The sequence below is a fragment of the Stegostoma tigrinum genome, chromosome 13 (assembly GCF_030684315.1).
Source record: "Stegostoma tigrinum isolate sSteTig4 chromosome 13, sSteTig4.hap1, whole genome shotgun sequence".
NCBI lineage: Eukaryota > Metazoa > Chordata > Chondrichthyes > Orectolobiformes > Stegostomatidae > Stegostoma > Stegostoma tigrinum.
In genome coordinates, this window is record NC_081366.1 from 47,917,403 (window position 1) to 48,030,775 (window position 113,373).

Below are 113,373 nucleotides of genomic sequence, written 5' to 3' on the forward strand. Positions count from 1 at the left end.
TTCAGGTTGGTTTATTATACTTCAATACTTAGTAAGCAAAACTAATTACACTACAAAGGGAATGAAAAAGTCCACATTTTAAGTTTTTTCTTTACAACAAGAATCACTTATCAACTCGCCTTATCTTCTGGAGTTTAATTTTTCTAAACGAATGTTCAGTCTCTGCAATCTTTTGGATGGCAATTTGAATGAACACCATTAAAGAATGATTAAGAAGTTAATTTGAAAAGCATCCTGCTTGTTTGATCATTCCAAAAATTGCTTCACCTAGAAATATTTTATTGCAGTTAAACTCCAGTAATGTAAGGATTTTCATGAAGTTTTATTTGCAGGCGTTTTAATCCTAAATACAAATCATTGCCCCATTTTTTTTAACAAATCCATTGATAACATGATTTAGCATTTCAATTGCGAACACAAATAAAAAAGCAATTTAATGTAGTGTCATAGGGAATCATGCCAATTAAATAGATGTGCACCTGTAAATTAACAACCTGCTTTTAAAAAGTTTGCAATCAGTAAAGAGTGATGAGACCACATTCAAAATATTTTGCAGACATTTATGCAGTCTGTCTTCAAAACATGTGTACTGAGGCACAGTGAAAAGTATTGTCTTACTTGCAGTACAGGCAGGTTGAATGATACAAGTGCATCAGTGTAACAGAACAAAGTGCAGGATATAACCCTGAAGAAGAGTCCTGATCCAAAACATCAACTTTCCTGCCCCTTTGATGCTGCCTGGCCTGCTATGTTGCTCCAGCTCCACACTGTGTTATCTCAGACTCCAGCATCAACAGTTCTTATTGTTTCAGAGTGCAGGATATAGTGTTACAGCTGCTGAAAAGGTGCAGAGGGAGATCAACATTAACATTGCAGTGGGAAGTGTAGATGAAGTCAATGGATGTGAGGCTGGTTTGCGTGATGCACTGGGCTTTGTTTACAACTCTGTAATTTCTTGCAGTCTTGGAAAGAGCGGATAGGATGCTTTCCGTTGTGCATCTATAAAAATTTGTAAGCATCTTTGTGGCTGAATTTCCCCAGTCTCTTGAGGAAGTAGAGGCTATTTATTTATTCTGTGAGCACAGAAATCATGTTAAAAAAGGATTAAAAAGCTCAAGAAAGACAGAGTTTTTCTCTAAAAACAATGAGATCTCTCAAATAAATCAATAAATATCACATCAAAGAATAGCCTGCCTGATAATTGAACTGATTTCAGATGAAAGTTCACTGAAGGTAGTAACAATGTCATGTACTTTTCTTAACTTGCTCTCTTTTTTTAACTTCAGAACATCTTCTAATTTGATCCTTATTGTTTCTAGTGAAAACAGACAGTAAACTACATTTTAATTGGGAAAAGGTATAGCCATTAGCTAAAAGGTACAGGTATCTTTGTTAAAAGCAAGAGGGGAGGCTGAAAACATGGGGGGGCTAATTCACCCGTTTTCACCAGTTCATAACACCAAACAATTAAACTCAACATTCATAAGCTCTGGATGGGAACAATCAGCTAGACACCCCATTCTGATTACTATCCAATGGTTGCTGTTGGTCGGAGTATATAGATAATAATGTTAAATACTGTTAGGTTTATATTGGTGGCGGTTGTATCCCGTTCCGAAATAGATCAAAATTCTGGCAATCTCATTATTTTGGCCCGCTCTCAAAAACCAAATACTTAAATGTGCAGCAGATAATTACCTCAGCAACTAAGGTGGAAGAGGGAAAAATTGATGGAAAACAAAGAGAGATAATCAAACGAACAATCCAGAGATGATCACAAACTATTAGGACCACGAAAAAATCATACCTGCTTTCTGGCCTACATAATGTACAATGTAAAGTTAGCATATAATTGCTGTACCTTGGACAACAAGAGACCGATAGAGCCTTCCTTTTTGAAGCTGAATATCTTGGACACTTGCCATGACAAGATGCATTACACAGTATCTGAGGCCGGAATGTGTATGATCAATCTCAACACTTTTTCTTTGTTTTCTAACCATTAGCCAGACTTAATTATTAACACTCTTATCTCTGAGCCAAAAGGTTGAATATTCAGAATCTCATGATGGATTTGAGCATACAGTCTGCCAACTGAATGAATTACGACGGCAGTGTCACGCATAGAAATTGCAACACAAATATAGACCAAGATGATAAAATGTGAGGCTGGATGAACACAGCAGGCCAAGCAGCATCTCAGGAGCACAAAAGCTGACGTTTCGGGCCTAGACCCTTCATCAGAGAGGGGGATGGGGGGAGGGAACTGGAATAAATAGGGAGAGAGGGGGAGGCGGACCGAAGATGGAGAGCAAAGAAGATAGGTGGAGAGGGTGTAGGTGGGGAGGTAGGGAGGGGATAGGTCAGTCCAGGGAAGACGGACAGGTCAAGGAGGTGGGATGAGGTTAGTAGGTAGCTGGGGGTGCGGCTGGGGGTGGGAGGAAGGGATGGGTGAGAGGAAGAACCGGTTAGGGAGGCAGAGACAGGTTGGACTGGTTTTGGGATGCAGTGGGTGGGGGGGAAGAGCTGGGCTGGTTGTGTGGTGCAGTGGGGGGAGGGGATGAACTGGGCTGGTTTAGGGATGCAGTGGGGGAAGGGGAGATTTTGAAACTGGTGAAGTCCACATTGATACCATATGGCTGCAGGGTTCCCAGGCGGAATATGAGTTGCTGTTCCTGCAACCTTCGGGTGGCATCATTGTGGCAGTGCAGGAGGCCCATGATGGACATGTCATCAAGAGAATGGGAGGGGGAGTGGAAATGGTTTGCGACTGGGAGGTGCAGTTGTTTGTTGCGAACTGAGCGGAGGTGTTCTGCAAAGCGGTCCCCAAGCCTCCGCTTGGTTTCCCCAATGTAGAGAAAGCCGCACCGGGTACAGTGGATGCAGTATACCACATTGGCAGATGTGCAGGTGAACCTCTGCTTAATGTGGAATGTCATCTTGGGGCCTGGGATGGGGGTGAGGGAGGAGGTGTGGGGACAAGTGTAGCATTTCCTGCGGTTGCAGGGGAAGGTGCCAGGTGTGGTGGGGTTGGAGGGCAGTGTGGAGCGAACAAGGGAGTCACGGAGAGAGTGGTCTCTCCGGAAAGCAGACAGGGGTGGGGATGGAAAAATGTCTTGGGTGGTGGGGTCGGATTGTAAATGGCGGAAGTGTCGGAGGATAATGCGTTGTATCCGGAGGTTGGTAGGGTGGTGTGTGAGAACGAGGGGGATCCTCTTGGGGCGGTTGTGGCGGGGGCGGGGTGTGAGGGATGTGTCGCGGGAAATGCGGGAGACGCGGTCAAGGGCGTCCTCAATCACCGTGGGGGGGAAGTTGCGGTCCTTAAAGAACTTGGACATCTGGGATGTGCGGGAGTGGAATGTCTTATCGTGGGAGCAGATGCGGCGGAGGCGGAGGAATTGGGAATAGGGGATGGAGTTTTTGCAGGAGGGTGGGTGGGAGGAGGTGTATTCTAGGTAGCTGTGGGAGTCGGTGGGCTTGAAATGGACATCAGTTACAAGCTGGTTGCCTGAGATGGAGACTGAGAGGTCCAGGAAGGTGAGGGATGGAGGTGAGGGAGCCCATGGCCACCCCCTTAGTCTGTAGGAAGTGGGAGGAGTCAAAAGAGAAGTTGTTGAGTGTGAGGACGAGTTCCGCTAGGCGGATGAGAGTGTCGGTGGAGGGGGCCTGGTCGGGCCTGCGGGACAGGAAGAAGCGGAGGGCCTTGAGGCCATCTCCATGCGGAATGCAGGTGTACAGGGACTGGACGTCCATGGTGAATATGAGGTGTTGGGGGCCAGGGAATTGGAAGTCCTGGAGGAGGTGGAGGGCGTGGGTGGTGTCACGGACATAGGTGGGGAGTTCCTGGACCAAAGGGGAGAAAATGGAGTCCAGATAGGTGGAGATGAGTTCGGTGGGGCAGGAGCAGGCTGAGACGATGGGTCGACCAGGGCAGGCAGGTTTGTGGATTTTGGGAAGGAGATAGAAACGGGCTGTGCGGGGTTGGGGAACAATGAGGTTGGAGGCTGTGGGTGGGAGGTCCCCTGAGGTGATGAGGTCATGAATGGTGTTGGAGATGATGGGCCCCAGCTATGCCTGCCTCTTTGTAGGTTACGTGGAACAGTCCATCTTCCGCACCTACACAGGCCCCAAACCCCACCTCTTCCTCCGGTACATTGATGACTGTATCGGCGCCGCCTCTTGCTCCCCAGAGGAGCTCGAACAGTTCATCCACTTCACCAACACCTTCCACCCCAACCTTCAGTTCACCTGGGCCATCTCCAACACATCCCTCACCTTCCTGGACCTCTCAGTCTCCATCTCAGGCAACCAGCTTGTAACTGATGTCCATTTCAAGCCCACCGACTCCCACAGCTACCTAGAATACACCTCCTCCCACCCACCCTCCTGCAAAAACTCCATCCCCTATTCCCAATTCCTCCGCCTCCGCCGCATCTGCTCCCACGATAAGACATTCCACTCCCGCACATCCCAGATGTCCAAGTTCTTTAAGGACCGCAACTTCCCCCCCACGGTGATTGAGAACGCCCTTGACCGCGTCTCCCGCATTTCCCGCGACACATCCCTCACACCCCGCCCCCGCCACAACCGCCCCAAGAGGATCCCCCTCGTTCTCACACACCACCCTACCAACCTCCGGATACAACGCATTATCCTCCGACACTTCCGCCATTTACAATCCGACCCCACCACCCAAGACATTTTTCCATCCCCACCCCTGTCTGCTTTCCGGAGAGACCACTCTCTCCGTGACTCCCTTGTTCGCTCCACACTGCCCTCCAACCCCACCACACCCGGCACCTTCCCCTGCAACCGCAGGAAATGCTACACTTGTCCCCACACCTCCTCCCTCACCCCCATCCCAGGCCCCAAGATGACATTCCACATTAAGCAGAGGTTCACCTGCACATCTGCCAATGTGGTATACTGCATCCACTGTACCCGGTGCGGCTTTCTCTACATTGGGGAAACCAAGCGGAGGCTTGGGGACCGCTTTGCAGAACACCTCCGCTCAGTTCGCAACAAACAACTGCACCTCCCAGTCGCAAACCATTTCCACTCCCCCTCCCATTCTCTTGATGACATGTCCATCATGGGCCTCCTGCACTGCCACAATGATGCCACCCGAAGGTTGCAGGAACAGCAACTCATATTCCGCCTGGGAACCCTGCAGCCATATGGTATCAATGTGGACTTCACCAGTTTCAAAATCTCCCCTTCCCCCACTGCATCCCTAAACCAGCCCAGTTCATCCCCTCCCCCCACTGCACCACACAACCAGCCCAGCTCTTCCCCCCCACCCACTGCATCCCAAAACCAGTCCAACCTGTCTCTGCCTCCCTAACCGGTTCTTCCTCTCACCCATCCCTTCCTCCCACCCCCAGCCGCACCCCCAGCTACCTACTAACCTCATCCCACCTCCTTGACCTGTCCGTCTTCCCTGGACTGACCTATCCCCTCCCTACCTCCCCACCTACACCCTCTCCACCTATCTTCTTTGCTCTCCATCTTCGGTCCGCCTCCCCCTCTCTCCCTATTTATTCCAGTTCCCTCCCCCCATCCCCCTCTCTGATGAAGGGTCTAGGCCCGAAACGTCAGCTTTTGTGCTCCTGAGATGCTGCTTGGCCTGCTGTGTTCATCCAGCCTCACATTTTATCATCTTGGAATCTCCAGCATCTGCAGTTCCCATTATCTCTCACAAATATAGACCAGTTAGCTCAGCCAGATTATATTGATATTTTCTTTAATGTAAGTACTTGTCCTGATCACAATTACTCAAGCTGCTTCTATGTTTCATTTTTTATTATCCAATGTAGCCTGAAGGAATGCCTGAAACCTAATGGAATGAGGAAATGGGGGATTGATACACGAATTAACGGTTTTTCTGATGAAGGGTCCAGGCCCGAAACGTCAGCTTTTCTGTTCCTAAGATGTTGCATGGCCTCCTGTGTTCATCCAGCTCCACACTTTGTTATCTCGGGTTCTCCAGCATCTGCAGTTCCCATTACCCCTTGACTTAGGATGTGTTGGTTATATAGATATGGAGAGCTAGTAGTTAGTGGGGTGCAAGTTTTATGGAGTGTAGCTGATTGAAATTAAACTCGCACTAAAACTGTGGACTTGAATTGTAGCAGGGGATGGTTGAGTCAAAATGTAAAGTTTTCGGATATAATTACCACCTTTGTTCTCTGAAAATTAGTTATATAACCGGTAGAAGAATGAAATTAATTTATGGAATTAGCTTAATTTTGTATCAAAGACTAAACAAGGTATGGCCATAGCACCTCTATCACCAAACGGAAACAAGATTAGAATGAAGAATTTTGGAACAGGAGCCTAATGATTTGAACATGGATTAAGGTTATTTGGATTGTTAACTTGCATGGATAAAATTTATCAAAAAGTTGATTTATTGTGTGATATGGTCAAATTTTGACAAGTTTAGAAAGACTGTGGACAGTGCAAATGAAGAGCACATAATGGGATTCAGGTGGTTGTATGCAGAACTTCAGAAATTTCACTTGGAAATTCCCCAATCTGACGTTTATGTTAAGACTTCTAGTTTTGGGAAGTAAAGTTGTGGATAAACATATGTAACTGGAACGAATTTCAGAAGTACAAAAACAAAACTAGGGAAATATTCCTTCCTGCAGGGTTCTGGTTGCAATCAGTTATTTTATGATTTTTAAGTGGTTTGAATCACCCCTGGATACCTGGTTCTGGACACTGGACTTATTTAGGGAACGTGGAATGAAGAGGCAGTAGATTGGTGTTTCAGGACAAAAGAGTCTCTGCGTCTATTTAAAATACAAAAGATTAAGTATAATACAAGAAAAATACAATGCAATAAACAAGGAAATTGACACAATCGATAATACAGAGAACATTGTATAATTAAATACACTATTAGCTACATTAACACTATTAGGACCTTATCCCACTAATACACAGGAAACAACAGTGTTTAATTTCAGACCCTTTAATCAGACTTCCTACCAGGGGGTCCAAATGCATTGTCACCACCTGCCTTCCCCTCCCTGCTACCTAAATCAGAACTTTGAGGTCTCAGGAGTTTATGCTTACCACTCAGATTGTGGCTTTGAAGTACAGCCAGCTGTTGAGGTTCTTGGTCAGAACAGGCTCTGTCAGGAAGCTCTTGTTCAGATAGCTCTCAGGTTGCTTCTCTTGGGTCACGCTTCTGAAGCTGCTTTTTGGGGGTGCATACCTGTGAGGAAGTTGTTCATGTAGAATTTATTGCTGTAGAAAAAGGCCACTCCTCAGGTGAGATTGGGGCTGGCAGTTACAATGACTGTGTGGCCTGTTATCTCCCCTCAAATCTGCAGTTTTCTTTAAGCTCTTCGTGTTTTCTTCTTAAGTTTAAGTTGTCTTCTGATGGTCAGAATATGGGTGATTGGGTTTTGACTGAGGTTGAATGTCAAGTATCTCTGTTGGCCCCATACTGTCAGCCCTTGTAGCCCAAGGTGTAAAAGCTGTCTCAGGCTAGGATCTGAGAAAACAAGGTGTAGAGCCGCCCAAGCAGCATCAGAGGAGCAGGAAAGCTGACGTTTTGGGTTGAGGCCCTTCAGACTAGGGTCTGTTGGTTTCGGTCAAAGGTTCTTTTGGAGACGACGTGTGAATTGGGATTCCAGGCTCAACAATGGTTCCAGACAGTCATCTCAGTGATAACTGGGAGGTGCAGTTATTTATTGCGAACCGAGCATAGTTGTTCTGCTTGGTTCACAATAAACAACTGAACCTCCCAGTTGCGTACCATTTTAACTCCCCCTCCCATTCCTTAGACGACATGTCCATTCTGGGCCTTCTGCAGTGCCATAATGATGCCACCTGTAGCTTGCAGGAATAGCAACTCATATTCTGCTTGAGAATCCTGCAGCCCAATGGTAGCAATGTGGATTTCATCAGCTTCAAAATCTCCCCTCCCCCAAAAGCAGCCCAGCTCATCCCCACCTCGCTATCCTGTCCTTCCTCTCAGCTATCCCCTCCTCCCACCTCAAGCCGCACCTCCATCTCCTACCTACTTACCTCATCCTGCCCCCTTGACCTGTCCGTCCTCCCCGGACTGACCTATCCCTTCCCTACCTGCCCACCTATACTCTCCTCTCCACCTATCTTCTACTCTATCCATCTTCAGTCCGCCTCCCCCCCTCTCCCTATTTATTTCAGAATCGTCACCCCATCCCCCTTTTCTGATGAAGGGTCTAGGCCCGAAACGTCAGCTTTTCTGCTCCTAAGATGCTGCTTGGCCTGCTGTGTTCATCCAGCTCCACACATTGTTATCTCGGATTCTCCAGCATCTGCAGTTCCCATTATCTCTGATCACAACAGTCATCTCAGTGAGTTGTGCTTATGTACATTTCACAGAGTTCAGCCCAGCTGTGTCTTTTACCTTTCTAAAAGTTTTGAAAAGTCCAGGATTTTGTTCAGTATTTTGGATATTGGGAAAAAAAGTCAATGGTTCTGTCAAATACTTTAGATATTGGGAATTTTTGCTCGATCCTACATTCCCAAACACATTCACAATACAAAGGGCAATCAATGCTACAACAGAATATGGAGGACACAATATTAACAAATTGGTGAAGCTGTCTTAATACAGATTGCTGGCAACAGTACAAAAGGAGAACTGTATCTAATAGAAATATGGACAGAAATGCAATTGACAAGTTTATAAGTAAAGAGAATTTGTGATTTACAAAAAGAGAATGGCCCCCAGAAAGATTTAAAAAAAAGGTGGACAGCAGAAAAAATCTAGCTATGAGAGCTGTTCTTGGTTTTGAGGGGTTTTTTAAGTGCTCAGCTAGATTTTTTCAATTCCTCGGGGCAGTAATTACTGTTTTATTTTAGAAGTTGTTGCACTGTCTTTGGAACTGTATATTTAAAAAAGAGAAACAAAGATATCTTAAAAGAGAGTGTGGACAGAGAGTTTCAGGAGAGTGATCCACGTAGCAACGTTGGAGTTTGAGGAATTGCATAAGACTGGGAGATTGGCTTTTATGAAGCAGCTAACAAATATAGTTTCAAGCATTAGGCTGAGAAATTAAAGAAGGACTCTGGAGATCAGATTTCACTAAAACAACAAACAAGCAGAGAAGACAAACAGGAGATTGGAAGAATACAGCCAGCCAGGCAGCATCTGGAGGAAAGGAGCAGTCAATGTTCGGGGTATAACCCTTCCAGCAATGAAGTTTCATTGCTGACCTGGGAGGTATAAAAAACATCACTGCCTGAAGCTACAGAAGAGGAGGACCGTTGATCAGCTAAATATTCGACTTTAAGACATACAAAATTTCTAAATTTTTTTGTGTATCTATAATAGTGAGTAAGGTGAGAGGATTTTCTTTTGTTATATTCATACCAAGATCTGTCTCCTGATTGACTTTTAAAATTAAGGATTGTTAGTGAGTTTTACTACAGCAAAGAGTGTTGTGTTTGTTTTTAGGTAATTTCTGGGTCTGTAGATTGTTAAAGGAGCAGAAATGGCTTTTAGTAGAGTGACGTGCTCTTCCTGTTGGATGTGGGAGATCAGGGAGAATTTGAATGTTCCTGGAGACAATGTCTGCTGGAAGTGTGTTTCGTTGCTAATCCTATAGGACTGTATGGAGTGGTTGGAGCAGCAGTTAGAGGTAATGAGGAGTTTACAATAGCAAGAAGGTGTGATAAATGGCAGCTTCAGCATTTTGGCGACACCGCAGAGAAAGTCAGGTAGATCGTTGACTGCTAGGAATGGTAAGAGAGATAGCCAGGTACTGCAGGAGTCTCCTGTGGCCATCCCCATGTCAAACAGGAATGCTGTTTTGGATACTGTAGAGGGAATGACCTCTCAGGGGAGTATTGCACTGACAGCCGGGTTTCTGGTACCTTAACTAGCTCTATTGTAACAAGGCCAAACCAGGTTCAAAGTCATCAATCGTAATAGGGGAATCTCTAGTCTGGGGCACAGACAGATGTTTCTCCAGCTGTCAGCAAGACAACAAGATGGTGTGTTGCCTCGCTGGTGCCAGGGTCAAGGATGTTTTGGAGAGGGTACAGAATATTCTGAAAGGGGAGAGCTACCAGCTGGAGGTTGTTGTGCACATTTTTACCAATGGCATTGGTAGGGAAAGAGATGAAGTTCTGCAGACAGAATATGGGAAACTTAACAGCAGATTGTAAAGTAGGTCTGAGAGGATAGTAATGTTTCAACTACTAATGGTGCTACATGTTAGGTGAGGAGGAATAGGAGGATAAAGCAGATGAATGTGTGGCTGAGGAACTGGTGCAGGGGGACAAGGATTCACATTTTTGGACCATTGCGATCTTTTCAGGGGTAGAAATGACCTGTATAAGAGGGTCAGGTTCCACTTGAATTGGAAGGGACTTGTGGGGAAATTTGCTAGAGCTACTTCGGAGGCTTTAAACTAGCAAGGAAGCACTGTGTGCGTGTGCGTTGACAGGGGTGGGGGTGGGGAGTCGAGGTGGTGTTGGTTAACCAAAGCGATAATGAGAAAAGAGAACAGGCTGAGGTTGGTACAGTAGAAAAGGGGAGCAAGTGAAATAGTCAAGGAAGAGAACGAGGTAAGAAGGATAAATTAAATAGCATTAACTTCAATGCAAGAGACCAGACAGATAATGCAGCTGAACTTAGGGCTTGATTGGGAATGTGGCACTAGAATATCATAGCTATTACAGAAACATGGTTCAGAGATCGACAGGACTAGCGACTTAATGCTCTGGGTAAGGATGCTCACGGAAGGATAGAAAGGGAGGCAAGAGAGGAGGGGGAGTGGAGTTTTTGGTTAGGGATATCAATACGGCTGTACTTAGGGAGGATATTCCTGGAAGATCATACATTTACATTATATGGTCGGAACTCAAAAATGAGAAAGGGATCATCACCTTGTTAGGATTGCATTACGGACCCCTCCAGTAGTCGGCAGGAAATTGAGAGGCAAATATGTAAGGAGATCTCAGATATCTGTAAGAAAAATAGGGTTGTAATGCTAGAGGTTTTTAACTTTCCAAACATAGACTGGAACTGTCACAGTATTAAGGGCTTGGATAGGGAGGAATATTTAAGTGTGCACCAGAAAACTGTCTTATTGATTACGTGGATGTACCTACTAGAGAAGGAGCAATACTTGACCTTCTGTTGGGAAATAAGGCACGGCAAATGAATGTGGGGGAGCACTTTAAGGCAAGTGATCATAGAAACATAGAAAATAGGTGCAGGAGTAGGCCATTCGGCCCTTTGAGCCTGTACCACTATTCAATACGATCATGGCTGAATATGCAATCACACTATCCCATTCCCACCCTCTCCCCATACCCCTTGATTCCTTTAGCTGCAAGGGCCATGTCCAGCTCTGTCTTGATTATATCTAATGAACTGGCCCCTACAGCTTCCTGTGGGAGAGAATTCCAAACGTTCACAGATCTCTGAGTGAAGAAATTCTTCTTCATCTCAGTCCTGAATGGCTTCCACCTTATTCTTAGGCTCTGACCCTGGACTTCTGGACTTCCCCTACATGGGGAACATTCTTCCCATATCTAGTCTGTCCAGTCCAATCAGGGTTTTATATGTTTCAATGTGATCCCCATTCTATTAGTTTTAAAATAGTTATGGAAAAGGATAAAACTAGTCAAAAAGTTAAGGTCCTACACTGCAGTAAGGCCAATTCTACCTAGATTATACAGGAACTTTCAGAAGTTGATTGGGAGAGGTTATTCACAGGTAAAGGGTCACTTGGGAAGTGGGAGGCCTTTAAGAATGAGATAACGAGAGTTCAGTGACAGTATGTTCCTATTTGTGTGAAGGGTGAGGTTGGTAGGCTTAGGGAATACTGGATGACTACAGAAATTGAGGTTCTGATCAAGAAAAAGGAGACATCTATCAGGTATGGACAGCAAATCCCTAGAAGACTATTAGGGTAGTATATTTCAGAGGGGAAGGGGGACATGAGATATCTTTGGCAAATAGAGTTAAGGAGAATTCAAAGAGATTCTTTAAATATATTAACAGCAAAAGAGTAACTAGGGAGAGAATGGGATCCTCTAAAGATCAATATGGCCGTCTATGTGTGGAACCACAAGAAATGGGCGAGATACTAAACACGATTGAGTTTTTTGAAGAGAGGACAAAGAAGATTGATGAGGGCAGAGTGGTAGACATTGTTTTTATTGGCTTCAGCAAAGCATTTGATATGGTTACACGTAGTAGACTGGTCACATGGGATACGAGGGGCCTAGCCAATTGGATACAAAATTGGCTTGAAGGTCGGAGACAGAGGGTGGTGCTAAAAGGTTGTTTTTTGGATTGAAGGCCTGTTTTTCCAGGGTGTGCCTCAAGGATCAGTGCTGAGCCCATTGCTTTTTGTCATTTACATAAATGATTTGTATGTGAACATAGGAGGTATGGTTAGTAAGTTTGCAGAGGACACCAAAATATGTTGTGTAGGGGTCAGTGAAGAAGATTATCTCAGGTTACAACAGGACCTTGATTAGATGGGGCAACAGGCTGAGTAGTGGCAGATGGAGTTTAATTTAGTTAAATGTGAGGTGTCGCATTTTGATAAGGCCAACTATGACAGGCCTTATGTATTAATTGTAAGAGCCTGGGGAGTGTTGCCGAACAAAGAGACCCAGGAATGCAGGTGAATAGTTCCTTGAAAGTGGAGCCACAGATACACAGGGTGATGAAGAAGTCATTTGGCACGATTGCCTTCTTCGGTCAGAACATTGAGTATAGGAGTTGGGATGTCATGTTGCAGCTGTACGGGGCATTCCACTTTTAGAATACTGAGTACAATTCTTGTTGCTGTTCTATAGAAAGGGTGTTGTTAAACTTGAGAGGGTGCAGAAAAAATTTACAAGGATGTTGCCAGGACTGGAGGGTTTGAGTTATAGGAAGTGACAAATAGGCAGAAGCATTTTTCCCCGGAGCACTGGAAGCTGGAGAGGTGACCTTATAGAGGTTTATAAAATTAGAGGTTTACAAAATTATGAGGAGGCATGGATAGGGTGAATAGCCAAGGAATTTTTCCCTCCTAGGGTTGGGGGGATCCAGAACTAGAAGGCATAGGTTCAAGCTGAGAGGGAAAAATATGAAAAGAATCTGAGGGTGGCTTTTTCACACAGAGCATGGTACATACCTGGAATAAGCTGCTAGAGGACGTGGTGGAGGCTGGTACAAATACAACATTTAAAAGGCATCTGGATGTGTATACGAACAGGACGGGTATGTGAACAGAAAGGGTTTAGAGGGATATGAGCCAAATGCTGGCAAATGAGACAGCAGCAGCCTTATCATCTAATATGGGTTGATGGGATGACAGGTAGCTAACGGAACAAGGGAATGGGTAATAGATATATTCACAAAGAGTCATTTGGGTTTGAATTGATTGTACAAATGTGGGGAGCTAATAATGAGTGAACGTGAGTTTTATGGAGTGTGGCTACCTGAAATGAAGCTCTCACATTAAAGTGTGTGCTTGAATTCTGTTTATGTCCAGCTATCCTTTGGAGTATAATATTTGCTAATGATGAATTGAGAGAAATGTGTGCAAATGTGAACGTAATATTATGAATACAGCAGCAGAAAGGCCTTGTGGCTGTGGGGTATGTGAAAAGAACCATGAAGAATAGACAAATGCAACATAAAATTTTGGTAGATCAACCAAATTGTAGACTCTTGTCTTCACTAGCGTGGGCTATACATGCCAAGAATTTGTTGCAAATGCTTGGAGGATATAATCTATATCTGTTGCTTTTTGGTACGAATCCTAAAATTCCATCAGTGATGTGATCAGTGCCCAGCTTGGAAAGGCAGTATGATTAGTTCTAATTTTATAGAGCATTTGAATACATTGTTACCAGGCAGAAAGGCTTCCATTAAAGCCAAAGTCTCAAAGAATTTAATGAGCCTTAAGGCATAATGTAAGGCTGTTGGAAACCGGTTTTGATCAGAGAAATATCAGTTATTATAAGAGACAAATAGACTTAAAGTATGGGGCGCATTGAGGAAGTTATTGGTTAAGATGAAAAAATTATTGTGCAATATGGAACCAGGCTGTTCAGGTTCCCTTCAAGGTTGCTTGGTATGGAATACAAATTTGCAATTTCTGAAGGAGTTACAGAAAATACAGGTTCCAGGCATGTCTCATACTGAAATGTTACACAGCTGTAGGAATCAAACTGATGCAACTGACATTGATAATTAAAACAAAGAACTGCAGATCCTGACTCATTAGAATGGATGATGTTCTGATGAAGAGTCACTGGATTCGAAATATTAATTTTGCTTACTTCCCACAGATGCTGCCAGACCCTGCTGAGTTATTCCAGCTATTTCTGTTTTTGTAACAACAGCACCACCCTTGATTACAAAGTTACGGTTGGATCTGAGAGTGCAGTCAGTTCACAGGCAGATAGGTTCAAATGGGTGAGGGGGGCAGAGAAATTAAGACAACTGTTATCACATTGACAGTTCTCAATGAACAGGTCAATTGCAGATAAAAGACCAGAGGGAAAGGTCCAGGTAGAGGGAGAGTTGGAGGTGAGTGAAGGAGTCTGTGGGATGCGAAGAGGACTCTTGGCCAAAGAAATGAACACAAAGGTAGAAGTGACAGAAGCAGAATTCAACTCACGTCATGCCCGAAACTCACTGCGGTGGGGCATGGAAGTATAAAACTGTGACCTTTGCTGAATACAAAACTTTCACTATCGTTAGAGTGTTAGGTCAGAGGGGATTGTAAATACTGGACAAGATGTGGGGTTTGTTAAAGAAATAGAGACAAAGGGAATGTGAGGGAGGAAGATTCCAGAGGGGCAAGAACACCTCTGAGTTGATGAAGCTTGGCTCTTTAATGCCTGAAAGAAAGAGAAAAAGTTCATGTTAGAATATTGAATGAGCCGGAAATGAAAATGGAGATGGGGGACAGGGCAGCGCTGAGCCAACGTCGATAGAGCGAGAGGTCAAGCGTGGGCATGTGATAATGCATGGCACTGAGTGACATGGATGTCTGAGAAGCATTGTACATCACAGAGATATATGTTCCTTGGTGGATTCGAAACATGAAAGATGAAACTTCAGTAATAGAGTCATAGAGTTATACAGCACGGAAACAGACCCTTCTGTCCAACTTGTCTGCACCGACTAGATATTCTAAAGTGACCTAGTTTCATTTGCCACTGTTTGGCCCATGCCCTTCTAAATCCTTCCATCTAGATGCCTTTTAAATGTTGTAAATGTACCTGGCTCAACCACATCCTCTGGTAGTTCGTTCCATATGCACACCACTCTCTGCCTGAAAATGTTACCCCTCATATCCCTTTCAAATATTTCTTCTCTCACCTTAAACCCATGCCCTCCAGTTTTGGACTACCCTACCCCTGGGAAAAAGACCTTGGCTATTCATCCTATCCTCTATAAGGTCACCCCTCAGCCTTTGACACTCCAGAGAAAGAAGGCCCCAGCCTATTCAACCTCGCAAAGCTTGTTTCTGAACTGTCCCAAATTTAACAACATCTTTCCTTAAGCAGGGAGACCAGAATTGAACACAGTATTCTAAAAATGGTCTCAGCAATGTCCTGTACAGCCATAGCATGGCATTCCAAGTCCTAATGCTCAATGCACTGATCAATGAAGGCAAACATGCCAAAGGCCTTCTTCACCATCCTGTCCACCTAATATTTCACTTTCAAGGAACTATACACCTGAACCTCTTTATTTGGCAACACTCCCCAGGGCCCTAACATTACCTGCATAAGTCCTGCCCTGGTTTGCCTTACCAAAATGCAACACCTCACATTTATCTAAATTAAATTCCATCTGCCACTCCTTGGCCAATTGGCACACCAGGTCCAGGCCCCGTTGTATTCTGAGAATTTTTCTTCTCAGTCTAGTGCACCACCAATTTTGGTGTCATCTGCAAATTTACTAACCATACTTTCTTTACTCATCCAAATCATTTAAAATATTGATGAAAAGCAATGGATCCAGCACCGAGCCTTGTGGCATACCGCTCGTCACAAGCCTACAGTCCAACAAACAACCCTCCACCACCATCCTCTGTCTCCTACCTTAAACCAATTTTGTATCCAAATGGCTAGTTTATCCTGTATTCTATGTGATCAAACTTTGCTAACCAGTCTACCACATAGAACCTTTTTGAACACCTTGATGAAACCAGTATAGATATCTACTGCTCTGCCTTCATTAGTCTTCTTTGAGACCTCTTCGAAAAACTTGATCAAGTTAGTGAGATGTGATTTCCCACACACATCCAGATGATGTGAGTCTGAGCTGGGGGCAGTCGCTGAGGAAAGGGATACGACTATGGAAATTAGTTTTGTCAAACATTAGGAGCAACAATAAAAGTGATGATAATGAACCAGAAGAAAGATTAGTATGGAAATTCTGTGGGAGAGTTGAGCAGAATTCTTAAATGTGGGCATAGCTGAAAGAGATTCAGCAGTGGATTAAACACTAAAATAAAACAAAGTGTTAGGTTCGTTTTTCAGAGACCCTCACAGACTTAATGCAAAAGCAAGACACTGACCTGATTACAAAAACACAATCCTTTTTATCAAGCAATTACAAGCTGCGGAGGATCGCTGTACGCAACCCGGCACGGAGTGCTGAGTATCGTGAGCAATTCTCTCCAAACAGGGGACAGTGCCTGCTTTTATAAACTTGGAATTGGCGGATACATAAAACAATTACTACATCTGAGAATAGGATACAGCTCTGATCATCACGGAGTGTATGATAATGACAGGATGCGATTTCAAGTGGTGACAACTGCCTGGCTTGATCAAAGGTCACCGATCTGGTCATTTCAGCAGAAACAGGGGAAGGCGGGAGTGTGGGGCTAGAGCCATGAAGATTACAGAGCTTAATGTTTTTTGTGTTTATCGATGTTTCACACCCAATCCTATTCGGGCAGGAAGTTGAGACAGTGTTCACATACCCCTGTATGAGAAGAAAAGAAGCATAAAAATTCATGGGATGTTAACCCATTAACATCTCAAAAGAAGTGCAGATGCTTGAGATCTAAAACAAAACAGAAACTGCTGATAAAATTGACAGTTTGGTGATGATGGGTAAATCAGTTCTGGTGGTCCATATGAGGACGTTGTTCCCAATCTACAATTGCCAAAAGTGGGTACTGAAGTCAAACAACAGAAGGGATTAGTCAATGGAAAAATGCAACTATTTTAAGTACAGCAGAAAAGACCACTGGAAAATATAATGCGAAATGAACGTATGGGATGAGGGGCAGGAGGTATGCCCATCTTAGAACATGAAAGAACTAAGATGGAAGGCATGAAAATGCGGTGCAAGCTCAAATATTGTGTCTGGGAGGGAATGTGCCCCAAGAAAAACATCATGAACTGTTGAAAGAAGTCCTTTAAAAGGCCAGGAGGTCAAACAATAGCACTCCAGAAAGAGATGAGGTACATTAGAGGGTGTTGTTTAAAAAAAGTCAAGAAATATAGTACAAACTAGGAATGCTAGGAAAGTGGATTTAGATTTAGGTTTTATTGTCATGTCTATTCAAGTACAGGGGTACAGGAGTACAGTGAAAAGTGTACAATGTCACCACACACATTGCGCCATCTTAGGTACAAAATCTCAGGTACAAAAGTAGAAAAATAAAATTGAAAGTTAAACATTACTGTCCTTTCTTAAGCCATGGGCCTGCAGGTGCTCCAAGCTGGGCTTTCAACATGAGGGGTTGGCCTTCCCCGGGTAGAGCAGCATGTTTGCACCCACAAGTCCCGCCCAAGCCTGCCAGACTTCACCACCAATCACCACCCGGGCTCGCACTGGGCTCCAGCCACTGCCTGACTCCGTTGTTGCCACTCGGTTGTCTCCACAACCGAGCTCTCTCCTAAAGTTGTTAAAAAAAATTATAAAACTAAAAGAAAAAGAAAACGAGACAAAAAGAAACAAAAAGGAAAAAAGTGGACAGAATGAACAAGAATTGGTTTGCTGCCTATTCCACTGCCATTAACTTGAAAATATAGGAATAGACTTAAGGGAGACTAAGAACATTTAGATCGTGGCAGGTGAAAGCATCTGAACAGAATGTGTTACTGTCACATGGGAAGTCACAGACCCTATCAGCATCCAGGATGGCTACATGTGAAGGAAGCGCTCCCAACTGCACAAACTTGAGTCACCAGTTTCAGAGCTCGCGTGCTGGCTGCAGAGACAGTGGCGCATCCGTGAGGCTGTGAGGTATATGAACAGCACGTTTGAAGAGGTGGTCATCCCGCAGCTGTCACTCAAAGGTAACCAGACAAGTCTTGCAACAGTTTCCTTTGGTCCTGTATATAATTCGGATTTCTGTTCTGAAAGTTGGTTCCTCAAGGGAGTGCAGTCAGGACCAGAGTTCTGACACGACAAGTGGCCTGACACATAGGAGGGGAGGATAAAGAAAGCAGGAGAGAGAGTGATAGGAAATATTTTACTTAGGAACAAACAGGCATTTTTATGGCCACGGATGTAACTCCAATATAGTGGGTCGCCTCCTGGTGCCGGGGTCAGGGCTGTCACTGAGCAGTAACAAAACATCCTGAATGGGAAGGTGATAAAACAGTGGTCGTAGAACACTTTGGTATCAACAGCATAGGCAGAACAAGTGATGAGATATCGCATCATTAATTCAGAGAGCTAGGCAATAGATTAAGAAGCAGAAGCCTTGAAGGTTATAATCTCAGGGTTACTGGCAGTGCCAATGGATGAGAAGGCACAGATGAATGCGTGACTCGAGTTGGTGCAGGAGGGAGGGTTTTAGAACCTTGGATCACTGAGCCCGTTTCTGGGGAAGGTAGGACCTCTACAAGCAGAATGGTCTGCACCTGAATCAGAATGAGACCAACATCCTTGCAGGAAGGTTTACTGGTGTTTTTGGGGGGAATTTAAACTAGTTCAACTGGGGCAGGGTCACACTGCATTACTATAATAGCAACCTAGAATAATTTAGAAAAGGGACGAGCGCAGAGTGAATTCAACCATGTGACATCTCAAGGGAGTAAGGTGAGGCTTGAAAACCTCTACGTTGATGTCAGGAGTATTAAAGTAAGACAGCGAGTTAAGACCATGGCTTGACACATGAAACCATGATGTTGTTGCCATCACAGAGATGTGGTTGAGAGAGGGACAAAAATGACAACTGAACATTCCAGGATATAGGATCTTCAGGTAGGATAGGGAAGGGTCCAAAAATGAAGGTGATGTCACGTTATTAGTTGGGGAATCAGCTATTGCAGTAAAGAGTTTGATATTTTGGAAAAGTTGTCAAATGAAGCTTTGTGGGTAGAACTAAAGAATAAAAGAGGGCAGACACACTAGGTATTTCTGCTATAACCCAGGTTTTGTTAACGCAAATTGGATGTAACGCAATTGATGAATAGTGGATGCCTTTTGGAAAACACAAACTTTCTGCTGTACAGGTATAGTGATTTCCCTATAACATGATTTTCTGCAGCAGAGGTCACACAAGAATACAAATATTATAGGAGTAATACCTGTGTGCCCAAACAGTCAGCAGGCAATTGAGAATCAGATATGTAGACAACTCACTAAAGTGTGTAAAAATAACAATATGGTAATTATATTACAGGAATTCAACCATCCCAATATGAACTGGGATAATCATAGTATTAAGGGTTTCGAGGATAAATATTTTGAACTTTATTGCAATACTAAGATCTTCATAACTTTAATTACTTCTTGAATTGAAAGAATCAGCAAAATTCTATCTGGAATAAGCTGTTTCTTGAGATGAAAGGGACATGGAGAAGTTGTTATCGAGGAATTGAAAGCATCATGCGAACTAACCATCCTGGGAAAAAGGAACATAAAAGCAAGCTGTTTCTTGGAAAAGAGAAAATAACACTGCTTGATAACCTGCTACCTTGTGACGAAGTGGGTAATTAAGCCTGTCTGCAGAAAGCATATCCTGAAGTAAGGGGGTTAATTGCAGGTAAAGCTATGTTTTAAACAGACCACTAACCATAAACGTAACAAGGAACAGGGAAGCTCCTTCTGATAAGAAGGCAAGAGCTCCAGAAATGTAATCAATGTTGGGGATGAAAGAATGTACTAAATCATCAACAGCATTACATTACAAACTTGAAAAAGAGAAAATTGTATTAGGATCCAACACTAGAACAATTTTATGGAAGAACTTTGGAAAACAACACCGCACAAGGATCAAACACTAGACACTGCCAGGGACAAGCACTGTTGTTTGGAATCCTGTTTAAATTCCACCATTAATTAGGTAATAGCTAAATTGAATTGTGAAGATTAACTTATTTACTTGAGGGTTTTATTTTGGTTGCTACATACAATGACGTTTGAATCGTTATTTCAGCACCTGATTGTGAGATTTCTTAATAAGTAGACAAATTAAAGGTAACTTGTGGTAATTTACCCACAACAACATAAAGGACAACCTTTTCTGCCAACAGAGCTGGAGCCGGACTGGCCCTAATCCTGGGGAATAAAGCCAGGCAGGTATTCAAGATGAGCGTGGAAGTAATTTAGTGCAAGCAACTGCAACACTGTATCAGAGATAATGGGAACTGCAGATGCTGGAGAATTCCAGGATAATAAAATTTGAGGCTGGATGAACGCAGCAGGCCAAGCAGCATCTCAGGAGCACAAAAGCTGACGTTTCGGGCCTAGACCCTTCATCAGAGGGGGGGATGGGGTGAGGGTTCTGGAATAAATAGGGAGAGAGGGGGAGGCGGACCGAAGATGGAGAGAAAAGAAGATAGGTGGAGAGAGTATAGGTGGGGAGGTAGGGAGGGGATAGGTCAGTCCAGGGAAGACGGACAGGTCTGTATGCAACACTGTATGTTTTAAGGGAAAAAAACAAAGTTCTTCAAAGAGTTGTGCAGATTCTGTTAAAATAAGGCAACATCTGGCCCAAATAGACTGGGAACTATTACTTAAGGGTAAATCTACAGCGGAGCAGTGGGAGGCATACAAACAGGTACTTTTTTCTTTCACAAATCAGGCATGGGTGTCACTGCTGGCCAGCAATTATTGCTCACCCCTAGTTGTCCTTGAGAAGGTTGTGCTAAGCTGCCTCCTTGAACCATTGAAGTCCATGTGCTGTGTTTTGACCTATGATGTTCTTAGGTTGGGAATTCTAGGATTTTGACTCAGCGACTGTGAATGCATAGTAATATATTTCTAAGTCAGGATGGTGAGTGGCTTAGAAGGGAATTTGCGGGTGGTGGTGTTCCTGCCAATTTGCTGGCCTTGTCCTTCTCCGACGGAAGTGGTCATTAATTCGGAAGTCATGTCTAAGGATCTTTGGTGAATTTATCCAATGCTTGTTATAGATAGTACACACTGCTGCTACTGAGCACTGGTCGTAGAGGGAGTAAATGTTTGTGGGTGTGGTGATAATCAAGTGGGCTGCTTTTGTCTGGATGGTATCAAACCTCTTGATTTGACGGAGCTGCACCCATCCAGGCAGTGGAGATTATTCCATCACAATCCAGACTGGTACCTTGTAGATGATGGAAACTTAGGAGCTGAGTTACTTGTTCATACCATTCCTAGCTTCTATCCTGCTCTTGTAGCACGTTGTTTATGTGGTGAGTCCAGTTGAGTTTCTGGTCAATGATGATGCCATTGTTAGATCTCATCGTTTCAAATGAGGGTCTGAGTCGCATGGTAGTTTTAGGCAACCATTAATGCAGCTTAATTTTCAGTACAGCTCACTTCTCCAGCACAATAAGATACACAAGAAGTTTTGAAATGTCTTAACTCATACCATTTAAATTTAGAGCACACATGCCCATTTCCACCCCACTCCCTGTTTACTATTGGTCAACACCACTGAGTTATCCCTTCATAATTGGATCTCTTGGTACAGCATCTTATACAGTTCAAGCTTGCCTCAGCAATTTACTTGACATAGTTTAACTGTTGATAGTCCTTTAATCCGTAGGAAGTACTGTCACAAGTTCATGATGTTTACCAGACTGTTTTCACAATGGACACTTGCGATAGGGTTAAGGTTGGAGCTGTATTCAAGTATATTCCTGCCAGACATTTGCCTGCAGCACCATGTTAATTACCAGTTAATTCAATACTTGCCTATCACTTCATGACCTTTTAGATTCCTTGTTAACCTCATTACAGGAATTACAAAAGAATATTGATTTTGCTCAGAGATAATGGGAACTGCAGATGCTGGAGATTCCAAGATAATAAAATGTGAGGCTGGATGAACACAGCAGGCCAAGCAGCATCTCAGGAGCACAAAAGCTGACGTTTCAGGCTCTGATGAAGGGTCTAGGCCCGAAACGTCAGCTTTTGTGCTCCTGAGATGCTGCTTGGCCTGCTGTGTTCATCCAGCCTCACATTTTATAATATTGATTTTGCTAATTGTTTTAATATCAGGTCCAACAAAGTTATGTGGTTACACCTAATGTTAGAATTCTTTAGGTAACAAGTTTATGTCATACCATATTTACAAGACACCTCTATCTTTATCCTTGGGCCTTGTCTTATAATGTGTTCTATCAACCAATTTTCCAATGTCTGTTCATTTCTCCCTGAAATGATATGAGGGCAGCTTTTGCTGTCTGATGTTTTTAATGGTCAGTGAAATAACTACTTCAGAATCTACATCTATGATTACCTGCAAAATCTTAACTAAAACTTCCTCTTAGTGTTGTAACAGATTGATTAAGTCATTCAAGGGCACTAATTAGAATGAAATGTTCTTTCATGTCTTATGGGTAAGTAACTGCAGCTAAACATTCTATCTCAGCTTGGTAACTGAGTCTACAGAGCTACTATTGTTCTACTTGTGAAGGCTACATTAAGCAAAATATTTTTCCCCAAATTCTCTAACTACTGTCAGCCATGTTCTGATGGATTAGCCATGAGCAGCCGCTGGCCATTTGGTGCTGCTCAGTTATGGGCAGCCTAACACCCATGGGGCATTTAACACCACTGATAATGGTTTTAACACCTGTGGCTGTCAAGGGGTGGTAATCAGATTGGAGATGGCCATCACTAACGGATATTATTTGCCACTTGTCAGCCCAAGCCAGGAATTTGCCAGATCTTATTGCATTTGAATATGGACTACTTATTCTTCTGAGGATGATGATGAACATTGTGCAATCATCGACAACCATCTGTACTTTTGACTTTATGACAGAGAGGTCATTGATGAAGCAGCCGTAGATCGTCACACTGAAGATAGTACTCTGACAAACTCCTGCAAAGATGTCCTGGAGCTGAGATGAGTGACCTCCAACAACCAAGACCATCTTACTATGTGGCAGGTACAACTCCAACTCCAATCAGCATGGAGTTTGCCCCCCTGATACCCATTGATTCCAGTTTTCCTGGGGCTCCTAGAGGCCACATTTGATTGAAAGTTGCCTTGTTGTCAAAGGCTGTCTCTCTCACCTCAGCTCTGGAATTGACCTTTTTGTCGATATTTGAGCCAAGGTTGTAATGAGGACAAGAGCCACATGGCCTGGCAGAACCCAAACTAGGCATTACTGAATAGGCTGTTGCTGAGAAGGTGCTGCTTAACAGCACTATAGATAACACCTTTCATCACGTTACTAATGATGAAGGGCAGACTGGCAGGGTGGTAATTGGCTGGGATAACCAAGTGTAGAGCTGGGTGAACACAGCAGGCCAAGCAGCATCTTAGGAGCAGAAAAGCTGACATTTCGGGCCTAGACCCTTCATCAGAAGGGTCTAGGCCTGACATGTCAGCTTTTCTGCTCCTAAGATGCTGCTTGGCCTGCTGTGTCCATCCAGCTCTACACTTTGTTATCTCGGATTCACCAGCATCTGCAGTTCCTTTTATCTCTGGTAATTGGCTGGGTTGGATTTGTCCATTTTTTGTATACAGACATATCTAGGCAATTATCCACGTTGGCATCTACCTGACAATGTTGTAACTCTACTGGAACAGCTTGGCTAGGGAACAGCAAGTTCTGGAGCAAAGAAATTTTAGTACCAGTGCTGGAATGATGTCAGGGCCATTGCCTTTGCAATATTCCATGCCTTGAACATTTTCTTGATTTCACGTGGAGTGAATTGAGTTGGCCAAGACTACTGGGGACACTGGAGAAGGCTAAGATGGATAATCCAATTGAGACTTCCAGCTGAACACTGCTGATAATGCTTGTCATTTTCCACAGTTCTGTTAGGCTCTTTTATCATTGAGGACGAGGATATTTGTGGACCTCCTCCTCCAATGATTTAATTGTCAACCACCATTCACAATTGGATGTGGCAGGACTGCAGAGCTTAGATCTGTCTGATCCATTGTTTGTGGAATTGCTTAGCTCTATCTCTTGCTGTTTATGCTTCTTGGAAAACAAGGAGTCCTGTTTGTAGCTTCACCAGGTTGACGTCTCATTTGTCAGTATGCCTGGTGCTGCTCCTGGCATGATCCCTAGTGATCCAAGATTGATCCCTGGCTTTATGGAATGGAAGAGTGGGGGATATGCTGGACAATGAAGTTGAAGATGATACTGGAATGCAGTTCTGCTGCTGTCAATGGCCCCAAACACTTCATAGATGTCCAGCCTTCAGGTGCTCGTTCTTCTAGAAGTCTGCCCCATTTACCACAGTGATTGTGCCAAACAACATTATGGAGAGTATTCTCAACGTGAAGGTGGGACTTCATCTCCACAACGACTGAGAGGTGGTAATTTTTACTGATAGTGTCATGGACAGATGCATTTCCAGCTGGAAGATTGGTAAGAATGTGGTCAACCATACTTTTCCCTTTTTGTTGGCTTTTTCACCACCTGCTGCAAACCCAATCTAGTGGCTACGTTCTTCAGAACCTAACCAGACCAATCAGTAATATTGCTGCCAAGACTCACTCTCGGTTGGAGACACTGAAATCCCCTAATGTAGCGTAAATTTTGTGCCCATGTTTCTCAGTGCTTCCACCAAGTGTTACTAATATGTTGAATAAGATTGAGGGTGCATGGACAGGACAAAGAGAAAGCAGCCATATTCTCCTTAGTTGAAGGGTCGATAACAAGCGGACATAATTTTAAAGCAAAAGACGACGTTTAAAGGCGTTTTTGAGGAGAAAAGGTTCACCTAAAGGGTAACAAGGTGTAGAGCTGGATGAACACAGCAGGCCAAGCAGCATCAGAGAAGCAGGAAGGGTGACGTTTAGGGTCTAGACTCTTCTTCAGAAAATTGTTTTTTTTTCTCCAGGTCTAGGCCCCAAACGTCAGCTTTCCTGCTCCTCTGCTGCTTGGCCTGCTGTGTTCATCCAGCTCTACACCTTGCTATCTCTCACCTTCAAACATTATTTGGATGAGCACTTGAAGTGAGGGAAAGTGGGATGTTTTTTTAAAAATTCATTCACAGGATGAATGTATCACTAGCTAGGCCAGCATCCCTTTTTACCTAGGGGCAATTAGGAGTCAACCACATTGCTTGGGTCTGGAGTCACATGTAGGTCATTTCCTTTCTAAAGGACATTAGTGAACCACATGGGTTTTTCTGACAATTGACTCATGGTTATAATTAGACTCAACTGCAGATTTCTATTGAATTCAAATTCCACGATCTGCCACGGCAAGATATGAAGCTGGGTCCTCAGAACATTATCTGTGTTTCTCGATTAACAGTCCAGCAATAAAACCTGCAGGCTAACACCAAGTGTAGACAGTAGCATTTTTTTGGCAGTTCAGACTTGATGGGCTAAAAGGGCTCTTCTGTACCCTCTGATTCTGTAACTACCACGATCTAAATCCTATGTGAGTCTTACTGGTCACAAACAAACTAGAAAACAAGTGAACAAAAGAGGCCAAGAAGTAAAAAGGAATACAAAGCTTGGGGATGGGTGGGGGAGTGCAACCTCTTGATGGTCTGCCCATCCTGACTTGTCCTTATTTTGACATGAGCCCCATGTGATTGCCTTCCCCAACCATTCGGCCGCACTCCCCCTCCTTACTGTGAGACCCCTATGCTTCGGCACTAATTTGCCTATAATCCCAGCCTTCGTCGTCACTGCTACCGGCGCTGCAAGGGCCGCACAGCCACTGATGTTTGATTTCCCCAGGGGACAAAACACAAGGCCACCAAACACTTTTGTGCTCCTGAGATGCTGCTTGGCCTGCTGTGTTCATCCAGCCTCACATTTTATTATCTTGGAATCTCCAGCATCTGCAGTTCCCATTATCTCTGCCACCAAACACCACACTGACAACGACAACGACAACGACAACGCAGCTGTTACGTGGAGTACGGGCCGATTAGGCCAACAGGCGCTGAGGACGGAACCAGTCGGCAGATAGGCGATGAGGATGATGTTGGCAGATACGCAGGCGCAGTGGGGACGAGACGGCTGCCGGACAGGCGCAGTGGGGACGATGCTGCTAGGTACGCAAGCGCAGGGGGGACGGCACCGGTTGCGAGCAGACGTAGGGGGAAACGATGCCGGTAGGTACGCAGGCGCAGTGGGGACGTGGTCGGCGCGGTGTCTTGTGGGCCAGCTGGCGGATGTTGATGTCGCCGGGCTCGAGATCCCGGTCTAGTGGCAGCGGCGGTGGTGACCACGGTCTTACCGTGGGGCAGGTGAGCGACTGGAGGGAGAGAGAGTGTGTTTGACCTGCTCTCAGGTCTCGCCGCGGCATTCTCCGGTAATTGTGGTACCTAAAGAAATCCTGCTCGGTTTATTGCCGTCTGTTGCTGGGCCTTGTGAGACCCGGCCTCTCCCGCAGCCCGAACGTCCTACCAGGGCTTGGGAAGCCCTCTTCTGAAGAGCTTTTTGATGTCAGAATAACCACATACACTGTTTCTCTTTCACGGAAAGGGTGGACTCCCGGCCAATTTTTATTTTGACTTGTGTCTTTTTTGTTGGAAGATTTTTCTCCATTTGTTTTCGAGGAGCCTTATTAATGTGATCTGAAAATACAGTCGCGGCTGGAGGCTTTTCAATTTGTTGCATTCTGTTCCCGTATAAAATTATCAAACGAACATTGCCTGCACTTTTTAAAACTGAGTTTCTTTCGTGTCATGCTACAACTCCCATTTCACATCTCAATTTGAAGTTATTCTACTGTGGGCCAGTATTCTGAATACAAGTAAAAATTTTGAACTAAGCCAGGTTTGACTAGAGGTATGACATAGATTCTTGACTGCCTTAGCGATAGCATCTCATTTGACTGCAACCAAAGAATCGGGACACAATGTGAATTAATTCTGAGACAAGTCCCCAACCAATATTGGTGGAATGATTCCTTGTTAAAGAAGAGGCAACCTGAAGTGATTGGCATCTTTGTGGATGTGATGGTAAAGTGAACTTGTCAACTTGTATAAAAAAGTAACTTTTTAAAATTACCATCTTTGTTGTTCTGATAGTTTTCAAAGGGTAACTTATTCACCTTATTTTCATTTCTCACTGTTGATTCCCAAGTAATCTAGCACACTATTATTTCTAAGGAATTTCCTGGGCTAGAGATGCCAGTGTTGGACTGATGAAGGAGCAGTGCTCCAATAACTTGTGATTTTAACTAAGCCTTTGGAATATAACCTGGTGTTGTGTGATGTCTGAATTTCCTGGTGCCATTATTTTGTTTGCTGTTGTCAGAAATTGCCTGTCACTTAACAAAGTGACAATATGCTGTAAATCTCAGTCTTGGTTTTTGGGTGTAGAACAGATGGCCAGAATAACGTGAATGAGTCCTCCTAGCCACCAGTTTTAGTATATCTGCGGTTTTTATTCTCAGCTTTGCTCCTGAGTAATCCCACAATCAACCACTGTAGAAGCAGCCATTGTTCAAGTTAGAAGACCAGCCTGAGTTTCAAATGACATGTCAAAATGTAAATCTGTAGTATTAAAAATGATCTGTCAGTTATGTTTGAGGAGGAACTCAGCAGGTCAGATGCATGGAAAGAAACAATTAATGCTTGAGTCCAATAACGTCTTCAGAGTTTTTAACTTTTTTTGTTGTAATCCCCTGTAGATATCAGAAAGTACTCCAGATCAACAAATGCATTGGGAACATAACATCATCATTCATTCTTCTCAACTGCCTTCAACTTGAAAGAAAGTGCTGGACTAATTGCCAGTCAAAATACTTAGGCAGATTTTGTTAGCTCAAAGAGGATGCTTCCAGCCAGTGGACAGAATAGTCCTATCAAGCATAATGTAGGCTGAGAGATTTATGTATTTTAATATTTCTGATTTTTAATTTGAATTTTGTATTAATGACATACAACTTCCTCTGTATCTCAAGGGTTTAAGAATTAACTTGTAACTATTTCTATAGCTAGATTATTTCTTTCAAAAACGGTTTGGTAGAAAAGGCTAAATGGTGTTTTTGTCTCCATCTGGAGAGTTTGTGATTTGAGCAAGGTAAACAAGTGGTGCCTCAAGGTTTCTGTTAGAAGCTTCTGAACGTTTTTCCCCTAAGCTTAAAAAAAACCTGGAGCTTAAAGATTAAAACTTAAAGCTTATCTTGCTTTGGTTTGGTACAGTTCTGCAAAATTTTAATGCAGAATGGATTTGTGAAGCAGAATTCCAGAGAAACAGAGAAAATGGTTTTTTAAAAAAACTTACAGCGAGGAGTGTAGTAATAATCCCAGACCAGAAGTGTTTGGTTAATATTTGAAGAGATTGTTTGAAGCTAAGAATGTTTCGTTTCATGTGTCTAACAACTCTGGGAATAGGATAGATTTTTCAAGACTAGGAGTTGAAGGCATAGTTGAATTAAACACAGAGTTATTCGCGTGTTTTTCGGTGTGAATATTGAACAAGAGTTGCCTTGGAGGTAATGATAGATCTGTAAAGCAGTGTTTTTTTGGGAATTAACGTGATTATAATTTATTGTCTGTTTCAAAATCTTTAAATTTGTGTTATCTGTAGATTGATGGATCTACTGTATTTTACCTTCATTTCAGGAGCTTAATAAACTTCTGTTTTATTGCTAAAGCCTAATCTGCAATGTTGTGCTATTGTTTCAGTGAATTTTATTAAATCAAAACATGATGTGATCAAGCCACATTTCAGTCTGAGATCTAACTTTTCCAGTAATAATATGAGCTGGGATCGTAACACATGCATAATAGAATTTGCATTTGCATTCCAAATACATCAGTCTGACAACTAATCCATCATACTACCTAATTATCTAGTGACAATTTGAATTTAAAAATATTAGAATTCTTGCAAAGGTCAGTTGATTATTAATGAAAATTATAATTCGATATGTTTGGACTGCTAGTAACTCTACAAAGGAGTGAACTTCCAAGGCACGTGCTGAAGATGGGACCCCGACGGAAAAGCATCAAGAAGTGCTCAAGTGTGAATGAAGGAGGGGAATCTGTGAAGCAGGATGAGCAGAGGGACTACATGAATCAGTTTTCACATGAAGTTTTATGTCATATATTCAGGTATGTGCATATTTTAAATTATTCTTAAATGTATCATTATAGTGGGGGAACCAATTCATACGTATTTGACTTTGTGTCTCCCTTTGTTTTATTTGATACATGCAATACCAATGGAGATTTTTAAAAAAAAGGTTGCCAATGTTTGAATGCAAAGTTGTGAAGAAATCCTATAACTTCCACAAATACTTCCCTGATTTACTAAGTATGGCTTACAATGCAAAGCGCTGAAGTGGAAAGAAAGCGGAATCTGCATTGTGCCCCTGAAAATCTACTTCCTATTGACACAGAAATGAATGGGAAGGAAAATGCTGAAGATGACACACAACTACGGTGAGGTATATACAGGTTAAGTGAGTGGGCAAAAACTTGCAATACAATGTGAGAGATTGAGGTTATGTTGTTTCAGAGATAGTAGGAACTGCAGATGCTGCGATAACAAGGTATGGAGCTGGATGAACACAGCAGGCCGAGCAGGAAAGCTGACGTTTCTGGGCTTGGCCCTTCTTCAGAAATGAAGAAGGGTCTACACCTGGAATGTCAGCTTTCCTGCTCCTGTGATGCTCCTTGACCTGCTGTGTTAATCCAGCTCTACACCTTGTTATCTCAGGTTGAGGTTATGTACTTTGTTAAGAAGAATGTAGGTTGCAAATATTACTTAAATGGAGAAAAACTGCAAAAAGCTCAGCAGATAATAGAGAAGGCAAATGAAAAATTGACCTTTGTTTCAAGGGGACTAGTATAGAGTCATAAAGGTGAGAAACAGATCCTTTGGTCCATCTCGTCCATGCCAAGCAGATATCCTAAATTAACCAAGTCCTATACAGCATTTGGCTTATACCCCTCTAAACCCTTCCTATTCATTTCCCATCCAGATGCCTTTTAAATGTTGTTATTGTACTAGCCTCCACGACCATTTCTGGCAGTTCATCCCATACACACACCACCCTCTGCATGAAGAAGCTGTCCCTTGGTTCCCTTTTAAACCTTCCCCTTTTCACCTTAAACCTCTGCTGTCTATTTTTGGACTCCCCTACCCTGGGGAAAATACCTTGGTTATTCACTCTATCCATGCCTGTCATGATTTTATAAGCTCTTTAAGGCCACACCACCACCCCCCCCCAAAAAAAAGCCAATTGTCTGTCCCTATAGCTCCAACACTCCAACACTCCAACCCTGGCAGCATTCTTGTAATTTTTGTTTCTGAATCCTTTCAAGTTTCACAACATCTGTCCTATAGCTGGGAGACCAGAATTGAACCCAGTATTATATAAGTTGGGAGTTCTTGCTAAGGCTATACAAGGCTTTGGTTGGACAACAGCTTGAAAACTGTGATAACCTGGTGTGAAGCTGGATGAACACAGCAGGCCAAGCAGCATCAGAGGAGCAGGAAAGTTGATGTTTCAGGTCGAGAGCCTTCTTCAGAAATGGGGAGGGGAGGGGCATTCTGAAATAAATGGGGAGAGAGGGGGAGGCGGATAGAAGATGGATAAAGCAGAAGACAGGGTGAGAGGAGACAGGCACCTTATTTTCATTTCTCGCTGATTCCCAAGTAATCTAGCACACTATTATTTCTAAGGAATTTCCTGGGCTGGAGATGCCAGTGTTGGACTGATGAAGGAGCAGTGCTCCAATAACTTGTGATTTTAACTAAGCCTTTGGAATATAACCTGGTGTTGTGTGATGTCTGAATTTCCTGGTGCCATTATTTTGTTTGCTGTTGTCAGAAATTGCCTGTCACTTAACAAAGTGACAATATGCTGTAAATCCCAGTCTTGGTTTTTGGGTGTAGAACAGATGGCCAGAATAACGTGAATGAGTCCTCCTAGCCACCAGTTTTAGTATATCTGCGGTGGGTTTAGAGCCAGTGAAGGTGAACGTAGGTGGGGAGTTTGGGAGGGGATGGACAGGTCAAGGAGGCAGGATGAGTTTAGCGGGTAGGAGATCGGGGTGGGGCTTGAGGTGGAAGGAATGGTTAGGGAGGCGGGGACTAGCTGGCTGGTTTTGGGATGTGGTTGGGGGAGATTTTGAAGCTTGTGAAGTCCACATAGGGAACCCTGCATCCAAGGGTATCAATCAAAATATGAGATGCTGTTCCTGCATCTTTCAGGTGGCATCATCGTGGCAATGCGGGAGGCGCAGGGTGGACATGTCGTGCGAGGAAATGGTGGGGGGGGGGGGGGGGCGTAGTTGAAATGGTTTGCAACTGGGAGGTGTAATTGTTTGTTGCAAACTGAGCGTAGGTGTTCTGCAAAGCCATCCCTAAGCCTCCGCTTGGTTTCCCCGATGTAGAGGAGGCCACAACGGGGACAGTGGATACAGTATATCACATTAACAAATGTGCAGGTGAACATCTGTTTAATGTGGAAGGTCATCTTAGGGCTTGCGATGGGGGTGAGGAGGGAGATATAGGGGCAGGTATAGCGCTTGCTTCGGTTGCAGGGAAAAGTGCCAGGGATGGTTGGGCTGGAGGGGAGTGTGGAGTGGACAAGGGAGTCATGGGAGAATGGTCCCTCCGGAAAGCACGTAAAGGTGGGGAGGGAAAAATGTCTTTGGTAGTGGGGTCAGATTGCAGTTGGCAGAAGTCTCAGAGGATGATGCGTTGGATTTGGAGGTTGGTGGGGTGGTACGTGAGGATGAGGGGAATTCTGTTTTGGTTATTGTTGCGGATAGGGGGTGTGAGGGATGAGCTGCGGGAAATGTGGGAGACATGGTCGAGGGCATTTTCGATCACTGTGGAGGGGAAGTGCGGTCCTTGAAAAAAGAGGACATCTGGGATGTTCAGGAGTGTAATGCCTCACCTTGGGAGCAGATGCGGCAGAGGTGAAGAAATTGAGAATAGGGGATGGCCTTTTTGCTGGAAGGTGGGTGAGAGGAGACGTATTCTAGGTAGTTGTGGGGGTCGGTAGGCTTAAAATGGATATCAGTTTCCAGGTGGATGCCAGAGATGGAGACACAGGTGTCCAGGAAGGAGAGGGAGGTATCAGAGATGGTCCAGGTAAACTTAAGGTTGCGGTAGAAGGTGTTAGTGAAGTGGATGAACTGTTCAAGCTCTTCGTGGGAACATGAGGCAGCGCCGAAACAGTCATCAATGTAACAGAGGAAGAGCTGGGGGATTGGGCCAGTGTAGCTTTGGAAGAGGGATTATTCCACATATCCTACAAATAGGCAGGCATAGCCTGGGTCCATGCGGGTACCCATGGCCACCGCCTTTGTCTGTAGGAGGTGGGAGGAATTAAAAGAGAAGCTGTTGAAGATGAGGATGATAAGCAGATGTAGGTGTCAGTGGAGGGGGACTGGTCGGGCCTGCGGGACAGGAAGAAGCGGAGGGCCTTTAGGCCATCTGCATGGGGAGTGCAGGTGTAGAGGGACTGGACGTCCATAGTAAAATTGAGGTGTTGGGGACTGGGGAATTGGAACTTCTGGAGGAGGTGGAGAACACCACCATGTGGTGGTGTCAAGGGCATAGGTAGGGAGTTCCTGGACCAAGAGGGAGAAAATGGAGTCCAGATAGGTGACGATAAGTTCGGTGGAGCAGGAGCAGGCGGAGACAATGGGTCGACCAGGGCAGTCAGGTTCGTGGATTTTGGGAAGGAGATAGAAGCAGATGGTGCGGGATTGGGGAATTATGAGGTTAGCGGTTGTGGGTGGGAGGTCGCCTGAGGTGATGAGGTTGTGGATGATTTGGGAGATGATGGTTTGGTGCTCAGGGGTTGTGTCAAGATCAAGGGTGTGGTAGGAGGCGGGGTCAGAGAGCTGGCGTCTGGCCTCGGCGATGTAGAGGTCAGTGCACCACACTACTACTGCGCCTTCCTTGTCAGCGGGTTTTATGGTGAGGTCAGGATTGGGCCGGATGGCTTCACGTTCTGTGGGGGAGAGATTGAAGTGGCTAAGAGGGGTGGAGAGCTTGAGGCGATTGATATCTCTAATTGTCATCGAGACAGAGGTCGAGGAAGGGTAGGAGGCCTTGGGGTGGTGTCCAGGAGGAGAGGATGCATTGGAGTTGAGAGAAGGGGTCATTGGAGGGAGGGTTAGGCTCATGGTTAAAGAAATAAATGTGGATGTGGAGGCGGTGGAAAAACTGCTGAATATCCAAACGAGAGTTGTATTTGTTAATGGTGTGGGTGGAGGGGAACTAAGGTGAGTCCATTATTGAGGACTGACCGTTTGTTCTCAGTAAGGTCTTGGGGTATGGTGAAGACTCAGCAGGGCTGGATGTTGTCTTGACTGGGGATGCTAGCTGTGAAGGCGGTGGACGGAGCAACGTCAGCCGGTAAATCACTTTGGTGGCAGCGGTGTCCTCTGTGTGTGTGTTGGTGGCAGCGACATCTTCGGTGTCTGTGTTGGCCTCGGAAACGGAGGCGGCGGTATCAGCAGTGGCGTTGATGGCGTCGGTTGTACCGGAAGTGACGTCGTCTCTGGAAACGTTGGTGCTCCGAAGGTGGTCACATGGCCAGTGGCTACAGGCACATGGTAGGGAAGGTTTGAGAATGGTGGCAAACACCAGTGAATTTAAACTATTTTCTGTTTTAAGTGTCTAATGAAGCCGATTAAAATTGAGAGTTCAGGTTGTGGATGTTATGAAGGATAAAAAACAGGAGAGGCCCTTTGCAGGTCTGGGAGAAGGAGGCTCTGAGTTGAACTAGGCTTGATTGTAGTATTTGGAGATGCCGGCGCATTGTAGCAAGTGTGTATTTCAGAAGTTGCAGCGAGAAACGCTTCTGTAGGAGATCGACATTCTGATTGTAGTGGTCATTGCGGTTGGGGCAAAATTTGGAAGCCTTAATGTAGACTTTAATGTAGACTTAATCCGTTGGGGATGATCCAGTTCCATTGGCAGGTATTCAGAAAAGCCTGGGATGGGGTTGAGGGGGGAGGTATAGGGACAGGTGTAGCGCTTGCTTCGGTTGCAGGGAAAAGTGCTGGGGGTGGTGAGGCTGAAAGGATGTGTGGAGCGGACAAGGGAGTCACGCAGAGAGTGGTCCCTCCAGAAAGCACAAAAGGGTGCGGAGGGAAAAATGTCTTTGGTAGTGGGGTCAGATTGCAGATGACGGAAATGTCGGGGGGATGATGCATTGGATTTGGAGGTTGGTCGGGTGGTACGTGAGGACGAGGGGCATTCTGTTTTGGTTATTACTGCAGTTAGTGGGTGTGAGGGATGAGTTGCAGGAAATGCGGGAGACACGGTCGAGGGCATTTTCGATCACTGTGGAGGGGATGTTGTGGTCCTTGAAAAAAGAGGACATCAGGGAATTTCGGGAGTGGAATGCCTCATCTCAGGAGCAGATGAGGCGAAGGAATTGAGAATAGGTTATGGCCTTTTTACAGGAAGGTGGGTGAGAGGTGCAGTATTTGAGGTAGTTGTGGGGGTCAGTAGGCTTAAAATGGATATCGGTTTCCAGGTGGATGCCAGAGATGGAGACAGAGACCCAGGAAGGAGAGAGGTATCAGAGATGGTCTGGGTAAAGCTGGAAAACTATGCTGGATTTTGAACCCCTTGTCTCAGGAAAGATATCCTGTCATTGGAAGCAGTCCAGGGAAGGTTCACGAGGTTCTCTGAGTAAGTAGATGACCTCTCCTGAGGAGAGGTTGAGTAGGTAGGCTTACCCTCATTGAAAGTTAGAAGAATGAGAGGTGTATGTCGCAATAAAGACAAGATTCTTGGGGATCTTGATAGCTGCGGAGAGGTTGTTTCCCGTTAAGAGAATCTAGGACTAGAAGGTGTGTTCTCTGAGAAAGTGATGACCTGTTTCAGACAAATGAGAGATTTCTTCTACCTTAAAACAGTGAACTTATGCAATTCATTTCCACAGCCCACTGTGATAGCTATGTTGTTAAGTTCATTCAAGGTTGACATGGACAGGTTTTTAATCAGTAAGGGAATTCAGGGTTGTGGATTATCAGATCAGCTGTCATCACAATACTGGAGCAGACTCAATGGGCTACTTCTACTCCTGTGTTTTATGGTTGTAAGATATAGTATACACAGCAGATTCTGAGCTTTTCTGGAGCATGTGAATTGCATTCTGCTTCTGTCTTGTTTTTTTTAATAAATGTAGGCCTGCGTCCATTTGGAAATTAACTTCTCTGAAGTGCCCAGTTTTCCACTGTAGTCATTCTCCTATAATTTATGCAACAGTAAACCAAATGGTATGAGCTAGCAACACCTCTTGCTAATGTAGCTGCCTATGTATCCAATGACCTATTTGACATTAAGACCTAGATGTGATAAAGTTAGCTCCAGCTAGACAAGTATTTGAGACAGAGGAACATATTGCAAGGAAAGAACCAAATTAGATATGATTTCCCCTTTGTAAATTCTAGAATTTCATCACTTAATATCTGTCAAACAAAGACTATGTCCTGTCAGAGATAACAATGTGTTGAGCTGGATGAACACAGCAGGCCAAGCAGCATCTCAGGAGCACAAAAGCTGACGTTTCGGGCCTAGATCCTTCATCAGAGAGGGTGGTAGGTAGGAAATGGAGGTGCGGCTTGAGGTGGGAGGAAGGGATGGGTGAAAGGAAGAACAGGTTAGGGAAGCAGAGACAGGCTGGGCTGGTTTTGGGATGCAGTGGGGGGGAGAGGAAGAGCTGGGCTGGTTTGGGGATGCAGTGGGGGAAGGGGAGATTTTGAAGCTGGTGAAGTCCACATTGATACCATTGGGCTGCAGGGTTCCCAAGCAGAATATGAGTTGCTGTTCTTGCAACCTTCGGGTGGCATCATTGTGGCACTGCAGGAGGCCCATGATGAACCTGTCGTCTGTGGAATGGGAGGGGGAGTTGAAATGGTTCGCAACTGGGAGGTGCAGTTGTTTGTTGCCAACCGAGTGGAGTTGTTCTGCAAAGCGGTCCCCAAGCCTCCGCTTGGTTTCCCCAATGTAGAGAAAGCTATATTAGGTACAATGGATATACCACATTGGCAGATGTGCAGGTGAACATCTGCTTGATATGGAAGGTCATCTTGGGTCCTGGGATAGGGGTGAGGGAGGACGTGTGGGGGCAAGTGTAGCACTCCCTGCAGTAGCAGGGGAAGGTGCCGGGTATGGTGGGCTTGGAGGGAAGTGTGGAGCGGTCAAGGGAGTCGCAGAGAGAGTGGTCTCTCCAGAAGGCAGTGGGGATGGAAAAATGTCTTGGGTGGTGGGGTCGAATTGTAGATGGCGGAATTGTTGGAGAATGATACATTGTATCTGGAGGTTGGTGGGGTGGTATGTGAGAATGACTGGGATCCTCTGGGGGCGGTTGTGGCGGGGGCGGGGTGTGAGGGATGTGTTGTGGGAGATGCGATCAAGGGTGTTCTCGACCACTGCGGGGGGGAATGTTGCGGTCCTTGAAGAATGTGGACGTCTGAGATGTGCGGGAGTGGAATGCCTCATCCTGGGAGCAGATGAGGCGGAGGTGGAGGAATTGGGAATAGGCGATGGAATTTTTGCAGGAGGGTGGGTGGGAGGAGGTGTATTCTAGGTAGCTGTGGGAGTCAGTGGGCTTGAAATGGACATCACTTTCTAGCTGGTTACCTGAGATGGAGACTGAGAGGTCCAGGAAGGTGAGGGATGTGTTGGAGATGGCCCAGGTGAACTTGAGGTTGGGGTGGAAGGTGTTGGTGAAGTGGATGAACTGTTCGAGCTCCTCTGGGCACTAAGGCAGCGCTGATACAGTCATCAATGTAACGGAGGAAGAGTTTGGTTTGGGACTTGTGTAGGTGCGGAAGAGGGACTGTTCCACGTAACCTACCCTCTCTGATGAAGGGTCTGGACCCGAAACGTCAGCCTTTGTGCTCCTGAGATACTGCTTGGCCTGCTGTGTTCATCCAGCTCCACACTGTGTCATCTTGGATTCTCCAGCATCTGCAGTTCCCATTATCACTATGTCCTGTCAGCACTACTGTGTTTCCCCAGCCAGAAATGCAGTTTTCTGGTGGACTTCTTTCGTATTCTCGTCAGCTTCCCCATTTCATTTAGTCATAAACTAGGAGAGCTCATAAGTGTCCCCTTATCAATGCTCTTAATTAGCTCCATTAACATTCAGTCTTTCCTCAAAAGATACCTTCTGAAATGTCTCCATACCATAGCTTATTCTGCTTCAAGTTCCACATCCTTCTATATATTGTATATCTTCCAACTTCCACCTATTTTATTTCTTCCTTTACCCTTTAGAATAAGAGATGCTGTCTTCCTTTGTTTTCAAAATGTAAGACCTTGATCTTTAGTTTTGCTTTCAAGATCCAAGATCCCCCTTAGGCTTGGTATCCACACAACTAACTTCTTTTAAAGCATTCAAAGACATGCTTTTGTAATGATTGCTACAGAAATTTGATCACTGACCCAATAGTTTGGGTACTCACTTATTTCCCTCATCAACTAAATTGCTTGTTTGCCTTCATTTTCCAATTCCATTTGTTTTCCCAATATTCTAGGTCATTTGTCAATACTCCCTCTAGCTTTCAGCTGCTCATTACAAAAGTAGTGTAATCATAGAAACGCTACAAGCCACTCAGCCTATTGAGTCTACACCAACCCTCTGAACAGCACCCCACCACCCTATCCCTGTATCTCCACATTTTCCCATGGTTAATCCACCTAACCTACATGTCCCTGGACACCATGGACAATTTAACATGGCCAATCCACCTAAATTGCACATCTTTGGGCTGGGGAGGAAACCCATATAGACATGGGGAGAATGTGCAAACTCCGCACAGAGGAGTGGCATTTGCACATTCCACCTGAGGCTGGAATCGAATCCGGGCCCCTGGTGTTGTGAGGCAGCAGTGCTAACCACTAAGCTACAGTGCTACCCCTAAAATCCGTAATCTGATTTTTCTCAGAAGTTCTGTTATTGATTATTGACCATATTAGCATTAATTTCCCTGTCTAAATACCTTGTTTGCAGATATCTTCCCCTACAGGACATCATGTGTATGGAATGTTTGTCCCGGAAGTTAAAGGAAGCAGTTACCGTATATATGCGAGTAGTGAAGGTGGTTGACCTATGTGCTGGCTGCTGGTGGGAGTACATGCCATCAGGTGGGTAAAATATAAAAATGAGAGAGAATTTCATATATATTGTCGTAATCGCATTTGCACGTATGCTCTGAATGTTCCAAGTATGGTGTACTTTTGTAATCAAGTAAAAATATACATCGGACATTTTGCAAAAAGCCCATTAAAAGTTAGCTTCTTTTAAAGTACCTTTTTTTAAGTAGTTTAGAATTTACAATTTGGATTTCAACTTTTGGTGTATTAACAATATGTGCAGGTTAAATGCTGGCTGTTGCAATAATTGACCTCGTCTTAAGTTTCAGTTTCAAGAAAAATTTCTGGATGATGTTTTAATGGTGTTAACCATACAATACAAAATGACACCATTTTAGTCTATTGCACATTCAGCGTTTGTTGGGGATAGATGGCATAAGAGCATTTTATCCGGCCAAGACTTCATGACGATATTGTATAATTGTGTAAAATGTGCCTTAATTATTAGGTAGTAGGAAAACCTCAAGACATAATCAAACTGCACTTCTGATACCCGTACCAGTCTTGGAGAACAATAAATCAAGAATTAGTGGATTGTGTAGGATTATTACCATAAGCAGGCATGATGTTAGTATACCCTTACAATTATAGGTATGATAATCTGATTTCCAGAAGCTATTCCTTGGAAAACAATTACATCTTTCATCAAGGAAAATGGTGGTGTAAAATTCAGCAATAATCTCTGCTTTGGACCAGACAAGTCTCGCTCGAAGTATATTACAATGATAGCCTAGACCCTATATTTTATATATTTTTTTAAAGGCAAGTGTAAAGCGCTGTGTTCCAGATATGAGTCCACCACTAAGCTTTAATCAAAACACACTTTATTCTTACAGCACAGTTAAAAGGCAATAAAAAGAATCAGCATAATTTTACTCTATTGAAATACTTAATGAGATAATGTAACCACTAAGCATCAACCGTTTCGATATAGGCAGCATCCCATAAACACAGCAACAGTTATTATTCTCATGTGCTGTCTCTCTCCAGTCCACTAGAAAGAAAGCCAAAAGAAACAGTCTGCCATTTTAATTCAGCAGCGAACTCGGGCTTTCAGCTCAAGCAGCCAGCAAAAAAACATCACCGAAACCCATACAAAAATGCTTTTGGGCATGTATGAGCCTGACCCTGACCACTTGTGATTTGTTTGTCTTACTTTTTAAGAAAAAACCCCATGGAGAGCTCCAATCTGCTTAGCAACTGCCTGTATGAAAGCGGCATTTTGGTACTGCAGTGAAAACACCTGTCTGCAAGAGAAACAGCATTGTATTGTCACATCTCTGAAGGGAAACGTCTGTTGATGCATAGGAACAGATAGTCAATTCAGACAAAAGCACTAATTTTGTTCAAGAAATCACTGTTTTATTTGAAACTAAGGATAAAAGTACTGAATTTGAAGCCACAATCAAGGAATGTGGAATACATAACCTGTCTTTTTTTAAAAAAGAAGGCAACAGGGTCTTCAGATAGAAAATGAAACAACTATTTATTGTCTTATAGTTACTTCATATATACCATTGTGTTTAAATTTTGAATGCTATACTGAGAAAGTAGTAAATTTTCCCAATGTGCAGTAGAACACTGAAATAAAAGCACAGTTCTTTGGATGCTGGTGATCTTAAATAAAATTAATGCTGCCAAAAGTCAAGAGGTCTGCTAGCATCTGTACAGAGAGAAACAAAGTTCATGTTTAAAATCAAAAGACTTCTTCAGAACTCAAGGGAACAAGCAGGCAAGTTCTATAAATAAATGACAGTAATTATCCCTGAACTTGCTTTCACAGTCTCCAAAGTAATCTCCTGTTCAGATCTCTTGCTGTACTCTGGAAATAGTAGTATTGCCCTTTACTGAGTAAATAAGGAATAACCAGGCAGCCCTTGGTACAGTTAGAAGAATGCAAAATAGCTCTTTAGCTTCCTACTATAAATTCTTCCTTAGAACCCAGTGTAGAATGGATGTGTAAACATGCAAGTGGACGAGCCAGCAGACAGACCTACAGGTCATAACTAATTCAGACTAGAAGAATTACATATGAATTAATTTGCTTAACAACAAAATCTCTATTTATTGTATCCAAACTATATTTCTTAATTAGACACACAGTATAGATTGCAGTGTTCTTGAGAAATGTTTCCTGATGAAAATTGTTTATCACTAAAGTGACATTCTTGAGTATTCCGGTCTGTGTTCATGTGCAGGAGAAATAAATACAAACTTTTTTTAATGTTTAATACCAGGTTTCATTGATGCCAGTTTTTTAACACTACTGAAAAAGATGCCCGACTTGGAACAGCTGTATGGGTTGCATCCCCGACACTTGGAACGACGACGAGTCAGGGGGCATGTTGCATTTAGCATTCCTGGTGTACTTGAAGCTTTACAAGCCTGCCCAAATCTATTGGCAAGTAAAATAATCATTCAACATGCTACTTAAAGATTAATTACTTTTCATGTAGAAAAGCAAATTTTTGAGCTTGCTATACCAAGAACAAAAATTGGGTTTAGTGATCAATACATATTTATTATGAACTTGTTGACTTCTTTGCCGAGCTGGCTTGTTTTCATTCAGACATTTTGTCACTACACTAGGTAACCTCAAGTGAGATCTCCAATGAAGCAATATTGTTCTGCTCTGCTTGGAATTTATACTGTCTGGTCTGTTATGATGAGTAGTGTCATTTCTGGTTTTGTTCTGTATGGGTTTGTATATGGGGTCCAATTCTATGTTTGTTGATTGGATTATGGGTTGAGAGCCATGCTTCCAGGAATTCCCATGTATGTCTGTGTTTGGTTTGGGCTACCGTGGTTATGTTGTCACAGCAAAACCGATGGTTTTCATTGCCCCACTGCACTGATACCGGAAAGTTTGTCGTCTTGTTTTGGTGTATTCTGATGGCTAGTTTCCTTCCTGTCTGTCTGATGTAATGTTTGTTGCGGTCGTCGCATGGTATTTTGTAAACTACGTTGGTTCTGTATGTTGTGAGCATGGGGTCTTTAATCCAAACACTCACAAGGATTAAAGACCCCTGCCTCCAAAATGCAGAACCACGTAGTTTACAAAATACCATGCAACGACCGCAACAAACATTACATCAGACAGACAGGAAGGAAACTATCCGTTAGAATACACCAACATCAGCTCGCAGCAAAACAAGATGACAAACTTTGCCCGATTGTACTGATATCAGGGAATGAAGGCCATCAGTTTAATTGTGACAACGTAACCACAGTATCCCCAGACCTGCATGGGAATTCCTGGAAGCATTGTTCTCAACCTGTAATGCAATCAACAAACATAGAATTGGACCCCATATACAAACCCATACAGAACAAAACTGGAAATGAAACTCCTCACCATAAAGGACCAGACAGTATAAACTCCCAAGTGGAATAGAAAAACATCGCTACATCAGAGGCCTCCCTGATGTTACCTGTCATGGTGACAAAATGTCTGAACGAAAACAAGCCAGCTCAGCAAGGAAGACAGCAACCTCATTCATAACCCAAGCTACAGGTCTTTGCTAAAACTTTAGATGTTTATAATCTGCTTGGAATAGAGGTAAATGTTTTATAGTTGATGTATTAATTCTAAATAAATTAGTAGCACAACCTGGAATAAAATATAATGAAAACTTTTTTTTTTAATCAACCTTTGAGATGCCATGAGCAGGGGGAACCTGAAACCAGGCCTTTTGGCCTAGAAGTAGGAACCTCCTTATGAGTTTAAAAAAAACACCAAAAGTAGCCTTTTCTGACATAGTAGTCATGTGTACTTCTTTCTTTTAGTGAAAATGCTCAATGCTAACAAAAATTTAGAGAGTACCCTCAATATTTTCTGTACTTTTGCATCCATGTCCTCTGAAATTGTGTAGTCTTCTGAATGCATCTAGTTGTCTTTTATACATTATTTAGTGGGGCAGTAGTGTTTAGCTTCTGGAAAATGAAGCATTTTTAGCCTAGACTACAGTGGCAGTTATTGAAAGTTATATTACAAGTTCTTGAACCAAGATTGTGTGCTATTTCCAGACTTCATTTTTTTTTAAATGCTGGAAATACTCAGCAGGTCAAGTAATATCTGATGGAAGGTCATCAACCTGAAATATTAACCCTATTTCTGTCTCTTCAGATACTGCTTGATTTATGAACCATTTTCAGCAGATGTTTAATTTTCACTTTTCTAGCCTTTTACATATATTTTATTACTCAAAATATGCACTCAAGCTGGTTTGCATTTTAGTTTTTGATTCCAGGAGCCAACTTCCAATTTATGCTGATTGCTTAAGTATTCTGTGTAAAGATAACTAAAGCTGCCAAAAGTCTGATGCAAACAAAAACTAATATGATAAGGCTTCATTATTTAGCTTATTGTCATGACAAATATTCTGAATAAATCATGTCTAAATTTCAAGTATAGGTCTTAATAATTGATTTGAGATTTCACTAGTGGGTAGTAAGGTGTTGTAATTTACTTATTAGATTCAAAATAATCCCTGCTAGGTTAGTTATAACAAAAAAAAATTAGAAGAAACTCAGATTCTCCACTGCAAAAGATCCTGAATGAATTTCCCAGAAATTTGTTGAGAAATTGGATTAATTCACTTCAGTTTCAACTGTATAATTTAGTTTCGAGTATTTTATATTTATATTTCGGGACTGTGCAAATCTATAAGTTTAGTGAGCTCTCTGGCTGTTAATTAAATTATGAAATTCTTGTTTCCTCAGTACCTTTATCATTTTTTTTGGTAGGGTGTAGAAACTTCCCATTTAGAATTAGTAGAAGCCATCTGGAATTACATGCCACAAGTCCAGATCTTGGGAAAGTTTCGAAATCGTAATGGTGCTTTCCCAATCCCTCCAGAAAACAAACTAACAATTCCAGTAGGAGTCAAGATACAAACACTCCATCTGGTTGGTAAGCAGAGTTTTATGCATTTGGTTTGCAGTGGAGAAAAAGGGATTTTAGTTTTAAAATCTCTTAGCTGAAATGTGCCTGTAAATTTCAATTGATTTATTTTAAATTTCTTTTCTTTTAGGAGTGAATGTTCCCGAAATTCCTTGTGTCCCAATGTTGAGGCACCTGTATTTGCAATGGGTTCGACTAACCAAACCTCAGCCTTTTAAAGACTTTCTATGTGTCAGTTTACGCACTTTTGTAATGCGGAATTGTGCAGGTACAAAAGAAGAGTAATTTCAATATAGATGCTGTATGCAAATAAAGTGGTTATTCCTTTAAGGCATTTTTCAAATTGCATAAGATGTCCTATACTTGCAGTTTTTTTTTAGACCACAGGCAATCAGGCATGTTTTATGCTTATGATTTAAAGAAAATTTTAAAGAATACATTTGCTATGTTGCATTTTGTAGGTCCCACCAATTCCTTAAAGTATGTTCCACTAGTGACTGGGTTAGCTTCAGCGAGAAGCTTAGAACATTTGGAACTAGTTAGAGTACCTTTTCTTGGAGGATTGATTCAACATGTAGTTGAAGACAGCTCCAGGTCAGGTATGTGACTTTTCATTATGCTTGAGAATAGGTTAATGTGACAAGAGTTTTGATTTAGTGACTGAATTTTTTTTGATAAACAAGGCAGTTACTGTACATTGTCAGCCAGTTCAAATCACATTTTTGCCTGAAGCCTATTCCTGAATGTTGCAATTTTGTTATATTTGTTTGTTAATAATAACTTGGAAGGGAAGCCTAGCACCTAATTTTCAAATATATACAAAATTCATAGTTGACCCGTTTTTTTTACTTGACAGTGCCTTATGGAATTTTAAATGAATAAACTAAAATCCAGGAGATCAGGGAAATGCTTGTGGAATATAAAACAGGCTGTTGTATTAAACTGTTGTGTTAAATCCCGAGATTTTCAGGTTTGTAACTTGAGAAGGAATGTAGTGATATTCTGTAGAAACACTAGACATGAGTTCTTCAGTGGTAGTGCAAAATAGATGACTACTGGTTATACGCCCTTTCCATTTCTATTTCTGTTTGCATGGGATGTATAAAAAAAAAAAATTGCTCTGTTGTTCCTCTCCTTTCTTTTGCATCTTTGTTGTATTCCTTTTTTTATACATTAAATTTCAAATGTTTCTTTGGAGTTGCAATCTTATATTTTTATCCACTCAAGTTAGTTAAGACTGTTATAAATGTATAATATTAATGTTAGATTATCTTTGTTCTCCATTTAAGTAATAAATTCACTTTTGCATTAAACTTTAAATGAGGTCTGATATGATACTCTGCAGCTCTTGAAGATTGAAATGAGATTTTGTGGAGACGTAAGCTAGTCCAGTACGTAAAAGCAATTACTCAGCAGGATCTGTTGTCCATTTGCCCAGGTGCGTTATCAAAAACACTTGCATAAATCTCAGATTAAGGATAGGCCATTTCAAAGGAACAAGCAGATGGGATTAGACTGAGAGTGACTAAGAGCTGAAATGATCTGGGGTCGAAAGGTTAGAAAAGGCCTATTCAAAAAAATATATAAATGGCTGAGCCACTACTTATGCGTATGTAGAAATGGCCTTTTTCTAAAAAGAAACTTTTCTTAATATAGGTGGTTTCAGAAATCTACATACTATTGTGTTTGGAGCATGCAAAAATGCACTAGAAGTGGACCTTGGCTACCTCATTATCACTGCTGCACGTAGGTGAGTTGATGCAATATATGTCATAAATGCCTTGTAGGTGTATTGAATGAATTAATTTGAGTAAGATACACCTATGGGAGACAGTGCCTTAGAGTACAACACCATATCAAACTGAGTTATCCCTAATCTAAATTTAAAGGTTAGCAAATATATTTTGAATACTATGAGGGTGAAGAATATTCAGGTGGTTGGTAATGGGAAATATGACTTGTGTAGGGTCCATTCCCAACAATTTATTCTATTTCAGTGCTTTTATGATGTTTTATGTGTGATTTTTGTTACATGCTATTTAACCACAAAGTAAATTTAATTGGCATATTATTTCCAGAAAGTTGGAAGATTTATGGAGGTGCATAAGATTCTCTCGAAAATGTGTATTGTATAATTTCCTACAGAAAATTGTTAAGAATTGTTAAAGCAAGAAGTGTTAGTTCACTTTGAAAGTACAGAATAGGATAGGTCCTTGGTTTGTAAATGCTCAAAGAAAAGTGAATGCATACGACAAGTGATAGATTAGTAAAACAGAGATTGAAAAGACTTTGTGTATGATGGGATAAGAAGCTCCTGTAAATTAAATGTTTGTAATAAAAACAGTTGGGAAGCAAAGATTAGATTGAGTCATTTTTGCTGGTAAATTGGTTTCAAGCATCACTTGATACATTTTAGAAATTAGATAGCGTTAACTCAACATGGTGTCATTTCAGATCATGGTAACAGAATAAAACTGTCAGGCTAATTGTTCTAGTTAGACCAAGCCACTAGTTAATCCCCTGTGTTACATTGCCACTTAGAGTAATTCACTTGCATTATATTGATCTTTTACATGAAAAGAAAATTGAAACATTTTACCCAACGTCATATGCTACTAGTATGGATCCTGAATTTATTGTCCCATAGTTGAGTAGGGAAATCATTTCTGTTTGTCTCTGACCATTCAGTTATTGGTTGAGCAGAAATTTCCTTGAGTTAAATACTTGGAAACCAAAGTCCTTTTTTAAAGAAACCAAAATCCCACCACAAACTTTGTTTTGTAGGCATTGACTAAATCCCTCCCCTTGTCCTCTAAATGTGGTTGAACCGGTGTTTTAAATCTTAATGCCCAATTGACCCTATGCTATGGCATTTCAAGTGTTCATCTAAATGCAACTTGAATGTTGTAATAATTCCTGCATCTGTCACATCTCAGACAGTGAGTTCCAGATTCTCACTGCCTTCTGGGCGGGAAAAATTCTTCCTTAAATGCCTTTGAAACCTCCTGCCACTTTGCTCTATTCTATGGCTTGGTAATTAATCCCTGTTCTAAGGGGAAATGTTTCTTCTTATTTATGCCCCTCAAAATTTTGTATACCACAATGAGATGTGTATTTCCTCCCTCTCGTCCCAGTCTTCTCTGCTTGAAGGATGTCAATACCATACTACCAAGTCTCCATTTATAACTGAAGCACAGTTATAGAGTCATGGAGTAATACAGCATGGAAACAGGTCCTTCCGCCCAAACTGGTCCATGCTGACCATGGTGCTCACTCAGCCAGTTCCAATTGCCCACATTTATTATTTGCAGTATCCTGTTGAATCACCTGTGCCCTGTAGAGCAATTACATCCTTTCTGTAACGTGGCAACTAGAACTGCACATAGTACTCCAGCTGTGATATAAGTAATGTCTTACACCATCGTAATCTCTCTGTTCTTGCACTCAATGCCTTCACTAATAAAGAAAAGGATCCATTTAGCTGTATTACCCACCTTACCCTCTTGGCCTTTTTACTTCATGGATTGGTGGGCATGCACACCAAGGTCCCATTCATCCTCTTGATCTCCTAAATTCATCATGTACTCCCTTGCTTTGTCCTCCCCGAATGCTACATATCCCCATGATTAAAATCCACTTGCCACCATTCTGTCCATCTGTGTCATCCTGTGGCGTAATGCATTCCTTTCAGCTATTTTACGTTATGCCTATTTTCATGTCATCTGCAAACTTACTGACCAAACCTCCTGTCTTCATGTCTTGATCATTAATGTGCACTGTAATTAGCAAAGAACCCAGCAGAACTGGACACAGGCTTCCAGTCACAAAAACAACCATTGACCATCACCTTTCTGCTTCCTGCCACCAAGTTAATTTGGTTCCAATTTGCCAGGTAGTGATGGTTCCCATGATCTTTTGCTGCCTTGACCAGTTTTGCATGTAACATTATGTTATCAGCCATACTGAAGTGTATGTAGATTACATCAACTGTACCAACCTCATACACACCTTTTCAGACATGGCTTCCCCACAGTGAAACCAGGCTAACTATCCTTGATTAATTCTTGCCTCTCCAAGTGAAGATTAATTTGTACCTTTGAGTTCTTTCCAAAGGTTTCCTGCCACTGATGTCACTCACTAGTCTATAGTTATCTGACTTATCCCTACCATTCTTGTTGTGCAATAATACCAAATTAGTTGACCTCCAGTCCATTTGACATCTCTTCTATGACCAGGGAGGATTTGAAAATTATTGCTAGTACCCCTGTCATCATCTTATTTGTCTTCCACAGTAGTTAGCGATACACCTAATTTGGGCCTGGGCATTTATCCAGTTTTAAGTTTTCTAGAATTGCTGCTATTTCCTCACTTTACATTGTGATTTGTTCAAGTATATCGCATTCCTTTTCCCTGATTTCTACACCTAAGCATCCTTGGTAAATGGTTTAGTTTAAAATGGCATCATGTCTGTCAGAGGCACAGAGCCAAAAGGCCTGTTTCTGTACTTTACTACTTTATGTTCGTTATAGTTGATACAAGCTACTCATTTAAAACCTCACCTACATTGTTTAGTTCCACACACCGTTTAGCATATTGATCTCCAATGGACTCTCCTCGCTCTTAACGTATCCTCTTTCCCCTATTATACTTATAACATGCCTTTTAGATATTCTTTTATCCACTAGTTGTTTCACGCCTCCTTGCATTTGGAGCATCAGTATTTACCAAAAGCTTTCCAGTTCACTTTGGCAGTATCATATAATTGAAATTAACCTGCCTCCAATACATATTTATTCCCAGTCCATCTTTGTCCCTTTCTCCCTGACTACTTTCATTCTTTCTGCAGAATGGTCACGTTACTGAAGTGTTCCTCCAGTGATACTTACTTTCTTCCACTTGCCTGGCTTATTCCATAAAATTAGGTCAAGGACAAGTATGACTTCACAGATACTGGCTTGAAAAGCTTTCTTGGATATATTTGAGTCCCCTCCTCCCCCCACCACCAAACCTTTCGCTCTTTGTCTATCCCAGTTAATAGTGGGGAAGTTGAAATATTTTATTATTATCCTATCATTTACTCTTCTCTGGATTTCTGCCTAAATATTTGCCCTTGAGGTTGGTTGGCTCGCCACACTGGTTTGTTGTTCTGCAGATGTTTCGTTACCCTACTGGGTAACATGATCAGTGCAGCCTCCAGTGAAGCATCAGTGTGTTTTTCTGCCTGGTTTAAAAACTCTGGAGTCCATTGAGCTGGATTGCCTCACTTACGGTTTGCGTTCATAGTGGACTGTATATGGGGTCAAGTTCTAAGTGTTTATTGATGGCTTTCTTTGTGGAGTACCAGGCTTCTAGGAATTCCTGTGTCTGTCTCTGCTTAGCTTGTCCCAGGATTTTGGTGTTGTCCGATCGAATTGGTGGTTCTCCCTATCCATGTGGATTGAGATCAGTGCGTGTTGGCCATGTCTTTTTGTAGCCAGTTGGTGTTCATGCCCCTTGTTGTTAGTTTCCTTCCTGTTTGTCCGATGTAGTGTTTCTCACCGTCTCAGCAGGGGATCTTATAGACAACATTGGTCCTGTCCATGGCGGGGAGTGGGTCTATAGTTCGGGTGAGCAGTTGTTGTTGAGTTGATGTGGGTTTGTGTTTCACTCTGATGCCCAGCAGTCATAGAAGTCTTGTGGTTAGCTCCAATATCTTCCTGATGTAGGGTAGTGTGATAAGTGTGTCAGGGCTTGTAGTATCTTCCTGATGTTGTTCATGTAGGCATCTTCTGATCCAGTGTTTTGGATATCCATAAAAACCAGGCAGGAAAACACACTAACGCTTCATCGGAGGCTGCACTGGTGATGTTACCCAGCAGGGTAATGAAACATCTGCGAAACAACAAACCAGCTGGTGAGCCAACCAACTTCAACACCCACAATCCAAGCTACAAATCTACTCCAAAACCTTAGATGTTTGCCCTTGCATTTCTCCCTGACTGTTTGGTCCACATTATACTCCAACAGCGTGATTCCATCTTTTAAGTGGTACCAATATCAGTTTCAATAAGGGGTAGGCCACGTTGACTGTATTGAGAAGCAGTTTCACGACTTGCCCAGAATACTGGGGAGGGTCAGTTGATGAGTATGTTCAAGACAGATTATCATTTCTAATGTTTCCCAAAGGATTTGGGAATAGTGCAGGAAAATAATTTTGAAATAGCTGAGCCATGCTCTCAAATATTGGAGCAGTCTCAAAGAGCTGGATGGCGTACATCTACTCCTATTTCATGCTGTTGTAAAGATAATGTCTATTCAGTCCACAAACAAAAATATAGAAATGAGAAAAGAATTCTTTTTTTAAAAGACAAGAATTGCTAGAGATTTGCTGTATGTTTTGGAGACAAGTAATCTGTCACTGACTGTGAACACAGTTTACACAGTTGCTGCTTCCAGTGGTAGTTGAAGTGTAATTTGCAGGACCTTGAAGGGTTGTATAAAACTGGGAACCCTGATTGGTACAAGTAGCTACTTGGCTTGTGGGCTAATAATAAATTATTGATAGCAAAGGCTTTCTGCCTGTCTGTAGTGATATAATTGGTTCTCAGGTAGCTGAGTAGCTTGGCCCTGTGAACCAGTCTCTGAGAAGCCTTCCTTTGTCTCAAGTTTATTTTTCCTCCAAAAGTTGTTGGTAAGCTGAGACCTTTTCATAAATGAGACAACCACGGCTTGCTCTTGTAAACTAGCAATCTTGCAAGCAATCAAGACCGCAAAGCACCATTCTGGTCGCAAGAAGTATCTCAGCAGATCCTGTGAGCAGAGACAACTGAACTGCTTTCTCAGTTTTCTCTCCTCGTAACATTCTTTTTATTCCTTGTGCATGTACGTGTGAGGGGGAGTTTATAAGGTGTTTAGAGTTTTAACTAACAGAATTATATGTTGGCAGTTCAAATGCTTACGAGTAGATAGACTCTTTATTATTTGACATAACTAGTAATTTTTTAGTACAAAAACCTGGTCCATGCTGTCCGTCAATCTGAAATTTAGATGATGTCAGTTGGAGAATGTGAAACGTGTTTCACAATCTTTAAATTTTGTGATGACACTGGGAATAATGGGGCCTGATTTCCAGCAAGCTGCCCCAATGAAGCATAACCTTGTGTGACGTGGACACTTGGTGTTGTCCATACCATAAAAGGAAATAAAATATGGTTTTGGCTTTGCTTCCCATAAGAATTAAAATCAAAAATTTTTGTGGTCTGGATGTCTGTCAGTTGGATAGGATTAAGGCCCAACCCTTGTTAAGAGTTCCAAAATGAAATTTGCAAAAAAGGTGATGAGTAGGACGTGTTGTTGAGGTGACGACGTAGGTAGGTGGTTGAAGTGAGGTGGAAAGTGGGGTGGGCATTGAGTTGGGATTGTAGGGGTCTTTGTGTGGTCAGTGTGAATAGTTGGAGGCAAAGTTCCTAGTGATTGGCTTAGACATATGGATCAAAGCATTGACTTCAGGTTCTGGATGTCACTGCCCCGCATGGAACTCCGAGGCCTGCACAGTTAAAAATCAAATTAGAGGAAATTTTGATTGGGACTCAGTTTTGTAGCTAACCAATAATTAAAATGAGTTATAATTCTATGAATATTTTCTAGGTAACTAAATGGAAGTTAGAACCCTCCAGTCTCCAAATTAACTCAGAGCCATGAACTCTTTGTAAGGTTCCAGAGTCCTTCAGATCTTTAAATTTTGCAGTATGGTCATTGCATTGGGACTTCCAAGAGGTTCTGGTCTTTCGGTGTCTGATCTGATCTCCAGCCATCTGAACATTTGAAGATTTGGGTACATCTTTTAAATACCTGTGAGGCATGGTTGAAATTCATTGGGCTTCAGAGCATAGATGGTCATTTTGGGAAGAACATTTCGTGGAATAATTGTATAAAAGATTACTTTTAATTTCTGTTGGTGATCCTCCAATGGGTAATTGTATTTATATTACTAGGTTGGCACGCCTCCTATGGATTGACTTCTAATTCTAACTGGTATAAAGTACTTGAAGGAATCTGTGTTGGATTAAATGTCTCCTGTCTTGGGTAAAATGTTCCTGGATGCGTGATCATTTCTGTCTATTCTCGTGGAAGCAATCAAACACTTCGTACTGGTGTAGAATAGAGGGTTCAATGATTGTAAATTTCAAAAATGCCTAAATGCTATATACATGCAGCAAATACGATGGAAAGATTAAAAACAGGCAGAGGATGAGATCACCTTTTTAATGGATCTTTAAAGCAGGAAACAACATTGAGACAACAATGATAGGCCACCGTGTTCCGGGAATATTTGATGAACAAACTTAAAGTGCCATCAGTAAACAACCCAAAACAGAGTCGCCAGGACCTCAAAACCATTCAATAATGGAATGAAGATAATGAGAATTCTGAAAATATTGTACTGCTCACAATTTAATGCTGCGATGAATGAATGTGGTGTTTGTGGACTTTTTTTATGCAGTGCTGCCCTTGCACTTTGACAATACATGGAATACATTGTTTTTATTCTTTCATGGAATGTCGGCACCACTGGCTGGGCCAGCATTTATTGCCCCTCCCTAAATCATCCTCGGGGAGGAGGTCATCTTGAAACACTGCAATTCATTTGGTGTAGGTACACTGACAATGATTGGTTAAATTTGTTACATTAATGTATTAAGTGATAAGATTGAGATGAGATTAGAAAATATATAAAAATTCTTCTAGCCTTGGCGATGACAGCATATTGAAGTCAAAGTGTTGTATTTTCATGTGAATTAGCTGAAGTAATTACTGGTGCAGTTTCTCGCTAATGATATGCTTTGCCTTTGAATAAATCTTTATTTGAAAAAGACTCAAATTAAACTTGCGACATCATAAGGCAACTGTTTCAGAAAGGCAGTAGTTCTGTGGTTTACCCACATCAGGTTTCTCCTTAACAAAATCTCTGTTTATTTTCGGTGAAAGAAAAGTATTAATGACAATAGGTAATAAGAACAAGATGGGAAAAAGAGCAATCCTATTAAAGTTGTATGGAATTTCCTTGCTCTACTTGTTAAACAGCAAGTTAGTGAAAAGTTTAACAAGCTGTCGAGCTGCTGGGAGAATGGTGGGTGAAAAGAAGGAAGTGGCTCAATTCTCTATAATCTTTCTACAATGATAAATCTCAAGGACAAAAGGATTATTAGGGAGAAAGTCGTGGAAAAACGGAAAGCAGATCTATACTACCCAATGATGATTTATGAAGCAGAATTTGCAATGATTTCTGAACCATGTGAAATATCTATGTCATGAATATTACTACCACAGCTGACAGGCCTTTCAGGAATGGACCTGCTGAGATTGATAAAACTGTGTAAAATTATCTAAGCTGTCATCTGCATGTTGACCCCTTCCTTAACGTAGCTAATTCAGGCAAATAATTCACTGTGTTTGGACGATATAGGTCTCATCAATCAGTCTATGCAAAACCCAAATTGCCTCCTGGACTGTTGGTGGCCTTGCAGTTTTAGAAGGTATCATTTTCTGATTGGTTTCATCCTTTCTGCTCATTTGAATGCTCAATGTGTAGAGAGATGGGTTCTCATCAAAGTTGAAGTTTACAAAAATTCTGGGAACTTTGAGATATTGTATAAGCTTGACTGAGACAGAATATAAGTAGTGAGATTTAGTGTATTACAAAATAGGTGTTCGTACGAAGTGGAACAGCCTGGGTGATACATTGGGTCATTATGGTAAGACTGAACTTGTCAAATATTGCAATCAAACTGTTCATCTCTGTTCACCATAATTGATTGCAGTTAATTCAGTGCAGTTAATAAGCAAGGAACCTGTACCTCTTCATTAGCTAACAAGTGTAAGATGAATGATTTATGATGCACAGGGCCAAGCTATCACATCCACAGGCCCGTTATCTGAACTAGTTAGTGGTGATGTCAACAATTGTGGAACCTGCAGGAAAATGTTACCGACTAGGTTAAGCCTTGAATGCTTAGGCTGATGGCTCGACATTGAGGTCTGTAAACAACCAGAATAATTTGAGTGGTGAGTAGGATGATGCAATGTTTCTGTAGAAAGTGGGTGTGGAAGTGCTTCTTGCATCAGAAAGCCATCACATGCCAGAGAAGGAACCTCCAGTAATGTAAGCGAAAGTTTTGCTGTCTAGACCCTACACACAGAAGTAGACTAGTTCTGAAAAGATTCTTGGAAATGATGATTCCAAGGTTAAAGTGAATCTAATTGCTAAACGTTTTGAAGAATGACTGGGTTGAGTAGATGTGAAGAATAACCTTTTATCTCCCTGGCCCTCATTTCATGGCTGCATGGATCAGTTGAAATAAATGCTGCTTTTATCCCAAGTAATAATTTTCAGAGAACTATTTCTGCGACCACTCGGAGGCAGATGGAAGGTTATCACAATTATCCAAGAATTAAACAATGATTCTAGTGCATGTTTTTATTGATTGGTGCAGTCTGTTTTGCTGCAAACAGGGTGATGTTGAACTAAATTTTTTTAATTTTCTTGGGATTTTGTCAGATGTTTTTAGCGAGCGTTTAGACCTCTTCATGATGGATGATTTTGGGAAGTACTGCTGAATTTGAGAAATTCAATTATAAAGATTAGTTTAATTTAAAATTAGGAGTCATGTTCACGATTTGTTTAAATATATTGTTTTAGAATTTGAACAGAGGAGATTTGGGATAACTTTAAATCAATTTACTGTTACTCCCATCCTGATTGATCATACTATGGCGTCAAAGATGATATAACTCAAAGAAACAGAAAAATTATAAAGCTCAGTTGTTTCTTTGAACTGGTTGGGCTGTCAGATTCGAACATTCTTCCCAAACTATACTTGACCGTACAGGATATGACTTCAAAAGTTTGATGTAGCAAATGGTGAGGGACATAAGCAGGTGCCAGGAAGACAGATGCGGCAGATGAAATGTGTGAAGTGATAAATTTTGATGGGAAGAATGAGACACAATTTAAAATTAATAGTGAAATTTAAAAAGAGGATAGAAGATACAGACACCTAGGGATCTATGTACACAAGCCTTTAAAAGGTGGTAGGCCAGATTAACGATTCTGTTAAAAACAGGATCCTTGCATTTATAAATAGAGTACAAAAGCAACCAATATCCTTTTTTTGGGAGCCCAAGTGGGGTTGCAGGCTGAAATTTTGAAGTTGCAGGCTTCAAGGTAGCCATGGCCACCCTTCCTCCCTTTACTCTGAGGTCTTGTCCTTTTCCCCCTCCCATCATTGTCTGATGGGTTGAAACCTTGAAGTAGGAGTCATGGTAGGGAATGATTTGGAAAGCAAAGGAGTAGACCAAATGCTTCATACTCCCTAAAACTTCCTAGCGTATATTTTCTAGAAAGTGGCAAAATCTGGTACCAACTTAAACCAGGGCCAAACCAAAGGATATTGGTTGCTTTTGTACTCTGTCTCTAATTACAAATGCAAGGATCCTATTTTTAACAGAATCTTTAATTTGGCCTGCCATCTTTTAAAGCCGAGTGTACATAGATCCCCAGGCGTCTGTATTCTCCATCCTGTCTTTAAATTTCACTATTAGGTTTAAATCGTGTCTCATTCTTCCCATCGAAATTAATCGCTTCATACATTTCATCTGCTGCATCTATCTTCCTGACACCTGTCTATGTCCCTCACCATTTGTTACATTTTGAGCTTTATTTCTTCAATTTTTTTTTTGAAGCCATGTCTTGTATGCTCAAGTATAGTTCATCACTATGCATCAGAAATAGCAGTGGATTTGCACAAACTACCCAGGAGACACCACAGCACACCTTCTTTGTCTGAAAAACAATTGTTTTCTTTCTATTCTTTAGCTAATTTTGTTCCCATGCAGCCACTGTTCCTTTAATCTCCAGGGGATCAATTTTGGCACATCTGTTATGTGGTACTTTATTGTAGTATTTCTCAAATTATCCATCAGCGCACTTGAGTGAAGACTCACGATTGGTCAAAATATTGGTCACTGGCAAGGCAGTGCTTGCTCAGGCCATACAGGGAAGTGACCTGAGAACCCTCATTCACAGCATGCCTCTGCATGAGTAGAGGGACAGGCTCCCCTGTGCATGGCATGACTTGTCATAATTGCCAGCAGCAGCATATAAATAATCATTGTTACTGTTCTACTTATTACATTGGTATGGATGCATAATAGGTGTTACTTCCTCAGACTTTTTTCTGATTTTAGTACATTTTTGGAAAGCTTCAAATAGGTGTGTTCTCTTGTAATATTCATGTTACAGTATGAAAATATCTATACCTTTTTTCTGGCATTAAATAACTTACAGTTTAGAAAGAGTGCCACAAACTACTTATATTCTTATTAATTCTGATGAGCTTTTATTCAGTAGTGAGCAAAGGCAGATCAGGTAGGGTTTGCAGGAGCTTCATTGGCAATATGGTTTGAGAGCTGCTGCTTTAGTAATTTATTATTTAAAGGTGTTGTGCGCAACCTAAATCTCTGAAGCTTTTCAACATTTTGAACATTTGATGTGCATGCAGGCCCAGCTCTTTATCCTCTTTTTTACAAGTATTTTGTAAAAATCTGGTATTTTTCCTAGTGAGCCTGTATTACAGGTTCTATTGCATGAATACTACTTCCACAGTGGGAAGCATAAAACTGCGCATAGTGCTTAAACTTTTGGCACTGTGGGCATCTATACAAATGGAATAAATAAAAACAAGCATGTAATAAATATGGAAATTGCTGGAGAAACCTGGCAGGCTTGGTAGTCGATGGAAAGATGGAGAAATGGTGAACATTTTGAGTCCAAAATGACATCTTTGGAAGTACTTTTATATTAATTGCGGTAAATTAATTTTCCATCTTTAAATACATTTTTGACTTGCCCTTTTTATGGCTGATTTCTCCCTTTAGTCCAATTTTTAAGGATCCAAATACATGCATTTTCAAAATATCTTAAACCGTTAATTCGTTATGAATTTGTCATTCAGCTTTCTAGGGTATAAAATTCAATCTCAAAATTATATCTATTTAATTTAGTATGTCCATATTGTTTTCTTATCATTTTAGAGTTTCCTACATAGGATTGTGTTCAAAATTGTGCTGTTTAGTTTGATGGCCAGACTTTAAGAAGAAAATACAGTATTTCCAAAATTGCTGAAAGAGCTTAAATGCTTATTTTGTAGCTTTTTAAATCAGTAAAAACAATGAGGTTTTTTTAATATGCAAGATTGCATAATTAAGAAATCACAATGAGGACTGGCATAATCAAGATTCCCCAAATATAGATCTTCAATCTGTGCAGCAGCATGAAAGGAAAATGATGGCAGTAGGAAGCATGTATGATTTTATCTCAACAGGATGACCCTATAAGCTGCACAGTGAGGCAATGTTTGTGACCTTTGTCCTTTAGAAAATCTGGAAGATCCACATTTGTAGAAATGGGAGTGTGCAGGTGTATTTTTAAGAGATCAGTAACCTGACAATTTTGACCTGTTCTGTTCTACTTTAGGTTACATGAAGTTCGTATCCAACCTTCGCTAACCAAAGATGGCGTTTTCTCAGCACTAAAAATGGCAGAGCTGGAATTTCCCCAGTTTGAAACCCTGCACCTTGGATATGTTGATGAATTTCTATTGCAATGTAAGAATCTGCCATTATCTACCTTCCTTTTTAAAACTGCCACTTCAATAGTGTGATTCAGGGCAGGATTGGTATATCTATGGTGGATAATTTAGTTAATTTGACTATCTATAGGTGCAAATGGGGTTTTTATGGGTTTTCAGTTTAACTGAATAAACATGGTTATTAAAGTATATGAAAGTAAAAGTATGAATTGTCAGTTCCAACTATGCCTGTATATGATGTACTATTGCATATTTTTCCTATTTCCAGGTAAGATGACCAATGCTGAATTAGTGAAGCATGGTCTGGCAGACGTGGTTGAGAATCCTGGTATCATTACAGACATTGGGATGAAAGCAGTAAATGAAGTATTTCCTTGCATCAAATACCTAGCTATTTATAACTGTCCCCATTTGCACAATGCACATAACTGGATAACAGGTACATCAGATATTTTTAAAAGTCCACCTAAGTAGAAATATTTGCATTGAAATATTTGTTTTTTAATGTCATGTTTGGACTACAACAGTTTGAAATTAAGGAAGACCATGCAAGAATTTGCAAGAGGTGATCAGTGGTATGGAGTAGAGTTAATCAGTTCAGTCATTTTAATGCATGTTGATTGCCAAACTTAAGATGACAGTTCCTTAATAATATGGGTGCTTAAGCCATTTGCAAAATTGATTTTCAGACTGAGTGTTGATAAATTCCATAATAAAAGGCTTTCATTCCTGTTATACCACATTAAGTGTCTTAAATGTTAAAATAAAAAAATGTAGGCACTGCATTATGTTGAAGTGTGATGACGAGCATTGGCAAACCTTTCATGACCATAACCAAAGAAACATGACTTTCTTCCTTAGCATTTTGGGGGGAAAAAAAGCATTTCATAGTTATTGCATAATCTCTGTACACAGATCAAAATTCAACTGTTGTAACAATGTTGAAAGTAATGCATGAATATGAGCTGAAGTTTATTATAGATGCACATGATGGCAACTAAGTTTATTTGTGGAAATTGGGTTTAAACTGGATGCTCAGTCTTGAGGTCCTTTTTAAGTATTTGTAGGGGATTCTAAACATAACCAATATCAGCATTTCTTTCTCTGTCATCCCCTGACCAATAATTTTTACTTACTTGTCACTTCTGGATTAGATGGGACCGGTCTTCTTTTTTGGGCTGCTTGGCTGGCCACTTCTTTGTTGCCCATTGCTCCTTCTCCAGCCTCATTTTACAGTGGTCCAATGCCTACTCCTGCCTCTCTCGTACCTTTGATATATCTGCTAAAAACTGTTGCAATCTTCGTTTTATTTTACAAGCTAGCTTATCCTGATATTTCATCTCCCCCCCCCCCTTATTGCTTTTTCAGCTTTACTGGTTTTTAAAGGCTTCCCAATCCTTTGACTTTCCTCTGATCTTCACCACATTACGCATTACCAAATCCAGAACTGCTTGTTTCCTCATGAGTTCTACTCCAAGCTGCTCCAGAAAGCCATCTCATTGACATTCCACAAATCTCTCTCCTTGAGATTTGTAACCTGATTTTCCCAGTCCACCTGTATACTGAAGTACCCCATGATTATTGTAATAGTACATTTCTTACATGACTTTTGATCTCCTGATTTATTCTCCACATCCTGACTACTGCCGGGAGGCCTGTACACCACTCCCCATCAGGGTCTTTTTCCTTTGCAATTCTTCAACTCTACCCTCACAAATTCGACGCCTTCTGACTCTCTCACTTGTTATCAATTTAGTTTTAATTACTTAATAATAAGGCAGCCCTGCACCCCCCCTCCCCCCAACTGACCCATCTGCCTGTCCTTTTGATAGGGTGCATTTCCTTCTATTATTTAGTTCCCAGCCCTCAGCCCCTTGCAACTACATCTGTGCGATATCCGCAACATTGTACCTGCCAATTTAAATCTTCACAATCTCATTTACCTTGTTTCATATACTACATGCATTAAAGTACAGCAACCTCAGTTCTGTGTAGACTGCCCCCCTCTCATAGTTGTCCCCTTATCTGCTATGCCCGAAGTTAGATTCCTGACCCTTTCCGTACACTCTACCTCCTATGTTTATATGTAGATCATTAACGTACACCAAAAAAAAACTCAAGGGGCCCAGCACTGAACATAGGTATGACACATGGTTCCAGTCACACAATGACCTTCGACCATCACTTTCTTCTTATTGCCAGTAAACCAGTTGTTTTTTTACATTCATTCATGGGATGAGAGCGGTGCTGGCTAGGCAACATTTATTGGCCATCCCTAATTGTCCAGAATTAGTCTCCACTTGTACAGGCAAAGATTTATCAACTATAATCACCATAGCTTTGTGATGAGGGTCAACCACAAGGCTGTGGGTCTGGACTCACTTGGAGACCAGACTAGGTAAGGATGGCAGTTTCTTTCCCTAAAGGACAGTAGTGAACCAGATGGGTTTTTCCTGACAATTGACAATGGATTTGTGGTTATCGTTGGACTATTTAATTGCAGTGAGTTTTCTTTTTAATTGAATTCAAATTCTGCCATCAGCTGTGGCAGGATTCACACCCCCACATCTCCAAAACATTACCTACATGTCTGGATTAACAGTCCAACAACAGTCTTGCTAGATTGACACCTCCCTGTTCTGGATCCAATTTGTCAAATTGTCATGGATTCCATGGGCTTTTAGCTTTCCAACCAATTTACCATGCAATTCCTTGTCAAAAACCTAACTGAGATCCGTGTGGACTGCATTAACTGCCCTACCCTCATTTGCACAACTAGTTATTTCAGATCTGTTAGGCATCTTCCCCTGACAAAGCTATGGTGATTATAGTTGATAAATCTTTGCCTGTACAAGTGGTGACTAATTCTGTCCCTCAGAAGTTTCCCCAATAATTTCCATGTCACTGATATTAGACTCCCTGGTCTGTAGTTGTCTCATGTATCCTTATCGCACTTCTTACTTAACGGTCTGTCATTAGCTGTCCTCCTGTGACCAGAAATGATTTGAAAAATTAATATCAAAGCCCCTGCATTCTTCTCCCTTTCTTCCTACAGCAGCCTGGGATTCATTTCATCTGGGCCTGGGGATTTGTCACTTTCAGGCCTTCTAAAACCATAATACCCTCTTGTTCTTGCATGCTGTCTCTTTTTCTCACTGTCTCACTATCTGACTCTTGCTTTGCTAATTCATTGAAGTATATCTCAGTCCCTCTGATTTGTATGCCTACATTATCCTTCTCTATTGTGAATATTCATTTAGAACCTCAGCAATGTTATTCGGCTCTACACGCATTGCCATTTGATCCATAATAACCCCTGTCTTTCCCTGGTTGTCCCTTAGCCCTAATACACTTTGAAAATCTAAAAAGTCTTTTCTTTAGCTGCCCACTAATTTTTTGATTTCTGTCGATTTTTCGCTATCCTCATTTCTCTTTCAGGAACTTGATGCCGTTTTTATAATTCTAAAGAGCATCTGTTGTAAATTCGTTCCAGCATCTCACCCCACCCTTCCGCAGCTGTCCCCTCCATCCCCTCTCGTCGGACTTTCTACTCGCTAGGAGAAGAGGGAGTTACGTTCAGGTTATAATCAATGGTGTCAAATGTAGTGAATTTCCTCAACTTAAGTTTAGTAAGAAGCAGTGAAAATGACTAATAAATAGCCAGCTTGACAAGGCGCTTTTACAACTTCTCTGACAGAAAAGCTCGTCATTAAGTGCTGACCTCCAACTTCCATCCTTTCTCAATGCAGTATTGTCTCATTACTGCGTTGAAAATTGTGAACAGTCTTCAAGTCATATGATGTGAAACAATTTTATTATAACTTTTCAGTGCAGAAGAGGATATTTGAATTATATCAAGTCCCTATAGTTTTTAAAAGTCCATTGAGAGGGGAAGCTCAAAGCAAAGCAGTTGAAACAACTTGCTGTTACATTAGGAAAAGGACTACAAATATATTCTAAATATAATGTGATCTTATTCCCATATTTTGTAGACCATTCACGATGGAGTCGCCTGGTGGATCTTACACTTGTTCGTTGTCATGCAATCAAGCTAGAGTCATTCAGTCAATTTGTAGAAATGCTACCAAGCTTGGAGTTCATTTCATTGGATCAGATGTTCCGGGAGCCTCCAAAGGTGTGACTTGGACTTTGCAAAAAAGAGGATTTTGACAATACCTATAAATTTCTAGCATTATTGTTTATAACCTTGATGCCCTTTTTTTGATTGAAACTCCTGCATGCACTGTTTGGATGTCTTGACTCATAAGAAACTTATGTGCTAACACATTATCAATTTGAGACATGGATTTTCCACTGTCTTATCTACTGAACAACTGATACTGTCATTAGTCTTCAGCCATACCCTTTGGGGGAGTATCTTGAGAAAGAATGATTCACCCAAGCAGATTTTTGCAGGGTGGGAGTAGAAGGGAGAAAAGTAATAGTGACATCCAGCTGCAAGGTCACCAGGATGTCATTATTCACTCTCGTTATGAGATATCTGAGCTTATGGGTATTTTGTTTCATTGGAAGAAGTGAGCGAGAGAAAGAAAGGAATTTGCCAATAAGTTGAACAATGTGAACTTCACTAAAATCCTCCTTCACCAATTATGATAATGTGGGACTGGTTTTGAACCTTCTGAATTGCATTTTGTGCAAGCTACTATGTGTGTTGAGTGAAAAATATTTGACTTACAATGAATTATAATCAGTGAAGTGTGCCACATTGACTGGTCAATGTTATTATGGTGCTTTTGTAAGTTGCATTACCCTAGTGCAATGATGAAACTTTAAAATATTGGTTGTAAAATCACTGTAATGCTTATCTATCACATCAGGGCTGTGCTCGTGTAGGATTGAGTGCTGGCACAGGAATTGGTGTTTCTTCTGCTCTTGTTAGCAATCAGAATTCCAACAATGATAATGATAACCAAAATAATCACGCCAATATCAATAATAACAATAATGAGGAGAATGATGCCCGACAAGAGAGAGGAGTTCCTGACTTGCCAAACCCAGTGAATGGTAAGTTTTTAATGTCTTTAAAGACATTCAGAGCTTCTCTATTTATAATACCTATGGTGTTCACCCTTTTTAATCAACAGTCCTCTTGTATGTTAGATTTGTGTTGTGAGCTTTACTTTTATTTTTTTAAAAAGTTATTTAGCACCTGATAAAACTGTGAAAACTTTCTATGCAAAGTCCAAACCGACATATATTATGGAGATTTCCTCTGCAAGAAAAAAACTAGTCATTCCTATTTAAGAGAAACTAAATGGAGACCTATGAGAATTGTTTAAATTAATTAGCATGCTGTGGTAATATGTTTGACAATATTCTTGAAGTTGGCAAGGAACTAATGAGATACTAGGATTTTTTTATTGTATTGCAGAAAGTTACCTCACTGAGTTATAGTTTGAAAAATGTTTCTCCTTATCTTCCTTCATCTTGCCAAATTCTGAAAATTAGTTAGTGACCCCTTCTTTCAGGCTTCTGCCACTTTTTTTTTTCTTCTGGTCTGTAAAATTTGTCTGCTGCTGGCATAGTTTTTCTTCCATTTTTGTAATTTAGATAACCAAGATATGTAAAGAAGATTTTGAATCATTAAGAAATTCAGGAAATGCCTTATTTGAGTATTGCAAGGGGGAAATAAATGCACATAGTTTTTAAAATTGATTTTGTGGAATGTAGGCATCATTGGCTGGCTAGCATTTATTACCCGTCCCTTGTTGCCCTTGAGAAGATGGTGGTGAGCTGCCTTCTTGAACTGCTACAGTCTATCTGCTGTGGGTTGACTCACAAGGGAGAGAGTTTTAAAATTTTGACCCAATGACCATGAAGGAACAGCGATATATTTCCAAGTCAGGATGATGAGTGGCTTGAAGAGGAATTTGAAGGTGGTAGTATGTCCGCTCCCCTTGTCCTCCTAGATGGAAGTGATCCTGGGTTTGGAAGGTGCTGTCTGAGGGTGTTTGGTGAATTTCATCAAAGCTTTCATCTTCCATTCAGCAGGACAGTTTTCAGAGATACCAAAGTAAAGGGAAAGTAATGTTTATACTTTGAGAGAAGAGTGCCTGATCGGTTCGCAAGTGGTCTCTGATTAATAGATGCTTTGCCATGAAGGCTGAACCAGGACCAGGGCAGCACAGAGGTTGGCACTGCAGCCTAAGTGCTAGGGACCAGAGTTTGAGTTCAGCCTTAGGCAACTATCTGTGTGGAGTTTGCACATCCTCCTTATGTCTGTTTCCTCCCCTCTGGCTGCTCTGATTTCCATGTAGAGTTCAAAGATATGGAGGTTAGGTGAGTGGCAATGCTAAAAATTGCCCCATAGGCATCCAGGGATGTTCAGATTACCAGGGTTAGCCAAGGTATAAATGCAATGCAGAGTTACAAGAATGGGGTGAGAAGCTGTTCTGGTGGTTGTTGCAGACTTGTGGGCTAGATGGCCGCTTTCTGCATGAAAGGGGTTGTATGATTCTAATCTACTGATTAAGGAAGCTTGGCAGTTAGCTGTCAAACTTTAAGCAAGGCACGTTGACTAGTGAAGGCAGTGATGAATGAACCAGAGAATTGCCGTCACCAATTTTGTTACATTGAAATGGGTACTCTACGCATCATCATCTATCTGTCCAAATAGGCCCTGTGTATTAATATACATTATGTTCACTGCAACCAGGTGCATCACACCTCAAACCTAATTGATATCTTAAATTGGTTAAACTTTTTCACCCAAACAGGAGTCTGTTGGAAATACTGTCAAGTTGCAGAAGTATAATCTAACGTTGGACCCAGTGTAATGAGCTGTATAGAAACAGTCTAGTTGGGTGTGGTTAGTTCCTTGCTTGTTGTGCCAAGACATGCTGTCTGGAATGTCTGTGTACCTAGGATCACACGAGCACTGAAAATTCATATACTACATTATTAATTTGTGATAGGTAGAATGTCTATGGCTGATGGCTGCATCCTGTTAATGGCAAGTATCATTGTGTTGTTACTGCATAGAAGCAGCATCATATGTTGCTCAACCCTCCGAGATGCCTTATCCCTCCAAAATAGTGTGATATAAATTGAATACTTTTCAGGACCTAAAGACACGACCATAGGCCTGACCCAGTCACAACGTTATGTAGGAATAATCTAAGCAGGGTAGCCATTATCCCACAGCTTAGCTTTGATGTGTGCTATTTCAGCATTTTACTTGTATGGTGAAATAATTACTCTGCTCCTATTTGTAATGTTGCAATAAGGTCAGCCTTCTATCACATGGAGTTGCAGGAACCCTGGCATGTATGTTGACCTGTGGAGCCAGGTTTATAATAAATTGGTGTATTCTTCATGAGAGCACTTATTACCAGTCAAAGTCCACTTGCTAACCAGTCTTTTCTCGCACACTCTAAATGTTGGTTTCTCTTAACTTTGGTGTTCCTGTGAGTTGCCCTGATGAGTGCAAGACAAAAAAAACTTTGTAAAAAGGTCTGTCTTCAGCAGCATTCAAGTTCTATACAACAAAACAAAAATATTATTGTTTCAGGGGTGATACATTAGCAGCATCAGATGAGGCTTAATGCTGACTATTGTGTAAATAAATTGCAGCTTTGTTTTCACTGAAATTTTTCAAGTATTGCAGTGGAGCTTTATTCATGATGCTTGTTCATTCCATGATTTTATTTTTAGATGTTTTAATCATTTGTAGGTATTTTGCTGTTTCAGATCAAGGACTTGAAGCTGTCCAAGAAAGTAGACCTAATGGGGCTGAATGTAACTCTGACCAGAATAGTGGGCATTCTGTGACACCCATGGATATAGATGAAGAACAAGCAGGTAAAGTGTGCTGTAATAAAGTTGGATTTATTGACAAAAGCCTTATCTTATTACTATGCTGAGGTGTATCTCTGTGATTACATTGCAAAACTTAGCGTGTATAATCTTGAAAGGTTCCATTTGGTAGAAATGTTTATACTTGCGAGGAAGCACAGTAGTACCAATTCTGTCTTTCCTTTGGTTACTTGAAGGCATGTTTCAAACCATAGCTGCAGTAAGGGTAGGTGAGAGGAAATGACAATCATTGGATTAGTTACTTTGTTTTCATGTGATTTTTTGTTTTATTTGTTCATGTGACGTAAGCATCATCAATAAAGTGGACGTTTTATTGTCCATCAGTTATTCCTGAGAAAATGATAGTGGTGGGAATGATGCAGTCTTTGTGATGAAGATATTTCCCTAATGATGCTAGTTGGGGAGTTCCAAGATTTTGATCATGACTGAAGAAATATATGTCCAAGTAAGAGTCTAACTTTATATTGATCCTCCTGCGCCTGCTGTCATTTTCTGTTGAATGGAATTCGTGAGTATGGGTTTGTTGTCAAGAAAAGTGGGCTCCTGTGGTGTACTCTGCGAACAGGAGAATCTATAGCCTTCCTCTGCAAAGGTGGAGAAAATATATCAAAACAAATTAAACAATTAACTGTCCAAGAAATGGTATACCTTCATGGTAATCCAGTTAAAGCAGGTTTTTTTAACCTTGAATGGTGTTGTTTCTTGTGTTTTTGGAACTGTACCCATTTATGTTTTCTGTTGACTGAATATGTATAAAATTTAACATAAACAGATTTCAGGTAGTAAGGATGTTTTAGGATTTGTAACTCTCATTACAGAGGGTTCATGGTATAACTTTAAAAAATAACACATGGGGTAAGCCTACTCTGGAAAAAAAAGTAACTTCCCAGGATAGAAGGGCTGGAAGAATATAGATTATAGTTTTAGTGGTATGTTTGAAAGAATATGGGGTCGGCACGGTTATTGCCAGATTTAGCAGGTGGATTCTGCTGTGGAGTTAGTCAGTTTGATTGGAAGTTGGCATTGAAGTAAGGTTAATTGCAGGAGAGGTAGTTTGACTCTGGGCTGAAAAATGCAGTGGTTCAATTTTTGTTGGCTGGTTAGGATAATTCTGAAAATATAAATAAGCCAGTCCATCAATGTAGAATAACTCTTAATTTGTTACTTTGAGGGGAAGTGAAACTGAATGAAGAAAATGAATCCCCCTTCAACGATGCCTTTTTAAGAAAAGGATCCCTTTTTCTTCTGGCTGAATTAAAAATGCCCTGTTTCTACTTAAAGTAATATATATTCCTGATATCCCAGCAAATGTTCTTTCCTCTAATCAAAGGATAACAAATCTCATTGACAAAAAGCAATCTTGTTTCTGTGATAACCAAGCCTCTTGATTAAAATTGCATAAGCGAATCTTGAAACATATCTACATTAGAAGATTAAAAAACAGATGGACCATTCAATATCGGTACAGGCACCAGAGAAGACAAAGGCATTTCTGTCAAATCAGCTCTACAACGTCATCCTAACTAATATTTGAGAGCTTGTTTCAAAATTAGGAAAGTTGACCCACAAATTGGTCAAATAGCAACCAGATGCAATCTCACTCATAAAATTGTACCTTATGGAAAATGTACCAGCCACCCCTATTACTAGCATTTTCCCACCAGCAAGACAGATCCACCATTGGTGGTAGAGCGGTATATATTAGTAAAGGTTTTGTTATGGTCTGAATTTGGTGTGCAGAGACCAATTTTGAAGTTTGCAGATCACATGAAACTTGGACGAATTGTAAACTGTGAGGAGGACAGTGTTGAACTCTAAATAAACATTGACAAGTGGACGAAGAGGTTGAATTCAGAAAAATGAGGTGGTGTACTTTGAAAGGAAGAACATTGAAAGATAGTATAAAATTGGGGCTACAATTTTAAAACAAATGCCGAGGAGTATTGTATCTAGTTGTGGGTGCCACGTTATCAGAAGGATGTAAATTTGTTGAAGGAAGAGCAGAAACAATTTACGCAAATGGGGTCAGGAATGAGAAACTTCATTCATGAGGATATATTGAAGCAGTTGAAACTGTCTCTCTTGGAGAGAAGAAGGCTGAGAGAAGATTTGATTGTGGTTTGCAAATTCATGAGCAAATTGGACAGAATAGGTGTGGAGAAGCTGTTACTGCTCATAAAAGGGACAAGACTGAAAAGATGTAGATTTAAAGTGATGTGCAAAATAAGCAAGGATGATGTGAGAAAAGAAACAGTAAGTAGTATAGCATGCACTACCTAAAAATGTGGTGGAGACAGGATGATTTGAGGTGTTAAATAGGGCATTGAATGATTATTTGGAAAGAAATAGTGTGCAAGGGTATGGGAATAAAATAGGAGATTGGCAGTGGGTAATAATGTTAGTTTGAAGAGCCAATATGGGCACAATGGGCCAAATGATCATCTGTATTATAACAATTCTGAGATTCTGCAAGAGTTGTCCTTTGAACCCTTAGTGTAGCCCCTAGACCCGATGAAGTCTCTCGGCAACAACTCAGCTATGGATAAGCAAACTTACTGACTGTCACCTACTGCCCTCCTTAGTTGATGCATCAGTACTCTTTCATGGTGATCACAACTTAGAAGTAGTGCTGGACATAGCAAGGGCACAGAATATACTCTTGGTAGGAGACTTCTAATGTCCACCATTGCGATTTGCACAGCAGCACTACTAACTGAAATGGCCAAGTCATCAAAGACATTTCTGCCAAACTGTCAATGGTAACAGCACCTGCAGAAGGCAAAACCACCTTGGCCACCACCTCTCCAAATTAACACTCAGATGTATTTAGCAGTTGCTGCATTGTTTGGAGTGGGGACTGCACTGTTCTTATGAAAATGCAGCCCTGACTATTTGTTTTTTTTCGATTCATTCAGAGATGTGGGATTTGTTGACTGGCCCACCATTTATTTTGCTGATCCCTATTTGCTCTGATGAAAGAAGAGTGGTGAGCTGCTGTTTTGAACGGCAGTTTTTGATGCACGACACCCACGTTGCTACTAGGAAGCAAGTTCTGGGATGTTGACCAAGTAACTATTGTAGGAGGAGTGATACAGCTGTAAACCAGGATACTGCTTTGAAAGAAAACTTGCAAGTGATAGTATTCCCATGTATCTGCTGTCCCTGTCTTTCTACATGGGATTGGTTGTGGGCTTGAAAGGTTCTGTCTTAGGAGCTTTGGTGAGTGTTTGGTCAACGTTATAGACTGCTGTGCTCTGTTAGTGCTGGAGGGAGTAAATGTTTGAGTGTGAGATGCCAATCCAGCAAACTACTTTGTCCTGGATGATAGCAATTTTTGAGTGTTATGAAGCTTTACTCATCCATGCATGTTGGGAGTATTCCTTTACACTACTGACTTGTACCTTGAATATGGTGGGCAGATTTTGGGGAGTCAGAAGATGAGCTAATTACTGCAGGAATCCAAACCTTTGACCAGCTTTTATAGCCACAACATTTATATGGCTCATCTATTTCAGTTTCTGACCAATGGTAATCCCCAAGATATTAATAGTTGGAAATTCAGCAATGGAATGCCCATTGCATATCTAGAGAATGTGGTTAGACACTCGGTCTCTCTTCTTGAAGGTAGTCATTGCTTGAGACTTGTCATTTGAATGTTCCTGCCCTTAGCAATCAAAGACTGGATATTGACTGACTCTTTGTTTTGAGCATGGACTGCTACCTGAGGAGATGCATGTGAATGCCACCAATAGCAGGTTCCCTGCAATCTGCACATCATTTTAACTTGATATGTAATTGCTGTTCTTTCATCATTGAAATACAGAAAATAGGAGTAGGCCATTCAGCCCTTTGAATCTGCTCAGCCATTTAATATGATCATCCAACTCAGTATCCTATTCCTGCTTTCTCCCCATAACGGAAGAACTACAACAAACTCCTTGAAAACATCCACTGTTTTGGTCTCATATACTTTCTTTGGCAGAGAATTCCACATTGATTCAAAAATCCCAGAACTCTCCCAAACAAAACTGAATGTGTACCTCGTTGGACTGCAGTTCTTCTTAAAGGGTGCTGACCACTGCTTTTTCTGAAAGTTATGACCGACAAATGCTAATTCTGCTATTAATGCTATGAGCAAATATTAAGTAAAGGAGGTGTTTGCAAATGTGAATTGCATTTTTGTACAGGAAAAATGTAAACAAAGTCTCATATGTTCATAACTCCCAAAAGTTTTGACCTAAATTAGCTCCTGGTCCAGCAATGCCTACATTCTAATTGTAATTCCCGCTTTTAAATAAGTTACTGCAGCTTGCTCTCTCGTTCTCATGCTCTCTTGCTTCCTCCATTCTCCTCCCCCTCCGACTTCTCTACCACTATTCCCACCTACCCCACCCCATCCCATCCCAATCCCTTCAACTCCAGTTTTGATTTTATTTTAATTGTTTAACTGCTGTCATCCCATCCTAAAGCTTTGACGTTCTGTGCTGTTTAAGACAAACTTATACTCTTCAATCAAACCTTTCAATCACCTGTTATCATGTGTGTCCTATGTCACATTTGTTTGATAATAACTTGGGATGATTTAGGCCATTTAAAGGTACTATTACAAATGCAAGTTGCTACTTAAAATAATTTTTTTCTGTGAAGCACTTTGGGAAAGGCAGTTAAGGTGCTATACAAGTGAGAACTGTATTGTTAACACAGGACTGAAACTAAATGTTTTGAAATTGGTCTGTATTTGTGTACTTCTGGTGTGAGCAGTGTATGACATTTGTTTAGGACCAAGTGGGCTTCAACCAACCGTGAAAGTAAACCCAGTGATGGTACATGATTCAGATAGTGAAGACGAGGATGAATATAGCATGGAGACTTCTGGGACTCTGAATGGGAATGATACTGGGGATAATTATTCTGACGGCGATGAAAAAAGGAAAGCTACGCCAATGCTTTGTGAAAGTTCTGGTGAGTCCTGCGGTTGATACACAGAGCACAATATATGTAAACATATGTAAATCTCCTGTGCAACATTAGTGGTGTCCCCACCCCTGGAACAGAAGGTCCCAGGTCCCAGGTTCAAGTTCCACCTGTTCCAGAGGTGCATAATAGCATTCTTGAATAGGTTGATTTTTTTTGGGGGGGGAGCGGAAGAAAGAAGAGATGGTAAATCTGATCTGAATGGATCCTATCCCTAGTGAGAAATGTTTATGTAACAATTCACTTGTTACGTGTCTGAATGGAAAAACCTTTAACTTAAAAGACTACTAGTTTGAAGTCAAAATCTGCTTATGTTAAACATATAATATTGTATGTAATCAGTAAAATGCATTTCCGTTTCATAGAAAACTGGTGTTTCCATTTTGGCATATGTACCAGAAATAGTCTTCCATTTGCAAAAAAGGCATTCTATCAAATTAGAAAGATCTTTTTGATAGTGTCTAACAAGCACTCTTTTTAAAGTCCAGCTGGAGTTTAATTTACCAACTTTTCATTTTGAACTTTGGTATTTTGTCCCATATTTATTTTTCTAAAGCGCATCTGAAGATTTTTTTCAGTTTCAGAGGAAGTATTTTTGCTGATTTTTATTTTTAAATTCCCTTTCCACTCACTTGTGATGGATATCGGCTTGTTTTACTCCCTAAGTGTTATTTTTACAAACATAAGAATCTCTATATACAAGATTTGAAATAAGTTTGACAAGATGCTCATATGATTTGTTTCTTAGACTCTTGCTATTTTATTGTACAGGTATTTGTGGTAAAGGCAAGGCCCCACTACGGAAGAAGAGCCCAATTAATCAATCAGGCCTGTTAACACCATCGCAAGCAGAAGAAAGCAGTTGTGAGAAAGGTTGCCAGGTGACCAGTGAGCAGATAAAGGCTGATATGAAAGCAGCAAGTGATGCCCCAGAAAGAAATCGGAGCAAAGATGTTTCTTCTGGAACGGGAACCTGTTCTGCTTTAAAAACAACCAACACGAGCACTGTTGTGTCTCCTCCTTATATAGAATCTGACAGAACAGCTCCTGTAAATGGTGGCTGCAGGCATTGCAGTCCAACATATTCATCACACCCTGATAGTGGGATTCATGCCTGTTCATGTACTTCAAATGCAGTTGGAGATTCCTCTGGTAGTAATGAAAGAAATGCGAGGAATAGTTCAGCTCATACTGGCTGCATCTGCAACACATCTCCTCAGGTAAATGAAAGCAGGACAGGTGAATGCTCTGAAGCAGATAAGCCTTCCACAAGCAGGTCGTCCGGAAACTGTGATTTAAATGAATATTGCAGCACAGACTCAACTAACTCAGAATTTTCACAAAGGACATCTTCCACTTGTGCACAAGGACAAGTAAGCATTAGTAATGGGAGGACTTGCATTGACGGTACCAGAGATGCAGAGAATTCTAATCATCTTCCATGCGTTAACGGGACCCAACATGAAGGCTATCCTCGCAGACCTGTGACAAGAGCAAGTAGTAAATATAGCCAGGTCCCATTGATCACAGAGCCAGGTAAACAGCATGTGTGATTGTAAATATTTTGTAACATATAATTCTGAATAGTAGCTATAGTAGTGTGTGGTAATAATTTCAAGGTAAAATAGATAAAGAAGGCATTGTTGTCCATGTACACATATTGCACGGTTAGCCCACTTGTTCAGACTGGTTTTTGCCACCATTGTACCCACATGTCTTGTTTAGATCTTGTGTGCATAACTCCGAACTTTACTGTTTTGATTTTGTCTCATTTAATCCTGCTGTTTGAATTTAGTTTTCAAATTATTTTGAATCTACTCTTCAATCTTGTTCTATTTGTCCTATAATTGCATCTGATTTTCTCTTTCAAGATTAAAAGTTTAATTTTACCTCACAGTGAGATTTTGGGGTACTTCTCCGAGGCTACAGTTAGTACTGAGCAGTCTTTTCTTTCCTGGTGACTGGAGCTGAGCTCAAAGTCTGATTAGTGCAATAATCTGTAGACATCAATTCTACAGTTTATCTATTCATTAATAATGGTCAGTATTCATTCACCTACACTTATGGCTGCTGTGCAATATTTTCATTTTTTTTAAAAAAATCTTTTGTCAGTTTCAAACAATGGATGGCTTTCAGTAGCAGATTGACGACTTCAGTCTTCATAATTTGTACATTTAGCTATTTTCCCTTTGTCTAGTTCTCTACGCTTATAATTATGACCTGCCATAGTTAACTGTATTTATCATGTTGCCTTCTTAGTAATGGGATCAATTTTATCATCTGCAAATTTGACCAATTTACTTTGGGTTTCTGAACCCAGGTTCTTCTAAAATAGAAGCCATGTTGCCCAAATATTGACTACAGGGACATCCCAATCAGTTTGGCTTTTGTCTGCTCCACCTTCCAAAGTACTCGTTCTAATTAGCCATGAAATGCTATTCTTCAGTAAATTTCTAATCCATTTCAAATCTTTATCCTCTATTCACACCATTTGATGTCAAATTTCAAGGTTTGTGGTATGCGTGATAAGGCTATCTAGCCATGTGGCTGGCCATGGTTGTCTTGATTTTCACTTCTTGCAAATGTATTGGGGTGATTAAGATTTCAAGTTGGTTGTTTACTCGTTACAATTATACTAATTTTTCAGATTTGTTATGAATCCATTTAATTGACATGCTATTGAAATAAGAATATCTAATCTGTACTAAAAACTGAAGATGTTGGAAATGCTTAGTGAGCCTGACATCATCATTAGCCAGAGAAAACCGTTCCGTTTCAGTTTTATTTTGTATAGAAAAAAACAAATAAAACTGATAAAGGAAAGCCAGTGGATGATAGATTTTTAGACTTCTGATAAAGTCCCCACAGGAAGCTGGTTAGAGAAGTTAAAGCACATGAGGTAGGTGGTGATGTACTAGCATTGATTAACTATCTAAAAGACGAGGTCAGCACTTAGATACCAGCTCCTCGCAGTAGGATTCAAAGACTTGAGGTTTTGTAAATAATGCAAAACTAAGTGGGAATATATGTGTTGTGAGGAAAATGTAAACCAGCTTCAGAACGATTTGGATCGGCTTAACAAAAGAGCAAGAACATGGCAGATGGAATATGTGAGATTATCCACTTCGATTGGAGGAACAGATGTTCAGTGCATTGTGATGAGTCATTGCAGCAACCTATTAGGAAGATGGATGGAACGTTAGCCATTATTGAGAACGAATTTGTATGCAGAAGTAGCAAAGTCTTTCTTCAATTGTCGAAAAACTTGGTCTGACTACACCTGGAGTACTGTATGCAGTTGTGATCTCTTTATCTCAGCAAAAATGTTATTTCCATAGAGGGAGTGCAACAAAGGATCACCAGGCTTGTTTCCAGGATGGACAGGCCTATAAAAGAGACATTTGGCAAATTGGGCTTGTATCGTCCAGAGTTTCAAAGAATGAGAAGTGATCTCATTGAAACCAAGAAAATACCTGTAGGTACACTTCGAAAAAGTTCAGGTAAAATGTTACCCCTGGTTTGAAGGGATGGGGTTGATAGTCTAAGCCTCTAGCAAGGGGACACAATTTAAAAATAAGTAGGATGCCACTTGCATCCGAGAGGAGGACAGTTTTGTTTTGTTACTCAGAAGGTAGAAAAACTTTGAAATTCTCCACCAGAGGAAGCTGGGGAACTTCAATGTATGAGTGTGTTTAAGCTAAAGATTTAGATTTCTGATTCCTCGTGTTGTATAGGGTTATGGAGATGGGTGGTTAAAAACCATATGTGTTTCATCTGCCATGACCCGGATGATTTTGCCTGGTTTTGCTCAATGGCCTGCGCCTGTTCCTGTGTTCATAATTCTACTTTTGTGTCAGGCCAGAGACTGTCTGCTGGTGGTGGCATCTCTTATGTATTCATTGAAAATAATCATTCAAATTATTCAGAATCTGTGGTCAGTAATCATCATTAAGCTCTTGCCTTGATTTTCCTCTTGAAAATGTGAAAATTAGTTTGAGTTTTGCATTTGAACCTAGGTTTTCCCAGTTCTTTATCTTTCTGACCACTATTTACCATCTTTGTATGAACTTTGTCTATTCTCACACTTACAAGGAAACAATGTGGTCTTTGTAATCAAAAATTAAAAATTTGAAGGGCAGTGATTGCATGGTGGTAATATCACTGAACTAATAATCCAGAGCCACAGATTGATATTACAGGTACATTAATTCAGATGGTTGATTTGAATTAAATGAAAATCTATCATCGGCACAGATGAGCAACAAATGCTAGCAAAACGCTAGCCTAGACGTGAAACCTACAGCCCATGAACAAAATTTTTTGTTTTAAAAATGCTCATTTTGAAGTGGGCACCCTCAGCAAACAAATATGACAGTCTCAACTTATTGTATTGTCAATGAATGACTAAAATTGTCAAATATGTTTGAAATGGCTGAGACATTGAGAAAAAGAGTACATTGTGTTGTTTGCGTCTAGTGAAGCAGGCAAGACTGTGCCTCAGTCATTGTCTCATCTGTAAAATTTTAGGGCAGAACAGAGGCTCAGTGGTTAGCACTGCTGCCTCACAGCACCAGCGACCCAGGTTCGATTCCACCATTGGGCGACTGTCTGTGTGGGAGTTTGCACCTTCTCCCTGCGTCTGTGTGGGTTTCCTCCAGGTGCTCCAGTTTCCTCCCACTGTTCAAAGATGTGCAGGGGACATAGTGTCCAGGGATGTTTAGGTTAGGTATGTTAGGTGTGGGGAAATGCATTGGTAGGGGAAAGAGTCAGAGTGGTATGCCCTTCGGAGGAGCAGCATAAACTTATTGGGCCGAATGGCCTGTTTCCACACTGTAGGGATTCTGCGATTTCTATGAAAACAGCATGCCTGTGAATACTCTGTATTGGACTCTAGTCCAATATCTCAAACTTGAAGCAGGCTTGAGTTTCCAACTTTTGACTAGCAATTGAAAATCAGTTTTGTTTATTCTCACTTCTGATTAATTTGTTAATACTCTCTTGTGCCTGTTTATGCCTGATAAATATATTTGTATTTATGCTGCTTGCTTCCATACTCAGAGGGAAATGAATTTTTGCAATTTTTCTGCCTAAGAGGGCAGTAGAGGATCAAAAATTAAACATATCGAAAACTCAGTTCAATTTATTTTGAAAACATGAACTGGTATAGTGTGTGTGTGTGCAGGAAAACATTGCTAATCATCTATGATCATTGAATGGTGGAGTACATTTGAAGGACTGAAAAAGCATACCCTTCCTACTATATTCTTATTCTTAAACATATGGCTGTAAATGTGTTCCTTCAGTTCTAGTAGTCAGAGACGCTACTCCTCTACACATTCAACCCTTCCCATGCCAATGAAAATCCAATTTGCTTCTGACAACTGATAAACCATAAATTTTTAAAAACCATTTTGGTATTAATTGTCACAGTCATTTAGTAATTCTCAGCTGCTCCAAGGATTGTGAGGACATTTTGATTAAGTCTAAATGTTATCTGAATGAATTCCTGTATTTACAACTTAGATCAGTTTAACCTGTAAATACTCTTAAAATCAAACTTCTTATTTTATACAATCCCCTGACTTGAAGCGTTAAATTTCATTGATCATGATCTTCGATTAATATTGTTCAGATAATCAAGTTACTAAAAAAGGGGAGTGATTTTGGGTAAAAACTGGCATTTTAATTTCCAGTTAATCAAGCTTGGCTAATCAAGTTTAATTGCTGTTTTATCTGTTGCAGCTCAAGCCTAGGGAATATCCTTCGACGTAATCTGTTCTTTTTTGTTTATCTCATTGTCTGGAATGTAATAGCAAAGGATTAATAATATTGTCCCCACTTTGTTACAATGGTTTCTAACTCTGAAATTGAATATTTCACTGTTTTAACCTTATGTTCTAGCAAACTAAGCAAATGTACAACACAACCTGAATCATATTTTCTCAATCACTCTTCTACCTTTTTAGTTATTTTTATCTTTGGTCAAATCTTCCATATGCTGGAGACTAAATGAATCACATAACATAATCACAATACATAATAGTTGAGCTGTTATTCCTGGTTAATGTTATTACTTGGTAAGTCAGATGCAAGGCTGAAATCTGGCTGGATAGATCACAAGATAATAAAATGTGAGGCTGGATGAACACAGCAGGCCAAGCAGCATCTCAGGAGCACAAAAGCTGACGTTTCGGGCCTAGACCCTTCATCAGAGAGGGGGATGGGGGGAGGGAACTGGAATAAATAGGGAGAGAGGGGGAGGCGGACCGAAGATGGAGAGTAAAGAAGATAGGTGGAGAGGGTGTAGGTGGGGAGGTAGGGAGGGGATAGGTCAGTCCAGGGAAGACGGACAGGTCAAGGAGGTGGGATGAGGTTAGTAGGTAGCGGGGGGTGCGGCTTGGGGTGGGAGGAAGGGATGGGTGAGAGGAAGAACCGGTGAGGGAGGCAGAGACAGGTTGGACTGGTTTTGGGATGCAGTGGGTGGGGGGGAAGAGCTGGGCTGGTTGTGTGGTGCAGTGGGGGGAGGGGATGAACTGGGTTGGTTTAGGGATGCAGTAGGGGAAGGGGAGATTTTGAAACTGGTGAAGTCCACATTGATACCATATGGCTGCAGGGTTCCCAGGTGGAATATGAGTTGCTGTTCCTGCAACCTTCGGGTGGCATCATTGTGGCAGTGCAGGAGGCCCATGATGGACATGTCATCAAGAGAATGGGAGGGGGAGTGGAAATGGTTTGCGACTGGGAGGTGCAGTTGTTTGTTGCGAACTGAACCTTCCCCTGCAACCGCAGGAAATGCTACACTTGTCCCCACACCTCCTCCCTCACCCCCATCCCAGGCCCCAAGATGACATTCCACATTAAGCAGAGGTTCACCTGCACATCTGCCAATGTGGTATACTGCATCCACTGTACCCGGTGCGGCTTCCTCTACATTGGGGAAACCAAGCGGAGGCTTGGGGACCGCTTTGCAGAACACCTCCGCTCAGTTCGCAACAAACAACTGCACCTCCCAGTCGCAAACCATTTCCACTCCCCCTCCCATTCTCTTGATGACATGTCCATCATGGGCCTCCTGCACTGCCACAATGATGCCACCCGAAGGTTGCAGGAACAGCAACTCATATTCCGCCTGGGAACCCTGCAGCCATATGGTATCAATGTGGACTTCACCAGTTTCAAAATCTCCCCTTCCCCTACTGCATCCCTAAACCAGCCCAGTTCATCCCCTCCCCCCACTGCACCACACAACCAGCCCAGCTCTTCCCCCCCACCCACTGCATCCCAAAACCAGTCCAACCTGTCTCTGCCTCCCTAACCGGTTCTTCCTCTCACCCATCCCTTCCTCCCACCCCAAGCCGCACCCCCCCGCTACCTACTAACCTCATCCCACCTCCTTGACCTGTCCGTCTTCCCTGGACTGACCTATCCCCTCCCTACCTCCCCACCTACACCCTCTCCACCTATCTTCTTTACTCTCCATCTTCGGTCCGCCTCCCCCTCTCTCCCTATTTATTCCAGTTCCCTCCCCCCATCCCCCTCTCTGATGAAGGGTCTAGGCCCGAAACGTCAGCTTTTGTGCTCCTGAGATGCTGCTTGGCCTGCTGTGTTCATCCAGCCTCACATTTTATTATCTTGGAATCTCCAGCATCTGCAGTTCCCATTATCTCTGATACTATCTTGGATAGATCACACTTTGCTTGTTATTTAAAAGAGGTAGTCTTTCACTGAAACATACGCATGCAATGCTCCAAATTTTCTTTCAACAGTAAGACAGAAGTTTATTATGCAAAAGATATTAAGATAAAATTCAATAAACTAAACTATTGACACAATGTTATTTGAAAGATTTTGAAATACTTTTTTTAAAAAAAGAAGGGTAATCCTGACCATCCCAGTTCTTGAGCACTTTCAAAAGTTCTGCCATTATCGCATCTGTAAGTTTGACTTGCGTTTTTTGAACTGTTACTTTGAATTCCAGTCTTGAGAATTTGGCCTTTTTCTTGATTGGCCAAACAGCTGATCTTTGCTTCAAATAACTCCTTCAGGGTTCTAAAAGAAAATGCAACTGATCAGTAGGCAAGGCTGCAGAAATCTCACATAGGGCAGTAGAGTTCTGACTAGGCCGAATTCAAACAACTTCTGCTTGGAATTCAGACTATAACTAGATAAAAGTGCAGTGTAAATACACCCTTAATTCACAATAGATCCATAGCATTAGCTTTCAATTGACGAGAATATTCAAGACACAAACAGTTGATCTGTTAGATGTGAATGTTGTCCTTTGTTGAGTTGTAGAAGTTTGGATTAAAATATTTATTCTTTTTTAACTTGCTGTAGCCGAGAAATATTTCATATTTTCAAAGTAGAATATAGAAAATGTTCAGCTCATCTCTAATAACTTAAATTTTGAAAGCTTTGTTAGATAACTCTGTTCAAATAGTAAATGTTGTAATTGCTGAGTTAGATGGTTTCTTAAGACCCTGTGTTTCCTATAAAAGTATTAGCTGTTGCCAGGTCTAAACTTCCATCTGTAGCCTTTTATATTTTTTTTATCTTAGCCTGAGGAGAGCTCTCATGATGATTCTTTCCAGGTGCTTCCAAGCGGTAAATAAACAAAAGAATTGAGCAAGTGACAAAGACAGATCAACATTTTGCTTTTAGTTGGTCGGAACATCATTAGATTTTAGTGTTATGAGCAGTTCTTGTATTTTTCAGTATGTGTACTTCTTGGTGTCCATGCAAAAAAAATTGACAGAGACTGTGGGGCCTGACAGTCTCCTCTATTATTATGACAAGATTTGAAAACTTAATAGCTGATTGGTTTTCATTTTTTCTGTGCTGCATTCTTTTTACCAAAGCATTAAGGGTGCACTCAATGTTAATTATAATGTTGGTGTTACTTTTGAAAAATCCACTTGCAATGTCAGGTTTAGATTGTTGATTGAAGCTCACACTGACGTCTTGTATCAAGTTGTCAGCCCCAGCATTGGTTTTATCTATTTTTAGCTGTGCTGTTTTCAGACGGCATCATCTTTGGAAAGGATAATAAATATTCTTCATGGTAATTCAGTAGCATCAGTGCTTGGTTCTGGTTCTGTGAATTAAGAGTGACACTCCGATGGCTGTAATTTGGGTACCCTGATTGCTACAAATATATGGATGCTATTTTTATGCCAGGTGATGTGAACATCGCTGGCTCAGCCAGCATTTATTGACCAGCCCTAAATGCCATGTGGTGCAGGTGCATTCATAAGAATATAACAAGAACTAGGAACCCTTAATTTCTTCACTGTTCAAAAATTTATCGAGCCTTGCCTTAAAAACATTCAGCGAGGTAGCTTCAATTGCTTCACTGGGCAGGGAATTCCACAGATTCACAACCCTTTGGGTGAAGAAGTTCCTCCTGACCTCAGTCCTACATCTGCTTCCCTTTATTTTGAGGCAATGCCCTCTAGTCCAAGTTTCACCCACTAACGGAAACAACCTCCCTGCCTTCACCTTATCTATTCCCTTCATAATCTTGTATGTTTCTATAAGATCCCCCTCATTCTTCTGAATTCCAATTAGTATAATCCCAGTCTACTCAGTCTCTCCTCATAATCCAACCCCCTCAATTCTGGATCATCCGAGTGAATCTCCCCTGCACCCCCTCCAGTGCTAGTATATCTCTTCTCAAGTACGGAGACCAAAACTGCACACAGTACTCCAGGAGTGGCCTAACCAGGACCCTATACAACTGCCCTATAGCCTCCCTGTTTTTCAACTCCATCCCTCTAGCAAAATTTAATTTGCCTTATTAATTACCAGCTGCACCTGTAATTCTACTTTTAGCGATTCATGCACAAGGACACCCAAGTCCCTCTTCACAGCAGCGTGCTGCAATTTTTTTACCATTTAAAATATAGTCCATTTTACTGTTATTCCTACCAAAATGAATGATCTCACACTTTATCAATATGTACTCCATGTGCCAGACCTTTGCCAACTCACTTAGACTATCTCCGCAGACTTTGTGTCTTCTGCACCCTTTGCTCTACCACTCACCTAAGTGTCATCTACATATTTTGACACACCACACTTATTCCCCACCTCCAAATCGTCTATGTAAATTGTAAACAATTGTGGTCCTAACACTGATCCCTGAGGCACACTATTGGCCACTGACCATCAACCAGAAAAACACCCACTTACCCCTACTCTTTGCTTTCTACTGGCCAACCAATCCTCAATCCATGCCAATACATTACCTATAATACCATGCAACTTTATCTTATGTAGCAGCCTTTGGTGTGGCACCTTGTCAAATGCCTTCTGGAAATCCAGATACACCACATCCACAGGTTCCCCATTGTCCACCATGCAAGTGATGTCCTCAAAGAATTCCACCACATTAGTTAAACATGACCTACCCTTCATGAACCCATGCTGGGGTTCCCAATGGGACAGTTTATATCCAGATGTCTTGCTATTTGTTCCTTAATGATAGATTCAAGCATTTTCCCCACTACTGAAATTAAACTAACTGACCTATAGCTACCTGCTTTTTGTCTACTTGCTTTTTTAAACAGTGGCATCGCATTGGCTGTTTTCCAGTCTGCGAGAACCACCCCAAAGTCCAGTGAATTTTCGTAAATAATTACTAGTGCATTTGCTATTCCCCCATCACCTCTTTTAGTACCCTGGGATGCTTTTCATCAGGGCGAGGAGACTTGTCTACCTTTAGCCCCATTAGCTTGCCTAGCACTGCCTCCTTTAGTGATAATAGTTTCTAGATCCTCACCTACTGTAACCTTCTTGCCATTAGTTTTCAGCATGTTATTTGTGTCTCCCACTGTGAAGACTGACATACAATACACGGCATGGGCGGCACGGTGGCTCAATGGTTAGCACTGCAGCCTCACAACACCAGGGACCCGGGTTCGATTCCAACCTTGGGTGACTGTGTGGAGGCTGCACATTCTCCCCATGTCTGCATGGGTTTCCTCCGGGTGCTCCGGTCTTCTCCTACAGTCCAAAGATGTGCAGGCTAGGTGGATTGACCAAGCTAAATTGCCCATAGTGTTCAGGGGTGTGTGAGTTATAGGGGGATGGGTCTGGGTGGGATGCTTCAAGGGGTGGTGTGGACTTGTTGGGCCAAAGGGCCTGTTTCCACACTGTAGGGAATCTTAAAATCTATCTTAAAAATAACTGTTTAATGTCTTGGCTGTTTCCTCATTCCCAGTTATTAAATTGGCCTTCTTATCCTGTAAAGGACCAATGCTTATCTGCACCATTCTATAATGATTTACATATTTATAAAACTTTTGCTGCCTGTTTTTATATTCTGAGCTAGTTTACTCTCATAATCTATCTTGCTTTTCTTTAAAACTTTTTTGTGGCTTTCTGTTAAAGACTTAAAGATTTCTCCGTCTACTAGTTTCCCACTACTTTTTGCTTTTTTTGTATGTTTTTTTTCAATCCAATACGTTCCTTTATTTCCTTAGACATACATGGCTGGCGCTCTCTTTTCCTACAGTTCTTCCTTATCACTGGAATATGCTTCTGCAGAGCACTGTTAAAAATCATTTTGAAAGTCCTCCACTGTTCCTCAATTGACCCACCATAAAGTTTTTGCTCCCATTCTACCTCGGCTAACTCCTCCCTCATAGTCTCCTTTGTTTAAGTACAGGACATAGGTACTGGATTTAACCTTCTCATACTCCATCTGTGTTTTAAATTCAAGCATACTGTGATCGCTCCTTCCGAGGTGGATCCTAAGTCTGAAATCATTCCTTATTCCTGTCTCAGTACACAGGACTAGATCTAGGATAGCTCGTTCCCTCGTAGATTCCATTATATATTGTCGAAGGAAATTATCGCGGATACATTTTGTGAACCCCCCCCCCCCCGCCGCCGCCGCCGAAGGCTGCCTTGACCGACCCCGGTTTGACCAATTGATATGTAGATTAAACTCCTCCATGATAATTCCTGTACCATTTTACATGCATTAGCTATTTCTATGTTTATTGCCCGCCCCACCACGATGTCATTATTTGATGGCCTATAGACCACCCTATCAGTGACTACTGCTATTCCTAATTTCCACCCAAATGGATCCAGTGTTTTGTTCAGAAGAACCTATATCATCTCTCACTACCGCCCTGATATCATCCTTAAAAATCAGAGCAACACCACCTCCCTTACCTTCCCATCTGTCCTTCCGAACAGTTTGATACCTGTGGATATTTAACTCCCAAGTCATGGCCGTACTGTGTCCACCGGTATAATGGTATAAATTCACTGGTGTAAATGTAGATATCCAGTAGTACAGTTACAGGATGTTGTCAAGGCCCAAAGCTTTTATTAGTATCCATGATGCTAACACGTTGAAACCCAGTGCATTATTGAAGAAGGCAGAAACCTCTTAGGCCTTTTCCCTACTTTAAAGCTAATAAAGATTTAATCTGGAAGAGGATTTCTTATTATAATATTTTGAAATTTTAATTGACATATGTTGATTAGGTAATCAGTTCATTTGTATAACACTCGCTCAGAAGCTGTTGTGATGTTTCTCCAAAATGCTATGTCATGTTATTCCTATCCAGATTTTATTTAATTTTGTAAATGCTCAATTTCTGTTTCCTTCTACAAATTCATTCCTTTGCAGATATTTCCAAACCCAAATCCAGGCAATCTGTGAAGCGGAAACGAACTGCAGATAAATCCACAAGTACTAGCGATCCTGTCATTGAAGATGACCATGTGCAGGTGATGTATGAGATTTCTAGAGCAATTTCATTCTTTCAACAATGCTATTAATGCAGTGGGACAAGATTAACAATAGAGAAGTCATTCTCATTGGCATAATCCTTGACTCTGTAGTTAGAAAAGGAATTCCCATTTTTTTAATATAGTTTTCTTCCTGTTCATATTGTCTTCAGACTCTTCTTTTTAATTCATTAACGGATGAGGGTGTCACTGGCTAGGCAGTATTTCTTGCCCATTCCATTTGCACGCATTGCCGTCTTGCTGGATTTTAGAGAATGTCCTCTGACAATATGGCTGTGTGGCTGTTTTTAATCACAGGACGTAACAGGCCTCGCCAGTTTCCGTGCATGGTTTCACCCAGGATGTGTTAAATGATAATCAGAAATAAGATTTAGTTTATTTTCTCCCTTCTTTATTCTTGTACCAGGGCAATAAGGCAATTCTAGTATCCGCGCCATTGTTTTGGAAGAATTTGGCTGATCCGTCAGAGGTCTGGAATTTTCCTACATTGGATAACTCAGCTTTTCCAGCTGCTGGGCATATTTATAAGTAGCTCAAATTGACATTTTTATTTTGCAGTCTGTTATGACTGTGTTATAGTGTTATGACTGAGATGGAGGACTGCACTTCCTGTTTCTATTCCCACTGCACCATTAGTTCAACATAAGTTTAACTGTTATACTCAGGTACCCATATGGCTATTTATTATAAATCCAATTTCAAGAATGTAAAACAAAAAGACCCATCAACCAGTTTTTTTTCAATAAATTAAAGTTAATGTTTTAAAAATATTGGCAAAGACATAAAGTTGAATAATATTTCAGATTTCGTTAAAATACAATTATTTACCCTTCGAAATAGCCTCATATACACATCCACTAGGTAAAGAAAAGAATTCGGATTTTTTTTTCTTCAGAAATTGACCTTTGGAGGGAAAAATTCACTTTGACCAATAATAATTAAGTCTTGAAGGATAAGAGGATATGATATGAAAGATGTCTTTCATCCAACATCCTATAGATGGGTGTCACTAAATGTGGGTCCTCAAACAGGTTATTTAAGAATTTTTGGAGAATGATTGGATTGGTACTTCACTTATCACACTGAACCCTTAAAAAAGGCAAAGGATGTGCTGGGTAACTTCTGCCTCTGTCAGCAAGCTGTGCCTCACCTGAACCTGAAAAGTATCCAGACTAAAGCTATAAACCCATATGTTGTTTCCAGTAAATAATTCATATCAAATCACGTGACCCCTTAGCGTTTTTAAAAAATATTCTAATGCCTTTCAAGCAACTCTTTTTTTCTTTCCTCAAAAAAGAAACACAATTCAAATATACCTGCTATCCATAATCCATTAACACTAATCCTTAAAACAAAATTAGTCATTAAGCTTCTTCATAATATTAGCCTCCGGTCTAAAGTAATTGCTTTAGGAAAAAATTGTTCTGATTCTTCTTCTTTCCTAAATAATTAGTCTGCACTGTGTGTTTCAGGTTCTTAATCTAAAATCCAAAAATTTGGTTGGGATTACACTTGCTAATTGTGGAATTACTGATTTGGTACTCAGAGATTGTCCGAAAATGATGTTTATCCATGGTGAGTGGTTGAATTATTCTTGGCAGATTAATTGTAACAACACGTTGGGAAAGCTTGTATATCATATGCACAAAATGTATCTTTAAGATCGTGAAAATCTTGATGCGAATATGATTCAGAGGAAAGAAGAGGAAGGCAACTCAAAACATGATTGACTTATGTTCAATTTTCAGTTTCAAACAATGGCAGGTAGCTTAACAATGACAAAACATTGTAGAATGGGAGTAAATAAAATCTGTAAAGTCATTCTCACTGCATCAGTGTCACAGTAACGTCTGTCTAACAGTGTTATTTGGTAACTGCACAGAGCAATATTTTAATTAACCCAAATAAATTTGCACACTTGCAGAGATCTTAAATTTGGGTTCAAAATATAGGTTTGGGTTTAAGTTTAAATTTGGGTTTTTACAGTACTGAAACTGACTATTCAATACAACAGTTCTATTCTTAGAATACTAATCTTGGCTGAAAACAAAAATTGCTGGAAATCACAGCAGGTCAGGCAGCATCCATGGAGAGATAGAAAGCTAATGTTTTGAGTCTAGATAACTCTTCATCAGAGCTATACCAATCTTCGTATTGTTGTACTGCTAAAGAATATTTAAAGTATGTGACATAAAGACTTTTAAGATATATCTTACAGAGGCCTGATCTTGCCATGTGTAATAGGGCAAGATCAAGCGTCATTGCATTATTCCCTATGATTATGATTGTACTAACATAGTGAAAATGGATCAATATTCAACTTTCAACTTTAATGTCAGAGACTTCCACGACCTTAAATCGTTTAATAATAAAAGGATGCTACTGACCCTAGGGATTGGTCAGCTCAAGTAGCTGGATGGCTGTTTTGCAGTATAGAGTAATGCGAATAGTTATGGATTCAGTTCACATACCATCCGGGTTTACTGTGAAATCTCCACTTTCTCAACCTTGCCCTTTAACTGAGGTATGTTGGCTCTCCAGCTAAACGCGTGCCTATGCGCTGTCTGGCGAGAGAGCAGCTAATGATCCTTTGGGAATATGGTGACTTGCAGTTCTTCACTGCTAACCTACAATGGCAACTGTGATCGCCTGGAAAATTCAGACAACCCACACAGAATATACAAAAACTGACAGCCATAGACTTAGCATTATAATCAAGAGGCACTCAAACTTGGTGAGGTGTCATAAGATTTGCAACTTTTGTTTTACTCAGTTGTGTAATCGTTTCATATATTGAGGATGCAAGGATACCTAAAGAGTGTTCAGTTTGGAAAAAATCTCAATTGGGGATATTAAAATGCACTATATTGCAATATTGTGCTTTGAGCAGCAATCGGAAAACAGAAATCATGACACATCAAAGGATACAGATAGCTCCTCTCTTCCACTTTTCTCTCTCCTGTTTCCTATCCCTCCCTCCTTGTCTCAACAAATGAGTGCTGGTGAAAGGTACAGCTTTTCTTTCTCATGAAATTATATCTGTCCTGTGGATTCTGAACTATCCCATTAAATGTTTGGTACTGCATCTCGAGTTAAATATAATAACCTTTCCAAACAGCAAAGTGAAGGCATATGCAGTTATGAGTCTTAGGAGATCCTTGGGTTGCACAGATTAAATGACCTAACTCCACATGTTTCACTCTAGCCTTGTTTCTTCAGCAGTGATGAAGTTTGAAGATACAGTTCTCTTAAAAAGTAATTTTCTTTCAAGTTGCTTTTTTACCTACACTGATTCCTGTGATTCAGGGGGACAGAGAGAAAATCTTCCAGTATCCTCCTCATTGTTTGCCCTTATTATTTCTTTGTTTGATCAAAGGATAGTTGATATGCATTCCTTTGTGGATTCTAGGGTCTGTGGTCTTTTCATTTCAAGCTGGATAGTCGTATGCAGTCTTCCATGTGTCAATATGTGCAGTTGTCAGGCTGATGCAAATTTCATGATGCTTCACTCAGTTTCAGAACCTCTTGATAAAAGTAGTAAATTCAAAACAACTGGTTTTGTGTATTTGATGTGTGTTGTCTGGGCTTTATCACTATTATAGATCAACAGTGTGCTTTGTAAAACTATTTTCAACCGCGAAAGCTTCGATTTAAAGTCAAATGCTGAAAGTTGAATATTGATCATCCATTTTCACTACGGGCATAACAGTACTTTTGCCCACTATTGGTGCTTGTACTTTTGGTCATGTAGTGCCATGTACATGAATTCCTTCACCGTCTCCTTTGTCTCTCTAGCCCCTTTCCCCTTTAAGATCATCCTTAAGCCAAGCTTATTCATTATTTCAAATACCTCCTCCTTTAGCTATGCATTCAGTTTTATCTCATGTGGTCTCTGACATGTCTCAGATCTTTTTCATGTAAAATGTAAGTTAATGAATATTAAAACTGATGAAAATAAAAGCTTCAAAAATTGTTGTTGCTTCAGTCCACTGAATCAAGCTGCGTTTTTTCTGTTCACCTTTCACAATATCTGGCCTGAATATTTATTTCAATCTATTTCATAAAGCCTTTAGACAGCAAACATGATTTAATAAGTAAAAATTGGTGTATGTTCATATTTAAGCTACTCGATGTCGGGTACTAAAGCATCTAAAGGTTGAGAATACACCAATTGTAAACCGATTTGACTATGTGCAGTGTCGGAAGCTCAACATTGAACAAGTACTTGACCAGATTTTACGAATGCCTCCTGAACGGAACCGTATCATTTATCTGCGACCAATGCAACAGGTAAGTGAGTGTAGTTACTTAAAATGGAATTGATTTTCATTTGTAAGATCTATAAAAAGTTATCTCTAATTTACATTGTTATTTTAAAAGATCATTAATAGTTTGTTGACTTGTCTATATCCCACTAAGATAACATCCTCCAGATTTTCATGGAGAATTAAATTGTGTTCAATTCTTGATAGTGATGTGCTGTATTTGCCAAGCCATTACTTCTCTGGTAATGTTGTGCACGGTTTCTAAAGTGAGTGCTGTCCCAATCAATGATATTTAAAAGCTGTCATTAGATGTACTTTGGAAATTTGTCACTTACAATTGGTCTTATATATTGGGATTGATGATGTCTGGGAACTGAAAAGAATTTCCTGCATTATTTTCTTTGGCCTACTTTCAGCTAAAAATTATTATCATTGGAACTGCAACATTGAGATATTATTCCTGTGTCATGCCTTTAGATGAACTGTTCAGTTAGTTCCATTCCCTGCTTTTACACATCAATCTGCACGTTTTTGCTTTTCAAAGTAGTAATTATGAATCTGTCAGTTCATTTGCATGAATTATTTAAATGCTTTTTATAAAAAGCCGCTGTTGTATTCCAGAAACCTCTGGTGGCCAGCATTGGCTAGAAACTTAGTTGGACCAGCCATATAAACCCTCTGCTATCCCTGTATCTACAGCCGTTTTGTGGTGACTGACTGGTGGAGTTCCCACTTGATTCAAGTAAAGTGTGTGTCAAAATACTTTGGATTTGCTTGTAGGAGTGAAGTTCTAACATGACTGAAACCTTAATACCATAACTAACCAGTCCACATGACTGGCACTCCGTCCACCATTTTAAACTTTCAGCACCTCACGGAAAGGATACCTTGTCCAGTGTACGCTACCCAGAGATGCAGTACAGCATCTCAGCAATACTACTTGAGCAGCGCTTCCTAAATCTCTGACCTGCAAGTTGGAAGGATGAGCATAGGTGCTTAGAAAGACCTCCTCCAAGTTGTACACCATCCTGACTTGGAGAAATGTTGTCATTCTTTCGTCATTGATGTCTTTAGAACACTCTAATTAACAGCAGTTTTGAACTACTATCACTAAATGGATTTCAGATGAAATGGGTTACTAACCATCACCTGTTAAGGGCAATTACTGATTGGTTAAAAAAAAGACAGTCAAGCTTGCATTTTGTGAATGAACAAGTTAAAACAAAACGTAAATGCTGCTGGAAATCTGACGAAATTAAAATGCTGTTGAAGGTACTGAACAGGTTAGGCAGCATCATTTGACGCTGCTGAGTGTTTCTATTTTGATTTTTAGTGATGACTTTTTGGTGAAGTAACAATAATTCTGCTAATGAATCAAGTATCTTTATTGTTTTACTAACCTACAAAAATTTAAGTTTTGTCAACAGCAAGTGTCATCCTTTCCCTTTGTCAGGCTCTCTCAGGTTGTGCTGTGGGTATTCTAAAACCTAGTAGAAAATATACAAACGACAAAAGTTTTCCTTTTGTAAAATTAAACATTTGTGATTCATACAGGAGAATGAACACTTTTTCCTAAAATTTTTTAAGTTGTTTCAAAATAAACATAGAATTTCAATTTCTTTTCATCTTATTACAGATTGATACTTTAAAATTGGAGCGGATGATATTTAGTGGACCATATCCCTATCACATCTGTATTATTCATGAGTTTAGCAATCCTCCAAATGTGCGAAACAAGGTTCGCATTCGTAGTTGGATGGATACAATAGCAAATATTAATCAGTAAGTGTTTTATGTTGTAAAATGTTGATATTACCTTAGTGAAATCATTAGAATTTACAATTAAAAATAACAATAATATTATTTGTATATCTACGGGTGTACTGTAGAGTATAGACTGATTCAAACACAAATCTGGTGAATCAAAGAAACCGAGTATAGGATGGACGGGCAGTATAGAAATTGTTAATTGCAGTGCTATGATTTCGAACAAGAGTGCCAAATGTATGTTACAGTTTGGACCAATAACAGTTTGCTTAATGAAGACATAATTGGAAATCCAGGTACTTACTAGTAGATATTGTAATCTAATCGTAAAATTTGTTGGGTAAATTATTTTAGTAATTTCAATTTATTCATCAGTTTATTTATCAAACTTGCTGGTCTTAATTGACTTTTTGATTTTCTTTTTAAAGAGAATTGATCAAGTATGAGTTCTTCCCTGAAGCTACTCGCACTGTAGAAGATGTGGAAAAATATCCCAAGTACCCTTGGGGGAGGGATATTTATAGTTTAGAAGGTTGGTACAAGTATGTGATTTAGTAGTTAAAAGACTGGAGTTTTCATACTTTGGGTAGCTACGGGTTCACAAGCACAGATAATTTTTAAATATATACCTTACGTAGAAGGTCGTGGATGTCTGGAACTCTGTGGAGGCAGTGGAAGCAGATACTATAGTGACTTTTAACGGGCACCTTGACAAATACATGAATAGGATGGGAACGGAGGGATATGGTCCCCGGAAGGGTAGGGGGTTTTAGTGACGTGATGGGCAGCATGTTGGTGCAAATTTGGAGGGCCTGTTCCTGTACTCTAATTTTCTTTGTTCTTATTTTGTTCTATGTACTAAGCTCGGGTAACAGATTTTCATTTTACCTTTGAACTTTAATCAGCAAACTAGTTGCGACGGGCAGGTTGCAACCTCAAAGGAGCACATCTAGTGACTGCTGCAATCTATTTATCCCATCTCATGTTCTCCGTGGTAGCTTTATCTTTATTTTTTTTTGTCTGATGATCTATGAGAGAGATTGTGGATTATGGTCATTTTCCCAAATTCCTCCCATCCCAGCTGCTAAAGCATTGAGGTGCATTATACTATTTTTAAAATTGGTTATGCCTGTATCAAGACCATTATGATTATTGTACATGTAGGTTTAGGATTCAGTACTTTACTTATTCAGTAAGTCTTTTTTAACATCTAATACTTGGACAGGGGAGAAAATGCAATTTCCTCAGTTCTTAGATGTTCTACTCAGGGTTTTGTTTTGATAGGAACAGTAGATGGAGCCCCTTACTTCATGATTACTGATTTCCCTTGGCTTCGTTCACTACGCACTGCAGAACCAAACAGCTATGCAAGATATGACTTTGAAGACGATGAGAGAAGTAAGTACTGTTTCAATCTCTAGGTATCTAGACCATGATTTTTACAATCAGGATTCAAGCTTTCTGAATGTTCGTGGAATGACTTTTGGTTTCTTCATGTGGATCTGCACATCCCTTTTCGACCCAGTATTTATTTGTCGTCCCTCTTTGCTGGTTCATTATGACATTTCATGTGATGCATTGATGTTTAAGAAAAAGTTCAGCAACAACATTGGGCCACAACCAGAACTTACTTACCGACTGACTTCGTGCCATCTTCATTATGATTGGGTAATTTAGGACAGATTATGAATTGAACTCAGACATTCAGTGCAAGAGGCTTAACAGATGAGGTAGATGAACTCAGGGCATGGCTGGGATATCATAGCAATTACAGAAATGTAGCTCAGGGCTGGACAGGACTGGCAACTTAATGTCCCAGGGTATGAATACTATAGGAAGGATAGAAGGAGAGGAGTGGAAGTGGCATCTTTGATTAGGGTGACATTATGACTGTACTTAGGAAGAATACTCCTGGGAGTGCACCCAGAGATGTTATTTGGGTGGAAGTAAGAAATAAGAAAGGAATGATCACCTTATTGGGATTGTACTGTTAAACCCACCACCACCACCACCACCAAAGTAGTCAGCAGGAAATTGAGAAACAAATTTATACGGAGATCTCCGTTATCTATAAGAATAATACAGTGGTTATGGTAGGGGAATTTTAACTTTCTAAACGTAGCCTGGGACTGCTATACTGTTAAAGGTTTGGATGGAAAGGAATTTAAGTGTGTTTTGAAAAGTTTTATTATGCACTATGTGGATGTAATGACTATAGAGAAGGTGCAAAAACCTAACCTATTCTTGGGAAAAAGGCAGGGCAGGTGACTGAGGTATCAGTGGAGGAACACTTTTGGGAGCCATTGACAATATTTCTACTAGTTTTAAAATATGATGGAAAAGAGTAGACCGGATCTAAAAGTTAAAGTTCTAAATTGGAGGAAGGCTAATTTTGATGGTAATAGGTAAGAACTTTCAAAAGTTGATTGGAGGCAGATGTTCGCAAGTAAAAAGACAGGTGGAAAAAGGGAAACCTTCAAAAAAATGAGATAATGATAGTCCAGAGACTGTATGAGATAACAAGAACTGCATATGCTGGAAGTCAGAGTTGATATAGTGTGGAGCTGGAGAAACACAGCAGGTTGGGCAGCATCAGAGGAACAGGAAATTCGACTTTTCAGGTCAGGACCCTTCATCAGGACTGTATTTTCCTGTTAGGGTGAAGGGCGAGGCTGGTAAATGTAGGGAATGCTGGCTGACTGGAGAAATTGAGGTTGGTGAAGACTAGCAAGGAAGCATATGTCGGGTATAGACCTCAGAGATCGAGTGTATCCCTTAAAAGAAGTAGGATTATGCTTGTGATGTAAATCAGGAGGGCAAAAAGAGGACATGAGAGAGCTTTAGCAAATAGGGTTAAGGAGAATCCAAAGGGATTCTACACATACGTTAAGGACAGAAGGGTAACAGGGAGAGAATTGGGCCCCTTAAAGATTAGCAAGGCCACTTATGTGTAGAACCATTGGAGATGGAAGAGATACTAAATGTGTATGTTGCGTCACAGTTTACTGTGGAGAAAGATATGGAAGCTAGAGAATGTGGGAAAATAAATAACAACGTCTCAAAAAATGTCCATTTTGTGCAGGTGGTGGTGCTGGATGTTTTAAAATGCATAAAGGTGGATAAATCCCTAGACCTGATCAGGTGTACCTTAGAATTCTGTGAGAGGCTAGAGAAGTGATTGCTGGGCTCCTTGCTGAGATATTTGTATCATTGATAGCCACAAATGAAGTGCGAGAAGACTGGATGTAGGCTAACGCAGTGCCATTATTTAAGGAAGGTGGTAAGAAAAAGCCAGAGAACTATAGACTAGTGAGCCTGACATCGGGGGTGGGCAAGTTGTTGGAGGGAATCCTGAGGAATAGAATTTACAAATATTCGGAAAGGCAGTGACAGATTAGGGACATTTACTTGGCTTTGTGTGTGCAAAATCATGTCTCACTAACTTGATTGAGTTTTTTGGAGAAATAACGAAGAGAATTGATGAGGGCAGGGCAGTGAACATGATCGAAATGGACTTTTGGGCAAAGTTAGATTACATAGAATAAATGAACTAGCTATTTGATTGCAGAACTGGCTGAAAGGTGGAAGACCGTGGTTGGTTTTGGAGGGTTGCTTTTCAGACTGGAGGCCAGTGGTGTGCCACATAGATTGGTGCTGGGTCTGCTCTATAAATGGTTTGGATGTGAACATAGCAGGTATCAGTAGTAAGTTTGCAGATGACACCAAAATTGGAGGTGTAGTTGACAGCGACGAAGGTTACCTCAGAGTACAATGGAGTCTTGATCAGACAGGTTAAAGGGCTGAGGAGCTGCAGATGAAGTTTAATTTAGATAAATGGACTATTTTCTAAATGGTGAGAAAATTCATAAAGCAGAAGTACAAAGGGATCTGGGAGTGTTGGCCCAGGATTCTCTCAAAGTTAACTTGCAGGTAGAGTCTGTGATTTAAGAAAGCAAATGTAATGTTGTCGTTTATCTCAAGAGGGTTGGAATATAAAAGCAGCGATGTGCTTCTGAGGCTTTATAAAGCTCTAGTTAGGCCCCATTTAGAATACTGTGTTCAATTTTGGGCCCCACACCTCAGGAAGGACATACTAGACCTGGAGCGTGTTCAGCGCAGATTCACGTGGATGATCCCTGGAATGGTAGGTTTAACATATGATGAATGGCTAAGGATCCTGGGATTGTACTCATTAGAGTTTAGAAGGTTGAGGGGAGATCTAATAGAAACTTACAAAATAATGTATGGTATAGAAGGGGTGGACGCTAGGAAGTTGTTTCCGTTAGGTGGGGAGACTAGGACCCGTGGGCACAGCCTTAAAATTAGAAGGGGTAAATTTAAAACGGAAATGAGACGACATTTCTTCAGCCAGAGACTGGTGGGTTTGTGGAATTCATTGCCACAGAGTGCAGTGGAGGCCGGGACATTAGATGCCTTCAAGACAGAGATCGACAAATTGTTGATCTCAGAAGGAATCAAGGGCTACGGGGAGAGTGCAGGGAAGTGGAGTTGAAATGCCCATCAGCCATGATTTAAATGGCGGAGTGGACTTAATGGGCCGAATGGCCTTACTTCCAATCCTATGTCTTATGGTCTTAAATGTGAGATGAGATAGTGGGAACTGCAGATGGAGAATCCAAGATAACCAATTGTGTAGCTGGATGAATACAGCAGGCCAAGCAGCATCTCAGGAGCACAAAAGCTGACGTTTCGGGCCTAGACCCTTCTTCAGAGCTGATGTTTTGGTCTAGGCCCAAAACATCAGCTTTTGTGCTCCTGAGCTGCTGCTTGGCCTGCTGTGTTCATCCAGCTACACACTTTGTTATCTTAAATGTGAGATGCAGCATTTTGGGAAGGCAAATCAGAGCAGGACTTATACACTTAATGGTAATTTCCTGGGGAACAAACTTGGAGTGCAGATTCATAGTCCCTTTAAAAGTGGAGTCGCAGGCAGATAGGATAATAAAGAATTCGTTTGATATGCTTGTCTTTATTGGCCAGTGCATTGAGTATGAGAGTTGGGAGGTCATGTTGAGGCTGTACACGACATTAGTCAGAGCACTGTTGGAGAACTGCATGTAATTCTGGTCTCTGCTATAGGAAGGGTGTAATGAAAATTTTAGAAAGGTTCAGAAAAGATTTACAAGAATGTTACCACGGTTAGAGGGTTTGAGCTATAGGGAGAGACTAAACAGGCTGGGGCTAGATTCCCTGGAGCATTGGAGGCTGAAGGGTGACTTTATTGAGGTTTACAAAATCATGAGGGACATGGGATAGGGTAAATAGACGTCTTTTCCGTGGAGTAGGGGTGTCCAAAACTAGAAGGTGTAGGTTTAAGCTGAGAGGGGAAAGATTTAAAATCAATCTAAAGGGGCAACTTTTTCATGCAGAGGGTGGTATGTGTATGGAATGAGCTGCCAGAGGAAGTGGTGGAGGCTGGTACAATTACAATATTTTAAAAACATCTGGATAGGTATATGAATAAGAAGGGTTTAGAAGAATATGGGCCAAATGCTGGCAAATGGCACTATATTTATTTAGGATATCTGGTTGGCGTGGCCGAGCTAGACAGGAGGTTTGCATTCATGCTGTATATCTCTATAACCCTGACTCTGACTCTGTTAGCTAGTCCTTACAAAATGTTGAATGGTGAACCTGTAGAATTCAAAACCACAGAAAGTGGTTGATGCCAAACCATTGTGTTTTCAAGATGGAGGTAGATATAGCCATTTTTAGCTAAAGGGATCAGAGAAGGGTGGGATTAGCATATTGAACTCAAGTGATCAGCCGTGAGCATATTGAAATGTGACGCAGGCTCATGGGCTCAATCGGCTTATTCCTGCTCCTGTCTTTTATGTTCTGCATTTGTGTAATTCAAAAAAGCTTGCCACCTATTGAAGCTCATCAGGCTAATATGTCAAAAAAAAACTCAGTTTACCATCTGGTCGCGTCCTGTTAAGTGTGCATTTCCAATACACTTGCCGCTTTTGACGTAAAGTTGTTTCAAGGTCTGCTTTTTTTTAAACCAGCTTATCTTTATAGCATACATTCTTGTTTTCCTCACTTGAGCATTCAGACTTAATCATTTATGTTTCTGTGGAATTTAGCTTTATTTAAGATTTCCATGAAAGGTGGAGGGCACAAGGAGCAAAAGTTTATTTTGAGCAGTAAAGCCATCACGGGATAGGAATAATTAAAAGATAAATAATAATCAAAAACCTGTAGTTTAGTTTCCTTTTAATTAAAATTTCTGTGCTAATTCTTAAGAACAAGATTTCAAAATGTATGGAGTTATATGGAGTTAAAATTGGGCCCATAAGGCCAGAACATCATCACTGCAGTCAAAGATTTAAAATATTATAAGATTATGCCTCAGCTGTCTTCTACAGTGAAGTGAGTGAGAGCCAGGTTCTTCCTCATTTCACTATCCAACCCTTATTTGTGGTATTATGAGCAGATCAAAAGTGGTCGTAGCACCCCTTTTTTTTGTATTATTTAACTCCCTTTCAATGAGTCTTTTTTTGTCTTGTTATTCTTCATTCTTGCTAAGGTAAAATAATATAATTGGAAAGTCAGTTTCAAGACTTTCCTCAGTGGAGTTTTATAAACTCACTTTCCAGTCTCAAATAAAAAGAGTGACAACATTAATGTCCAATTAATGAGCTTACAAAGAAAGTTAGGTGGGGTGCGAAGAATATCTGGTACAGACAGGAAGTCCATTGCAATCTAGTTTTTTATTTCTCAAGAATCTTTTCAGTTATGTTCATGAAAAAAATCTTAATCCAACTGTTTAGCTGTTTTCTTTCTCCCCTCTAATGGTTAAGCTGCAGATGTCCTGGAGTTTTTAGTGAATCGTTCTTGTTCCAATTTACTTTTCATAAGCTAGTTTCTGAACTTGGGGGTCCTGTATGTGAGAGAGAGAGAGAGAAAACTTCCGATATCGTTGTTGGTATCAGTCTATATTATTTTGCCACTGCCTTGTTGCTCAGAGCAAGCAATTTTAAGTATGGTTCCTTTGTATATCCTTAGTCTAGCTCCATTTTCTCTCAAACTGAACATTCTGCACGTGCCCTTTTTTTTTTCTCCAATAAGTTACCACACAGGTGTAAGTGAAATAAGAGATGTGAATTTCCCAATCCTTTCCTAATCCCGTCTGAGTGTTTCAGGATTTTGCGATTAAAATTGTAATTTCAAAGCAGTTGATTTTGTCTATTCTGTGTCGGATTTCTTGGCTTGACAGGTGTTCACTGTAGCCATTTTAAGTAAGCAACATCTATTTTAAAACTATTTCTAGTCCATGAAAGCCTCGTGTATTGAAGGCAAATAGCGGAGGTTGAATATTGATGTCAATCATAGTAGTGCACATCTTTATTTATGGCAAATTAATTATTACTTTTCCAGATGATGTACTTTAAGAGAAAAGAAAAGCCCTGTAATTCAACTGAGCTAAGTTGAATAGTCTTGAATCCTGTGCTATGTTCTAATGTTCTGATGCTGTAAGAAGGAAAGAAGAACAGGCAAGCGAGGAGGGGGAGTGGCTTTTGATTAGAGGATACTGCTGCACATAAAATAATCCTGAGGGATCATCCAGAGGAAACTGAGTGGAATTTAGAAATAAGAATGAGATGATCACCTTGGGATTATACAAGCCGCACCCCCCCCCCCCCCCCAGCAGTCAGTAAATACGCAGAATGATCTTAGAAATGTGTAAGAATTAATAAGGATTTCAACTTTCCAAACATAGACATTGACGGCCATTGTATTAAAGTCTTGGATGGGGGGGAATTTGTTAAATGTGTTCAAGAAAATGTTCTTTTATCAATATGTGGATTTATCTACTAGAGAAGGAACAAATCTTGACCTTGGGGAAATCAGGCAGAGCAAGTGACTAAGGTGTTAGTGGGAGAGCACTTTGAGACCAGTGATTGTAATTCTATTAGTTTTGAAATTGTTACGGAAAAGGATAGGTCTTCTATAAAAGTTAAATTCTAAATTGGAGTAAGGTCAATTTTGACACTAAGAGACAGGAATTTTCATAAGTTGTTTGGGGTAGACCCTTCACAGGTAAAGGGATGACTGGTAAGTGGGAGGCTTTCAAAAGTGAGATAATAAGAGTTCAGAGGCAGCATGTTCCTGGTAGAGTCAAGGCTAGGGCTGATAGGAGTAAGCAACAATGGGATAATAGAGATTTTGAGGCTCTGGTCAAGAATAAGAAGGATGTATATATAATGTATAGACAAATGGGATCAAGTGAATCTCTTGAGTAAAAGAAGAGTAGGACCTTTTTTAAGAGAGAAATAGGATGAAAAGGAGACACGAGATAACCTTATCTGCCAAAGCGAAGGATAATACAAAGAGATTCTACAAGTATATTAATGGCAGAAGAGCTGTTAGGGAGAGAATAGAGCCCCTTAGACAACCTCATTGATCTTTGTGTGGAACCACAGGAGAAAGGAGAGATAGTAAATGACATTTTCACTTCAGTACTTACTGTGGAGAAAGACATTGAGGCTGGGGAACTTGAAATAAATATTGGTGTCTCACATTACAAAGAGTATTGCTGGTGGCCTTAAAAAGCATAAAGGCGGATTAATCTCCAGAACATGATTAAGAGTATCCTAGGACATCGTGGGAATCAAGGAATGTAATTGCAGGACCCCTAGTAGAGATATTTGTATCAACTGTAGCCACAAGTGAAGTGCTGGAAGACTAGAGTGTAGCAAATGTTTGCCATTATTCAAGAAAGACTGCAAAGAGAAGCCTGGGAATTGTAGATCTGAGTCTGACATCAGTGGTGGTTACATTGTTGGAGGGAATGGGGTTTACATGCGTTTAGAGAGGCAAGGACTGATTAGCAATTGTGCACCGGGAATAAGTGTCTCTCAAACTTGATTGCATTTTCTGAGGATGTGACCAAAATCAGATGAGGGCAGGGAGATTGACACCGATGTGGGCTTTAGTAAGGCCTTTGACAAGGTTTTGCATGGTAAACTGGTTTATAAAGTTAGATCACATGGGATTCTGGAAGAGCTTGCTAATTGGATACCAAATTGGCTTGATGGCAGGAGACAGTGTGGTGATAGAGGGTTGTTTTTTGGACTGGGTGCCTCTGACCAGCAGTGTTCTATAGGGATTTGTGCTGGGTCCACTGTTTGTCATTATTTAAAACTATTTGGATGAGAATATAAGGAGCATTGTTAGTAAGTTTGTGGATGATACGAAAATTGGTGGTACAGTAGTCTGTGAGGAAGGTTATCTAAGTTACAAAGGGATTTTGATCATTTGGGTCAATGGACTGAGGAGTGGCACATGGAGTTTAATTTAGATAAATGTGAAGTGTTGTATTTTGGTCAGATGAATAGGGACAGGACTTGACGGGAGATGGTAGGGCCTTGGGGACTGTTGTAGAACACAGAAACCTGTGGGTTCAGGTATGTAACTCCTTAAAGATTTTTTCACAGCTAGACAGAGTGGTAAAGGTGGTGTTTGGACCACTTACCTTTATTGTTCAGACCATCGTATTTAGGAGTTGGGACATCATGGGTTGTATTGGTCTTTGGTGAGGCCACATTTTGGAATACTGTGTATGGTTCTGGTTACTCAGCTAGAAGGACGGATACTATTAAATTGGAGAGAGTCGTCTTTTGCACTAACAAGAATGTTACTGGGATTGGAGGCCTTGAGTTATAAGGAGATGCTGGATAAACTGGGCTCTTTTTCACTGGAGCATAGGAGGTTGAGAGATGACTTTACTAGAGATTATTAAAATCAGAAGGGGCAGAGATAAGATGAATAGCAAAGGTGTTTTCCCCAGGGTTGCGGAGTTCAAAACTAGACGGCATAGGTTTATGGTGAGAGAAGAAAGATTTAAAAGGGACCTGAGGGACAACTGTTTCACACAGAGGGTGGTTTATATGGATAATGAGCTGCCGCAAGAAGTGGTGGGTGCAGATACTGTTACAACATCTGAGAGTCATTTGGATAGGTACACAAATAGAAAAGGTTCAAAAGAATATGGGCCAAGTGCAGGCAAATGGGACTACTTTAGTTTGGAATACTTAGTTGGCGTGGACAAGTTGGACCAAAGGGTCTGTTTCCATGCTGTAAGACTCTGATTCTATGTGTAATTGCTTTGTTTCTTTCCCCCCCAGCTACAATCTATGCTCCACGGAGAAAAGGGCAGTTGTCTGCTGACATCTGCATGGAAACAATTGGTGAGGAAATCTCTGAGAGAAGACAGATGAAGAGTGGTGTATTTCAGCGAGTTGTAGCTATTTTCATACATTACTGTGACGTTAGTGGAGAGCCTGTTCACGATGATTATATCTGACTATGCCTTTCTTGCGCATGACTGTCCAAAGGCCAGAGACTACAGCCTGCAAGATTTGATTTATCAGCACTGTGTAGCTGAATTATACCCAAATACTTTTGGAACAAATTATATAATTGTGTATAAAATATTTGTGTACAAATGATTTCTGTATAGAAATGCTCTTAAAATTAATTGGCTTCCGGAAGCAGTATCATTTCATATGTTTATACAATTTAATTCATTCAAATGTTATTGAAAGGGAAATAAATAGGTTTTAAGAAGAGGCTATTTATATCCCCAATTATATAGTTACTAAGATGAACATTTTCTGATATTTTGTTACAATATTGTTAGGTAGAAAAATATGTATTAAAAATCAAGGCCGTGTTCTTTGGCAGACTACACGCTCAATAAAAGACATGACTTAGTTCTTTGAATATTCTTTGGTACTTACGTGCCTTTTTTTCCTGTGTTGCATTTTTATAAATGAAGACTTGAAAAAAACACAAACTGTGTCTTCTTTTTGTAGGCACTTACAAATATATCCGATTTGAACAGTACATTGATCCATCATTGAGGCAATTAACCAAGAAGGAGAGTCATGAACCAGTAACAGAAAATAGTATTTCATTACACAGTGACGTGTGTTTTGTAATGCACTGCTTGCAAGGAATGAAGTGGCAGGGAAAATGTATTATAATATAGTATTTAAGTATGAAAAGCATTTCTGAAAACTTATTTCCCTGGACCTCTTTTCGCAACAAGTTTTTCCAAATTCTGCTTTGATTTCTCACTAATGTCTGTAGAATACATACAAAAGTAAGAATTATTTCATGTTTTAAATGATTTGACCCCATACCTGCAAGTATCTGACTTTTTCTTACTTAATGAAATGCATTCAGCTTGATTTCAGTTTGACCCTTTAATCTTTTGATTTGGGTCCTTGTCACCTTCAAACTGTCATTTTTCCTTACGAGTGGTTCAGTTTTTAATAACACTAAAATTTTAAAAATTAATTTTTAATTAATGTAATTAACAGCTTTCAATAGTATTTGAAGGGCCAGTTCATTAGTTTCAGAACCAACTTAGAGTAATCATTGATAATGGGAACTGCAGATGCTGTAGAATCCAAGATAACAAAGTGTGGAGCTGGATGAACACAGCAGGCCAAGCAGTATCTCAGGAACACAAAAGCTGACGTTGACTCTCTGATGAAGGGTCGAGGCCTGAAACGTCAGCTTTTGTGCTCCTGAGATGCTGCTTGGCCTGCTGTGTTCATCCAGCTCCACACTTTGTTATCTTGGAGTAATCATTGGCTGACAGGAAGATTGAGATAAGCCAAGTCCCTTGTTACTGACTGTTATCGCAGTATTATGCAACCAGACTAATACAATGGATGTCCGTTTTGAATACACAATACAAACACAACATTTTTTTCTATGCAGATGTGTTATATTTATTTCTGTTAACTCAATTTTAGTTCATGCCAGTTTTATGTAGCCTTGTGCTCAGACAGAGCTCTACACACTTGTCGCAATGTGTTTATAAATTTGTTTCAATGTCTAACAAGTAACAAGTTGGAACTGAGTGATAATGGGAACTGCAGATGCTGGAGAATCCAAGATAATAAAGTGTGAAGCTGGATGAACACAGCAGGCCAAGCAGCATCTCAGGAGCACAAAAGCTGACGTTTCGGGCCTAGACCCTTCATCATAGAGGGGGATGGGGTGAGGGTTCTGGAATAAATAGGGAGAGAGGGGGAGGTGGACCGAAGATGGAGAGAAAAGAAGATAGGTGGAGAGGAGAGTATAGGTAGGGAGGGGATAGGTCAGTCCAGGGAAGACGGACAGGTCAAGGAGGTGGGATGAGGTTAGTAGGTAGGAGATGGAGGTGTGGCTTAGGGTGGGAGGAAGGGATAGGTGAGAGGAAGACACTTCTGCCATCTACAATCCGACCCCCCCCACCCTTGTCTGCTTTCCGGAGAGAACACTCTCTTCATGACTCCCTTGTTCGCTCCACACTGCCCTCCAACCCCACCACATCCGGCACCTTCTGCAACCGCAGGAAATGCTACCCTTGCCCCCACACCACCTCCCTCACCCCTATCCCAGGCCCCAAGATGACTTTCCATATTAAGCAGAGGTTCACCTACACATCTGCCAATGTGGTATACTGTATCCATTGTACCCGGTGTGGCTTCCTCTACGTTGGGGAAACCAAGCGGAGGCTTGGGGACCGCTTTGCAGAACACCTCCGTTCAGTTCGCAATAAACAACTGCACCTCCCAGTCGCGAACCATTTCAACTCCCCCTCCCATTCTTTAGATGACATGTCCATCATGGGCCTCCTGCAGTGCCACAATGATGCCACCCGAAGGTTGCAGGAATAGCAACTCATTATTCCGCTTAGGTACCCTGCAGCCCAATGGTATCAATGTGGACTTCACCAGCTTCAAAATCTCCCCTTGCCCCACCGCATCCCAAAGCCAACCCAGTTCATCCCATCCCCTCCCCCTCTGCACCACACAACCAGCCCAGCTCTTCCCCTCCCCCCACTGCATCCCAAAACCAGCCCAGCCTGTCTCTGCCTCCCTAACCTGTTCTTCCTCTCACCTATCCCTTCTTCCCACCCCAAGTTGCACCTCCGTTTCCTACCTACAAACCTCATCCCACCTCCTTGACCTGTCCATCTTCCCTGGACTGACCTATCCCCTCCCTACCTCCCCACCTGTACTCTCCTCTCCACCTATCTTCTCTCCATCTTCGGCCCGCCTCCCCCTCTCTCCCTATTTATTTCAGAACCCTCACCCCATTCCCCCTCTCTAATGAAGGGTCTAGGCCCGAAACATCAGCTTTTGTGCTCCTGAGATGCTGCTTGGCCTGCTGTGTTCATCCAGCTTCACACTTTATTAACAAGTTAGAACTGATGTGCAACAGCTTATATTTTTGACGTGAGGAATAATAAGTAATAGCATATAAAGCAGTTGATCCTGTGTGTAGTTTGCCAGTCTTCTCTCTACCTTCCAATCTCTCTCATAACTGACAAACCTGCTGCTGCAGAGTTAAAAAAATAATTTTTGTTTTGAGTCCACCACATAATTGCAGGCTTGAGATGGTGTTGGCAAGTAGGAGTTATGTTCTTTCAAGGATTTTTTGATCACTAATGCCTTTGTTTTCCTATATTGCAAACTCCTTGTCTGGAGGTTACAGAAATATAGACAGCAGACCAGTGTGTTTTGATGCTTTCCTGGTTAACCACACCATTTTTTTGTTCATTCCTTGGATATGAATGTACAGGCAAGGCCAGCATTTATTACCCATTGCAACCTACTTGAGATGGTGCTAGTGAACCGTTTCCTTGTAACGTTTCCTTCCCTGTTGTGTATGTATGCTAACAGTGCTGTTAGACTGTTCCAAGGTTTTTGACCCCATGACAATGAAGGAAAGTATACTTCCGAGTCAAGATGACAGTCTGCAAGGGAATTGAAAGTGGTGGTGATTCTTTATATGTACTGCTTTCATTTTTATTTCCAGGTAGCAGAAGTCAGGGATTTGGCAGGTGCTGTTGAAGAAGCCCTGGAGAGTTACTACAGGGCATCTCATGATGTGTCCCTGTGGTTGTAAGGAGTGAATGAGTAAGGTGATGGGTCAGACACTGATTAAGTAAACAACTGTTGTCCTGGATGAAGTCATGCTTTTTGGGGTATTATAGCTACACTCATCCAGCTGAGTAGAGAATTCCTGATTTATGCCTTGTCTTTAGACAAACTTTTAGAAACCAGAAAATGAGGCACTTGCCACAGAATACCCAGCCTCTGACCCTAACTATCTTTGGTAACGCTAGAAATGATTTCTGAAGTTGCCAGGCATCCTCACCGTTGTCAAGCTTAATGAGTTACATTGCCTCAATTTTAAGGCTTATCCTTGTGATCAAATCCTTCCGTGGCCTCACCACTCGCTATTTGTAATCTCCTGTAGATCTGTTTTCATGTTAGATCTCAGTACTCCTCAAGTTCTGACCTTTGGTTTTAATTTGCCCTGTTCTTAGGCCATAAGCTATGGAATTTCCTCCCCAAACCTCTTTTCCACATTGCCGCCTCTTAAGGCCCTAGCTAAAGCCTACTGCTTTGACCAAGTGGCCATTTATCCTTGTGATTCAGCATTATATTTTGTTTTCTTTCACTCCTGTAAAATTACTACATTAAAGGTACCATAGAAATGGAAATTGTTATACAAGAGCTCTGCCCTGTGAGAGACTATTTGCCTTGCATTTTAGTTTGCCGCGGCTGCCTGATTGACAGGTTCTCCAACTCTTAATTTGGTTAGAAGTTCCATATTTATGGTTGCACAGGTTAGTTTATGATCTTGTCTTTAATGAAGCTTGGCAACAAGAAATCAGCTGTTTTTCCCCTTATCTGAAGTACGAGAGATGGTGTAGGAGACCACTAATGCTTTAGTCCCATTGCTCCATGGATCACGATGTAAGTGAGGAAAGTATTCTGATATCATCAAAATTCCCAATTTAATAGCTTATTTGTATCAGGTTTTCGAATAAAATGATCTATCAACCAAGTTTCTTAATAAACCATTATTTGTTGGTTACAGATACAAACTTTATCAATAAAAATGGAATATTGGTTAGCATGTAAACAGTTATTTGTTTACATTTCCCCTAGGTGCACATAAGCAAATGTGCACACTTCAGGAAATGAGAAACACGATTGGCGGGAAAGCAAAAGGATAATCAGCATGTTTCCAAGTCTGGTTGAAGTATTCAGGCATGTGTGGTGTAGTTATCTTAAACTTTGGGGATATGGATAATTCAAAGAAAGTACTTAAAGTCTTCTCTAAACAAGTTGCATCAAGCTGATGCAAAGTTAAATAAAATAACAATTACTTTAAACTGAAGCTGAAGCTGAGCGAGTTCCAAAATGTTACGATATTAAACGTAGTATTGTGGTGATTGTAGATATGTGGATGAAGAGTGGCAGTTCACCAGGTAGTACTGCCCAAATGTTGAGAACAAATATTAAGGGTAGGCAATGACATTCCTACAGCAGGGCATGTAGGGATCCAGACGAATGAAGCACGCACAGGTCAACAATTTTATGGCCAGGTCTTTACAAGGACATGTAACAGTTTTGTAAAATGTGACATGGCAGGAAAATGACATTATGCTTTAAGCTAGCATCTTTAATTACCAAACCAGTTTTAAAAGGAACCATTTAGTAGGATATTGGTACGTTGTATGGAACCTTTTACTGAATTTTAAAGCAGAACAGCAGTGTTTCCTTGCTATCATGGATGTGGTCGCTTGATGGATATGATCACTTGATTCCCAGAGACTCTGTCCTAGAGAGCAGTTAATGCTTAGGTAGTAGTAGATGTGAAATACTCATAGAGATGCAACCACAAAACAAGGTTTTAACATTATGTCTCAAATATATCAAGAGATTATGGGTTATCTGGGTATTTAAAAAAGAAATGTCTTCAGCATGCAAAGATATAAGAAACTTTAGAAATGTACCTTCGAACCCTTGATGATGAGGTCGCACTGCGTGAATATTCTCATTACTGATATTTCTTTAGTTTGTTACATGAGATTCCCCTAAGTAATCTCATTTTTGTCTTTTGAAACTAACCAAAAGTAAAGATTTTAGGGCAAAAGGGCTATGTATCAGTTTTCTCAGAATAGCTGATTTGGGATTAAAAGAACACCATAAAACATTGTAAACAACCATGAAACAATGGGTTGACAAGTAGGGATGGGGTGCTAGTATTATTGCCTTTACAGGATGAACTGTTGAATATACAGTTCAGTGCTCCAAGTGGCAATGTGGTAGAGGGATGCCTAGAAAATTTGTGCCTGGTTATCTAACACTGGCTTTTAAAAAAGTTTATACATCATTGTTTCATACTTAGGCCTTTTCATTCCTATGCTTTCTAACTTGTTCTTAATGGACCTTGCATGTAAATTAAACAGTTAGAAAACATGAGTAATGTACTGGTGCTGGTTAATAGATTAAAAATACCACAAGTGATTTGGTGATGAAGGTGTGGGGGAATGAAATGTTCAGTTGTGTGTAAAAGCAATTCTGGATATAGGAAAAGTAAAACGGAAAGAACTAACCAGGATATTCTGAATTTAAAACTAAAAACAAATTGCTAGAAATCTCTGCAAGATTCTGAAGAAAGGACACTGGACTGAAACTGATCCCCTTTTTCTCTTCACAGAGGTTGCCAGACTACTGCGATTCTTCAGCAATTTCTGCTGTTATTTCAGATTTTCAGCATCCATGTTATTTTGTTTTATCACCCCAACTTTAAAGCAGTATGAAGGGACAAACAAGAATGTACAACTTTTGCCGTAGATGATGTGGATGTAGGAGAATCCTCTGATAACAGACTACTCTAACTAACTGATCCAAAGAAACAGGCTCAGGTGAAACCAAAAATCCAGTACATGTGCAAAAATACCTAACTGAACCTAACCAAAGCAACTGGAGTTGAGCCTGATTGTTCAACCATAATATGCATAGACTACAGAAAGGGGAATGCAGTAATAAGGACAGACCCCTATCCAATCCCTTGCCTAGAAGACTGTAATGATGGAATTGGCAGTTCCAGATTTCTTACCAAAGTAAATTTGTTGAAGAAATGCTGGTAAGTGCACTTATCATCCAGAGCTAAAGAAATATCAACTTCTGTAATGCAATAAAAAAATTCCTGCAAATTACCAGAGACTGATTAACCAAAGGGTAACTGGTGTTCCGAATTGTGCAATTGACAGGTTTTCATTTTACAGAATGTACTCACTGTAAAAGTTTACAGGTTTGAGTTTGATTTCATTTTAATGGTGTGAATGGTAACATTTATGGAGACTGGTGCAAACATCAGTGGCAAAGCAGGATTTGTAAGCATGTAGCTTGCTACACCAACCCCAATGTATAGCATTTCATTTTTTGCACTTATATATTGTAATATTTGAAAGGGCCATTTGCAGAGTCATAGAGTTATACAGCATGGAAACAAATCCTTTGGTCCAACTCGTCCATGTTGACCAAACTTGCCAATCTGACCTAGTCCCATTGCCAGTATTTGACTCATATCCCTCTAAACTCTTAATAGACCATCTGACAACATCTTTGGCTTTAGGAGAAGTATTTTGTCCTCGTTTTTTTTTCATCTCATCGTACTCCCCGGACATGTCCTCTGATACTGATGCAAATACCTCACTATCTCTGCTTACCAACTTTGTTTGAATCAATAATACCGACATGGTCACCAGCCATTTCATTTGTTTAGCCACTTTCTCAAATGAAATGAAATTTTTTTTCTATGTTAATGCTTGGATTTATTTAAACAGATCCCCACTAAGCCTTTGGCTATGATGGGATTGCTCTCCATCACTGTCCTCATCACTCCTTTTACTTTTCACCTCTATCACCATCATTTTAATTGACTTTGTGTTTTCAGTTCCAACCCCAAGTTCAAAAACTCTCTTTTTATCTTCCTTCTCCTTTCTCCCTTTTTTCTGCTAGGGCCTTTCTCTCCTTTCTCCTCTGCTTTTAATTGCAAGTCAAACCGTTTAATTTACAACTGAATTTTTGCCAATTCCAAAGATTCCTGGCAATTGTAAATGCTGTGCGGTTGCCACTATTTCCTCACAGGCAACTTCAACTTGTCTGCCAATTCTGAAAGCTTTTCCTTGCTCCCTCTCTGTAAAACACCCAAAGTGTCTTCTTCCATCCCCAGGAAACGCCTCATGACTAAAAGAATCATTACTGCACAAGGCACACCCTATTCAAATCCACCATCCAAAATAAAGAGATACCAACTCTTACCACTCAGTGCTGGAGTCCAACAATCCTAAACCCAACTTGGAAATACAGATTTTGATCCCAACAACAGTGTCCAATTTGTTATGGACCAGACTAAACTCCCTCAAAATATATCCCTAACACTAACTTTTTCTTATTTTAATGGTAAGTCTAAGATTATGTGGTCCAGATGTAATGCAATGGGTCAAACTATTCAACATTAAGCAAAATTCACTTTATTTATATACCAGTTAAAATATTGACAAAATAAAAATAAAATAATTGGCTTAACTGTAATTATCAAAATGCATATATTAACTGTTCCAACGTAGTAACAATGCGTAAACACACCCTTGGCTAGGGTAAATTCAGTAAAACAAATTCCACTCACATGGAGTGCTAGCAGCAGGAAGAGAGCCTCCAGCTTTTAGTTGTGACAGAGAGGGGAATACGATTCCACATCCAGTTTCAAGAACCTAGCTACTGCTACTGAAAAACGCAAACTAAAAATTATGGCTCTGGGGAGCTTGACACCACCTATTCAGGCTATTTCTATTTTTCCAACTTCTGAAAAAGCCTCTCTGATGTTTGCTTTATTGGATTCAAATAGAGTTTGGCACATCTGCCTTAAAACCTCTCTTCAAAAAAGAAAACTAGGACAAAATACACCTCTTAAAGCCATAGTATCATCACAACTCACCCAGATATATTTTAAATGTTGTAATTGTATCTACTTCCACCACTTCCTCTGGCAGCTCAATCTGTACACACACCACCCTCTGCATGAAAAGTTGCAACTCAGGTCCTTTGAAAATCTAGTTTTGGACTCCCCCGTCCCAGGCAAAAAACCTTACCTACTCCCCTGTCCATGCCCCTCAGCCTCTAATATTCCAGGGGAAAAAGGCCACAGCCTATTCAGCCTTTCCTTATAACACAAATCCTCCAGTCCAAGCAACACTGTTGTAAATGTTTTCTGCACCCTCTCAAGTTTAACAATACATTTCCTGTAGAAGGTGACCAGAATTGCTGTTGTTTTGGAAATGACAGTTGAGTGATTTGATCAAAAAACTTGTCAAAAGTAAATCTGCAAAGGCAGAAGCGCTAAGAGCATATCAAAGGTCAAGGTCATGTGCTTCAAAGGACAGCAAAAATACATGCACCTGTGGACCTAGCTGCCCCTTACATAAATGGCAATTCTTGAGGCTTTTGGAAATGCATAGCTTTCTATACATAGTTTGTGCTAAAATTTAATAATATTGCACCAATTGTTAATTTGCTTCAAAAGGAAACCAGGGTAATGTGGTCAGGGAAGTGCCAGGCATCATTTGAGAAGTCGAATACAACATTGATCAACGAACTGGCAATAAATTTGGCTGCTCCAAATTTCACGAAGCCCTTTTAAGTAACAATTGGTACTGGTTACTTTGTAGTAGGTGCAGTCCTTTTACAAGGTGAGTTGTGCATGGAAATGTTAATAGAACATTTTGTTTTTTGAAAAGCTACATTAACACCTAAAGAAATACTCCACAATGGGGAGTAGAAGAATCCTTAGGATTTCTGTGAGTTATTAAGCATATTAAAACATAGGTCTTTCAGGTCTATAAAGAGACACTGGTATAGACTGTATGTAATCCCTTAGGCTTTGTGAAATTCAAACTGAAATGCTGGACTATTTCGATGGCGGAGGTTGCTATAATAGCCTTAGCTTTTAGAGGTACTATTTTATTTTCCTTAATGTGAACAATATAATTCCTGATGGTTCATCAAGAATATAAATTGTGTAATCCAAGTAACAATATGGTATCAGAGAGCACGACAGATGATAGGATAAAAAGAGAAAATGTGAATTAGCGTGTCAATATCTTAATTTTTTGATTTATTCTTGTCAACTTGGAATTAAAATGCATGTAAAAACTGCATTTTGTTTTTTCAATGGTGCAGGTTATGAAGATATTTCATATTAAATATTTTTGGGGAATGTGTTCAAGAATGGTAGAGGTTGTTTATTTTTAAGTTAGATTGAGCTTTCTTTTTAAACTAGGTATTTTTTGCAAACCACATGGCTCAGATAATTGTTAGTCTTGATTGTTTGAACTCATTTTAGGGAAAGTGCCTTTTATGATAGGATTTTTATGGTTACAAACAGTATTTTCAGTCCTGGAGTTTGTGTTTGGACTTTTCAGTTAAAGAAAGCTTGCTGTAGAACAATTTATTCAACTCCTATTTCTGAAGCACCTTTTGTGATGAATTCAGTGTGAGACTAGATTGTTCATCTGGAAGAGGGACTAAAAGAATTTCACAACAATCTATTTCCTGAAAAAGCAGTGTCTGCCAAGACTCCAGCAACAATCATGCATGATCAGTGACTTGGTCAAATGAACAAGAATACCAGATTGAAGGACTTCAGAACTTCCTATGCCTTTTCTTTTATATTTACTTTCAAGAATGACCACCATTGGCCAAAAATGAATTTTTGCAAATGTGTTTATCCCACTTACTTGAAGCGTGTGTGTGTGTGTGTGTGTGTGTGTGTGTGTGTGTGTGTGTGTGATTTCAGAAAATAAGCTTGTGCTAATAAATTGTGTGTATTAACCAATTTTGTATTTTTATTAAAATTGGTTTTGTTTTGAGGAGAATCAAGAATTGAATTTGGAGCAGTTTATTTTGTTTCATTTCTCTCTGAGCAGGTTCACTTCAGTTCAGTGGAAACCAGTAACTGCTGCAGCAGTTTTCTACTTTGTGAAGTTTCCAATCCAGGAGATTTTTGGATAGAAATCCTCAGATTCAAAGAATCGGGAAAGGTTTAGACAATCAGAATTGTGGAAGGTTCATGCTGTCGGACCCAGAGAGGAATTGTAAAATTTATTTCTTCAGTTCAAGTAAAGGAAACTGATGGAGCCTGTAAAATAGAAACATAAAATGCTGAGTCACAAGTATAATATCCCATGACTTGAGTCGCTGTAATTGATATTATTGTTAAATCAGGTTGAAATCTTGTTTTAATGTTTGGCTTATGACCTTGCTAACTGTGGGAAAAAGAAGTATATGTAGCTTAGTTTGCTTGTTTTATTTCTTTTGTCTCTGTTTTTAAAGAATATTTGCTTCTTCATATGATTTTTTTTCAGTGCCTGTTCATCGCATTAACTAAATAAACAAATAAATTAAGCATATGATTTATACCAAGCGAGATTTCAATCTGGGATAGTCATACCAACAGCTGCAATCATAATATATGGAGTGAATGTATAAAATCCGATCTGATGTCAATGATACACAAAAATAGCAACTTTTTATACAGTTATACTAATTACATGGCAAGAGACTATTTGAAGTAATTCTCTGTATAGCTGGAAGGAACGCATCCATTCTCTCTCTCAATCTCCAGCTGCTGATAAACTTCACTACGAGCTAGTATTGAATCAGTTCTAGTGTAGTAAAGGGTTTTCAGCCCAGTGTTAAAGACCTAACTGACACGAGCAGAAACCTGAGTAAGAATATTAGTAGCAATTCACTGTGACTTTTGCATTAAATGCTTAATACTACTACTTTTAAACCGTAATATTTATCTGTCTGAAAGTATCAGAATTAAAAGCAGGAAGATATTAAAAGACCTGAAGAATTTAGGTGCCTACCACTCTACCAATTAGACTGAGCAATATAGTACTCTTAAACTAAATTATCAATTTAATTTTGAAGGTATTTGTAGGCTGATGATTGCTTTATTACTCTAAGCACTTCTTTTAGACCAACTGCATTTTGCAGTCAGTAGTAAATGAGAAATATTTGCAATTCGTTATTACTTAAAAGTTGTTCACAGGCTCTGTGGGGTTTTGAGTGACATTTTGTTAATCTAATTGCACAGCCATTTTGTTGCAGTGCTGTTTCCATGGAACCTTGACCAGCTTGAGCAGAGTGAATGTGTGTCTACGAACAATCAGGTTAAAGAATGTTTATTACAATATGGAATATAAACCTCACCATCAGCTTCTAGGAGGGGCAATGCTTATGTCCACAAGGGAACTTAAAAAGAACATGAAAAGTAAGTGAGAATATTTGCCTCAATGTAAACTTATGTAAGGGAAGCAACACAGGAAAAGAAATATTAGGTAATAGATACAAATTTAAATTATTTGTAAATTGTTTTAATTTCTCAAGGAATAATTATAATCTAAGGAGTGAGACTTCATGCTTTCTGTAGCAATAATTTGGTTAGATGTTAATTAATATTTTTATCTGTTTGAAAAGACTTGATTTTCTTGGACAACTTATTTTGGCTAGTTTAGATGGTACCTAGCATGTAATCGCTGCAACTTCACGTTCTTCAAGTGTTTAAACATCAAGTCCTTTAGAAAGGCTCTGATGTCACAAATATCCTGGGGCACTAATCAGACAGCAATATCTGATTTCCACATTTAATTGCATATATGCAAGCCAGAAGTTATTGCCCAACTTATTGCTTTATGAGGCTATGTGCTGAAAGCATCATCGTTGTTCAAGCTACAAAATATTGACAATTATAAAATGATTTCTATAAAATATAGGGAAAAGGGAGAATGGAGAGTAGGTGGAGACATGGCCAATTGCAGAGGGAAATGCGTGATCTAAAGTGAAAAAACTGGAACTAAGCAGAATTATTCTTGTGATTTAGTCATGCCAAAGAAGCAACTGTGAATGGTATCAAGATAGATGAGAAGGAATTGAAACACAAACTAATGTTTATATGCATCAGTGTCCCTGTCACAGGGAAGCACTAATTCTGTTCTCTTTTCAGCTGTTTTTCAATCCAGGACCTTGTCTTGTTAATTTGCTTTCGTCATCTACATCACCCTGCCACCTATCAACTTCTTCAATGTCCCACCTCATTGCCAATGACTTCCAGTACCGTGATTTTCCCATTTCTTTATTTTCTTTCCCATTTTTTCTCAACCTCCATTTCCTGAATCATATCTTGTCATTTACCATACAACTCAACCCCATAAACATAGCCTGAGTCCATGCTCTTAGAATGAAACCAGTTGTGACTCCCATCCTGAAAGTATGACTCAGGCATGCTGCTTTTTAATTAATTCACCAAAATACATCAGGGGCTTTTGTGCCTAGGTAGCTGTGTTCCTAGCTTCAGTGTAGGTTGTGATTAAATTCTAAACTATCATTGCAAACAGCTGCAGATTTGTACTACTCAGCAGCCAAAGAAGGAAATTTACAAATTTCTAGTAAACGCTGAGAATGCCTGTCATGGATTCTTGATGATCCATATTTAAAAATATGGAATATGGAATAGTGTAGGTTAGATGGGCTTGAGATCGGTATGACAGGTCGGCACAACATCGAGGGCCGAAGGGCCTGTACTGTGCTGTAATGTTCTATGAGAAGGAACTTTGGAAATTAACTATGTCGTAGGAGTGTGTACATCATGTGTGGTATAAGCAATAAGATACATGTAGTGCAGAGACAGCCTACTATTAGGATGTCGTGAGATCCGACTACATTTTCTTTGGATATTGCATTGTTTGATTTCTTTAATTACTTATTGTTTGACAGTCAAGTAGAAGTGTTGCTTCACTTCAAGTTGCCACAAATTTCAAGGTAAAGTTGTAGTCAGAAATCACTTTCAAAAGCCTAACGGAGAACAAACTGTGAAGCAATTGAAATTCTTATTACTTATGACTATGTCTAAAAACATAGTGTGGATTCAGGTTCATAGGTTACAATATGAGCATACTCTCTTACTGTATTAAGACTCATTCCCAGTTTCTCACTGCACAAATCTCCAATTCAGAAAAAGATCGTGCAAAATATAATAACTACATTGCAATCTCCAGATAACCTGTGAGCAATGACTCAGGGGGATTAGCTTGTAAGGCTGATCTATTTATAGGCACAGCTTTCACAATGTGTGAAGAAGTGACAGTACTTGCTGCTGACCTCAAAGAAAGTTTCCACAAAGGTCTAGCAATCTTTGTAGCTTTCTCAATTTTGTCTTGAGTCTGCCGCCCAGTCAAAAGAATTTCTAAGAGTTCAGCAACAATGATGTCATCAAGCAGATAAACAATCAATTACAGCAAAATATTCACACAGGCAGCAAACCCAAACAGGACACTGCATTGATTATCTCTCATTTCTAATTAAATTTTCAAGATGAAAATAAATGGGATATACAAATGGAAACAAGGTAGAAGCTAAAATATCAAACTTGTTTGAAATTAACATAGAAATTTATTCTATTCTGGTATATCAGTTATTCAAAGCTAGTGAAATTAGTCAACATAATTTATGAATATAGCACAATATTAAAAACATTATACCTTATTCAATGAAGTATCATTTTTACAAGAGTTTTAAGCTAAGCTAATAGTGCAGGAAATCAGTAACTTCTAATTGTTTGCCAGCTGGGTTTACTTCAGTAACCTTCTTTGGAAACACACGCAATCACCAGCAACAGTTTTTGGATTTCTGTGTTGAGAATGCAGACTCTGGAAATTGCAGTCAGTTTCAGAGGAGGTAAACTTATTCCCTTGTCCTTCTCAACCTGTGGCATAGTTGATCATACTTGTCTTTTCCTGGGCCTGTCCACTGTTGTCCACCTACTCCCATGTATTTTCATTACTATCTATCTAATCACAATCAGTGTATCACTTC

General features: G+C 40.6%; 1 protein-coding gene across 5 annotated transcripts; it reads left to right on the forward strand.

Moving 5' to 3' along the window:
• The first annotated feature begins 26,511 nt into the window (after window positions 1-26,511).
• On the forward strand, window positions 26,512-99,328 carry fbxo38 (F-box protein 38). Of its 5 annotated transcripts, none has more exons than XM_048543917.2 (22): window positions 26,512-26,611; window positions 29,263-29,431; window positions 38,320-38,453; window positions 40,700-40,863; window positions 43,209-43,374; window positions 43,496-43,633; window positions 43,827-43,964; window positions 45,022-45,115; window positions 56,879-57,009; window positions 57,262-57,432; window positions 60,986-61,128; window positions 61,832-62,018; window positions 64,704-64,814; window positions 69,609-69,791; window positions 70,575-71,339; window positions 82,450-82,550; window positions 84,044-84,146; window positions 86,695-86,861; window positions 88,473-88,618; window positions 89,032-89,135; window positions 89,888-90,001; window positions 98,755-99,328. In XM_048543917.2, exons 2-22 carry the CDS (start codon window positions 29,304-29,306, stop codon window positions 98,931-98,933), a joined length of 3,567 nt encoding a protein of 1,188 aa, XP_048399874.1. In that variant the 5' UTR covers window positions 26,512-26,611; window positions 29,263-29,303; the 3' UTR covers window positions 98,934-99,328. The 5 variants fall into 5 exon arrangements, 4 of the variants coding, with proteins under 4 accessions (XP_048399874.1, XP_048399875.1, XP_048399876.1 ...); XM_048543918.2 differs by lacking the exon at window positions 26,512-26,611 and adding an exon at window positions 27,221-27,328; XM_048543919.2 differs by lacking the exon at window positions 26,512-26,611 and adding an exon at window positions 29,548-29,761 and having other exon boundaries at window positions 29,324-29,431.
• The last annotated feature ends 14,045 nt before the right edge of the window (window positions 99,329-113,373 follow it).

Bases quoted from the DNA above. Each gene is read 5' to 3' on its own strand.
- fbxo38 (XM_048543917.2), top strand. From the start codon at position 29,304: ATGGGACCCCGACGGAAAAGCATCAAGAAGTGCTCAAGTGTGAATGAA. The intron at 57,433-60,985 runs GTACATCAGATA...CATATTTTGTAG, and splicing joins TGCACATAACTGGATAACAG to ACCATTCACGATGGAGTCGC. The intron at 90,002-98,754 runs GTAAGTACTGTT...TTTCCCCCCCAG, and splicing joins CTTTGAAGACGATGAGAGAA to CTACAATCTATGCTCCACGG.